Here is a 117,029-nt window from a genome sequence, read left to right as displayed (position 1 = left end):
AGCTTGGGCAATGGGATCTGTAAATGCTGTCAAAACAAACCACCACCATGAAAACAGCTGTGTTAACAGCAATTCTGACACATCAGTGTCAGTGACGGTTTCAAATGAATAAATCAGTTAACTAATTAAATTATATTCATTTCAGATACATAAACATAAGCTATTGAAGGGTTCAATGTACCTATAATATTAATTGCAGAAAACAAGCACCAATTAGAAACCAATTACTCTTCTTACTGCACAATTCAGAATTATTACTCACTGTTTTGTTGTAAAATTACATGCATCCCTGTCCATGAGAAGATTAATAATTCATTACTAAGAAAAAGTCAATGATCCATGCACATGGAATGCAAATTAAATTATTTCCACTATTGCAGCTATGAGAAATGTTACTATTTATCGATCGTTTATGCATTGAAGTTACCTGTGCATCTGTTGTATCAAAATTGAATCACAACCAGCCATTTGAGATGGTAAAATGAAGCCATTTATATTAATGCATATTCTACATTCCAGTTTCCTTAGTTCTCAACTACTCTGTCTAATATAGGTGACATGAACCTACAATAAGCTTCAGGCTGAAGCTTGAACCAATAACCCCTTTTGGTAGAGAGCTGGCTCAACTGCGGGCAGCTTTGCCTCCCCACAATTACTCATACTCCCCTCCCAACCCTCAGAGGCAGCCTTCCGACACAACCATTCATCCTAGCCACAGAAAACAAGAAGTACGCAATTTTGCCATGTGCAGAGTTGTACATAGAGGCTTCTTGCTGCATGCTGTGGGTTCATCACATATGCATGGGATTGAACATCACCAACACATTATAATAAATGTGGAATTAGAAGACATATACTACTTATTTAGTTTTAGCTAATATTTATTATCTGAGATCTGAGATCTGCAATCCAAAAAGCAAATCAGATATAAAGGGCTCTAATCATTACAGAAGATTAAAGAGAAAGTGATTAGTGTCAACCAATAGGCAAACAAATCAAACAATGTATTCACTACAAATGGAACAATAGCAAATGTCAGAAATGCTAGATATCTAGAGTGCTCTATTGTCTTTTAAATGGGTCTGCTGCTCCATAGAGTTTGAAAGCGAGGAATTGGCCTGTAACCTTGAATATAAATTTCACAGTCTCTTAATAGCATATGCCCCTGTCTTTTTCATTTGACTGCTAACTTGCTGCAGCAACATGACAATGCAGATAGTAATACCCTTCTTCATGCTCTCCATACGGCAGTCTCAGTGCTCTGATGTGATTAAAGCGAGACCATCATTAGTGCAAAAAACAACACACTTCACATTAAAAAATCATGCAGATTAATTATGTATTTGATGTTAGCAAAAGCAGTGTTTTAGGGTTGGGCAAACGTGCAGCTTGATAGTTCTTCTTATTAACCACTTAGCCCCCACATTTCCACTGTTCTAACCACCTTTATGACCCTTTCTTTGAGCTCATATAGCTTTGCTGTAAATGAGCGATGTTCCCTTGGGTGAGCTGTTGTCCTGAAGCCTTGACCCAAGCTACCAGAGAGAGTTCACTACTGACTGCAGAGTCATCTCAGGAGCAGAGACAGAGGCTGATTTCTCAGAACTCTGTCCTTCACTGTCTGAGGAGCAGAGACAGAGGCTGATGGCTCAAAGCTCAGTCCCTCACTGTTTTTAGCCATCTGTGACTTGGGACAGAGGAATCTTATTGTCCTCAAACAAGGTTATTCAGCCTAGAATTTGGGCAAGAGCCATTTTAGCATTTATTTTTTTGCAACCGGCTTGCTTGAGCCTTGCTGATTAAGGAATGTTTGGTATTTTGTGTCCTTGGATAAACAGTAACTTGTAGTGGAAAGGCCGCAAGATGGATTGTGATGGTATGTTGGTTTTGTACCCATTTCAAGCAAATGACTTTATCAGAAGGATAAATGCACATACTTTTGAGTGCTAAAGCACTGCCTTGTTGTACATTTTGTATTTTGTGCAGTCAGCTGCCACTGAGCGATACGGCACCGCGCAATGGATTCTATTCAAATACATACATCAACACAAATGTGTAATTCTTCCCGGACAACCATATAAATGAAAACAACTCCATACAAACAGCCTCAGCTGCAGTCAAAGGGAGATGTCACCAAGTCCCAAACAGGATTTGAAATATTGTTTCATCAGGAATTGGGCCCCATTTCATAAGACAGCAATGGAACCAGAGATGGCCCATCCCTCAGTCATCATACGAGCCCGGATGAAAAAGAAGAGACAAATTACTTTTAATTATTAGTTGGAAAAGCTGTGACAGATTGTGGAGGTAATTTTCTGTTGCAAATATTCGGTGTAAATGCCTTTTTAAAAGTGACACTGGCTGCCCAACATAAGTGTATGCGCACCCCCTGCAGAGGTGGGAACATCTTTTATGGGCAAGGAGAAAGCTGTAACTACCTATCAGTCCATTAACGGTAGAGAGAGTACCCGTTTCCAAGCAGCACAGCCCACAGTGGAAGACATTTAGATATAGACTGAAGGAAGCTATTAAAATGTGGTAAATGACAGGTCTGTTTCACACAAATTAATTTCAGTAGAACAAAATTAGATTACTTGCACCAAGGAGAAAAGAATATTTGATAAAGCCTTTTTTCAGGTGGAGTGAAATTCAGTTTTAATCAAATGAAGGAATATTCATTCTGATGTCACTTAGGCAGTTGCCAAGAGTCACAGGCTGCTAATGTCAATAAATGGCTCAGTTATATTGGCTTGCTATAAAATATCATGAATAAAGGCTGGAGGAAACTCAGTGTTCATGAACAATAGGGTATAATTTAAAAGAGACCTAGTTTATGGAGCACATGCTGAAAGATGACCAAGTGCTTAGAATGTTATGCTTAAAATCAATTCATTGCTAGGCTACATTTTTTGTTTCTGCTTTGAGGTTATATGGGGTCTTCTGAAACAAATATATTCCTGAAATGGATGAGAGCTATAAACTGTCAGGATGTATATACTGTAAATATAAGCAGAAATCTAAAATGACTTAGATTCTGTTATTCCAAGATTGAGGTTGCAAAACACTGAAACACTGAAAAAATATAGCTTTGGGGGTTCAGTAGGTCTGAGGTATCAGTGATCTTACTCGAAATCTTAACAGTTTTAAGATGCAGGATTTTCTGTTTCATCATTCCCAGTATGCTCACACAATTGCAAATTCCACATTTTTTTACATTTACATTTACATTTACAGCATTTGGCAGAATGTATCCTAGCTAGTACACTAGGTTAGAGTCCACAATACCATTGAACTAGAATGCTGTTGAAATACAGAGATCAATACTGATGCCTAAAAGTGCAAATCACATAAGCTCTGTAACAGACAACAACAAGTGCAATAAACAATACCCTATAATAAGTACTAGAGTTTCAGTTAGTCAACATAGGAGCAGGATCAGTGGTCATTTAAATATTCCACAAATAGATGGATTTTCTGTCTGTGTTTGAAGACTGAAAGGGACTCTGCTGTCCACACAGCAAGCAAAAGTTTGTTCCACCATCCGGGAGCCAGGTGTGAACTTCAGAACTGTCTGAAAAGTTATTAATGGCTATGGTTATGGCCAATGTACATTTTCTCATGTTTTTTACAAGCAAAGTTAATTTACATGGAATTCAATGATAGCTTTCTACCTTGTTGTGATACATATGATTTTTTATTTTTTTTTTGCTTTTACACTGATTTCCTATGAACAACATGAAAAGTGTTCCTTCAGCAGTCTTTTTTAAAACATGGCAGTATTTTAGGAGAAAAGCACTTTTACTTTAATGTTAGCTAGGCCTCTTAAAATAGAAATGCATGAGAGCCTTTCCCTAAGGACTAGTAAGACCTATACTGCCAGCATACCTACATCAGCAGGCTGCTGATGTCCCCAACCTTTATTTTACAGAATGAAGACTAATGAATCATTAAGTAAATCTGTCACCTTGCAGCATAAGCATATATTTGCTTGTTTTTTTCCAAAACAGCAAACTAGTGTCATTGGCTCTGCATGCAGAGAGAGCAGAAGCAACAGAATGCTAAGCATTCAGAGAAGTCAGCTGGTGGAGGATGAGAAGGATGTCCCTTAGAGGGAGGTGATGAAGGATCCATCTTGCATAATGGGTGGCAAAATAGTGAAAGCTGCACAATAATGGAAAAATGATTTGCATTGAAAAACATTCAAAAGATGACACTTTGGATTAAAAAGAGAATCACAATCTCTGTGTGCATATTTAGCCCATGCAGCAAAAATCCCAGAGTAGACGGAATGTTTTCTTAAATTCTAACACCGTTTATTTGTGTCCCTCTTGACTTATATAAGTGCTGTAAGTAAACAGTTAATTATAATGTTTATATATACATGTTTGATTGGTGTTCTCAGGCTCTGGTGTCATTTTCAGTGGACCCCACCTCACTGACCCTGTGTTTGCACTGTGCTTGCTGTGGTGAGTTCACTGTGTCCCTGTGTTCTGTAAAGAACAGAACTGGTCTGAGGAGACTGACTTTGGGCTAGAACACTCCAACTGCAAGCTTTTTTTGATGGTAATTTTTAGAGAATAGCTATTGCGCTTTACATTTATACTTACTTTAAAATTGTACCATGAATATGCAAATAACTGCGTAATATCAGCTTCTTTTAATCACATCATTAAACTAATCAGAATTGCCACTGAAATAATCATGCAGTAATAATTTAGGGTCCCAAGAGCAGGTCAAGGTAAATAGTCCTTCTTTCAAAATTGGAAAACACCTCATGGAATTCAACCCTAACCAAGAAAATCTACCCAGAGTAGGAGTTGACACCGATATGTCAATGTTATACTTATTACCCACCTTGTTTTGAAGTTTATACAGTGGGCATTCAGCTGTGCTGGGTAATGAACAATAAATTGTTGGCATAGGAGGGAGAGAGACTTTTAACAGCTTCCATGGCTGCAGATATGCAGATGGAATGGGTCAGGTAAACAGATGGCCAATTCTGTCGAAAGCTAAGAAAGAGGTTCAGGCACTCCTGATCCTAATGCCATGCAGTAGAGGAGGAGGCGCATCAATGATTTAATGAAGTCCTCCCCTCACCTCCTCTGGAGAGGCGCTTTAATCTAGAGCCATTGCTGCAGCTCTCCTCCCTGACAAGAGCAGGAAATGCAATCAGCATTGCATGCCACCCCTGAGAGTGTTTCTCCAAAGTAAACACATGAATTAAATGCTGCTTCCACCATCGCCGACTGAGGCCTGTCTTGGTGCCCCCGACGAAATATACATTGTCATGTTTTCACATCAGTGAGAGAACATGCTGCCTTGATGGCATATTAAATGAAATTATAGGCTATTATTTTCAGCATTCTGAAAGACTTGAAAGAACAGCAAGAGAAAAGGGGAGAATTATGTTTGGATTCAAATTCTGATGTGCCCTGTGGGATCTTTAGTATGCAGCCTCTACAAAGGAAGTGTTACCCATCAGGCAACACATTTCCCCCCTTGGTGAATAGAATAAGGAACAAGTGTAGTTTTTTCCCACAGTGATGTACTGTACAAAAAGTTATTAAGCTTCTGTAAACATGCACAAAAACAAACAGTTGAAAGTACACTTGACAAACTGCTGGAAAATGCATTACTCAAAAAAAGTTGGAAGTAATGCAACTTGTTTTGCTAATGTGTTTTTGGTATGCTAAAGTACCCACACATGCTGAAGAGTCACTGGGTTATTAAAGGGATCATCATAGCTTTCCTTTCCTCTTTAAAAGACTTTCTTCAGGTGTGCAGAGTAGCTCAGGAAGAGAGCTAAACACCAAGCTGGGGAGCTGAAAATCCTCTGGCCCACCCTTTTACCCGAGATATTTATGCCTAGGCCAGACTTTCAGAAATGTATCCAAATGCTTCACATGCACTGAAACTCATGAAATCAGATTCATATAATGGTTTCACACTAACCATATTTATCAGGACAACCTGTAAGTCAGGCCTATTCAGTTGAACAATTTTCAGGAGATAGAAGAGAGGATAAAAGATTGTGTAGGAGCAGTAGAAGACTATTGCAAAGAAAGAGAAGTTCCAAAACAATCACTAAACTGTAAATTATACAGGAAATGGGATTTTAACACTACTTAATAAACCTTTTTTTTTTTACTCTTTACTCTTTTTGTTCTTTAAATTGCTGAGTTTCAAACCTGCTTGGGTTTAAAGAGAGAAGGCTCTACCCTGAATGAACCAGTCTGGTGAACAATTAGGTGTATCCAAGTTATTTTCTTCAAAGTGATGTGTCCCTCTCACTTAACTATGAGGAAGGACATTACAGAGCAGGAGATAACATGCAGAAACCGCTATTTAAGCATGCCAGAAAAAAATCATGTCCTAGAAAAATGTGTTAAATTCTTTATTTTTCTGAATGTTAATTTAATGTGTGATGAAGTCAATGCCAGAATGAATAATTTAAATAGATAAATTTTTAGATGTGATACATTATTCAGCCAAATTTTACATTTTCTAGATCATGCATAAAACATGTGACCCATTAGTATAATTGATTACATGCAGTCTTCAAGATTTTTCTGTTACTCATGAGATTGTTTCAAATACATGCACATTTAAGGTCAAGGACTCAGTGATTAATGATGATATTAAAGAAAAAGGTCAGCCTGGGGTCAGATCATTGAATCACTGACCAGTGAGGCATTAGGGGGCTCAGCTGTGGAATGCTCAGAACTGACTTTTGTTGTTTCAATAGTGCAAGTTTTACTCTGACTAACTGTGCTGAGCTCACTGCAGTGCTAGTCTGTTTGTGCCATGTCAGCTTGTCAGCTTTGAAGTGGAGGTTTAATTATGTCCCTGAGGAATGTCAGCGACACCTGCACCACTTAGAAGAAGCAGATCCGTTGGTACATGTCACTGATCGCATTCTACCAAGAGAAAAAAGGGGAATTTTTGTTATGCATCTCTGAGAAAACCTACAGGAATTTATTTATTTATATTCAAACAAAAGGTTTGTTCTATATTCAAACAAAAGGCCTATTTTCTATTAACTGTAGGCAAAACTTAAAAAATTATCATTAAATATTAAAGGTGTAAGGAAAACGTTACCAATTGTCAGTGTGCAAAATTACTGTAGCTAATGTGCTACTCTGCAAACACTGTGCCCTATGGCCTATTTGAAGATAAATTTGTGATTGGTACAAGAGTTTATGTCATGATCTAATTGGTTCAACTTTTCTATTTGCCCCCTTTTCTCTTACCACTGGTACTTCACATTGTTACCTTGTCATCTTGTCAGCCAGTTCTCTTAGTGGAGTGTTGTTTATGAGAAGTTAAAGGATCTGAAAGAATATTTTGCCTGTGGTAATCAAACAGCCTAAGAGGCAGAGACTTTGTGACACCTCGGCACTGAGCAATCATCCGTCAGAGATGGAGTTCCCATAGCTCTGTTCTTCAGAATGATCTCTTGCTACTGCACATAATCAAATCATGCACATTGTACAGTGGTAAGCATTTCTCAGAGGCCAACAACAATCAGTAGACAAAAATACATTTGGAGTTGCTTAATTAGCAGAATCAGTACCAGCTTACTGTTATTAATTACTACAGTAAAACTATGCTTCAATGAAATACAACCCACTCAAAAATTCAACTTTAAACTATATTAAATGACTTGAGATTTGTTTTGTTTTGCTTTTTTTCCTAGTTCTGCTCATTGTTTCAGGTTTTCCAACCCTTGATTAGTTGTTTCCCATTTGCCCTCACTGACCTGTGTATTTATACCGCTTGGTTTGCCACTCCTATTTGTTGGTCGTTTGATTTACCATCCTGTGTTTTGACTACCTAATTTTGTGCCTACCTCTCTGTTGTTTGTATTCCCATGTTTCTTGTTTTCCAATTCTGTGTTAGTCTCTGTTTTCATTTTTGTATTTAGTTATGTATACCAGTTTTGTTTCTGTGTTTGAACCTACTGGCCTTTTGACCTTGGATCGTACTATGGATGATGATTATGGATTTGCCCTCAAACACTCTACTTAGTGTCTGCATCCTGCATCAATCACCTCCACATTACAGCTTCTGAAAAATTCATATTATCATTTTCTTGAGTTAGTCAAAGCTCAGTGGGCAGTGAAAAACCTAGTCGTTTGCATACTTTGGACATTTGAACATTACAGTATTCATAAGTATGACATAGAGAGAGAAAGATTTCTTAGAAGAGAATTTAGAAACATCAAAATTCTTCAAATTCAAAAACAATCTGTGAATCATATATAGTTCTTATTTCACCAAGAACATCAAAACAGTAAATTACTTATTTAATTCTTCGAAGTCAGTGATCCCAGTGCACACCTTTAAATAAGGTAGACTGCAACTCTGCACCCACAGCTTTTCTTCAGGCATTCTCCCAGTGCTGCATCTTTCTCAAAAGATCTTCTAGTCCTTGTGCTTTCTCAAGAGCTCTCTTAGTGCCAGTGCTTTTCCAAACAAATGTTTAAGATGGGAGAAGCATACTTCCTTAAAGATTGGCTCAACATGGATGAAATTCATCTTAATTGTCCAATTAAATGGAAGCTGCCTAAAAGGTTAATTTCTATAAATGTTACTATGCATATGAATGCACCTTGAGCTATGTGTAAGTACTGTAAGCAAAAGTTTTTAGCAGCAGTTATGCCAGGATGATCACATCATTTATTAAGCCAGCCATTGTGTGACAAGCATGGACCTGTTTTCCCCTTGCCAACTCCAGTTCTTCAGTTTATCAGTGGGTTGGTATTTTCAGACCCACTTTCTCCACACCTTCACTGCCAGCTTTTGCTCCCCTCTCTTCCAATCTGTCTAGCCATAGGGGAGAAGCTTCTGCAGCCAACTACTCTTTGGTTGTTTCTCTTGCATGCATAGATTACAAGTGAAGATGGGGCTTCTGCTAAAATCAGCTTAATGTGTTTTACATAATGATGCAATTCATTTTCTATTGTAAATACTGCTAAACTCACATTGTTTGCAAATCTTGTAACTGGAAATGGAAAAAGACCAGGAAGAGAGTTTTATGACATCCACATGTACATCCAGACAAATTTACAGTACTGTGCTTGGCCAAAATTAACCTACATTTGTTATTTTAGCAATGGTATAATGTCCATATATAATTATTTCTCAGTCTCTTTATTAGAATACAAGCAGAAAATACAGGAAATCTGAAAAAACAGCTTGTATAGACTACAGAGTCTAGTGTGACCCTACACTTGAGCAACAGCAGGAACCTGGCTCTCTTAAACCTGGAATGGAACCTGAATGGAAGAGTACCAGAAGATTACTTCAGAAAACTTCAAGACCAACAAAAGAGTTCAAGGTGAGCTTAGTACCACATTAGGAGGTCACATTAAATACTGACTTCTGCCTGTAGAAGCCATTTTGTTCTGAAAATAGCTGTTTTGTTTTTTTATTTGTGTACATATTGCCTGTATTTTCTGTTTGTATCTTAATAAAAAGACTGAGAAATAAGTATATATGGTCAGTACACCATTGCTAAAACAACAAATCTAATGGTGGCCTAAGACTTTTGCACAGTATTGTATATTAATCCATTTTGCTTAAAGCACACATACTGATTTATCATTTATAATTCCTTTAAGACACTTTTATTCAAAGGAGTTACTTTTCTGTACCATCTCGTAGGGTTTTGCCATTCAACCTTAAAAAAAGGGTACATGTCAAGTCTTTCAGAGCATAGCCTCATTTAGTGCTTTGATATAGTATCATAAAACTGGGGCAGAAAAAAAAAAAAACACTGAATTAATTACTATGCTTGTCAAGCAACATTTCCCAAATGCTAGGATTGCACTGGTGTTTTATTAGATGTCGCTTCTCAAAGCCTGTGCAAATGGTCAGATGGAGAGCCAGGAATCTGCAGCTGAGCTGTGTTAGGCCACGCAGGCTGGCGATGAGGAGGGGGAGGGGGTACCAGAATATAGCCCCATGTTTATGAAGCTTGATCCTGTTTTGAAAGCTATCTGCCCAGCTGGGCTTTCAGAGACTCACACAGGGTCAATCACAATTTTTTTGTGTGTGTAGGATAATAATGAGAAGTATGATAGGCACTGATGCCGTGGAATCTGTTTCCAGCATTAAGTTCACAGCAACAGAACACAATTCCCTATTTCTGAGGCAAGAACCACTATCGTGGGCAGCTATGCACACAGCCAGAACTCTTGGCAAACACTTCAGGTCAGTCACAGCACCATGTGGAATAATCATAACTCAAACTCTGACGCTCTGTAGTCAGTTGCTTCTGCTGCCAGTAATGGAAAATATCTAAATACTAGGACACAACAGAGTACTCCTCATTCATCCACCTCCAGCCACTGGGGCTGCTTTGTGAGCTGTATTACTAATAGCTAAATGTCTCTAACATGTCGGTACAAAAGAAATATGCTGAATTCAAAAGTGACCACAAATGCCATTCACTGTAAATGACTAAATTGCGTGCAGTGTTGTTTCAATCTTGTTTCAAGGGTGAAAAGTCATTACAGTGCCAAGTGTAATAAACATATTCCAAATGTCTGAGTTGTCACAAAGTTTAGGAAACACTCCAGCCTGTGAAGCTGGTTGAATTGTTGAATTGCTGCTGACTCCTTGAGAAGGGCACAATGTTCAACTGGCTGACCCTGAGAGTTAAAACAGAACACAGTACAATGCTCTATTTATGAGACGAACCAATCGGACTTTGCACACAGCCTTAACCCTCTGCAAATACTTCAGGTTCAGGTCAGTTGTACCACCGTGTAGAATGCTCCCCAATCCTATTTTTTTACTTGGCCCATTTTGACTGTGCTCTACCTGCATGCTCTGCTTTCATCCTTGTCCCCCTCTGAAAGTCTGGCTAACCTTACCCTGCTCCAGTCTCCCTTTCAGGGTATGATTCTTATGCTTCTAAAGGATCCTTCTACAGTCTCCCCCTCTCTTTCTTTTTCTCACCCGCACCCTCGTCTTGCTTTTACCCAGTGCTGACAACACTGTGACTAATGTAGCATGAGTCCCACATTACAATGCCCCAGGGCAAAGAAGAACCAGCCCACGGAGTCAGCACAGAGACCCACATCTGGGCATGGGCTTAAAGCAGTAATGGGCGGTGGATATTTTGTCAGAAGCTCCATAACAAGCAATAAATAAGCAACAGTGATGCTCCAGGGGTTTATCATTTCAAGCACCTGCAGTGTTTTAGTGGGAGGATTTTAGTGTTGATGCTAAAACGCCTACACTGTAAAAGAATGTAAAATACTACAAATGATGTTTATCATGCCACAGGGCTGTTTCACACACACCCACTCACCCCACCCCCAAACAAAATCATATAACAGTTTAATTATTTTCCTGCCAATTAAGTGGATGGATGCCTTACTCTGTTGATGTTTCTTTATAAAAAGAAGGTCTCAGTTCAAATCGGTCTACTGGAGTATCCAGTAGCACTGGCTCTGGTCATTTAGCTTAATTAGACTGTCTGGAAAGCAATTAACTTCTGAGCAGACTAAAACAATGGCCATAAATTTTCTGCATGTTAATGTGCTTATAAGCCTTCAAACTGTTTTAGATGTTCTTGATTCAATTACCGTCAACATCCCCTGGCTTCCAGTAACAGTCACTTGTCTGTTGCACCCTTCCCAGTGTGCAGTGTGCAAAGTTTCAATGATTTTACATCAGCTGCTGATTAAGCATTTATAAAGGCCAGGTGAAAGGATCCACAATCCAATCAATTCCTCAATCAGTCCATTAGATGTTGACAGGTACCAAGAAACCAGTCCCCCCATGCGTGACTTTCTGTGCATTGGACATGGCAGCACCGATCTAAGGTATTGCTTTATAGATGGCATCTGCGTCAAACTCACCAAAGAGAGCAGGTAGTGCATGATGAGAAGGTAAGCACTAAGGCACACAAAGGGACTCCATTAGAGACAGAGTTAGCAGGTCAGCAAGCAGACACACTACTGGGGAATTATGTTGCTATGAGCCATTGCCTCAGAGGGAGTTCAGCAATTTCAGGAGGCCTGCAATAATAAATTAATTAATATGGGTAGTAGAAAAAAATGACAGACATGTCAATACACATCCTCTCCTTCTGACACACAACCCTATTTATGTGTACATACATAAACTTACACACATAAACAACCTCCTGCTCATACTCCCACATGCCTTTGCACACAAGCATGAAACAAAAACCATACACATGGACACAAACACACACCACACATTGCCCTTCTTCTCATCTCAGTCCAAAAAGAAAATGCTTCACACATCAACACATGGAGATCAAGTCAGAATCCATATGTCCTGCCTCCACTTTCAAGCTCATCATTTATACGCATACAAAAATGCAGACATGCACTTGAACACACGCACAAACACACACACACACACACACACACACACAGAAACACACACTTACTTTTCACAGTACCTATAAAACAGTGGCGTGTGGGGTATGCTCCAGCCCTCTCCACCAGTAGAGTGGAGTGGAGTAGCCTGCAAGGACACTCGGATTCTGAGTCCTGTCAGTACTTCACACAGGGAGCAGCCTCCTTGCCTTGCCCTGGCTCTACATTCATATATTTATTCCTATCACAACACTTATGCCTTATTTATAGGGCCACACAGACAGCACCTTTGGCATCTGTGTGAGGTGTTCAGTGGTAAATTGCTACAGCCCTGACATCACCGCAGCCGCCTGTTTATGGAAATGAGGCTGGGCTTCCACCTCTGCGCACAGTGCATCACTGCACACTCGTGCCTTTCCAGGGGTCGCAGTCCAGACGTCACAGTACACCCTGGATTAGTATTGCTTTCTGACTTCTGACATCCATTTGTTTTTCCTTTTATTTTGCATTCAAAGTGTGAATGTGGCTCTTGTTAAAAGCACCCTTTAACCATGATCTTTAATACCATATAATAGATCATAATGCATTGTTTTTTCATTACACACCCGTTCTATCATTTTAAGCACATTGATAATTGAAAAGGCTTTGTCATCCCAAATTTTATTAAAATATTCACTTACAATGTTACTCAAAGACAGTATAAAAATAGTGAGTCAGTGACATCACAAAACATTTTGCACATACTTTGTTGCTAATCATTATGTGTAATCTACTTTTTTTCAAATGTCTCTTTTGTGTATTGTGTGTAGTAATACTCCAATACATTTGCCTTAGCTATTAATATCAATAGTCACCTTTCATGGAGGCTACCAGTATGTTACACAGTCTGATGTTTGGAAAGGAAGTGCTGAAACATAAATATAGAGAGAATCATTCTGTGACTGTGGGCAAAAATTTTTAAATTTTAACATTTAAATTAAAAATGAGCAGACATCTTCTATATGATCTGTTTGTGGAGGCATTTTTCAGTCTCTGTACTTACATACTTTGAGTATACCTTCAGAGTGCACTTTGAGGCCACTGGCTGAGAGCTTCTGGAGTAAAATCTGAGCAAACTAGTGTGGAGACTGAAAGACAGTCTGAACTTTACAGAGCAGCGTATGCTAAGAAATTGTCCTTTTGGACACATACAGCTTTGCTCACACAATGCTCCATATGGCCCTTCTGATGTATTCGTGGAGATTCTGATGAGTATATGCTTTAAGGCCAATAACTAATTAATACCCTTGGAGTTTAGCAGGTTAAATGTGTACATTCCCTCCTCCATTGCTTAGTAAACTCATAATGATTAATGTCTCATGGGTAAACAAATGAGAGGTTTAGAGCATTTCTGTTTGTGTTTCAACAGACACATGACCTGTGCTTAAATCTCTTATGGTTAAAGATGAAGGGTGATTAAGTCTTAAACATTTTTACCCTGATTTTTCCCTGAAGAGAGCAACTGTTTTAGGCAATGCAATGGACTAGTGTTACTTCTCAGTGATGCCTTGCCCAATCCTCTTTACACCCAATTCATAATGAATTATTAAGGTGCTTATTTGAAATTGCTCTAAACATTGTGAAAATTTTGATGTGATCTTCTGCACTGCTTTAAAAAAAGTAAAGCTTTTTTGCTAATCTGGAGTAATTATGTCTGCTGTTAAATATTCTCATTCATAATTAAACAAATTATTATTTAAAGTCACACTTTGCAGTAATTGTCACAGTAAATCACTATTTTTTTTTCATTATATGTATGATAGTTTTATATTCCAACCAGTTTTAATAAAACCGAAATGGTTTATGCTTTGTTGCAGTGCCACAAAACAGACATCCCGTGGTGGAAATTCAGTGCCATCTTGTGGCTCAATGTATAAATTACATTTAATGTAATGAGAACTCATTATTATTGTAATTATTGTAGTTATAAGATAGGTTCAGAATTAATAAAGGATTTGCATTTCTTGGTTTTGTTTCATTTTCAGTGTGTGAGTGTATTTGTGAGGTGGACTGTAGTTTATGTCATAATATTTAGGGAGGCTAGAGCATTAAACCATACTGTATAATTTTACAATTATGATTTCGAGAAAAGCTCAGATTCAGCAGGCAGATTTTATTCTTGTAATACATGAGGAGTGAAGAGTAGGCGAGCTGTTGGAACTGATGATTCATCTTGATAAGTAATGTTTTTGTCGGAGTAGCTAACTCTGTGTCTCTGAGGGTTTAACTGCAGTGGTTCTCAAGCTCTGTTTAAAGTGGTTAGCATGGCCAGGAAACAGAGCTGTATTTCTATTCTTACTATATGACTGCCTGAGCTTTCCATTTCAACACCTGTTTACCTTATATTGGAAGCAATGTATATGCACAGAACATACTAACAAAATTGCCTTGAAATTAAAATGACGTGACAGACACCTTCTCAAGAAGCTCTGTTTTGTTTGAAGTCTTTGATTCATATGAAGCCTTTCGTTCATATTTTATTCATCTCTTTCTGAGATGTAGCAGTATTCCGTTTATATGCATTTTATTTGATTTGTTTTTACAATTAGCATAGATTAATCCACGAGTATCCTCTTAAATACAGTATCGTAATTGTACGTGTCGTTTATTTTGTATAATGGAAATAAAAGGACTTGGGGAGGATGAGTTTATCAAATCAATTTGACAGTTCGAACTCGTACACCAGAGTAATCAGAGGGTCTGTCGTATATGCTCCAAACCTGCAGGTGGCGGTGTGATGCTGATGGCTTGATTTGTTTTCTTTGGTTTCTTCTGTGTGTTCATGGTCGTACACAGAAGCTGAAGATAAGTTAGAAATAAGATTTTTTTTCAGGTGTTCGCATTTTGAATTTGAACGCCATGTCATACAACTACGTTGTAACGGCGCAGAAACCCACGGCAGTCAATGCTTGCATAACTGGTGGGTAACAGTATGCGTTGTTTTTGGTCGACGGCCCTACAAGAGTTGTTACCTCACGACTCCCGCGCTGCTCGGATGGGCCTGTGGTACTAGCATTTAGCTTCCTAGGTAGTTAACTTGATGGCTTGTATTATTGGATAAAATTAGGTCCAGTGCGTTCTGTCTTTGGCGTGATTTATTTTATCCTTTGAAACCTGCTGCACCACAAAGGACAAAATTGAACTGGCTTAATTTTAGGTAGCTAATGTGACGGACGTCACGCTCATGGTCGGTGAACCTATGTAGCTAGGTTAGCTAACTAGCTACTGGAGCAGAATTTTCTGATGTAGCTAGATATCTTCGCTATAATTACCACGAATATTGTGCGATTTGGCCAAAAATTATTTATTAACTGGATAGCATGGTTATCTAGCTAAAATAGTTTTTACATTTATATATTGTCTTTGGCATTTGGTTGAGCTTTCTGACAGAAAGCTGCTAACTTGCATAACGCTATCTCTAATAACACCATGATCTCGTGGTTATGAAAGACCACTTAGTGTGACGGAAGCTAGCTAACATATTTGTATATCTGGGTATCTCCGTTGGCTTCTGCCAAGTGACCATTATATTAAGAGCGTCGAAATAAGTCTTATTCACCTAGATATATCTTATAACCGATAACGTATCTAGATACTTCTGATGCATGGTTAGCTAGCTAGTAACCTTGGCCACATGTCGGTTCTGTCTGCTACCCGAGATGTTTTGGAGTTACACAACCACACCGAATCCAATTGTTTGATATCTAAAGTATGTAAACTGCACCTATTTGTGTGTTATAGAAAGCATTTTCTTTCCTTCAGCTGACAATTATATATTTCCTTAGAATTATTAAGGAAAAGTAAGCATTATTATACATGCATGTAAATCCTAGTCCCTGCACCTTTTTCTTGGATAGTTTACTTGAACAGTTGTTACTCATGATATAAATGCTTTTTGTGTGTGCCTGACTAGTAGAGGCATTTTGGATGTTTTCAATAAAACAATGCTATGCACAAATATAGTCAGTATGTTTGACCACCTGCTACTGTATGTACAGGGCATTTCACCTCTGCGGAGGACCTGAATCTGCTTATAGCAAAGAACACACGACTGGAGATCTATGTGGTCACTGCAGAGGGACTGCGACCTGTTAAAGAGGTTGGAATGTATGGAAAGATTGCCGTTATGGAGTTATTCAGGCCTAAGGTGAGTTAAACTGTATTTTTCTGCTTGTTAGACACTTTGTGAATGAGAGTGATTTCAATAGCATTTTTATTGTTTAATCTATTCTTTGGTCAATTTTCTGTTAAGGGGGAGAGTAAAGACCTACTGTTCATTTTGACTGCTAAATATAATGCCTGCATCCTGGAGTACAAGCAGAATGGAGATAGCATTGACATCATCACTCGTGCACATGGCAATGTCCAGGTATTACTGCAAATCTGAACTGATAGTTTCACTGCAATTTTCACTGTAAATGGCAGGCATTATTTTTTTCTGCAGCACTACTACTTCTTCCTTTTTTTTTTTCTTCTTTTTTTTTTTATACAGGACCGGATTGGGCGTCCATCAGAGACTGGCATTATTGGCATTGTGGATCCTGAGTGTCGTATGATTGGTTTGCGGTTGTATGATGGTCTCTTTAAAGTCATCCCATTGGATCGTGATAACCGTGAACTTAAGGCCTTTAACATTCGATTAGAGGAGCTGCAGGTTATAGATGTGCACTTCCTTTATGGCTGCCAGGCCCCCACTGTCTGTTTTATATACCAGGTACATTTAATGTCATATTGATTCATTACATTGCCTTAGTCTGTTTTTGCTGACTAATTTACCACTACTGTAAAACTTGGGACCGCAGTTATACCTCTAATTGGAATTACATAAGATTTGTTCCCTTGCATTGTTACTTTTTAATATTATAGCTTTGGTTAATAATAAGAAAATACTTTTGTAAATAGTAATAAATAGTGGATGTTTGGCATCTGAATCCACTTCTACACAAGGTTAAATGTTAAGTTTTCAGGACTGGGTGACCCATTACCTTTTTTGTTCTTTTAATTTAAGAAAATTTTTATTAGTTTTATTCATGCACTCCTCTCTAATACAAACAAACATGAACAAGTACAGTCAAAATTACAGATAGCACAAACGTAGATATTATGTGAAATGTACTTGCCATTGTCCCTTTAGCTCTAATCTCTGCAGGCTCATGCTGTGTGTGCATATTGTTTGTTTAGGATCCTCAGGGCCGGCATGTGAAGACTTATGAGGTCTCTTTGAAAGAGAAGGAGTTCAACAAGGGCCCTTGGAAGCAGGAGAATGTGGAAGCAGAGGCCTCTATGGTCATTCCAGGTGAGCTGGAAATGAGATGTGGGATGAATTTATGGTATATGTAGCTAGTTGAATATGATTAATGGACAAATAACATAAATTGTGTATATTTCTGTTTGTCTCTGGGTGTTTGTGTGCATGTGTCACTGCATTTGTGTGTGTGTGTGTGTGTGTGTGTGTGTGTGTGTGTGTGTGTCATACCTGCAGTTCCTGAGCCATTTGGTGGCGCTATTATTATTGGCCAAGAGTCCATTACCTATCACAATGGAGACAAATACCTGGCAATTGCCCCTCCAACAATCAAGGTAATTTCTGATGAAATTGTACTAAAATTGCAGTTTGGGGTTTTACTGACACTGGGCTGTTTCTTTCTTCATTATAAATACGTAGCAAAGCACAATCGTTTGTCACAACCGTGTGGACCCAAATGGTTCTCGCTATCTACTGGGTGACATGGATGGAAGGCTCTTCATGTTGCTGTTGGAGAAAGAGGAGTTGATGGATGGGTCCATGGTGCTTAAAGACCTGCGAGTGGAACTACTGGGAGAGGTGAGTGTGAGTGTGAGTGAGTGTGAGTGAGTGTGAGTGAGTGTGAGTGAGTGTGAGCGCGAGTGTGAGCGCGAGTGTGATGCTAATTTCCTTGATCTTTGTGTATTTGTACGTTTCCTCCAGACCTCCATTGCTGAGTGTCTTACATACTTGGATAATGGAGTGGTATTTGTAGGTTCTAGGCTTGGAGATTCTCAACTGGTGAAGGTCAGTCACTTTTAATCTCATCTGATCCCAGTCTGACACTTTGAGCCAAACTATAAATGTTTGTTTCTTTCTTTGTATAGTTGAACGTGGACAGTAATGAGCAGGGGTCATATGTAGCAGTCATGGAGACATTCACTAACCTTGGTCCCATAGTGGATATGTGTGTAGTAGATCTAGAGAGACAAGGGCAAGGCCAGGTGAGAGAACACTAGTATACATGCTCTCACACACACACACACACCCCTATATATATGTTTGTGTGTGTGTGTGTGTGTGTGCGTGCGTGCGTGCGTGCTTGTAGATCAAAATCGTTCATGCTTTGTGAATTTTTGTGCTTTGCGCTGCAGCTGGTCACTTGCTCTGGGGCATTTAAGGAGGGCTCTCTTAGAATCATCCGTAATGGCATTGGAATCCATGAGCACGCCAGTATCGACCTGCCTGGCATCAAAGGTCAATTACACTTTAGGGTTCTTTTCCTTAATTGCTGACTTGTCCAAGGTACCAACTTTGAGAGCTTTGTATATAAACTTTCCTTTATAAAAATAAAAACAGTTTTTATGAATATCTGACATCTGAATATCAGATAAACCAATGCCATGCTGCAGATGGTATTTTCATACACGGTTCAGCCTATCACTTCACAGTGCCATGCTGAATTCTTGCTCCACTTCTCTGTCAGATGTTACAATTCTTTGATATTTCACAGCTACTTTTTGGAAGGCGACAGTGGTCCCAGTTGTCATAAAATTGATCAAACTGCCATATCTGAAAGCTTCCTTCAGGGCTTATAGGCTTTAAACACTGGGGACTGATGGTTAGAATGTGCATTCTTGAATTATTTAACTACCATTCATATGTTTTCATTTCCACACACACTCTTTTCTTGTCTCTTTTTTTTGTCTTTATAGGGTTATGGCCTCTTCGTTCAGAGGCAGGCAGAGAGAACGATGACATGCTGGTGCTTTCATTTGTTGGCCAGACCAGGTTAGGCTGTAGCTGAGGCATGCTTTGACCCAGATCATTCATGTTAGGCTTGTCAGTGTTTTGCGGACTGTTGCAGCATGTTAACTGGTTTGGGTACGGTACTGCTCAGGGTTCTGATGCTGAGTGGAGAGGAGGTGGAGGAGACAGAGCTTCCAGGCTTTGTGGATAACCAGCAGACATTCTTTTGCGGAAACGTCGCTCACCAACAACTAATTCAGGTCTTCTGCTCTCTTCTCCTTTTACATACAATCATGGATGCTCAATTATGAGTGCATTTACATATAACCTGAACCCATTTATTCCTACAGGTGGTATGGTGTTTTTCATATAAAGCTCCACAACATTTCTATTCATTTCCATATGTAGCATGATTTGTGTTGAAGTCATAATTAAATGGTGTCTTTGGTGTGCAGATCACTTCGGGTTCAGTGCGCCTGGTCACTCAGGACAACAAGACTCTGGTCAGTGAGTGGAAGGAGCCTCAGGGGAGGAACATTAGCGTGGCTGCATGCAACTCCACCCAGGTGGTACTGGCTGTGGGCCGAGTGCTCTACTACTTGCAGATCCTCGGTGGGGAGCTCAAACAGATCAGGTACATGCAGGGCGCATTTGTTCGCATGCACATTGGTCAGTTTCGCAGTGCACATGTGCAAAACCACCATTTTTCATATTAAGTTCATATTTCTAGGTAGGGCAGGTAGAATTGGGAGGAATTATGCAAATTGGGTCCCTGACTGTCCATGTCCTTTTGTAGCTCTACAGAGATGGAGCATGAGGTGGCCTGCCTGGACATCACCCCACTGGGAGAGAGTGGCAGCGAGTCCAGCCTGTGTGCCGTGGGCCTGTGGACTGACATCTCGGCTCGAGTACTGCGTCTACCCTGCTTCAGTCCCCTGCATAAGGAGATGCTAGGAGGAGGTGAGGGGAGTGAAAAGCTACAGCTATGGGGAAAGGAAAGCTGTGTTTTACAGGAAATCTGTTGTTGACTGATTGGGATAATTGGGGACTTGGGGATTATTCTGTAACTGTTTACAGTTACATTCCAGTGCTTAACAAGAATGTGTATCAGAGTTTAACCCTTTCATGTGCGTATTGGTATGATTGCTTAGCATAGTTGACGAGTTAGGTATTTTTTACATTTACACTCATACATAATGTGTTCTTTATGAACCTTTTGTCTGTGGCTATATTTGCACATTTGATTTCTCTTGCTTTCTCTCACTCCTGCCTCCCTCCCTCTTAGAGATCATTCCACGGTCCATCCTCATGACCACATTTGAGGGGAGTCACTACTTGCTGTGTGCTCTGGGAGACGGGGCACTCTTCTACTTTGGCCTGGATCTCCAAACAGGTTGGAGAAATGTGCATGCACTTCACAGTTAACTGCCCTGGTTCAGGCACAAGAACTGGAACCTTCCTGGAATAGATGGGTTGGTTTTGTAGCTGCATTATTGTTGCACTGGACATCAAAAACGTAACTTTTCTCTTTTTTTTTTGGTCCTACAAACTAAAATAAGTGAACTTTAAGTATTACAAAGTAGTATATAGTGTGGGTTTAAAGTGATAAAGCAAATACATTTTACAATAAGTATATATTACTTTACAAAAATATGGCTCTTGTTACAATTGTAATATATACAGATCTACTTCTTAAACATACAGGGGTTTGGTTTTCACCTGTATTTGGCCTTAGGAACATTTTCTGTTTACTGTCCAGCAATAGTCTGCTAACATAGAGGGGCTCTATGTTCCTTGGTACCATGTATCCATAGTATACATAATGACATGCAAGTACACTGGAACCAAAAACAAAAACTGGGTGATCTAGAACATATCTGGATTGTGTGAATAAATGTTTTTTTGCTTGGTACAAAACCTTTATTTTAATTTTTTTATATATATCACACACACACCAGTGTTCTCATATTACTTAGGCTGTGGAGAACCTGAAATTGTCCATGACCAAATGGGTTATCATTGGTAAAGTAACATACTGCCAGCAGGCAGGGCATGGTATACTTCAGAACACCAAATGAGGCTATAGCATAGCAGTAATTGTGTAGCACGTTTTGTAATCAATTTAAGACTGAAAAAAGACTGCATGCCAACTTATCCAAGTTGTTGGTCTTGAAATTGATGGCAATTTAATTTCTTAAGTCGGTGTACCAAAACACTCCTTGAGAAGCACACAGTAGGCAATTATGTAAAGTTTGCTGCTAATGGAATAGACATTGTTTTTATGGAGAAACCATGTGTACATTATTGTGTATCTACAATATCCCATTTCATATTAACGCTTGAGCATATTTTGATTAGCAATAAGATCTTAATTTGACCAGTTTTACAAATAGGAAGGGAAAATATTAAAAATAAAAGGCATAAGATTTAAAGTTTTAGAATTATGTACTGCAGCAATAAAAAAAATTGACTGTATTAAATTAATATGTATTGTGTGAAGTCAATCTGGCTAATTTCATGTGTCTTGGCTTTCATGGGGGACATGTCCAGCACATTAGCTTCAAATTAAAGAGCTGGCAGCAGCTTGTGGAATGGACTTTGTTTTAAGTGCTTTTTTTTTTTTTTTTTTTAACCTGTCTTTTGATTTAGTCATATTTAATCCAAAGTGGCATTCTTCATTTCGGTGAGCCTCAAATCAAGATGGGATTGCATGAGGAATCCCTGCTCCATCCATCTGGCACCAAGTACAGACTGCAGGAGCAAAAAAAAAAACAAAAAAAGGATGAATCTCAGCAAGCAGAAATCTGGAGACTTTTAATTATGAGCATGAAAACATTTGCATGTCAGCTTTACTTGAACAGATGGTTTACATGATGCAAACAACTGATATTTACACAGCATTGCTGAAGCTCACAGATGTTTGTGTATCCCTTTTTTCCTTTCCATTTTCATCCTTTTCTTTCTTGATTCCTTTTCCGAGTTGCACTGTGCATGTGAACCAGTGCTCTTTGCTTACCGTGTGTGTGTGGTTATGGCTCACAGGTGTTCTGAGCGAACGGAAGAAGGTGACCCTGGGCACCCAGCCTACCGTGCTGCGCACATTCCGCTCCCTCTCCACCTCCAACGTGTTTGCCTGCTCAGACAGACCCACCGTCATCTACTCCAGCAACCACAAGCTGGTCTTTTCCAATGTCAACCTCAAGGAGGTCAACTACATGTGCCCGCTCAACTCGGAGGGCTACCCCGACAGGTTTGTGTGCACCTGTGTGCCAGAAAGCAGTGTAGAACTATTAGTATTGCTAAAGGAGACCTTTCATACAGCAACTGTCAGTGTTTGAACAGATAGCAGACCCACTCAAACAAGAAATAATGTGGTGGTTTGGAAGTGTACCTCAAAGTAAAAGTGGGTACTACAGAAGACATGGCATAACTTCAAGCAGTGCTTTACTATCTAGAGCAAATCCTGTCGTTTGGGGGGGGGTTAAAGAAATGTTTGTTCTAGAATGTATCATCATGGTCTTTTGTTTAATCTGGCAGCTTGGCTCTGGCCAATAACAGCACTTTGACCATTGGCACCATCGATGAGATACAAAAACTTCACATTCGCACGGTGCCTCTTTATGAATCACCCAAGTAAGTCTGACAGTAAAGGAGTCTTATATCTCAATATTAATTTTTATTTACTTTATTTTTCCTTGTGTGGCATAGCTTTAAACAGTCCCATAGCCACTACAGAATTGGCTATAAATCTATTAATGGAGAACACAGCAAATGACTTTTTAGTGGGTGCACTCTAATTTCAAAGCCTTTATTGTGGTACTAAAAACTAGCCTGCACTAATTTCTAATAGGTGCTTTAAGCATAAATTAGTCAAGGGAGAAATAAGAGGTGAAATTAAACAGCTTCAGCAAATGGGCTTTAAATTTAAATGTTGCCTGTTGGCTCTCATTTTGAGAGCTCCTCTATCGGTTACTGCTCCTGCAGAAATGGTCTCATTCTCTCTCTCCCCCCCCAACCCCACTCCACCAGGAGGATCTGCTATCAGGAGGTGTCGGAGTGCTTTGGAGTCCTGTCTAGCAGAGTGGAGATGCAGGACTCCAGCGGCACCACGGCCCCTGTGCGCCCTAGCGCCAGCACTCAGGTACAGCCTGCGCCTGCCACCCGTTTCCCAAGCTTTAGCACTTTACAGTGTCCCATTCAGTCTTCTTGTCCCCTCCTCAGGCCCTGTCGAGCAGCATTAGCTCTAGCAAGCTGTTCCCCAGCAGCACCTCCCCCCACGAGACCTCCTTTGGTGAGGAGGTGGAGGTGCACAGCCTGCTGGTGGTTGACCAGAACACATTCGAAGGTGTGCATCTTTCTCACTCTGTCCTCCCCTCTCACACATCTTTTAAAGTTGGTAGGTTCTGGGCTTGTGGAACAAAAGCCGATAGCCCTAACAGTTTGTCTCCTGCCTCCCCACAGTGCTCCATGCCCACCAGTTCCTGCCGAGTGAGTACGCTCTGAGCCTCGTCTCCTGCAAGCTGGGCAAAGATCCCACGGTCTACTTTATTGTGGGCACTGCCATGGTCTACCCTGAGGAAGCGGAACCTAAACAGGGCCGCATTATTGTCTTCCACTACACAGACAGTAAGGACAGGCAGTCATGCTTACTGTTGCTCATTCATTTATTAATTCATTCATGCTTCCATTCTGTTTATTTTGATGTAGAGCGTGTATTCTTGAGAGGCTAATAACATGATAGAAATCATGGTAAGACATGTAGCCATCTGTCTCTAGGTAAACTCCAGACGGTTGCTGAAAAGGAGGTCAAAGGGGCTGTGTACTCTATGGTGGAATTCAATGGTAAATTATTGGCGAGCATCAACAGCACTGTGAGTGTCCTGTGTTGTTTTTTCTTTGGTTTTTGCACAGACTGCTTGAATGAATACATTTCCTCTTTCAGACAAGGATTTCATTTTCACCGTGTGTGCTTGCGTGTGTGTATGTGTAGGTGCGCCTGTACGAATGGACCGCAGAGAAAGAACTGAGGACAGAGTGCAACCATTATAACAATATAATGGCTCTGTATCTCAAGACCAAAGGGGACTTCATCCTTGTAGGAGACCTAATGAGGTCTGTACTGCTCCTGATGTACAAACCCATGGAGGGCAACTTTGAAGAGGTGAGGAATTCAAAGAGGAGCATGAGCTGTGCTTTTGTTCAGAGTTCCTTTTGAATGTGAGAGAAGATGGTGGTGTGTGTTAAAGAGAGACGTGGCACCCTGGGTGCTGACCTCCATTTGCCCGGGCTTTCATTCTTTCGTGTCCTCGACTCTGAAAAGGCCTCTTATTTATTTTGTTCAGATTGCTCGGGACTTCAATCCTAACTGGATGAGTGCCGTGGAGATTTTGGACGATGATAACTTCCTTGGAGCGGAGAATGCGTTTAACCTTTTTGTCTGTCAAAAAGACAGGTAAGGATAGAATGCTGTGGCATCAAAACCTAGCACATAATGGATAGCCCTGCTCTGGCACACCGAGGGGCAGCTTGTACACAGCTTGCAGATGACCTTGAATTAGGTATGCCAAGGGCCCAGGATGTCCTTATAAACTGCCCTCCAGGGCTCTTTGACTCCATGTCTTCCAGCACTAAATGTCTCCTGTACAAAGCCAACACAGTCCCACATTTATAGGTCCATGGCTTGAACTTCAAACACCACCAAACAAATCCTACCAGACTCTAAGAATTCCTTAAACTTGCAGCAGTGGCTGCTAGGGTTGTTTTTAGGAACTCCATGGTTTGTGCCCAAGTTGCCTATTTTGGGTAGATCAGTCTTTGCCATCTTTTGACTGACTGACTGAGTGAAACTGCAGAAATTACAATCTAATTAGCTTCTTTCATTGAACTGTGAAAAATGCTAAATAGTAACTTCAGGTTTAATACACTTAAAGCTGATAATCATGGCCTTATTGCTTTTCTCGGTCTCTCACTGTCTCGCTCTCTCAGTGCTGCTACCACTGATGAGGAGAGACAGCATTTGCAAGAGGTGGGAGTATTTCACTTAGGCGAGTTCGTAAATGTCTTCTGTCACGGTTCCCTGGTGCTCCAGAACCTTGGTGAGAGTTCCACACCTACCCAAGGCTCTGTGCTCTTTGGCACAGTCAATGGGATGATTGGTAAGAAAACTCCCACTCTTTCTTTGGGACTTGCTTTCTGAAACTGTTAGTAAGCAGGCCAAAAAAAAAATTAACAGCTGAAAAAATGCCCAAATTTCAGTATTCGTTATGGAGACATTTTCATAAAGCTGAAAAGTTGCTCTGAGCGTTTGAAAACGCTGACATGAATGTCTGTGTGTATGTGTTTTTCAGGATTGGTGACATCTCTGTCAGAGGGCTGGTACAGCTTACTCATGGACTTGCAGAATAGGCTCAACAAGGTCATTAAGAGCGTGGGCAAGATCGAGCACAGCTTATATCCTCCCTCACAAATGTTGCATGGAATAGGTCTTTGTGTATTTTTGTGAGATATCTTGGGGTTAGACTGGAATTAAATGTCCTTAACTGGGAGCACCTGGAGGTCCTTTAATACGGAGCGCAAGACTGAGCAGGCTACGGGCTTCATCGACGGAGACCTCATCGAGAGCTTCTTAGACCTGGGCCGTGCAAAAATGCAAGAGGTGGTGAGCACGCTACAGGTATTACCACACTATTGTTTGTTTTTCATTCCTTTTTTGCTCCAGCTAATTGTCCGTTTTCTGTATGAAAGCAGCTTTGTGCTTTAGGCTTCCTATGTACTAGCTGGCTGCCTGTGTGCTGCACTTAACCTGTGTTTGCCTTTGCGTTTCGCAGATAGATGACGGCAGTGGGATGAAGCGCGAGGCTACAGTGGATGAAGTGATTAAGATTGTTGAGGAGCTCACCAGGATCCACTAATCCTGCTGCCCCAAATGCTCTGTACATAGATTTAAATACACTGTGTGTGTGTGTGTGTGTGTGCGTGTGTGCATGTGTGTGTGTGTGCGTGCATGCATGCACGCGCGCATGAGTGAGAGTGTGTGTTTTTGTGGGGGGGTTTTTTTTTCTTCTCATGTTTCACTCCTTAAGGCTAACCTACAGCTTCCTTCTCTACAGAGCCTCCTGCGCCATAATAAGTCCATGCACGCATGCGCACATGCTCTCATACAAACCAAGCAGATGTATGCAGGAGTATGCTCTTTGGAGTCTGGGAGTGCGACTGTACGTGTGTAATTTAATTTTTTTTTTCTTTGTGAGGTTGGTGTGTGTGTGTGTGTGTGTGTGTGTGTGTGAGAGAGAGAGGCTGGAGGACTGAACAGTGAGTTCTGTTCTGGTGCACTTGCTGCATTGGTAGGAAAATGTCTAGGTGTTCTCACAAGCTTTCTCACGGGGAGGAGGGCGGGGTGGGACATTAAAATCAGTAGACTTGTATTAGTGACACATCTTGTCAATGTGATGTTTTCCCTTTTTTTTTTTTTTCTTTTAATAAAGCTTGCCTCAGTAGACTGTTCTGATTTCAGTGTTTGTTTTTAGATGCTTGCCTTATAAGCATGAATCAGTTTCAAATATTACTTGCTATAATGGTAACGAATAAAAGATATTGTCCCGAATACGTGAATTAATAGCAGTTAATCTTCGCACTAGTTCTTAACTATTTGTTAAGGAATTTGTTTATTTTTTGGCCAGACAACCTGGGTGGCTTGCCTAGAAATGCCATTTTCAAAGCCCGACAGACTAGTTTGTTGAAATGTGTGTGTGCACTGAGTAGGGGGGGGGATGTGTAACTTGGTGGTCTGCACAAAGCTGCTAATGCTAAACAATGAGCATTCAACACAGCAGTAAATATGTTGTTGCCTATAAAGAGCAGTTACTCTTTTTATATAAGAAGTTATACAGGTGCATGTACAGACAAGAATGATTTGATATAGGGGCTTGGTTCTTGGATTAAAATGTGACACTTGTGCTTCCTGGCCAATAAAAAGGTCATCACCTGGATTTAACTAAGCAAATAGGTAAGAGCCTCCCATTGGATAATGGATGATTGTTTTAACTGGCAACAAATTATTTAATTCTAACTGATGCACTGAGTAGCTACTCATTTGTTAAACAACCATGTTGAAAGACATCCTGTGGTCATGTAAAAGATGTTAATCTGTTTCAAAAGGATCAAATTATTGGCATGCATCAAGCAGAAAAAACATCTAAGGTGATTGCTGAAACTACTAAAATCGGGTTAAGAATTGTACAATGCATTATTAAAAAGTGGAAGCACTGGGGAAACATCTTCGAGGAAGGAATTTGGTCAGAAAAAAATCTTGAATGATCGTGACTGGCGATCACTTAAACGTGTGGTGAAATCAAATTGTAGAAAAACAACAGTAGAACGCAGGGATTTGTTTAATAGTGAAAGTAAGCATTTCCACATGCAAAATATGAAGGGAACTCAAGGGATTGGGACTAAACAGCTGTGTAGACTTAAGAAAACCACTTGTCAATGAAACTAACTGGCAAAAAACAGCTTCAATTTCCTAGGGAGTATAAAGATTGAACACTGGAGCAATGGAAGAAGATCTGATGAGTCCAGATTTACCCTGTTCCAGAGTGATGGGCGCATCAGAGTAAGAAGAGAGGCGGCTGAAGTAATGCACCCATCATGCCTAGTGCCTACCAAACAAGCCTGTGGGGGCAGTGCTATGATCTGAGGTTGCTACAGTTGGTCAGGTCTAGGTTCAGCAATGTCATGTGCCCAAAGAATGAGGTCAGCTGACTACCTGAATATACTGAATGACCAGGTTATTCCATTAATGGATTTTTTCTTCCCTGATGGTATGGGCATATTCCAAGATGACAATGCCAGGATTCATCGGGCTCAAATTGTGAAAGAGTGATTCATCATTTTCACACATAGATTGGCCACCAAAGAGTCCAGACCTGAACCCCATTGAGAATCTTTGGGATGTGCTGGAGAAGCCTTTGCGCAGTGGTCCAAATCTCCCATCCTCAATACAAGATTGGGGGGGATTAATGCAACTCTGGACAGAAATAAATGTTGTGACATTGCAGAATCAAAGTTAAAGGCGGTCCAACGAAACATTAGTGTGTGACCCTTTTTTTTTTTGGTCAGGCAGTGTATATTCTTATTGGTCTAGCTAATAATGATGTTTTGCCCATTATGAAAACCAGTAGGCACCAATTTTTTAGCTAGTTGTGAGGTTAATTGTCTATGACAGATTAGTCACATTTTATCTTGATGTTAATTCCTGCCAATGCACTACAGACAAGTAAGCAAGCGTAATGGTATATAAGGTAAGGATTATGTGGGTAATATTTGACTTCCTCACCTCAAAACTCAAGAAATGCTTCTCTTTCTGCCAACAGAGGGCAGCAGTATTTCTGGACTGACTAATGGTTTTATTTGGTTAGATGTATTTGGAATGGATTAGGTTGTAATGAGTATTTTAGCTGAGAAAAACACCTCTGAACATTCACAGAAATTGACAAAGAATTCTGAGGAAAAGCTTCATATTGTTATTAATCTGCGTGTGTGTGTGAGTCAATGTGTGGTTTCTGTTACTCATCGGAAAATGACAGATAAAATGTCTTATCCCCATAGAGCAGTAAATCTACCATCTCTACAGAGAAATCAAGATGCTGTTACCATCACACATACACACAATCCCCAGTGCAGGCCCTCTATCTGTGGGCTGTGTGTTTGAGAAATGCTCTCTGCTCTTTATGGAGGCTGGGTTGCTGATGTCAATATTTTTATTAAATTTATCCTAGAACCAGGGATTACCTGGAGAGCCAGGAAAAAAAAAAGTACTTTAATCCCTAAATAATAAAATGCATCAACATTTAATCCTGTAGTTTTACATCATAAAGATCTTTAATACACAGTGCATGGGTATACTGCCTACCATTTTGACTTCACTGTTCCAAAACGTTTGGACACTACTGAAGCTTGCATGGGTTAGATTAGAATCTGCCCAATAGACTGCTTATAAGGTGCACAGCCAGTGCACCACAAAAATACAAGCAGTTATTTTGGAATTGTGGAACAGCTCACAGTGGCAAAGAGAGCCTAACGTGTTGCATATTAAATACCCATGGTGTCTCAAACACCATGTCTGGATGTGCTGATTACAAAAACAGCATTTATAGCCTTTCTCTGCATCTTAAAACATGAGAAACGCTGACATTGCATATACTACGAAATACACATCTCTACTGAAACAATTCCTTATTGACTAAAGTCAGACCCATGCTAGTGATCCAGACAGCTTTAGACTATGTCTCTATAATCATGTGCAGATTTGCAAGATGGTCCTGCTGCTCCCACATTACTTTCTCTCATCCAGACCCATTTCCACCCAGGTTTCATTAGCTTCGCATTAAGCAAAGAGGGTATTACATGACCTCCGAGTGACACTGCTTCAAACACACACACACACACACACACACACACACACACACAGACACACACACACACATACACACATACACACACGAGAACAGGTAGTCTATGTTTTATTGATTAAGTGAGTGAAGGAGAGAACAAGGGAGCAATGGGGGGGATGCATTATTGATCGAAAGAGTGGAGGAAGAGAGGGAGGGTGGGGATGGCAAGATGCCAGGGGGAGGAAATAACAAGAAACAGAAAGAGAAAGGGATGGAAAAGAGGATAGAGGCATTGGAAAGGAAGTCCATCCATCCATCCCATCAAATCAGTATGGAGCCAGTACATCTTGGCTGAGCCAGTCGCTGCCACCGTCGTGTTTTTCAAATTGAAATGTCACTCCTGCCTTTGATAGGGACAACCCAGGTGTTTCCATGCAGAGCTGTGAGATCACTCACCCTAGAATTGGCCAGGTTCATTTTGTCTTTATGCAAATCCCCCACGGCTTGGATGTGTTTGTTTAGCGCCACATGGCAGATAATTGCAGAGTCCCCAGACATGCAGTCCACGTTAAAATGGCCTCAGCGGATGGCTGGTGACAGGAGGGTTGAAACAGGCTGAAATCAATTACATAACATCATGTTACTTGACTTAAAAATCTACTGTGTATGGTATATCCATTTAAGGGCATTATGAGTTTATAATGGCTATATACAAACCACATAACTGTAAACGCTTTATTTATGATGCATGTTTTATAAGTCTGGTGTGTGGAAGATGTAAATACATATACACATTTGTTAATTAGTAAAGAAGTCAAAGACAGAGAGGCTGTGCCCTCGGTCTTACTCCCACTTTGCATCAATTCTTTCTATTGCCAAGTTTTGCTTCTCTCCAGCTTCAATCTCATTGCCCCATCACCCCCCACCAGCATTTCACATTGCTCATATGATCAGTCCACATGTCCAGGCATGTTCCAGGCAGCAGACCAGTCACTGGAAGCCATTGCTACACCAGATTTTCAAATTCATTAAGCTCAAAAGAGCATCCCTTTCTCTCTCTGGACTGTGCTTGTTTGTAATTAAGACAGAATTTTTAAAAATGTATCTGTCATGTCTGTGCTGTGTGCTATATTAAAACATATGTTTTCCCTCAGACAGCAGGTGGCACCCTACAGCATTTTGTTTCCCTTGAACTCTTATGCTGCAAGAGATAAACCAATTACAAATCAGTGTAGGTAATAAATATTTTAGTTATAAACAAAATAGCATGTATTTTATAAAACAACAGAGCTAATTACTGGTATTCCTCTGTCATGCTTGTCAGGCAACTAGAGTGGACTTTTGCATCTGAAATCTTCAGCTTTCTGGCTCTTTCGTTGGCTCGGAGGAAATTCAGGCCCTAAGGAAGCCTTGTGCAGTACTCATGAAATCACAATAGATGCTGTTTTTTCTCAGATGAATAAGAATGTTTCATCTTACTAGAAGTTAGAGAAACTGATCAGTTCCTTTGTTATACTACTATTTCATACTTAAAAGACCATTTGACTAACATTTCCTAAAGGCATCACACAAAAATGAGGAAAAACAAACAAAGAAACAAAAAAGCACTGTCAAAAGCACTATGTTTGTACGAGTCTAGGGGGGTGATCACCATGGCGACTGACAGATAAAAGGAGTGAGAGAGGAAGGGAGCACAGGCGGTGAAGAAAGGATCACTCCAATGTTTCACTGGCTGTGGCACTGGGGCAGTTCAGATCTGGTTCAAATCTCCGGTTCTTGGTAGGGGTGTGATCCTCTAAGCATAGAATGTTTCCACTTTCACTGCCTGACAGAAGAGCGTCATGGAGAACACCAGCCCTAGAATCTGTACCCATACAGAGAGAGAGAGAGTGAGAGAGAGAGAGAGAGAGAGAGAGAGAGAGAGAGAGAAAATAGTTATTAAGTGGCTTGTTACCATTTTAGTATTGATCAAAGGCATTGATGTGGCATCATTAGATAATAAGCGTGGGAGCTTCTTGACTCCTGCTGATTATTCACTAAGCACCTGTGTTAGAGCTGTACACAGAGCAAATATCCACAGAGCCACCAAATTCTCCTGGAGCCATCCTTTCACTCGCTCGTAGCATGGCTGTGAACACACACACACACACACACACACACACACACACACACACACACAGGCACACACACACACAGGCACAATATATTGCTGATCAAGAATAAAATTTGAATGAATAAAGACTTTTATTTCCAACTTACAAAGTCCATCAGTGTGAAAATCGGTGGAAGTGATTTGATGGAACTTTCTGAAAAACTCTTCATATGATTATTGGAGAATGCACATTCCTTATATGGTGAATGGTACTGTGATCAGACATGCACCAAATGCTATGACACTGAGGGCTTAGCTAGTTTGAATTATTCAAAGGTTTGCATGTAATGTTCCGGAATGGCAAGCCACTGGCATGTCGATGACCCCTCATGGGGACTCATTCTGCAGAGTGACTTGAAGAGACTTGCTCCACAATGCTGGAAGCCCCCAATGGGGTATCTTTTCCAGATGGCGAGGGTGCCATGCGTTTTCCCACCAGCTTCTACCTGCCTCCCACAGGTCACGCTGTTCGTTCTCTGGCGATCGACAGCCTGCCTGTGCAGCCAAGGCTGGGAGAGCGCGGAGCCATGCTACATGCCTGAGGCGGGCATGGTGCAGCTGTACTCAGCTCCACAGTCAGATCTCAAATGTCCAAATGAGGTTATTTAAACCAGTTTCATGCCGATTCGTTGCAGTGCTTAAAACTGTTACATGGCTTTGCCAAAATTTATAGAAATGGTTTCACGTGTGACAGCTCTAATGTTTTTACTATGAACATCATTTAGTCACATACATGGCTGAGAACTGAAGACAACTGCCTCACACTTTCCTCATGCTTTGCTCACACTATTAATTATTTCACCATTATAAAGAGTGAAAAGTACTCCATTGTAATTTCAATGCCCCAAGGTCCCCCACTGAACTATAACATTTGTATTCCAGCAGTATCCTCTCAGCAGTCCTCTCAAAAACTGACAATCAGTTCTGCCCTGTTTCCAGAATTTTCTATGAAAAGACAGTGGGCACCATCAGAATCACTTCAGGCACTACAACACACAGTATAATAGCTACCTTTGAACCTGTAATCAAACTGTTGTTTTAGTCACCCCCACAATCCATAATTTTCTGACCAACTACCATGTTAGTAACCGTGACTGGCAATAAAAACAGCATGTTTCATTTTCAAGCTCCTAAAATTGTGTGTATTGTGTTTCAGCAGGCAGAACACAGGGACACTGAACTTATGAGGAGGAATGTACAAGGATAGCAGATGGACTGACAGGCCTAGGGTTTTGAGCCAGTTGTAAATATGAAGTCAATAAGAATAGGCATGATATTCACAGGAGGAATTTATAGCTGCTCTAAATGCAGGTCTGTGTGGTTTGTCTCTCAGTGCACACTTTACTCACCGCAGTCCACCATGTCCCAGGGTTCTCCAGGCCACAGTTATCACTGTATTCCAAACAGCAGGAGTCAGGCACACGTGTGGCATTATACACCTCAAACCAATCTGTGTGATTAGTCACCCCACAGCAGCGGAACTTTGAGAGAAGAGAGAGAGAGAGAGAGAGAGAGAGTGTGTGTGTGTGTGTGTGTGTGTGTGTGTGTGTGAGTGAGAGAGAGAGAGAGAGAGAGCAGGCACAGAATGATGATTAATCTGATTTAATGTGTGGTTTGAATCGAGTTCATTCTCAGTGGATATGCACTGGAAATACATACTTTAAGGTCAAAAGATCATGTCTGATGTAGGAGGCAATTTTTCTCTCTTCACCCTTCGGTGATCTTAACTCATTTCCAACCAACATGTCACTATAGGAAATAATTCATCTATTTCCAAAGGAACTGCAACAAAACCACATTACCACATTTGCTAACAACCAGCCTAAAAGCCATATCCATGACTCACATGTCAATCAGTAACTTTCACACAGGGATACTCCTCTCCGTTACATCTTTTCTTCACCCTCCTGATCTCCCCCATCTCATCTCTTGTCTCTCAGCCCCAGTGGCCGATCCATACACTTTAACAGCCTGTAGATGTGTGGTACCAACCAAAGAGCCCTATTAAAGCTTTTCTGAACCCCAGGAGAGAGAACTCACCAACATAAGCCTCTAACCACTCTTTTCTTTCTCTTTATTTTTTCCCTGCATCTCCACCCTGCTGGCAAAAGATTTACAAGTTGTCAGCAAAGCATTAATATAACAAACCAATGATGCAGCCTTATCCATCCATTAACACAGCAGCTCCATAGCCCCTTGGCAAGCCGTTATCCATTTCCATCCATAACATATAAAGCACAAATAAAGCAGACACATTTACACATGTACACAACACACATATGCACACACCAACCCATACACATAGGCTATTATTTGCTGATTCCATATTTTCTTCTCACCTCCATTATTTGGGAAAGCTGTTGATTTCACATGAATAATACAAAGGAAGGCACATCAAAGGCACCCGAGTATAAACACCAGGTCCATAAGGGATTTGGAACTCTCTAACTCTCCCTCTTTTTGCGTACATATGTGAGCATGTCACCTTGCTTTTCTCTTTTTCATTTTTTACCAGTTTGTTGAAGTTTTTATAACCCATTTCCTAAGAAACACTTCCAAAAAGCATTGAAAATGCAGTGACAGGTCATTTAGTGGAGCAGACACTTGTAGTCTACAAAGGCATTAGTAGACTCCAACTACTACTATCACTGTCATGACCTGAAACAGTATTAAGAACGATCAAAAGTTCACCTTGTGCTGCCTGACATCATCCAGTATGGAAAGGAGGAATGCTGTGTTTATTTTTCACCACTAAGGGAGAACTGGTGCCATTTGTTCCTCTACAGGTAATGAACAGCGACTCATTTAACTAACAGTCATCTTAGAACACTCCATTAGCTAGGCACAATAAAATAATAATGTGCCACACACATCAACTTTAAATCTAACTGAAAGTCTCCTCACACTCACGGTCATGTTCTGTACTCTTCCTGTTTGAGATCAATGTAAGCTCTAACCCAGGTCTTTTGGACTACTCTCTGGTAATGTTTGTTTACAGTGTTAGCCCTCTGTGTATTAACAACACCCTAATCCACGTCGCATAGCCCTGACGATGCCTGATCCGAACACTGAGCCTGTAATCTTTGCAGGCTTTTGGCCACAAAGCAGCTGTGTGAATGTTAGAAGTCTTACATCAGTCTGGACAATGCTCCAGGCATTGGTTAGGCCAATGTTTCCCTCTGTTCCAAAGAGCTGAAGGCCTTTTTTCAGGTCACTTTGAGCATACTGGTCAATCTGAGAAACACAGAGAAGAAGACAAATGAGTGATATAGAACAGTGTAAGCAGAAGAGGCAGGCTTTGGTAACCAGTGAGCGTTGGTTGTTTTACACAGCTGTGTAATAAACATTTAGAGGTAGGCCTGGATGGCTCAGAATGGATGGTCTATGAAAACTGCATTTAATATTCAAACATTTTCTTTAAACTCAGGCTTTTCTCTGCTTTTTGACTTTAACTGCTGACTACTGAGATAATTCTTGTTTTGATAGTTCTGAAAGGTGTTATTTAGCATCTGTGTGAACTGGAGGCATAGCTACCAAGATTCTAATACTAAGATACTAAGATTCTAATACTAAGATACTAATATAGCTACTAAGATTCATCAACCTAATAATGATCTTTTCATAACCGATATGACACAATTTTAGTTTATTGATCAATCTATCATGAACCTGACACTATAATAATCCCTTACAATTTTCTCTCTTCAGTATTCCCACAAAAACTGCCAAGGCCATCAGTGTGCACTAATGTGGTTTGTTACTCAGTGGACTCAACATGAATGTGAAATGGGAAGCATACGTGTGGGAGTGCATGAGACTGAGAGGGAGGAGAAGAGAGAGAGAAAGGGATAAAGGGATGCATAACTCATTAATCAGAATGACTGAAAAAGAGCAAAACCTTCCAAAGGTAAAGGCAGTGTGGTAACTGATGATCGATGGGGGATATGATGCTGACAGTATGGCACCTGGGTGACATCTCCACCGTGTGTCAGGACTGATCACCGTACTTCCTGAATTTCTCTCTCTCACACATATATGTATACACACCTAGCACTTGACTGTAACCTAAATTATTTAGCAGTGTGGAGTGGCTCATATATATGTGCTGATTAAAAAAACTAGTAGAGTGCAGATTGGGCATGCCTGTCATAGTGAAAAAAATTTAAATGTTTCAAATGTACCTTAAAATGAAAGCAAAAAATACTGTAGCTTAAGAACAGAATTTGGAAGTGACAAATATGAGTAATGTTATCTGTGATGCATTTGTGTAAAATTTAATTACTGATACTGTTATGGTCAAATTGGTTTATTATAAAGCCCTGAAGTCTGCGGTTGTGGCAGATTGTATCAAAAAATTGAAAATCTCTTTTCCAAAGGGCTTTAGAAAAAAATTTTTTTTACATGGTGTACTCCTATCTATTTATGAACAAATGATACGGCACAGACATTCCAGCATATTTTTTTACAGTCAATCCATTCCATAATAGTTGCATTTTACCTAATCGCCTTCTAAACTATATAATACCTCTTTCACAATACTAGACTGAAAAAAGCCATCTCAAAGGAAGAAGTGCAAATTGCACATTCAATAGCTTCAATGCTATTGAGACCCAAGTAAAAAGCTGCAAATATCCAGCCTTTGAGCATACTGCTGCCTAAGCTCACTGGGCCATAGGGACTGGGTTTCTTGCAACAGAAAATAGCTTGTCAGGGCCCCAACCCTTTCCTGGAGTAATGCGAGGTAAATAACATGTGGGGTACAAGCAGACTTTGCTGCCTTTTCTTAGTGCCTGGTGACAAAGCAGAGCTGCAAGATCTCCACCAACATGCTACCAGTCACCTGTCATTAATTATTCCAAGCCATGGAGGAAAGGGGAGCACACGTGCACACTGGTGCGCATGCAGGAGAGAGGGGGTGGGGGGGATAGAGAGAGAGAGAGAGAGAAAGAGAGAGAGAGAGTGAGAAATCCATATCTTTTACCTGCAAATAAAAGCTTTTCCTCAAACAATATAGTATCCTACCAAGGACATAAGAAATGCACATCACAGAGAGCTAGTCAGTGCTTAAGGATCTCTGCTGTGCAGTGGGATTTGCAAAGTAAAACTGCATTAAATAAGCACACAGGCGGGACTTCTAAAGCTTCCTATCAGCTCCTATTAGGCATACAGAGCTGTGCATGGAGCCCAGGCTGGTTTTTTTTCCTGAACATAGCTTTCTGTGTCACTGCTGTTCACTGGTATGCCATCCAACTCCTCTGTTGTCCCAGTGGTGCCCCTGCAATCTCCTGAATACACAAGTCCAAATGTACATGCAAACACTACAAAGCCCCCAAAGTGACCAACACAGTGCTCAACCCCCAAAACGAAGCAGGATAATCATTAATTAATTTATCCTAAATGCGAGTGATTAAAGGGGGATTTCTGAAAGAGATGTGTGAAACTAATCTCTTAGTGGAAAAGGAAAACAATATTTCTCCATTTGCCATGGCAATGAAAAAAAGGCAAGGCACTGCATTCTAATGATTTCCTAAGCCTTCTTTAGCTTGACTGCTTAGGTCCCTTTGGGTGTGACCTTGAGCATAACCACAATGACGTGAGGTTGTTCTATGTCAACAGAGAGAGCACGATAGAGATGAATAGTGAAGTTTTCCAGTTTTCCTACATTTGGCATTTGCTGTGGTTCAATAAATATGCATTTCATATCCCAAATGAATATTTGCCACTAAGAGCAGCATCCACGTGGAAGACTTCTAGAAGAGTAGTGACAAATGCTTTTATATTATTAACATCTATCATGGGGCTTTGTTTTTATTTGAGGGTGGAGGCTTGCCAAAAAAAAAGACAAATAATAAGCTCAGAATCTGATAATAAGGCATCTTCATTAGCTTTATGGTTTACAGTGTAAAGACTGGGTCACTGCAAATGGTAAATCAATCATTTAATATTTTAACATTGCTTCAAAATCTAACATGTTTGGAAAGCTTTTGTTGAATAAAAAAGTCCCAGAATGTCTTAATCTTCACATTAATGCTGTTGGATAGTCTTACATGTTCAAGCCTGGATTTTCTTTTCTTTTTTTCTTTTTTTTTTTTACTAAAATTACATGTTCTACAAATAGCATAATCACGGCATTAGAATGAAATTGTCCTGAACATTCACATCTAAGCAACTGCACTCATTTCCATAGCACTTTCCGATAGGTTTTTTGTTGTTGCTGTTGTTGCTATTTTGTTGATGTTGTTTTTGCACATGAATTTGAAAAGAAATCAACTGTTACCATAGTTGGTTTGGTCAAAATAATAATAGAAAGGTGCATCAGGGCATGCAAGGGAGACTGCACCTCCTTCAAATCCTGGAATTAGACAGCAACTGTCCTCTGGTGCCACAGCTGCTTCTCCTGTTCAGACTGGCTGTGTTAGCGTGGATGGGAAGGTGTCTCCCTGTGTTTACCGAATTGAGGACATGCCCCTGAGGTATCCCCTCGCAATATTCACTGCAGCCAGGCGCCACTAATTAGCATTTGGTTTTAGCTCACAGCTACAGCAGCTGGTGCAATTGCAAGCCAGGGCTAAGAGGGATGTAGAGAAGGTGCTTGAAAGCAGATGGAACCACGAAGCTATGAAGAAGCTGCGTGGCTGTGTGGCTGCGTTGTGTTAAGCATACATCCCACCAGCACAGCTGCACGTAACAACACTGACAAGTGCGCCATAGTAACTTTGCCAGTTCCATACAGAACTCAACTGACATTTCTGGCAAGGGTGTTTCCAGGATCATTTTACTTACTAAATGAGGGTTGACTGCGGTTCACTAGAGATCCCATTACCCTTCTTTTTATCACACAGTAATTGTACGGGGAGTGGGGGGGTGGTAGTGGTAAAACAGTCACTCGTCTGGTCACCGCATTAAACATTTATGCAGTTATATTACACTTTATGATCTTATGAAGTGGAAATAAATGTCCACAGAAAGCATACCTATGCAGTATGTGTACCTAAAGTCCGGTTGGGTACGGTATGTCTGTAACAGTATGTCTAAAGAGGCATAAAATCTTTTCAAAAAAGGTTTTGACTGTACCAAAATAGCAAATGTCAACTTCACCAGCCATCTTCAGATATCTGCTCTTAGATTAGGGTTTTTCTGCAGGCCTGAGTGTTTGAAAAACAAAAGGAGGATCTGGTTTTCTGAGGTTTAAAATTATATTAAGGGTTGATTCCCCCAGCTTCCAACAAAAATGTTACCCAGTAATCTTTACTGCTGCAGACATCAAAATAAAGTGAGATGTCACAAAGCACTGAGATAAAGAAGATAAATAAAAATGGCTTCCTAAGCCTTACACATAAAGATGATAAGAGAGCATAGCTGCCTTCTGACCTTGGGTTTGTTAACAGGGGTTATAGAGGAACTCATGCATTAAACATTGCACCAGTGGATCAGAGGACACCCAGTGAGGGGAACATAACTGCATTTGGATTCTTTTCCACCACTGCTGACTTGATCAAACAGACAGACAGACCTTCAGCTTGGCTGTGCCTTTGATAACCCATTTTATTTGGGGCCAGTAGTTATACAGTTCTTCTGGTAGAGTCTGCATGTTTTCAGCAGTCTTACACATGGAAGAAAGCTGTGTATGTCTGTTTTATTTTGTTTTTGTTGGTTGGTTGGTTTGTTGGTTGGTTAGTGAAGAGATGGGTTGGCAGCAAGTTCTATTTTATGCAGATGCAGATAAACAGAGTCATCTATTTGATATGACAAGCTGAATGATAAGCACCAGCATATTTAAGTTTGTGCAAACAAAATGTGGGGCAAATTGTCTGGCATGGCTGTAACAATGCCTGCACCTGGAGGGACAGGAAATGAGCAGCACATACATACATTCATATACACAAAATAAATGTCCTGCTTACGTGCCTTTCGAAAACATATCAAAGTTAAGACAGAAAAGCTCTTCAGCTGTGCATGATCCAAAATTATGCATGTAGATCAGAGCCATTTCACACACTGAGTAACTATAACCAGACTGCCTCTACCAAATGTTTTCAAGGACTGAAGATAAATTATCACAATCTATTTCATTTGGTTATATTCCAGAAGTTATTTTTTTTTAAATCTATATTGACTATAGAGGCATTATAGAAAAAATATATCTCCATCTTGACCTTTAGCAATTTATAAAAGATGTGCACCATGCTGAGAGGAGCCAGTCCAATGCTCCCACTGAGTTTTGCTCAGGGGCAAAAGTTTTGAAGGATCTTCAATTTTTTCAGCCTCTGCTTCCACCATCAGATATTAAGTGGCAGTAGTGATAGAGAGACATCAAAAGCTTATTGTTACTGAGATGATCCACTATGCGGTTCGCTCCTAGAACAGGTGTTAAAGTGATCATCTTACCTGGTTCTGGTAAGCAAAGCAGAGGATGATGGACAGAATCTCCAACAGGAAAATCACAAGGAGCAGAATGAAGAACTGCAGAGTAGGAGAGAAAGACAGTGAGAGGAGGTAGTAGTGAGATATGGCATAGATGAATGGAGCATCATTTTAATCAATCGCTGAAAATATTTTATGACTAACTGCAAGGATGAGGAGGGTCAGAGAGCTCTTAAAAAATGCAGCAGGGTGATTTAGCCCTACTGCATCTGGCTTTTTTCAGGAGCTATATTTCTACTTCTCCCTCATACCGCTTTCATTCTGAATAACAGTGATGCAGTAAAATTCATCTCATACCAGCACACATTGCAGAGCACTGAAGACAGCAGGCTTGCTTAAAAAAAACTTCTAACTTGCACAGCAACATATGTTGTTATTATCAGATCATGGAAAGTGTGTCAGACATATAAGCTGTGAAAGAGGTAATCAGGAGGAATGTCCAACAGATCGGGGACACCAACTACACTTCTGGAGGGCCATGGTCACACCCAGTGTTTTCACTGTCTTAAGAATTCATCAACTAATTATTAATCCTTTTGACTCATAGCTAAGCAAAAAGCATGCAATGGTGCAGCTCATCTAGGTTAACCTTGAGGAAGAGTGAGACAGAGAGAAGGAGGGAGAGAGACCGAAAGCAAAGAGAGAGAAAGAGAGACAGAAAACAATTGAGAGCAGTTGAACATAAAAGCTCATTCACACATTTTCTTCTTATTGCTGTTAGAGTCTGTTGTATTTGTACTATTAATCTTCTGTAGACCAAGCTCTGTGTCAATAACCTTTAAAAAGTATGTTCTGAAAGCAATAGGTTTCCAACATCTGCCAGAGCTTGACATAAAAATAATCTAGTAGAAAATGATAGTAGAGGAATGGATTCATGATGTAACATCTGTATTTTAATGAGTAGCCCATTCGAACAAACCACCAAGCACACACACATTAAAAAGACTTTTTCATCATATTTTCCTTGAAAATAAGACATGCATGTTTATCTGAGAGAGATAAATACATGTATGTTTATGCAAAGCTGTTGTTAAACCAGTTATAAAACACTGTTCTTATATTGGTTGTATAACATCAAAGGCACAACTGAATGGTGTTGCCATGGACATATATGTTAGTCTTACAACCTATCGTACATTTTTTTCTCTCTCTCTAAGCATTTTTGATCACAGCTGCTCTTCCCTCATCAGCCATGTGCAGATACTAAATTGTAATGGGGCTGGGATTATTCTGCAATCACACTGGCATCGTCTGCAAAATATAAAGGCATGCGGGTGATCTAACCCACATTGTTAATACATCCGTGACATAATAGCTGCTTAAGGTGTGAACAACCCCTGTCCCTTGTCAGAGAATATTTTAACATGAACCTGCTCCCCCAGAACAGCCCCGCTGTGGACCATGAATGCTACCTCAGAGACTCCACCTGGCCTGCTCCACCCACTAGGGCACAGTGTTTCACTATTAAGACACCCCTGATAAATCCTCACAGTGACACTTTGTACAGCTGTGGTCACCAGCGCGCTTCGACTGGAAACATAAACCAAGAGAATATATCACGACACAAATATTATGCCACATAAATGGTGAAGCCATGTTTTATTTCACATATATTGCAATGCCAGTGATTTGTTTGCTTTAATGTTGGCCTACACATTTGCATTATTCTAACAAGCTTAAAGCAGGCAGAGCAAGGTGCTAGCAACACCAAAGTCATCGATTGGGTTCCCATTGGGTTCCCAGGGAATGCACATGCTGCCATATTGATAAATATATAAGTCACTGTGAATAAGAGCATCTGCTAAACATTAATTTATTCAGTTGTACAAATTATCTGGTTTAGTACATTCAGTATCATTCATTTTCTTTCATTGTGGGTATAAAACAAACAAACAACCAATAACAGCAGCTATGAGCAGTGAGCAGGGTAAATTAAAGAAGGCATTAGCATTAGAATGCGCATATCTGCACTTGCACAACAGCTGCGGACCAGTTTAAGTGACAGTCAATCGGAATGGCAAAGGTAGCTAATTGCGAAATCTGACATGTAGAAAGTGCAGCCTAACTGTTCTCACACGAACATAAAAACCAGCATAACCTTATGCTGGCTCAGAGATAACGAGATATACATCTTCCTCAACACTCTTCTCTTGTTGCTCTTGCCTCTTTCTCATGCCCGTAGGGAGACGGTAGAAGTGATGGATAATGTCCATGAGCTAGATTCCCTGATCACTGTTGACAATAGGGGGAAGTGGGGTGAGTGGGGACATGCTAATCTGTGCCCAAATGGCATGTATGCTCCTGAATTCAGTCTTTTGGTAAGGACACTTCAACTGTATATGTGCCAAATCTGTATTACTGTGGAATGTACATTTTTAAGTGATTTTCCCTAAACAGCCTAATTAGATTTGCATTTATATGTATACTAATCTCCTCAATAGACCAATAAAGCATTCATTCATGTTTCAGGTGAAACGTTTCCAAGGGCCCAGTATTATTTTTGATGACACTACTTTAAATGGCATTTGTCTGTTTTTTTATCATTAAGTCATCTGGACAATAATGTGTGACAAAGAATCAAAGAAGGGAATTTAAGTGCCCAACTCCACACATATGCATTACTCTTTATGTTAAACTAACTGCAGTAGGTAGAAAAGCAGATGGTTAAGCTAAAAGTGTTTCACTGTGCCTATTAATGTAACATTTTCTTTATATCTTCACATGGCTTTCAGCATTCTTGCACCATTTCTGTATGTTCAGTCTTTATGGTGGTATGTATGTAAGAAAGGACAAGAAAGGATGGTGTCCATCAGGACCTGTCAAAGCCTTCCATTACATTTACGGTATTTAGCTGACACGTTTATCCAAAGCGACTTGCAATTATGAATACAACGTGAGCAATTGAGTTTTAAGGGCTTTGCTCAGGGACCCAACAGTGGCAACTTGGCAGTGGTGGACTTGAACTGGCAACCTTCTGATTACAAGTCAAATACAAGTAAAATACTCATCACTGAGCTATCACTGCCTTCCAAATGAAAACAGACATCACTCAAGGCAAACAGCTGATGACAACATAAGGTCTGTTTGTGTAATTTTTATACTGTTTAAAAATTATTAAAATGCTCAAAATTAAAATAGATGGTAAATGTACACGATTCAGATAACCACTAGTGTTGTTTGAAGTACAGTGAATTTAGTAAGGATAATGGGTGTTAAATATCACCCTTCAAGTTCAAATGTGACTCCAAGATTCTGGATGGAGAAGCCATGGATTTTGGAGAGTGGGGATCCTGGAACAGTGACTGTGAGCAGAGTATCTATGGGATCCAGACAAAACAAGAAGCATATCAGGGTCTGGGAGATGGCACTGCTCTCAATGATATCAAATCATAATCGTTTTTAATTTGTGCTCCCCTTCAAAGGTTGGTCAGAACATAGTGGTGGCATGCTAAACTTTGCTTTGTAGTTGGCTTGTGGTGATGTGGCTGATGTTTTAAAAGCCTCTTGTTGCAGTATAAATTGCAGGGCTGTCAGATGCAACAGTGTCAAATGGTGCTTTATGGCTGTTTGGTTAGGCCTGGAGGTGGTGCTCACAAACAGACCTGAAGGATTGCATACCCACTATCCCTTTATCTAAAGTATAACCTTCATGTGTTTTCTTATTCACATTATATACTCAAGGCTTTTTGTGGTAGAAATCTCTCTCTCTCTCTCTCTCTCTCTCTCTCTCTCTCTCTCTCTCTCTCTCTCTGAGTATCTGAATAATTTCAAATCAAATCTAGCAGTGAAATAAATAGATTTTTTCAAAGATTTTTAAATAAATAGATTGGATGCTTTACTTTAACAATCTGACATGGTGAACCACTTTTATGTATGAGCAATTGAAAGTAATCACGACGTTACATATGTAAAGCTGGCAGCTTTGTGAACGTGTGTGGTGTAAATGTCCATGATGGAGGGGAGAAAGAACTCAAAGATCTCTGCTGTCCTCACTAATTTATGCAGGGTCTTACAGTCTAAGACAATGCAATTCCCAAACCAGGCAGTGATGCAGCTGCTCAGGATTCTCTCTATCAGAGGAGTTGTCAATGTTGAGTGGAGAGTGATCACCCCTTACTTTCCTGAAGTCAACCACCATTTCTTTTGTTTTATCCTTGCACCCATCCATTAGCCACTGCACCTCTCTGTAGGCTGACTCGTCATCCCTGCTGATGAGACCCACCATGGTCATGTCATCAGTGAACTTGATGATGTGGTTCAAGCTATGCGTTGCTGCATATTCATGGATTAACAAAGTGAACAACAGTGGACTGAGCACAGAGCCCTGGGGGACCCCAGTGCTCAGTGTAGTAGTGCTGGAGATACTGCTCCCAATCTGGACTGATGTTGCCCAGTCAAGAAGTCCAGGATCCAGTTCAAGAATGAGGTGTTCAGGCCCAGCAGTCTCAGCTGTAGTGTATTCAGTGAAGTGGGGCAGCTGCATCTTAATGTACCTTATGAGTCTCTTGATGCACTTCACTCACTGGGCATGAGTGTGACTGGGCGGTAGTCAATGAAAACAGGACAATGAAGCCTTCTTCAGCACAGGGGCCATCGCAGTGGCCTTGAAGTAGGAATGGTGGTGGTGGTCAGGGATATGTTGATGTCCGTGAGAACATCAGGCAGCTGGTCTGCATATGCTCTGAGCACTCAGCCAGGTGAGATTCACAGCAATGAGAGCACACAAGACAGCAATTCACCACTAAACATACACTTAAAAAAAACATTACATGAGGATATTTTGTTATGTAAGTTGCTACCAACAAGAATTACATTAGAGTATATATTTCACCTTCTGAATGAATGGATCAAAAATAATGACACTGACCATGGAAAAAAATGCATAGGGGTTTGAATAGATGGTGCCAGAGCAATGACTAGATGACACAGCTGTGTTTATGAATTAAAGAAGTTTCTCCAAATATGGACACACTGCAGCATTCATTGCAAGGCACTGACAGTCAAGAAAATACCAGAGGAATTAAAATTTGTCCTAGACTCTGGTAAATTTGTATAAAGGCTTAAGCAATATATTCATATGTGGTCAGTGAGCCTTGTGATGAAATGGCCAGTGAACATATGCAACTTTTGCTACACACTGAAGTGAGATGGTTGTCAAGGCAACACATGCTCACAAAGTTCTTTTAACTGCACTCTAGAGGTATACATGTGTTTGCATGACTAACAATCTTCCTTGGCTAGTCTGTTTGAGGAATCAGTATGACTGGGAAAACTAGCCTTTCTGGCTGATATTTTCTCACTTTTGAATGAATTTAAAAACTTAAAATTGACGTCATAGGAACGCTTGAGGATCTGATCTGTGCTGAACAAGAGAAAGTGCTTGAGTTATTGTCTGATGACACCCTGATATCAGGCTAATCAGGTGCACACCTCTCATTGAAATGGTAAGGGCTTTTATAAGGGCTTTCAATATAACAAAAATATTGTATAGCATTGTTGGTTTTCTCTTTCTATTTCACTATTTCTGTGAAAGCCTAATAAACTTGGTCTTGAAACACTGACATATGCTGCTACAAGAGACAAGTCTTTCTGGCATGGGCTCTTAGATGAAGTGTATTGCACATCTCATGCTACCTCAAGGGAACTACAGTCATAAATGTAAGTGCTGTCCAAAATGAAAGGAATGTCATAACTGGCATTACAAATGGTACCACAAGTTTGATATATTTTCAGCATTTTACTTTTCATTGTTTATTCTGCAGAGAAAATCAAGCCGACATTCCACGTTAGTGTGAAAGAAAAAGCATTTTCCACTAATTTAATGGCAACAACACAAATTTCTATGACAGTGAACACAGATTTTGTTTCTCATTGATTGGTTATGGATATAGACTATTATGAAAGCGTGCCCACGCTAGGACAATATTGATTGTGGCAAATGGTTTTCCCACAGAACAATTCAGGTGGCAACCAGTTCTTTATTTACATTGGTCTTTTCATTACACTAATAAACAATTCAAGTCAACTAGAGTGCGACCTCCCTCATCTCTCCAGTAATGCTGCAGTAAAAGACAAATAAATGAAATTACCCTCAGTGAGATAACAGCATACTGTTTTGTGGCTTCCTTTTAAGAATTCACAATGTGGTCCATTGTATGATGACAAAATTGTCCGCGGCAAAGTGGAAATAAACTGGCATGATAAGATGAGAACGCATCAGACCAGTATTAGTCATTCTCTGAAAGCTTAGGTTAAGACCTTTTGTTTAGGTTAAGTCTTAATGCTCCAGTTTTGCTGAAATCCCACTTCAGTGTCAAATCAACGGCATAGTAGGCTAAATGATGAGCAGGAACAAAGCCTATCTAAAGTGTATCTACTGACTATGTTTCCTTCTCTTTGAGTAAACCATCAGTGGCTCATTGGGTGCAAGGACATTTTATGTATGTACAGATTGTCAAAATCAATGCACCTCATGACCACCACCCTCCAGTGCTTCTGCGATATCCTGTGTTCAGGCACTGGGGCTACCTTGCTGGAGCACTCTAAGGCATACTCAAACCACAGATGTTCTGTTTTCCCGCTGTTGCCTGGACTGAATCACTGATGAGGGGCTGAACTCTGCCCTGCCACATCACTGGCTGCAGGTGGTGTCATTTCAAGACTGGTGGAGTGCTGGCTTTTGGGCTGAGTAAAATTCAATGAGGTGAGTGGCAGCTGGGTGCCTCAGCGCAGGTCATTATCTTCAAAAGCCATAGTGCTGTGAAAAAGTATTTGCCTGTCTGACCTTCTGGATTTTTCTCGCTGAACATGTCAAGCTCTTTTCATGTGTTGCAGCAAGACACATTGAGTCTGCAAAAAATTATATATATTTGTTGGTTGCAGTAACATGTATTGTATCTGGGTCTATTCCATGTCAGTAAAGTAATTAAACACCCAATCATCATGTGTGAAAAATAAAAAGCATGATTCAGTCCAACTACCTGTTGGATTTCAGAAAGACAACCAATGAGGTATGATATGGCAAGGGGAGAGGCAGTATGCCTTTCATTGTTCAGCTATCCTGCTGAAGATAAGGTTATGGATCTGATCACATTGTATAAAGTAATAAAAATACAGATTATCCGACAGCAGGATTTTGTCTCATAGCACCATATTTTGTAATAATAAATTCTGATTGGAATTTTTAATACTTAACACAGTCTGTTCAGACTGGTTCAACTCTGACAGCACTGCCACCTTAGCTCTGCTTACCTTTTCATTATGATTCAGTAGGCTTGGGTGTAAATAAATATTTAATTACAGTTGCAAAAAGAGATAAAAACATATCTGCGTTGACAGATTGATGTCACGTCACCTAGTATCTGACTCACTGTAAACAGATCCTTTGAAACCTAGATGGCAGCTAGGCCCAAGGTCTCTCATAAAAGAGGTCTTTTGGCAATCTGTTAATCAAAATGACCCACTGCTTTACAGGCTGAAATGACAGAGCTAATGCTAACGAGCCACACTTCCTCACTCCTTCATCTGAAGGCCGCCACCTAGGAGCAGTAATTGGAATGGATTCTCTTGCCAGTGCTTTGCTACCTAATTAGAGTTGGCTCAGTGTATATGTTTTTCACTTTGTCAAAAAATGATTATGGAACGAAATAAATGTGTGTTTGCACTCATCTTTGCTCTAGTTGAGAGGTATTATTGGTGTGGTTGGTCTTTTAAAACAGCCCCACCAGATTTAGGCACCACAGGAGTCTATCCCTTTCCTTCAATCCCCCATCCTCTATCCAAATGTTCCTCCAAAGCTCCTACCTTATCCTGCCTTTCTATGTGTTGCTCATGCAAGTGTAAATAATAAACAGGCAGGGAGGACTCCCTCCTTGTAGACAAGCTTCCTGATTTTTTAATACGGTGATTGAAAATTTCTGATTGCAGTTTATGATTACAGTGCCCAAAGATGTTTTTCTCAGATCATCTATTTTAGTAAAAGACAGATCAGTCAAAGATTAGATTATATTTAATAAAAAAAGGCTAAGCAACTATTTATCCTTAAATATCCCGGAATGCCCATTTTCTAGATTTCTACCATCCCATGTAAGGTAACCAAACCTGGCACACACCTCCTCTCTGGTGTGAATTTTTTTTTAATGTTGGCTGTAGCTGCCTTACACTCCAAGACATTTAGTAGAGAATTTTAAGGGCTCAAAAATAACATGTAATGATGCAGACGCCCGACTGGCTACAACATCACAAAGTATCACAAAAATATTCTACATAGAATATTGCACAAAAATGCATTCAGAAAACCCCTGGTGATATTAAAGTCTGGCGTGGGATATTATTGAATATTACTTTGGCTTGTTGCATTGTTCTGTATGTTTGTAAAAAAGCAATTTGTTACCAAATTTTCATCATCTTTGACTACCCCCTAGACACTAAACCATGATGCGCCCTAGTTTTGAAGTCCAAACAAAAACAGATCGCTATTATATCCAGCTCCTATTCCTTTTTATTAAATGGTAGAATATAGGTCATTTATTATAGAAAATGATCAGTCACCAATCAATTTCATAACATCACTTTTATACCTATCTGACTTACATTTGACTCCATACATGAAAATATATTTTAAGCTTTTCATATTTATAAGATATGCAAAAAGGAAAAGGTGCTACATCAGTCATTTTTATTTATGTTTCATGCTTATTTATATTCAGATGCATTCATAAAAACTGTGTATGCAAGGATGCACTTCTTATTTTTGCATCTTTTTGTATGGACCATTTTTTTGGAACCAGTCTGGGACTCATGGACAGTCACAGTGTGATGACTTTCCTCTGTGAGAGATTTTCCCAGTAGCTTAGGGAGAATTTTTAAGACTCCTTAAGACTCTTGTGTGCCACGAAGGGTAGCGTGAAGCTTTGTCAAACTCAACGACAGCATTCGTTTGAGTGTCTGTCATGCTGTGGTGTCAAAAGATACGTCTTCACGGACGTTTCACTTGACTAGTGCTTGATAGAGTTTACTACTTATATTTCACACTTTTATTTATTTTTTTATTTTTGTCATGCCTCCTCAGCACATTGACAACACACTGTGTGAACCAAACATTTTTTTTAGGTAGCACAGCCTACTGAGATTTTTGTGGTTTTTAAAATAATGATATATCCTGATACTGTACCACTGTGTACTGACAACTCCATTTCTGACTCTGGTATCCTTCATTCATATATAACAACTGTTCGTTTACATAATTTACTTGGTATTTATATTTTTGTGGTGTGCCTATTTTGGCTCCTGGTTTGAAAAAAAGCTATTTATTTTGCTTATAATCTATTACAAAAGTGTCATTTGTGTAGGAGGACATAAATCCTCACAGTGGACAGAATTCTAACAGATGTCTGTTTTCACTGGAAAGGAAATTGGTATTGTTGACTAGCTAAGCTTTCACAAATTATAGCCTATTGATTTGTACTTACACTTAGAAGTAGAGGACGGCTCTCTTTGACTGCTCCCACACAACCAAGACAACCAATCACCATGATGATGGTTCCCACAGCAATGAGGACATTGGCAGCCGAGAGAGAGGGTAAGGAGGATGAGAGAGTGGCGAAGTTTCCCTGGGTAACCGACAGCCACACCCCCACTCCTAGTATTCCACATCCCCCCAACTGTGTGAGAGATAGAAAGAGGCAGAGAGAGAGAAAATATATATATAACATATATAACAGTGAAATTCCTATTGCTACAATTACGAGAGCAAGAAAGTTTGTGAATGATTTTGAATTGCCTGGATTTTTGAAAGAACAGCTCAGAAAATAATGAGAAAATTTTTTGAAAATATGACCTTCTTCTATGTCATTATAAATCAATAAAAGTAACAAATAATTTATACAGTTTTCATTGACCCACTGGTTTAATAGGTTAACTAATCAAAGCTACTGATGGTATGTACGCCTCTAGTTAAAGGATCTTTTTCAGAAAGGAAAACAAGAGTTATGTGATTCAACAAGCTCAAGTGGTAGTTTGAAGTGAAAAAACTAAATAGATTAAAATAGAATTTCTAAAAACAGTCAGGCAGAGTTTGAAAATGAAGGAAATTCAGCACCATTGTCACTGTGCCTAGGAGTTGGTCTGCTACAAAGAGCAGTACACATGCACGCTATAGAACTTCCAAACAAGACTCTCTAGGGTGACATCTAAGGAGCTACAGGTCTCCCATGCACTAAAGGCATGTTCATGAGACCATAAGGGAGGATACTGTGAATAACGCAGTCCTTCTCTCCAATAAAGGATTGCTAGCCATCTTCAGTTTGCTGAAGTCCTTATCATTATTAGAGCAATTCTTGGTTCCATAAATTGAACTTTATGGTTAATGTACACAGAATTATATGTAAAAAACACTGTACCCAAAACACTGCATTTCCCCAACCATTAAAATCTCAAAATCTGAAGTATGATAGAGGGAATATAACAGTGACTGCTTTGCTGAACAGAGGAAATTCGGTATTTTATTTGAAGTCCTCACTTCAATCACAGGGCAAAGAAACAAGGCATCCCAAAATCATGCATAAAATGAAACTGTTTCATATGGAAAGATATGCCAAAATACTGCATTGAAGAACAACTCATCATACAGAAACATGTAATTGAAGTTATTGCCAGCTACCAAAAAAAAGGTAGCACTAAATACAAGAGGTACAAAATTTGAAGGTAAGGTTGCTGGATCTCAGTAACAAGGTTTACTTTGACTGCTACTGTACAACTGTTCTCACTTACCCCCCCCCCCCCCCCCCCCCCAACACACACACACAACATTTGATCATTTTTAAAAATTGAAACATTAAAATAAGATAAATTCTGCATACAGTAGCCTAAAAAGTCTTCTAACATTCTGTGAATCGTTCCTCTGTTAGTGGTAAAAATGTGTACAATACAGATTCTTTTCAACCCCCTCCCCCATCCCTCACACAAAGGGATTGTCTTCTCTCCCTCTCTCTCTCCCTCTAATGCTGCCTCTACCAGTGAAGAGGATAAAATCAGTAGCGATGCTCTTGCAGAGCAGAGCATGTGTCTGAATTCCTGCTCCAGCATTCTGTGCATTTGGAGTGTGTGTTATCTCTGCAAAAGCCATATTCCACAGCCAGCTAGCCTTTGTCCTCTGATTCATTCTTTCCACATGCCTAATACTCATAAACTAAAAGATGTTATTAGATAGATTAGAGCTCACAGAAGAATATAAAGGATGTTCCTCTTCAAACATTTTACCATACCCTGGGGTTAGTCTTTTCAACACAGCAACATACACCTCTGCTTATAAAGTGTTCTGCTTATAAAGTAGTTCTTCTTCAACCAGAAACATAGAAGATAAAAACGTACGTATGATTTCAAACAGAGGGTCTTTTATGTTTAAATCCTAATTTATGTTAATCCCTGCCAGAGGGTTTTGCCATGAGGAAGACCTGGCGTATCTACTTGTCTTCTTCTTATTAATTTCTCATTATAACAATGGCATACCCACTCCTCTGCATTATGTGGAATCTGTCAGCAGGCTTTGGGAGAAAGGTTCAGGTTCTCCCGCTTCTGTTTTGGCTTGACCACATCCTTTGTCACCCTCCTGCTAACCTCCAACACTTGCCTTACACCTGCCTCGCTACCACGGACCTCTTACATTATGCCAAGATGCAGAGAAACTATAAAGGCTATCTGAATTGCATTTTTACTTTGTGAAGTTCTCCATGTCTTACAGTTTGCTTGTTTAGCCTCTCTCTGTTGCCTTGTTGACCTGTGTGAGCAGGACCCCACACTGGCCTGCGGCTCATCTCATTTATTTATGTTTCCAAGCAGTTACCTTGAGACTAGGCTCCTTTATTACAGCTGAGATGTGCTCATCTTACATAGAGATGAGCAGGGCCAGGGACAGAGAATATGATACTGGAATACTATAATTGCAATCGTTGCACAATGCAATAGTTTTCTACACTAGTGTTTCACCGTTGTACTCATACTGTTTGTCTATATAGAATTATGTATGCCTGGTAATAGCTAAAATTGTAAGGTACTATTTATAATAAATTATCATAGTGTCTCCTACAATTGCATGATTGTCAAAAAACATCTAAGATGAAGAGTGTGAGGCCTTTATGAGATCTACTGGTAAAGTTACTAACCTACTTGACCTGCTTTCACAAACCTTGGCATATAAAAGGTTAAAATACTACTTAGAGACTGAGGCTACATTCAAAGACTGAGTGGGCTGCATTCCATGGTGCTTTTTTTTGCTGTTAATGGGTTACAGTATCATGGTCTCTTTGAGTTTTGCTTTGTTTGGTCTTACCACAGTTACTGTTGCTCTGAGCTGGTAATGAAAACTCAGGCAATGTAAAGATGGCTCTGGGCTCTGCTACTGATGTCATTTACAGTGTCTCATAAATAAGAGATGGGTGAGAGTTTCACTCTGGATCGGGCTGCTGGGAGAATCTATCAGCAGTGTGTAGATAGGTTCCAAATTAACAGGGATCTAATGCTCTCTCCGAGCACCTTTTAGGGACCAGACCAGCTCTCGTGCAACATCACTAAACACTGCAATAATGTAGACAGCATGCACGTACACATGCATACACACACACACACACACACACACACACACACACACACACACACTTATTTACTGTGTCCTCTGAGTGGCATCTCCTGCTATGCTGGCAAAATGTACTACACTTTTATTAAAATGGATTTTCATGTAGTCTATGTAAACCCTACAAATAAACTGCCGATTCAGGAGACATAGGTGAAGACATAGGAGATGATGCAAAACACAGAAAACTATGAGATCTATTGTTGAGAATATGAAAGAAAGGGTAAGTACTGAAAAAGCAGATATACAGGAAGGAGACAGTGAGAAAAATAAGTAGGAATGAGAGAGAGAAAGGGAGAGAAAGACAGAGAAAGGGAGGGAGGGATTAAAATCAATAATGTTTTAATGATCATGGAGTTCACCTTTCTTTTTCCATCTCTCTCAGCAGTACAGAAAAAAAACACAACTACCAACACACACAAGCCACAAAAGTATATTGTAAGCCACAAATTATATACTGTAAACAAGGGAAAATGCACAGCCCATATATAGCCCATACTGTAAGTCAGATGGTCAGATGCTGTGGGAAGATGTTTTATATTAAATCTGCAAGAGAGCTCACCCGTGTGCCCACATTCACTCGCCTGCTTATATTCATATGCAGAAGCTCACTGAATACATGTTTTATAGAGGTAATGTAAGTATAGGAGAAGACTCAGACTTGTTGCCCTATTTAAGGCAGTAATACTCATCACAGTGGTGGTTTACTAGTCATGTATTTACTGATACATTTTCCACTGATGATTGCCTAAAGCTTGGAGTTATCATGTCTGTTCTGTTGTGGCAGTGTTTCATCTGCATGAAATGTCAAGGCCAGTCACTTTCGATGAGATGCGACCAAGATGCAGTGAGAATGACAAAACATCACTCTTTAAGGGAAAGCTAGGAAACATGACACTTCTGTTCATCCCATGGAATCCACATGAAGTAGTTTATGGGTTGCACACAAACAAAACCCAAACCTGAGGTGAGATGTGGAGGGAGAGAGAGAACAGGTGAGATGTGAAAAGAGAGAGAGACAGACATATTATCTGTCCAAATTTCCTCATTTTGTGTTATTAAGACTGAGAATGCACTGAGGGGTGTGAGTAGTTTCATCAATAAAATGTTAAGATTCCTTAAGGCCCTTTTCCTTGATGCATTAAATTTAATCTCAGTAAATCCTTAATAAAATTAGTTCCAACTTATTGGATGACAAGAGTTTTCCTCTAGCCATGCGTTGTGTATGAATGCAGATGCTATTTATGTCTGTACAACTACAGGTATATCAAAATATCCTTATGTAATTGTTAGACCAGTTATTTCTACACACACCACGCAGTGCTCCACTCTCATTGTACTCTTTCATGTACATGGACAAAGACAGCCAATATACCTACCATCCTACTTTTTTGGCTTTCTCTTCTCACCATCTCCTCCTCTCCTCTCAACACCATTCCCATCCCTTAATAATCTGGTGTCGGCACTACTTTCCCCTGGTGAGGAATCTGCCTGTGTAAACAGCTCATTCTGTGCAGTTCCTTCTGGCCCGTGCAGACCAGCTGGAGCATTAGGGAGAGAGTAGGAAGGGGATTAGCCCAATGGGGCTGGACCTCGGTCTACTGTAAGACGACAGAGGGAGTGGAGTGAGAGAGTGTGAGGGGGGAACAGACATGCAGAAATTATACTAGAGACATCATGCTGAATAATTTATCTACTCAGGAATCTTCCATATGATAGCAGTGGATACAGTACAAAGGCTTTCAAAGGGTTTCCTGGATTTAGCACTGAACAGATCAAAGTAGATGAGCTGAATAAGACAGCAAAGCATGGCTCTTCTACTGGAGACAGGGCCAGTCTGTTGTGAACCACAAGACCAGATACAGCCACCTGGCATATGTTGCTTAAAATGAAGCACATGCAATGAAGCCATATGGCTAGCCTTGTTCCGCAACACTGAAATATAGTTTTCTGTTTGAGGAAATGATTGCTGGAAACAGGATCTCACTGTTGCTCTATATATAGTAATTCAGAATAAAATAGTAATTCATGCATATATTACATAAATTATTAAAAGGAGGATTTTTATGATAATATAACAACATTTTTAATATAGCACAATAATTATATGTTTTCACTGCATAATCATTCATATAAATGCATATAAAGAACCAGGAGAACTCTATAAGTGTAACTTTACATTATACTGATCATATCAACTACAGTGATAGAGAAATACAGAGTAAAAAAATCTGATGAACGTTGAATAATCACCAAATGTAATGACAAATATTAATTACAAAAATACAAACTCAAATTTCTCAATCTGTTAAAGGTTTTTGCTAATTGTATTTGCAGTTGAGGAAATTTCTGTCTTTGCAATCATAGCTGCAACCAGATTTTAAAACAACCCAGAATCATTGAAGGAAGGTCTTACAAAGAATAATTTGACCAAGTTCTCAATCCAAGGTCAATGACCAAAATATAAATAAATAACAGCTCTAAATTGTTTATTTCAACCCACTCATTATGTTTGTGCCAACTAATGCTCATGTGTTGACATCAGCGTAGTGAAATGAATTCTTAATTCTTGTAAATAATGCATTTAGCACCACAACCATCAGCACCATTTAACCATTTAGCAAAACATCAATTTTAAAAAAAGGTATAAACATCTACATGAACAAATAGCCATTTGTCTTACAATTGGTGTTATTAAAGAATTATCAAAGTGATTTAACAGGTGCTGTATTCCTGTGAATTAATCTTTTAATACCATAATCATATAATCACAGCCTTCTTAACTGTACAGCTAAATTTGCATAACTAACTACACTGATTTACACCCCTACAAATATTTGGCTGATCAGAATGGAACTTGGTTAATTAACTACTAATTTCTAAACTTTTTTTGCACAATCTGAGTTACGTATTCAGTAAGAGGAGACTGAAGAATGAAGTATATTTGTAACGGTGAGCGCTAAGGAGGGGCAAATCCAGATTCGTAGTAGTTGGAGTAGTCCAGGGTCATAGAGCCAATATGGAGATTACGGGGATACATTATAAACAAACAAACACTCGAAGGCAAGCAAGGGAAGCAGGCTATAACATAGGCTAGGAAACACGAAGGCTAGGATAACAAAACAGGAAAACACAAACAAAGGCTTTGAACCACAAACGGGCTTTCATACATCCACCAAACACACTGAACAGCAAAACCACAGACAGGGTTTAAATACATAAACTTAACAAGGTAGAAACGAGGGATGGAGAAAACAAAACTACGGCATGGAACTAAGGTACACAAGACAGGGAAAATACGGAACACGGAAGGTGGGAGGAACAAACCGTGACAGTATTCTTATGTGAAGTATACTGCTGTGTATGACAGCAATCTACAAATATCTGGAATGTTCAATCACATTCTTATCATGCCAAAGTAGCTGCAACGATAACACGGGGGTACAGTAATAACACTGTGAATTAAGAAAAAAGAGAAGAACATTAACGGACAGAACTTTTTCATTGTCCAGGTTTAAGGAATTAAAGATGAGAGTAAATTAGAAAGCAGAAATAGCCCTTGTTCTCCATGACCTTCCCTCGGGCTAGTCCTCTCCCACTAAAGCTCCGCCCTTGCACCGCACCCTCTTGTCCCATGTGGTGTTGACTACATCATCACTGCCTACATATGTGGGGCTTCTATCTGTTCCTATCTGTCTGTAAAATCTATGACAGTTTACTTGCAATGCCAAACCATACCTCTAGCCGCTTGCTTTCCCTGTGTTCAGTGCTCTGGTAGTTTTCAATTTCTTTCCCTTGTTAGCTCATTTCCTGGTTTATGATAATGGCTTTGCCTGTGATTAACTTGTCTGCTGGTTTGTTGAACCTTTCTGCATGCTCTGCCCCTGACTCTGGCAGAGTCACATCCAGCCACCTCTGGCTGCTGGTTCCTGTTATTACAAAATGCAATTACTAGCACAACACCAAATTCATGCATGCCAAATCTATTTATTTACTTATTTATTTATGCATCTACTGCCTTTGAACCAATATTTGGAACAAATAAAATAAATGTTGAGAAATTCAAATATGTAAACACACTTGCAGTTTTTGCTACATGTTCACCACACTGAAAATGTGTTTAAATATTTAATTACACCACATTGACTGCATGCATTATTCTGTAAGTAGGAATATCTAGGAATGCGTGTTACTGAGCAAGCTCAGTTTTCTATTGCTGCAGTGACACTACACTAAAGTACACTGAAAATCATGGCTGACACCAGACAAACAAATAGCGCTTTCTAAATACTCCAGTGTCTTCCACAGGCATGGTGAATTACTGTGCACAAGTCCTGAGTGACAGTGCTGTGTATGCCACGTAGTGCAATGCTGAGCTGCAGTAGGGAAGAGGTTGTTAGCTGGTGCTTGCTAAGAGACAGCTCTGATGAATGAGCACTGCGGGCCACTTATGATCTTCTCAAGGTGCTCTATGATTCAGCCGATCTGGCTCTATTCATAGCCTCTCCTCCCTCTCTCTCTCTCTCTCAGGCCTCCTGTCGCTCACACACCTGTTCCACCAACACCCCCTACCCCCCACCATTGTCAGGTAGTTTTGCTAGCATTCCACTCGCACAGCAGTGGCGCTTTTGCCCATTCTCCTGCCTTCCATTTGGACACTGCAGAGCTCCGTGTCATCATTAGCGCCCTGCTAACTCATTTATGCGACCACAAGACGTGTCTGTGTTCCTGATTCAGGTCACCTCTGACTTTCTCTCCCTCTCCCACTCTGTAGCTCTCTGTCTTTCCTCCTCTAATCTCTCTTCGGCTATTTGGATGAACGGAGGCTCACAAACTGCTCAGAAGGCCGAGAGCTACTAAACAGCCACATTGAAGGCCACGTGTGGAGCTAACTTTTGCCTCTTCCTGTAGCCACCATGCCCCTGGACCAACCCTCCAAGCAGAAAGACAGAGCCTGTCAGGCATTTCTCCTTTTTTGCCTTTTGCCTTTCACCTCCTCCTCCCTTGCTATATTTCACTCTCCCTATTACTTTCTTCATTGGCACGGCTCTGGTCAATCCCCCTTGTAATATCCCAGCTGGCATCAATGGGACGATGGGACATGTATAGTAGTTAATAAAGTCTCCTTTTTTTCATCTGTGGAAGAAAGCGTGTCTCTCATGAGCCAGAGAGAAAATGAGAGAGAAAGGGAGAGGGAAGGAGTAGGGGGAGGAGAGAGGGCCACAATTACTCATTTCCCAGTGCCCATCAGTAGACAGCTAATATGCTTCTGTTCTCTCTTTCATAGCCACATGCAAGTCTCCCAGGCAATCTCACACTACACAGAGGCAATAGTGCCCTTTCATTACCTATAAATAAGAACAGCTGTTACCACACAGTGTCATTTAGAAACCTAATGCAAACAGTAATATTATTCACTTAAAACACTTAAGTTGCCTGCTAGGTACTGTGCAAGCCAAATACAGGACTAACATTCAGGTTTGCAATTAATCAGTCTGTCAATAACAGTGTGCAGTCATTTATATTATCATTTACATCAGTGCAAAATTAAAGCAAATATACATCGTACTTCACCTATATTAAAATAAATCATACTTTAAAAGCATATTTATCTCCCAATTTCTCAGCAAGCAGCATTGCCCATTGTCCTTGAGTTGATTTTTCTCACTGAAATGCTATTTTTAATCAACACTGATCCTGCTTTTGGGAAGAGAGACAAGAGGCTCCAGTGTCGTGTGGATCCCTGAGGAGCAGAGCCCATACTGCTCAGCGTGCCAGCTGTACCGCGTCAGCCTCCTGTCAGAATGACATACGTGGGCTCCTACTCCAGGGCGACCACTGGCAGCTCTCAATCAGCTTGTTTTGCTCAGCTGAAGGCTTAGCAAGATTATGAGAGTACTGAGCTCTTGTCAATGGGCAGAGTCTACCATGCAATGCTAACGCAAAACACATGGGGGGGGGGGGTCTATTTCAGATCTTAGAAATCAGAAGCACACGTAACCTGAGCATGCAAGTAGCTATGTGCTGGCTGAATCTGAGGTGTCAGGCAGTTGTGGTTCAGTGGTTTAGGTGTGCAGGGGTCAGACTGACAGCTGTGTATGCAACTGTGCCACATTCACTTGTTTATAGGTTCTAGGTTTTGCACCTTGGCCCAGGTGTGTTGTGACAAAGTCTGTTATAACAGAGTTTCTTTTAAATAAACAACTGAGAATGTTCAGATAAACCTAAGCAGACGGGGTCCTTAAAACTTGAAATGTTATCAAATGAATTGCACTTAGTATGAGAAAGTGCAAAACAGAAGGCTGAAACTTCAGGTGTCATGGACAATTCTTGAGCTCAGAAACTCTCAGATATTACTCTCAGGCATTATGTAACTAGTGTCAAATCAGCAGTATTCGCTAATATTAAAAAGACAAAAATCTTATTTCATGTACCTAAAAAATTATTTTACCTTGGAAAAAAAAATAACTGCAGTGAAATAACTAATGCATTGCCCAATGGTAACAAATACAGTGCCTAACACACAATCTTCAGAACACCATTCAAGTGTGGCAGGGTTTCAAGGTCAGGCCAGTGGTTGTATAGGTAAGCCTATTCAGCACTAGCTTTTCAATGCAGTGCTCTTCTACATTTTAGAAGCACGTCCAGCTTTTTTCCACAGGCAGTAGTTTATTTCATAGCATTTTTAGTAGAGCTTCATAGCCTTCTTTTACAGCCATGATTTTTAGCTGAGCTTTGATATGAGCTGAAGGATGTTGCTCTTAAAAGCCTATAAAAGTTTTATAGAATCATGTAATTGTTTTATGCATGTTACTGAAATTAGTTTTTTCAGCAAGTTCTATGTGACTCTGCCAAACATTGCTTCAGATTTTGGGGCAAAGTGTTTATCCTGGTTTTTACTGTAGGCTGTTGCATTTCTTTGTCTTATTATTAGCACACACTGTAAAAGCTTTGTGCATATCATTGAATTCCAGGAGATACAATATCACCTAAATCTCCTTCTTGAGGAATATTGATCGGTTTTTTCCTGCAAGTCACAATTGTGAACAAAAATATGATCCAAGCACTCACATGGAATTTGGAACTGGCTCCCCAGTGTACAACACATGCTGTTGTTTACACCTAATGTACACAAATGTACAACTAATTATAAAGTTCACCTAAATTGGAAATGAACAACCGTAACACACTGAATTCCTTTTGTTAAGTGGATCGAATCTGATACACCTCAGAAATAAATCTATCCTTTAATAGCCATCAATGTAAAAAAAAAAAAACAGAACAGAAATCTTAACATCTCAGTGTTTAGAGAATCCCCTATAAAGCTAACACATCTTAGTACAGAGAATTAGGTGGTCATCAAGTTTAGATGTGAAATTATAAGTACCAGATACCATTTCATATCAGTATACATCAGTGTAAGTTAAATTAGACATCCTTCTGGACCTCTGGGTGTTTGGTGATAAGCTTACATTGTGCAAATAGTGCTGAGGAAGCACCAGTTTACCTGTAAGAATCCAAATCTGAACTATTATCCAAGAAAATGAAGAAATCACATATAAACCAATGTCACTTCTGTGCTATGAAAAAATTCCAGTATATATGTACACGGTCTAAAAATGAAAAAGCAATATTATTTATTTATATGCCTATATATATATATATATATATATATATATATATATATATATATATATATATATATATATATATATATATATATATACAGAATAATATGGTGGCAAGCCACAGTGAAATATCTCTGGTTGAATTATGTATTAAGTCAAGGTCTGATAGCAATTAAATTACTAAAAGTCTTTTAAAATGTCATATTGCTCCTCACAAAGAGCCTCAGGCTTATAAGGCAGCACAACAGACAGGATACTTTTGAGTAATAGTTACTTACTCCTGATTTGAAACTATCAACACAGGCCTACCTGATATTCAAACTAATGGTAAACTAATATGGATGTGCTCACAGTAATTCCTTTTAAAGCTATTACAGTTAACATCTGGTGCCCTATTAGTACTGAAAAATGACTATAAAGTCTTTAGTCTATACATGTAAATGTAAGTCTATAATCTTATATCAGACAAAACACTAAATATTACATATTACAAAGCACATGCATCAGTCTTGCATAAAATGAATTTAAAGCATTTTGAACTCAAAGCCACTGACAGGTGTTCATCCCTGACAACTGTTCTGATAGAAGAAAAGATTCATGTCAAAATGGTTATGAGTGATTTTGTTTCATGTCACAAAATACAGTTCAGCAAAGCTCTTTATTGGATAAGAATGGCCAGACTTTGTATCAACTGAAATATGCTCATGGAGTATTGCATGCTAAAGGTAAATATTGGGGGAAAGGTTACATGTGTTTCTACCCTGAAAGAAAGAAAGAAAGAAAGAAAGAAAGAAAGAAAGAAAGAAAGAAAGAAAGAAAGAACGAAAGAAAGGTCACAATACGTTCCTCCATCTTCGTCACTGCTTTGGTTGGGACAAAGACACAGAGATGCTCATTTAACAGATCTCTTTTCTGAGATCTTTAGCTGTAACATCTGATGGCTGACACCCGCTCCCCCCAGCATGCAGTGAAATACCACCTCCATTTCAGCCTTAAGCGATGGCAGAGCAACAGAATGGGTCTGTAGCTTAGCCAGATTTTCTGACCTTTTGACTCTTGTCACCATCCTCCTTGATAAAAGCAAACCACATTGTCCCGTGTGACGTGCAACATATAGCATTAGCCAATATAACCCTAGCAGAGAAAAGCCAAACACTGCCAGATTTACTGACCTTTTCAGTGCATGGCATCACTGTCTTTGGTTTGAATAAAGGACCAGAGGCACTTACCTACTGCCAGTGTCAAAAATGCATTACAGGGAAAGGCATTGTCTATGGGCATTAAGCCGAGCCTATAGTGATAGGCAACCACTGTGTTTTGACCTAGATTAGCAGGAGAGTAAAAATAACATCTAAGCATGCTCCCGCTCCATCTCACAGATCCTAGACCTGTCTTCAACTGTCTATTGTATTCTGCCTCCTGTTCTCTCTAACACACACACACACACACACACACACACACATACACACACACACACACACACACACACACACAACATTGGCAACATTAACAAGATTAATTAGTAAGTGTTGGTGTTGAGTGTGGAATGAAGTGGCTGGTTCTTGTTAGGACCCTGTGAGGGATTGCTTTTAGTGTGATTTGCAGCACTGAAGCATTAAATATTCCAGCCTGTTTGGGAATGTCATTGATACTGCAGTTGAGGGTTATATCTAAGGCAAAAAGACTCTTTTGTTTGTTGCTCATCTGCTAAAAAGCACCCACAAGTCCAGCTCAGTGTAGATACCAATTTGTTAGAGCAGAGAATATGTGAGTGTGTGCATGTGCTGGCGTTTCCGTGTGTATATGTGATATGTGTGAGTATGTTTTTGTGAGGGGGAAGGACATGAGTAATGGTATTTACATGAGTATTTACTTCTACATGAGTAATGGTATTTAGCTTCAGTAAGTGAGAATTTGCTAGACCACACTTAAATATGAGTGGCCCCTCGTATACAAAAAAGGTAAAGTGACAGAGAGTTCTTGGGCCACAGGCTAACCGTATTCCCTGATCTGTAAGTCCTGCACACGCTCTGTGAGGTGTGTGTGTGTGTGTGTGTGTGTGTGTGTGTGTGTGTGTGTGTGTGTGTGTGTGTGTGTGTGTGTGTGTGTGTGTGTGTGTGCGCATGTGTGTTCATAAATGCATGTGCTGTGTGTGCTGTGCATGTCATACCCCTCAAAAAATCCCTACCTAGCAAAGTGCTTCTTCTCATATTAACCCTAATTTGGCTATTGGAGGCTTTGTCCATTGGTAATCTCTAATAGTAGTTGCTTAGAAAGACGGATGTATCTGTGTTTTGAGCCTATCCTCCCTCTAATCACATAGGGACTGGCCCCTTTCAGATGGTTGTAGACCCCCCCCCCCCCCCCCCGCTCAATAGATGAGCCCATCCAGTGGTGACAAGCTGTCATTTAAGCTGCACAAGGGTCACTTCAGTCCCAGAGGCAACCCATGCACACCAGCAGAATTACAATCCCCGGTGTCAAAGGCTTGTACTTTATTACTAATGGGTACTTATCCCCCACAATGCTCTTAAACACCCAAGAAACATTTCCACAAACACTCTGGATCAAATATTTGTAGTGATCTTGTGGGAGAACATGCAGACACTGTTAATGGCAATATTCTATCAGCACACACAGCCATGCACTCATGTAGTTACATACTGCACTCAGTACAGGAAATGAATTTGCGTGTGAGGAGTTGCATGCTAGACTAATCTGACACTCTAGGGTGGTCTACAAGGAGACAGACACAGCATTTGACCTTATATCACTATTACTGTTGTAGTTATGTATACTATTCACAGACACTTTCTGTCTGCATCTCTCTCTCTATCACACACACACACACACACACACACACACACACAGGTTAGAATGAGGACAATGAAAAAAAGGAAAATACAGACTGCTTCATTGCAAGGTCAGGGTAGCATCAGGTAGAAAGCATCATGTAGAAAGACACTAAGGTTAGAGTAAGAAGAGGACACCATGTCCTGGAAAAAGACAAATACTACTTTTTGGCATCAAAGACCATCTACTTAAAAAATATACTCATAATTGTAATTTGCACAGTATACAGAAAAACATTCACATGCCATCAGGGACCAAAAATCAACTGAAGGACGAGAGGAATCTCCCTTTTGTATTTTCTGCATACCTCTTCTTTACTCTTTGGGAAGTTTAATAAAACCAAGACAAGCACTGTAGAGAGGGATTCACATACAAAACAGCAGACACAGAGATTCTTGCAGTGAAGTGAGACAGAGAAGATAACACTGCACACACAGTGTGGGGATGGGAGATCTGACCTGATATGCAGGTAATAATGCCAGCAAATGTCTGTCTCTCTCTCTCTCTCTCTCTCTCTCTCTCTCTCTCACACACACGCACACACACGTACACACACATGTGCACACACACTCACACACACTCACACACACTCACACTGTCAGAGTGCTAGATGTGTTTGTTTTGTACTCACCCAGAAGAGCAGGTTGAAGAAGACCATGGCATAGCGCAGGGCCCTCATGCAGCCCTCGGCCATCCTGCAGCGGCGTAGCTCTAAGAGGAAGATGAAGGAGAGGTCCAGGTAAAACACCACGTACTTCCTGCCCTGTGCCGTACCATAGCCGGCCTTGGCTGTCTGAGGTCCTGGCGCTGCACGGAAACCAAAGCCAAAGAGCCCGCCGCGGGGCTCCTGCTCGCCATTGTAGTGCCCACGTGGTGAGCCCGCCTTGCTGTCCAGAGATGGGCTACGACGGTACGGAGTCTCGTCTGTGCTTGATCGCCGCATTTTGTGGTCAGGGGCTGGTGCTGGCACCGGGGCCCCCAAGGGCCAAATGATCCCCATGTTGGCAAACACTCAGCACCAAATGAAAGAAAAAAATTAAATATGCAAAATATGGGGAAACAAGGCAATCTTTGTGTTTAGCTGGCCACGGTCATGTGTGTCTTCATGATGAAAAATTCACATAACTCAAATGACTTTAGAATGTTTCAGTATGTCCTAGAGTCAAACAGCTTTAGTTCTTCTAAAAAGGTATTTTCTCTCCTGAGTCAAACTGCATAACCTTAACTGAATCCGACAGAGGGCCAACCACACCCTCATGAGTCGGTCAAATCTCAGGTGAGCTCTGCTCCATTATTCTCCCATCAGGTCATGTTCCCTAGTCCTCCAACGCTGCATGCAACTCCAACACGAATAGCTGGTATTAAAGCTTCAGTATGACACCAGCTCGGGCACTCAAGCAGATGATAATCTCCTCACTTTGACAGGGTGCTGGAAGGAACCTCAGCATGCAGCTTGGAGACAGGTGTGAAGACAGCTTACCACTCTATCATAAAGCCTTCTACCATCCACCCGAAGCCCACGCGCGCTTCTCTCTGCTAAGCCATTCATGCATACACATACACACATGCATGCATGCACTCACACTTTCTCTCTCTCCCACACACACACACACGTAGACATACACGTACACCGCAGCTTTTGGCAGAATGAAATCAGATATGTGCTGCCACTAAAGCCTGTGCCATGACTTTCTCGCACCAGCTGAACTTAAGTGATGGCACAAGCACACAGATGGACAGACGATCGACCAAGAGAATTAAAACGCAAATGGAAGCAACGTAGCCAAAAATCCTCAAATGCAGCAGGCAGGCTTCTGTTTTCCTGTGTCGAGGCTCATCTTCCTAACTGCCATGTGCACATTGTTTTTTTCCTTATACTCTTTCTTTTCTCAATCCTCTGCACCTGTCTCCTGCCCTGTCTTCCTTTTCTGACTGGAAAGGTTAAACTGCCTCTTCTGTTTTTTCTTGCTTTCTTTTGCTTTTAAATCTGCTCTCACTCCCAACCTTAACCCCTGGCTTTTACTCTTGCCTGATCTCTATCCTTCCACTCTGCCTCTGTCGTCCACTCTCGTTTGCTCCTGTCTTCTCCCAAAGGTGCACTTTAACATCCAGCTGTCCCAGCAGTAAGAGGCAGTGAGTTTTGAATAGGTCTGTCCCAGTGTCCTCTCCTCTATGCTGAGGCATAAGTGCTGGCTCCAGCGTCCAGGTCTGAAACGATGAAGTCGTGGCAGTGAGGCAGAAGAGTGGGCTGTATTCCTGTATTCCTCAGCACAGCAGCAATGCTGAAACAGGAGTCCAGTCAGACTGCCTCCAGCTCCCTCCTTCTCTCTCCCTCTCTGTCGCTCTCTCACTCACTCCTTCTCTCTACCTCTCTCTCTCTCTCTCTCATACGCCCACTCAGACACATGCTTCGTGCACACCATATTTCCCACCCGCCCTCTGCCTCATTGGTAACTGTCCCCAAATCCTTACAGGGTGGGGTGTCTCACAAATCATTCAGAAGTTAGCCACGCCTCCTCTGAGCTTAACCAATCCAGGGTCTCTGCTACACCCCTCCCTAACATGCTCTCTCCTCCGTTCCCTCTCTTTCTCTTCGAAGCGCAGCTACAAAGGGACCAGAGGTGGTTATTACACCAGTGATGCATATGTGATGCAGTATAGCTCGCTCTCTCTTTCATCTCATATTCTAAGCCTGTTTGTACACAAAGCCAGTGCAACATTAGAAAATGCTGCATACTATAGTCATACATTTAAAGTAGACAGTAATCTACATATAAGAGTGGATGAGTTTAGACTACTTATTCTAATATTACTGGAGTGGAAAAAAAAATCCTGGAAAGACATTAAGCAGCATTCAGTCTCATTGCAGGTCTACTGCAAGTTTCATTTTATAACAAAGATTATGAGGGGATTTATTTTCAGAACCTGTATTGAAGCGTGTGTCTGTGCTTGTGTGTGTGCTTCTGTATGTGTTTTTGTGAGTGTGCATGCTTGCATGAACGTGTGGCAGTTTGATTTCCCACTGCTGATACACTGTCATTCACTTCTTCTGCAATCACATTTAAAGGGACTGGAAACAGTTAACCAGCAACTGATGTGTGTTTTTGTGTGTACATGTGCATGTGTGTATGTGGAGCCATCTCCAGCAACAACAAATATGAAGAAATGCTTGACGAGGGTAAGGGGTGGAGATTTAAAATAATATCTCAAATACAAATGGGATTTCAAAATGGAGTATCAAATAGTCTTTATAAAAAATGAACTAAAAATCTCAAACCACTATGGTGCCCATCTGTCAAAACCTTATAGATTCTTCATATAAATTTGACACAATATGCATGCCAGCCAAAAGTTCTTCATTACTAAACAGTAATTTTAGAAGGTGCAACATTGAGAACACCCCTCAAAAAAACAAAAACAAATAATCAATTCTTCAGTGTCTAGACGGAAGCAATTATACACCTTGAAAATAGTCTGCTATGGTAAGCAGAACACATACTTTTTAATAATCTGGCATTAGGATCAGCTGTCAGTTAGTGACATGAGTTAGTTGCAATAACCCACTACCATTTAATAGTTTTAGTTAGTTATCTGTTGTAGTTGAAACAATAACTGTGTGTGCATCCTACCCTTTGTACCCTTTTTCTGTTCTAATCTACTTTGGTTCATTAGACTTATGTTAGAGTAAAATGTTTCCAAATGCTTGTTTACCATAAACAGAAAGTACTTGGGCAATATGTAAGCAGGTTTACTTCACTGTGCATATTGTGGGGGTGGCGGGGGGTAGTATTTATATATTTTGCTGCAGTATTGAATGGGATGGCTTTGCTAAGAAGTGTGAGGTAGTATATGCACATTAATCATCATAAGCGCAAATAGAATTTTTCATGAATGATGAATGAACAAAACATACACACTTCTTGCCTGCTCTCCTCTCTTTTTGTCTTTCATTTGAAAGTAACTGTAATGAAAATGGAATATTTCATAGGTTTTTGTGAGTTACATGATGAGGAATAAGGTGCGCTCTCGTGAGACAAGAATATGAAATTTGTCTTTGTTGGTCTGTGCTGTACTGTGGACTCACCATTAAATATTTCAAGGCACAAGTTAAATCATGTGCCTGGAAAGTTCATGGCATGGTTTCAGAAGTGTAAATACTGACAGGTCTGCAAATCCAGCCATTTTTCACACAAATGTCAAAATGTTTCACAACTGGAGCCTTTCAACTGTCTTGGCCATCATGTTGGCCATTACTGAGATAGCTTTTTTAAATCTCATCTTTATCTTATCTTGTTGAGGAAGGATGAAGCACAGTTGCTGAGTTGCTGCCAAGTTTAATGCGCATTTTGTGTCAAAGCACAAAGTTATTCATGAACATGTAAGCTTTCACAGGTGCAGAGCACTGGACAGCCGACAGTCATTTGTCAGATGCCAACACTGTTTTACGGATCATTCAACTAGACTGAAGCATAATAAAGAAGGATCACTTCAGCAAACCTGAGATATACTATATTGGTCATACTATTGGCAAACATGGAATTCAGCCAATGTTAACAAAGTCAGAATGATCACAGAACTGTCATTCCCTACTAATACCACTGAGCTTCACCAAACGCTAGGCACTGAGAAATAAATTCCTGTCTGGTCTCTCCACCATAAACAGACCCCATCACTGAACCACAGGAACAAACATTATAATGGTGAAGTGTTTGCTTACTTCAGCACCAGTACTGTCTTTCTATGACATCAACAAGCTCACTGTAGTCAGTACAGATCAAAATTGCTACAGACACACTGCTTTAGGAAGACCCAGATGTGCTTAGATCAGTTGCTTTCTGTTCTGAGTGCTTAGCTGTGGCTTAGGCATGTGAACAGTTTTAACATTATCCAAGGGGCTTGGATGGCATCGTTCTGCAAATTGATCACATTTAATTTGTCTTTAATAAACTCTTACAATCTTGAACAAGTGCCTTCCAGTTGCCAGTGACCGTTAATGAGACTTATGGCCTTCAGTATGGTAGCAGTACACAGGAAACAGCTAGCGGTCGTTGGCACCTTGTTGAAGAATCCACTTCAGGGAGAATTCAAGACTAATATTGAATTAGATGTTGCTGTACATATATATGAACAGTCAAACCTTCATCTCCATAGGGGATAAAAAAAAATATAAGTGCAACAGGAAATGACCCTGTACTCCAGAGAGTACTTGACCTGAGAAGATAGACAGACTGCCTTTTCCACTCTTAATGTGGGTAAGAGCCCATCTCTCGGCGTTTTAAGATAATGTGTTATATCAAGATAGGCTAGCGATTCATACATCCCAACAATAAAGGTGCTGCAGTGGAAATCATTATGGTCACCGGCAAGTGACCAAATGCAGAGAACAAGCCAGAATTTTGGTATGGTGGACTGGCATCAGCAATGATATTGCAATAACTGTAAAGTCCTCTGAATTCTGAGCAGACTCAAAGGACAGACCCACTGATCACGGCAACCCTTCCAGATGCCCCTTGGCGACTGAGCTGTGTATGTCATAGTGATGGACTGTTATTTATATATATATATATATATATATATATATATATATATATATATATATATATATATATATATATATGATATATGAATTTAAACATTTCCAGGACAAATAAGGTTTCGTGTATATTCATGTTAGGCCCCATTGTCCCCAGTCAATCAGGGCAGCTGAGACAAACAGCGAAGTGCACTCTGAAACAGACCCATTCTTAGCACCAGGTCTTAGCACCAGGTTACCCCATCAGTGCTACTGGTGTAAGGTCTGACCAGGTAATGATGGATCATCAAATTCTCATAGCTGTGCCAGTGTTAGACAAAAAGCTGAAGCCTTTACCCATCCATCATGCTGAAGTCAGACAGAGAGACCAGAAAGCCAAACAGGCAACACACTGTCCATGTTCTCCCAGAGCTATGCCAAGGACAAAGTGTTCTGATCAATCTAGAAGAAGCAAAAGGGTGGAAAGTCCTCTGAAACAAGATCATGCGTTGTCCTGACTAGGAATGATGCCATAACCAGAAGGAATCAGCGACACCTCCAACTAGTTCCAGGCAGTCCAACCACCACTGCCTCATTGAAATGGTGACCAGCCAGTTCTCAAGTACTGCCTAAGAAAGATTCAACGACCATTAGTGGATTCACAGAGTAGCTTGCAGCCACTACAGCTACCGCAAATGACAGTGACCTCCAGAGGCAGAGAGATTAAACTATCTGCTCATTGCAGGGGCCACTGATATAGTAATGTAGTTATAAAACAGCAGATTTTAGGGGTAGAATAATCCCTATGCTGCCGTGGACAAAGGGTTGTTGACCACAATGTGCTAATGCATTGGATTGTTAGCCAATATGTTAAATGGCATGTGGCATTTCATGGTTGTAAAATTACAGAAACAGAATAGTCTCTGTGGCATGTTCTAATCCAAGCTGTTTTATTTTACATGTGTATTTGTATTGTATATTGTTGTAATGTGTCAGTCGTGAAATAACCCAGCTCTATGAGCTCGCGCTTTTCGTGAATGAGGGAAGCCGACTCACGTCTTAGAGTCATTTTCTTTTTTTGTTGTTGTTAATTAACGCAAGACAGAATAATAGCATGATCTTTTCACCACCCTGTTTGGCCATGGGCATTCCATGCACAAACTGGATGTTGTGTTGATCTACATGCTGTGCGACCAAACACTTGTGTGCACAAACTGTGCATAAAACAAGATGAGTGACAAAATGCAAACATTTTCAATATTCATGCATAAATGTGTTTGATGTTTTTACATTAATGCTTTTATAACAAACATAATTTAAAATAATGTTGTTCTTGAAATTATAAGGTTTAGTATAACTGCATTGAATAATTCAAAGAAAATGTGCACACACACACCAATCATGAGTCGAAACATTGCTAAATTTGGCTGAATTATAAAATCCAGAAGTAGTACTAAATTAAGGGGTATTTGAGAGCAGAAAAAGACCATTCTTTTTGTTGAGCTGGGCCAAATTATTTGGCTAGAAAGAGCCAGAATTTCCATCACTAGTATATTGTGCTTTGAGTCTGAAAAAGTATTAGGTCGGTAAAAAGAAACATATGGATAAATGTTATTTTCTTTTTCTGTTTCTTTTCATTTCAGAAAAGGGGGGAATGAAATAAAATTGGAGTACTTTATAGGTTATTGTGAGGAACACAGTGTGCTCTCACGAGTCGTGTGTCTCTCTTGATTATGTGCTGGAGTGTGGACTCATTATTAAACACTTCAATGAACAAGTTAAATCCTGTGCCTGGAATGTTCATGGCAGGAACCTTGTTAAAGCTGCCACTCTACCACTTTGGCTATGAGGGACATTAATCCAGGCCTCTTCATTAGTCAGAGCTGCCTCTCTCTAAAAGCACATTCTACCACCTCTCTGCATTCACATATCTCCTCTCCTCTGCACTGCTGTTTACAACCATTTTTTTGCCTCTGTATTCTCACATGCTTTAAGGAATCCTAGTCTGCTCGTTTTACTGTTAGGTAGCAAGCTGTATGCACAGAAGCAAAGAGAAGCCATGCTCCTACTCAAGATATATGTGCCCAGATATTTGTTATTATCTCTTCATAAACACATTAAAAAAAGAAAAATAACCTGGCAGAAGAGATGCAACTAAAAAAACTCATTGTAAAGCCAATGCCAAGTGCAAGGGCATGTATCAAGGATGTATACTCCAATGGAGGAAAAAACAATGGAAAAATCAAACTAAACAATGGGAAATAAAACTAAATGTCTCATTTGAATTTCAGAGGCAAGTTGCTCTGCATTGTTTTATGGAATGAGAATGTGCTATCATTTGCTCTTACAAATATTAATTTTATAGTGTTTCTAGACTTCATTATAAATTGGCTCTCTAATGCAATGATTTATGAGGGCATTTTTAGGGAAAATAGAAGCACCCACATACAAAGATCACAATTTAATGCATTTATGGTCAAGTGTTGCATTTACACTGTAGCACTTCAGCACTTTTGCATTGCTCAGATCTAGTGGTGGAGAGTTTGCCTTGAACTCTCCAAATAAAGCTGCTCCAGTTCCTGCTTACAGGAGCTGAATGGCTAAAACAACTCATGGTTTTCCATTTTATGGCAAAAATTGTGCAGGCTGGAGTAGTACGAGTACTTAATTCCAAAATGATAACAATAAATAAGATGATAATCAGCAAGCTATATTTTAGTTGGAGAGCATGTAGCAAGTACCAACTTGCTTCATATCAATCACTTTAGTGTATAAATATGTTGGTGTGGATAAGATCTCACAGCAAAGAACACTGCTATGGAAACCAGTGCCACTGATTAATTATACATATAAAACACTGCACAAGGCACTCTGGATAATATATGCAATGATACATCCATTACTCTACAGCTTTAAAAATGTATCCAACTGACCTCTATTTTGCACAGAACTAAAAAATAATAATATAACAATAATAAAATAATATTAAACAAGTGCTAGAACCAGCGAGAATCATCCTACTTCCATGTAAATCATCAAAAACATCTTCAAAGTTTACCAAGCGTGGTTGTTTGTGGGCAGTTACCCTTAGAGAGACAGAGAGAGTGAGAAAGAGAGAGATGTTTCAGAATCTGTTAGTGAAGAGAGTGAAAATTCCTTAGTTATGTATAGTACTATTCTGTCTGTCAATCATCCATCTGTCACTCTGCCTTAATGCTCCCTGAAGTTGAAGATGCACTTAACTGACAGGTACATCTTAGGAGTATACCACTAACATGTTTTGGCAACAAGTTTAAATGAATGTCCATGGCATGTAACTAATTTAATTTGCACGATATATATCACACAGTTCCAGGAATATCTAATGCAATAGGAACATACCATATAACACTCCCAGAGCATACCATGAGACCTCTTCTCAGCCAGACTATGTCAGGGTAAATCTAGGTGAACTGGCCTTCAGGAGTGGCATGTCAGTGAATGTGATTGATCTCTTTCTTTCCAGCAGACTGCATTCCAGTCCTGCTCCTCAACCATTTCACATTAGCACTACAGCAAGCATTGATTGATAATAATTGCAGAGCGAATTATCCAATTATTTCACAAATACCAGCTGCATACAAATCAGACTTTCAGAATGGTTGCATGAACATATAGAAACACAAGATTTACATGAAAGAATAATGTAAGTAATGCCTGTCAGATTTGGTAAGAGTCTCCACATCTAAAAGCTTTATTGATTTTATTGGTATAAAACAAATTCATGTACAGTGTAAATTTTTCCATGTATGGGCTTCTATTAAATAGAATTTGGCAAAATCTGTGTAATTTCTTATTGTTTACTACATTAAAAACCCATGTTGAAGGACAGTTAGAGTATAGTTTATAGCCCATGTTTGCCATACATTATTTTCATTCCATAAGCCTTTCTCCAATGGTTAGATTCAGACTGCTGCACTCCTGTTGGCTGGGTATTTTATGGCTGAATGTATTCTATGAGTATATGACAAAGCACTTTTGTAAGTCGCTCTGGATAAGAGTGTGTGCTAAATTCCATAAATGTAAATGTAAATGTATTTTTGGGTGGAGGTCCACTCTCAATCAAACAGAAACATTTGCATGTGTAAAAACCCACATAATCTCAACACCCACATCCAACATGTTACTATTAATGCTGTATTGAAAATGGTATGCCACCTCAATAATATCTGGTCATTGGTAGCCTTGGGGTCAGGAACTGACAAAGTTGTTTACAAATTGTCCCTGGCAAAAGATGATTTACAGTCTGTAACCATACAAAGCTCACCGACAATACAATTGTACCAGTTAGAGGCCAGTGTGTATAGGTACTAGGTAGATGTTTCTATTAAAGTGAGTTGTGAGTGTGGATAAACAGATCTACCATTCAGGAAATCAGCTAATGATCATTTCATACCTATTTTTGAACAACGCTGCTGCTGATTCTGTACCATATGAGGTGACTATACACTGAAAAGTGAGATTACACATACCATTTATAATTCTAAACGTCACCATGTCAAAGACATGGAGTATAAACCCTACTTCTCTATAGGAAATTGTACTAAGCCTCATTAATGCAACCCTTTTGTGGGGTCTTATTATCTGTGTGTTTTCTATCTTGATCAGGCCTTTTGTTATATTGGTTCATTAATTAGTGTCTGCCTATCAATTTGTCACCATTTTGAAAAAAAAGATTTGTGGTGCATTTGTGTCAAATAAAGGTCCTCCTGCCATGCCAGAAATTTGGATTGTCTCCAGTGTAATTAGAAGGGGTGGGGGTGAATGTACTCCACCTAGACAGAACAGCTAAAAGATTCTGAGAATAATCCTTATCATAGCTATAGTCCTATTCTGAACATGGAGTGGTAGATGCAAACAAAACATATGAATGTTTGTTGGTTGGACACAGTTGGGGTTTTATAAGCACCTCTCTTCTTATACTGCTTCTGCTGACATTAAGTACACCTTTTCAGTCCACATGAAAGAACCACACAGTGTAACAGCAGGGAGCTTTGGTGGGATGGATGTGGAACCACTGCAATGTAATCTATACGTGGTGTTTGCACTGGCATTTGTGTAGTTGTTCACAGGGCACTTGCTGAGGATGTCTGGAATTATGCTCTGTCCATTTGCAGTGATGGTGATATATGGTGGATTCAGTGCTGCTTGTGTTGATACAGTGGTGGAAATTGTCCTGTCGGGTAATGGATGAATCTTCTGGAGACATCAGATATTAAAAGATTTTAGGACTTTTATTTGGCAGTTATATAAAGGCAAGGAAGATGGAAATGCAGTTGGCTAGGTAAACCTGAACCCTTGTGTCGAGAGTTACATGCTTATTATGAAAGACTCTCTTTCTGAGTCCTCTAAAGGATGCAGTGGCTCATTCAGTGTGTATTGGTTAGAAATCATGGTGCAGAGGTATTTAAGGTGGGGAACAGTAAACAGCTCCTGATGTTTTCAACAGTGAAGATGGCAGGTTGTGTATAGAGGTAAATCAGTAACACAGAGACTTCAATTTTCTGTTTGTTGACCATCTGTGCCTATTTTTCCGTAGGCTGTAACAGCAGAGGAGACTGTTGAAAGCAGGGCCTCTGGAGTATGTGCGCAGTCATCATCTTTCTGTAGTGGAGTGATTTGCACCACTGCAAGGTTGGTGATAGCCTGTCTTCTAATATTGTTCCCATCAAGACCAGTGTCTCTTGTTCTATTCCACAGCACAGCAGAGTTGTTTTGTACACCAGGAAAATAAATAAAAAATGTCAAAAAATGGCAAAGTCTAACTTGTATCTATATGTTACAAGGCTCTGATCTCTGACTGCTGATGATGACTCAGCCCATTATTCCTGTGCAAGAATGCTGAGAAATTTTGGTGGACATTCAAATTTTCAAAGAGCATCACACAAAAACTCACTATTTACAGTGTCGGAATTCTCTGACAGATCTAAATATGAAATGAAAATGTTTCTGTTGTGTTCCTTACAATTCTCCTGCGATTGCCTTGTAAGAAATATCCCTTGAATTTTGGGAAAACAGCTCTAAGAAACAATATACAATGAACGGGAACAATGAATGGGAATAATTAACTTAGACAGTAAAAGAACTAATGGTGGAAAGTACTGCTATCCCTCTGTTAATTTTAAAGAAATTATTTGGCAAAAAAAAAATAAAAATCTAATTTACACAATTTGTCTCTTACCCCAAGTGCAGTAAATCAGTGAAGACATGTCTGGTGTCCAAGTTTTTCTTTAGTTTTGCACTGGAGCTATGAGATTAACAAATAAGGGAAACTTATGTACACCAATTAGCATCTTGCAAGCTGCTTGCCAAAAACATCACAAACTTGCATCAAACTGTGTTATGCTGCAACGCATGCAGGTAGCAGAGTGTCCTTTAGTTTGTCTAACTATGATATAGTTGAGAAGATGCCAGAGTTTGGAGCCATAAATTTGCTGAAATATGGTGTGTTATCATGACATTATGTTCTGTACACCTAATAAGCAGTCTGTTCCCATTAATGTCTGCCTTTCCGAATATTATAGAGAGACCATCTGCCCAGAAAACAGGGAGCATAGATTCTCAAACATATTTACAAATGCTAGCATAAAAAGAGAGAATAAATCACACTTGATCAGCAATGTTATAAAATAGCCATGAACCCAAGTCAGAAGAAAGCTGAAAAATTACCTGTGGACTGCGCAGCCAATTAAATAAACATCTTATGCAGCATTTATAAAGATTATTCTAACAGAATAGTGCAGGTTCATAAAACTATTTACTGGCAACAATCACAACTTCAAAACAAATTTTCTTCTGTTTAGTTTTTTTTTTTTTTTTACAGCAAATAATGTCTGTTGCCATACCAAGAAACTGAATATAGCCTACTGTATATTTCATTATGTGAGCCAATGCAATTTTAATAGATGAATGGAAGCATGAAGGGTAATTGAATAGCTTTGACCTATCTTTATATCATTAAATATTAGTGCTGATACCTAATGATAATGTATAATCTAATCAGAGGTCATGAAAGTGAGAATAGGGTTTTCTTTCCACACCAGTGAAGGAAAGAATTTTAGAATCATATAATTTAAGATGTATATCTGCTCATAAAACTAAGGAATACTTTAAAATACATTTTAATGTACAATGGTAAAATCAATACTGTACATAACATAATATTTTTATTTACATTGGTTACTTATGACTACCTTTTGGTCAGATCCTTTATTTTATTCACATGCATTTTTATGAATAAGGGTGCATTTGAAGTTTGCACTACGGTACTCCTGAGGCCATAACAGTTAATCTAAAATTTCTTTATGGCAGCAAGTATTGCAGGTTGCAGTAAGCGTTCTGCATTCATCTCCAACTGTAAACATGTGTTTTTGGGAGAGCTTTATGGTTTAGGATATGATTAGGGTTAAGCTTAGTAGGTTAAAGTAGTATTAAGCTTGGAATCTGTAATGGGCAACATCTGACAGCAGTCATATCTTAAGAAGCAAATTAATATTAAGGATTTCTGCAGAGTGCATGGTTTTCCCTTTTCCCCTTATTCCCCTTCATACGATAAAAGCATGCTGAATGGAAGTTATAAAAGGTGTGAGATATACTGTTTGTGATTTTTTTTCTGTGTACTTCAACAATTTGCAGGTGTCTGTGGTATAGGCCTATTCAAACATACAATCTTTTACTGCATCTTAATAGCTCTGTAATGAATACCTACATACTGCACTGAACTCATTGTGCTGAGCCCATATTGTGCTATGATGCAAAATCTTATGCTTTCCAATAATGGTATGGTTTATAAACAATATATAGTCTTGTCTAGGATATTTTCTAAATAAAACAAACGGGCTGAATAAAAGTATAGGAAACACTAAATAAATAAACCACTATGAATGAATATTTCTGACAGCACAGGAAAATGTATAAACATTTTCAGTTGACAAACTGGCCTGGACAAACAAATGCTAACCTTGTCAACATTACAACTTAGCATGCACAAGTGCTGAACTGACTGGTCATGACCAAATCACTGGTTCCTACTGCATGCCTCAGTTCGGTTCAGTGAGTATCATCCACAGAGGCTGCAGCTCATTTGTTCAGAAGTGCTAATTAGCTGCCAGCAGGTAGCAACAAGAGAGAAAAGAAGGCACCAAAATGGTTTAGTGCAGGCAGAAGAAAACATGAGTGTGGAGAGTACTTGTTTTTGAAAAATGGGGCAAGGAACATGTAGGCTATAAACCTAATAAGGAAAAGTAGATGCAAGATATAGAAATAAAGGAGAAGGCAAATGAAAGGAAGAAAAAAAAACACAATGAAGAGTTTGTTACACTCTTCTGCCTCCCAGTTTAAAACCACGGATTAAACTGGTAGCTTTGTGTTCCCCTACTGTTGAACCAAGGTACTGCAGGTTACAAAAACTACCAGGCGATGACACAAAGCTGCACTCATATTGCATACACAATGAACAACTGAACTGAGACAGCTCTAATTAGCATCTCCTTTTAGCAAGTCAAACAGCCATGATAACAAGCAAGACAAGACAAGATTCAGTGCAGTAGGGTGCTGTTAATCAAGCCTTCTACCTTCATTCACTTGGAGAGATACAAGATTTTCACAATTCCACAATGTCTTATGGAACTCCAGATGGCTACATCAAGAACATGTGCCTAAATAAATAAATAAATATTTATTTTATATATATATATATAAAGGCACTTCATTCGTGTCTATGTGTATTACAGTTGTCATTAAAAATTACAAGGTGTGTTGTTTTCCAACGAAGAAAATCATATAAATGTGCCACTGAGTCAGTAAGGAGAAATATTCACAGCCTTCCACTGAGATGCAGTTCACCTCAAAGTGTTAATGACACAGCCAGTCAGCTAACCAATGTGCTTCTTTAGCAAATACTTGAACACAGTTAAGCTGGATGATTGTTGGCCTTACCTTGTTGAAACATAACATCATTGTACTCAAAGCTTGGCCTTCTGGTACACACCAGCAAATCTTGAAGACTGTAGTTCACTTATTATTTGGCAGATGCTCTTCTCCAAAGCAACTTATCTATTTATTAGTATGACAGTGTAGGTGTAGCCTGAGCATCAAACCCATGAGCATGCGGTTGCTAGAACCTTACTCTTCCAGCACAACTAGAGGAGCTACAGGAGCACAAGATGACAGGGATACGCTGTTTCACTGAAATATGGGTGGAGAGTATGCAGAGTCACATAGTACAGGAGAAACGGAAGCAAGAAATGGTAGCTATGTGGTCAGTTCTGTGTAAGTGAACTACTAAAACCTATGCCCGAGCATTCGTTACCAAAAACATGAATGAAAGAAAGAATGAGTGGATGAATAAATGGATGAATGGGGCATGGTCTTAAGGGGGACTACTTATCAAGAGAGAGCAGAGACTGAATGAATACACTTCTGATGTTTGTTACTCTCCGGACCACATACAACCTACGCCTACAAAATCAACTCTATTTGTGAAAGGACGAAATAAAGATATTTCATGAGGTACCTTTGGTATTAGAAGACTAATGGAGGGATGGTAAATAAACAAACAGAATTAGAAGTGGAGCTCATCCTTCATGTGTTTAGCCATCGCCTCCACGAGCCTGGCACAGGAAATGTATTTGCACATAAGCATATTCTCAAACTAATGATCCCAGCAACAAATTCTGTTAGCATGAAACATTAATGACCATGTTTTTCAACAAGCTGGTTTACTGGTTTAGTTCCACACCCAGGAACAACTGTCTGGGCATGAGGCTTCACACACAATACAGGATTTGGTTGTAGTTCCATTTTCATTTCCACAAGCAGGAATTCGCCAAGGACTTGCAGATACTAAGATAGCTGCATTTTTAGTTGCAGTATGAATGTGAGCTTGAAAACATTCATAAAAGTTTAATTCAGGAAGGAGAGGAAGAGTATTCGTTGTGTTTGGTGCAATGAATGACATGGTTAATTGCTTTAAGTGATACTGGCCTTCTGTTACATGGGAGCATCATACGGAGAAGTCAGTGCTAAAACTTGGGAATAGTGCGGTAAACAGTAATGTGGCTGTCCTTGGCTTCTGTGTACCATTACGTCTTGAGTATGACCTCATTGTCTTAATAAGTCTGTTACTGCATTTTGTTAAGAAACTCCTCCTAATTCAAGATGGAACACAAAAGGTTTTAAATTGATAAATATTCTTTATTTATAATAATAAAAATAATAATAACAATAATAATAATAATATCAAACTATGCCACTATAACACTCAAACTTATCAAGTTTAAACAAATAAAATAAATAAATCTAAACAAATAAAATTTGTTTTAAAAACATTTTTAAATTATTGTGAAATTTAATTACAATACATTCTATTTAAATAATGAAATAAAACCGATGTGTTTCATTCTCTGCTTTGTTAAATCACATTCCATCCATTAAGCAAGCCCATGGAATATAGACTATATTGACTTTACATCTTTACTAAACTTAAATTATGTGCACCCCCCAATTCCCTACACACAAACAAAGAAAACTCTCCACACCCCTATCCCCAACACACACACACACACAATCCTAAATTTACATTAATTTCACTGGAGAAACAAAGGTGAAAACACACAGAGACTACAGGCTTCACAGTTAATTATGGCAGTAAGAACAATACTACGACTGAGGGCTAATGATTCATGATAGCAGATGGGGGAACTAATTGAGTGTATAATTAGATTAAAGAAAAGAGACAGGAGAAAATATATGTCTAACATAACACATCATACATTTAAAATATTCCATTAGATCTAAAGGAAGGACACATGCAGTAGGTCTATCTGAGCCAGATGTAGTTAATTTAGCTTTTAGTCATAATGAACTCAATTTCACATATATATTGTGACTGTGTACATTTCTAGCTAACTTCATGAAATAAACTCTTAGCCCTAAAATCCAGGGAGCCCATTCATTTACACTGGGTAATTGGATATTACTTTAACTCAGGAGACAGTGATGTGAGCAAAAGCCTACCACATAATTACAGGTTCCAAGAGTTCATGGCAGCTTTACTGTGAAGCTCTTTCTCTGGAGTTCTTTGTCATCTGACACTATGTGAAGTTCCTGCTAATGGGTTTTTAGAATTAGGCCTATAATGCATCATATCTGATGTTTTGATTTCACGTGAAAGTTTTTCACATGCTTTGCTTTATTAATAGATGCACATACTGGAATTTCTGAGTTTTGCATAATCATTATGGTCAACATTTTGCAATTTCAAAAAATGATAATTAATAATAATTAAATAACTGATGTTGCCACGGTTTACTAAAGGAGATGTTAAAATGTGACATTCTGACTCATACGTTGATATTTGTCCTGCTCCTCGCAAACCCCAATGCTGGGTGTTCCACTGCCTCATACTATATCTCTCAGCATCCAACTGCCAGCAAGGTACCTATCACTGCACCCTGATCCACCAATCTTGGCTCCCTTCTCCTTTCAGCCTCTCCTGATTATTAATTATATTCACCTGGTCCTCATTAACTCACTTATGTACTCTGTTTCCGTAGTCTCACTGTGCAGTATGGCCATGACTAGTGTGTGCATACTGAGCATTTTCTCCTATACTATCTTGTTTGTGTACTATTCTGTTTTCTGGTTATTGTTTTTGCCCTTGTCCCTTTGGTTTTTTTGCTGGTCTTGACTGTTTTTTTTCTCATGTTTGGACTTGGACTGTTTGCCAGTTTCTCCTCTTAGTTGTTTTCAGTCTAGATACCGACCCACACCTGGCTCTCGAGTACGACTTTGGATTATCCTTCTTTTAATAAAACTAATGTGTCCATTACAATCTGTAAGCATCTGGGTACTGTCTTGTGTTACAGTAATATCTTAAAATAATAAATATCATTTAAAAATGGTAACCACATGGCTTTCTATGCAAACCAATATGAACAAAGAACAAAATGCATTAAGAGTCACAGCACACAGTTCAGGCTTAATATGTAGACTTGTCCTTAAAGTCCCTGGTTGTTTATCTTTTTGCATTAATTACTTATGTATTCACAATATTTAAGGATGATGGATTAAAATACATTGGAGAAGGGGATAAAAAAGAGAAAACATCAAAATGAAAGGCATTTCAAAGAAAAATGAAGAAATTAGGCTATTTTTCAGTACATAACTCATAAATCTGTTTTGTGTATAGAACAGAGTTCTCTGCGTGGCTGCAGTGAGCAACAACTAAATAAGAGGAGACATGAAGAGAGGCACATCAGAACAGTTTCTGCCCCAGGAATCCACACTGACAGCAGGACACACAAGCAGGCGAAGGTTATCACTCTGTGTGCAGTGTGTACAATGCTCAGCTGTACATCACCCTTCTCAACTCTTCCCCCTTCTCCCTTCATGCTTGCTTTTCTTTATAAGGTAATGTTTATTCACATCACGACTTGCCACAGTTCTTGCACCCTACTATTTTAGTCCCTTTTTTGTTCAGTATTAAGGACTCCACTTAAGAGAAAATTGGTCTTTGTAAGGAAATAACGAGAGGTACATTCACTTAAAGAAAAACACTCTACCATGCTTTGTTATTTTGTTTGGCTTGTTCATGCTGGCTCACTCACTCACTTTCTCTTTCTCTCTCTCTCTCTCTCTCTCTCTCTCTCTCTCTCTCTTTCTCTCTCTCTCTCTCTCTCTCTCTCTCTCTCTCTCTCTCTCTCTCTCTCTCTCTTTCTGAAATCTCATGAGGGCTCCACTCAACTTAGTTCTAATTGTGGCCTAACCAGCCACATCTCAAGAGAGCACCATACTGACCACAAGGGTGGCGAAACAGGCCTTCATGCATGATATTATGTGAAGATAGAGCCAACTGACTATGCAATAGAGTACAAAATGACTAAACAACACTTCATGGTAAGCCTTGGGGCCCTCATGCATATGCCTTGGGTCACAGTGGTAATGGTTTCCCAAAGGACCAGGTTTATTACTTTATATGCATGATTTACTGTATGAGACTCTATATCATTTGACACAATTTTCACTTTTAATTATATGTGTAATATCAATCGAGTTCAGTAATATAATTACAGTTCAGACATAATTAGCGATAATATAATTAGAACAAATGTAAATAAAAAGTTAGGACCAAATGGCTTTCATACAAGTAATATAAATAGAACAAATAAAAAAATGAAAAGTCCAAAGTACAAGGTAGCTATTCTTAGCTAAAAATAAAGTACATAGCAATCTATAGCTCTTGCAGACACTGCTGCCGGCAGCCGTAATGCTGTATGCACCATGCATACATTTGTTATGGTGGTGTCAGTTTATTAACATTCTACAGCAGATCATGTCTTTGGATTCAGTTTAATGTGCAAAACAATTAGATGCATTTTTGGCAGTGTCCACTCACAACGTTAAGACACAAATACATTTTTACTTTAGCTTATCTTTTGTGTTTTAGCAAGAAAATAAGTAACTTAGAAATGCACAAAGGAAAACAACTGAATATTTTTTGACACTTCAGTAAATTGAAAGTGAACTAAGCAGTGAAGATTCTGATGAGAGTAGCATGAGTACAGTCTGCTAATTTAGTGCTAGTATTAATCTTATGACAAAAGCTAACTGCCAGCTAAATATAGAACAGAACATATAGAACATACAGTAAAAGTTAAAAAACTCCACATCATCATCATCATCAGAACAGTTAAGCTTAAAGATAGTAACAACAATATGCAACTCCAAGACCAATCTAAGATGGTAGCTATCAAAAGCTGAACAATCAAAAAGCTGTTATTTTATATATATATATATATATATATATATATATATATATATATATATATATATATATATATATATATATATATGTATATATATATATATATATATATATATATATATATATATATATATACATACATACATACATGCACACACACACACACATATATAGCACTTATTGTTTAAGATAGACCTTATGTATTTTGCACTTCTAGGTATCAGCATTCATCCCTGTATTCTACAGTATTCTAGTTTATTGCTATGTTTAATTCTAACCTACTGACTTTTGTAAGTCGCTCTGGATAAGAGCGTCTACTAAATGCCATAAATGTGTGTATATATATATATATATATATATATATATATATATATATATATATATATATATATATATATATATATATATATATATAGCCAGCTGTTTATTTCATTGATAAATAAAGATAAATCAACACCCACAATATTATGCCATACCATATCTTAACTGGACACATTTAAATGCAGATCACTGATTCTAGATACATGGGACAAAACGTGTCCAGCAATTGTAACTGTTATCAGGTTTAATGATTAACATATTTATAATTGTACATTTTTGGAAGAATAAACAATAGAACATATTTAACAAAATTATCCTCAACTTTATTTAGTCATTATTATATCAAATTTATAACACCTAATGACTCACTACAATTAAAAGAGTGTGTCCAGAGAGATAAGAACATTCATGTATTTAAGTGTTTTTAAAATGGCTAAAAATAAACTTCTTAATAAAAATCTACTGCATCACAACCATGGATGTTAACCCCAGTATTAGAAATATTTAGAAAGCTTTATTATTATGAAGTAAATTCTGTTATCAACTAGCACCAAGAGGAAAAAATTAATTGGCTACTACCTAAACTCCATTTGTTTTGTGAAACTAAAGCCTAATTTGTCAACACCATCAGATGTTGATTCTGTCAGATTTTCTGAATGTTAACACTTCTCTTACATAGTTTACAATGTGGATTGTTTAATTATATTAAATACAGTAATAAAGGTTTACTATCTTTAATAAAGTAGAAATAGTAAATGCAACAGGACAGCATATATTGCCTTTATGGATAGCTAGTTATTAACACCTGCATGATTAGAGGTTAAAGCATAGGTTTAGGTTGGAGTAAGTGCTTAGGATCATGGGTATGGTTAGGATTGAGGGAACATTGAGGTGAAGGTGCATATGATTAAGGGAACAACAGAGCTTGAGGAAATAGCTTGAGGGAACACAAATCAACTCTCCTCTAAAATAGTACAGACTATTAATTATAAAAGATACTCAAATAGATACTGAAAATGTCTAGGCAGAGCGCTGTTCTTCTTGTGTCAGTTCAGTGTATCTGGGCATTGGCTCTCACTGGAGGAGCACAGGAAGAGGAACAGAGAGCACCAAAGGAATATAGAGATAAAATAGAAGAGAACACAAAAAAGAAAAGGAACTGGAAGCATAAGCAGAGATCAAGTGAGCAAAAAAGAAACTTTTGGAATAAACACCAGATAGTCCACCTGTCTTGCACAGCTAATTACCCCTCAGTGACAACTAACACTTCAGCCAAATAGATTTGAACCAACAATACCCCATATCTAAATAAAGTTTCTGACTCAGTTACCCCACAATCAATTGCCCCTCAACCAAAATACCCCTCCATGTCCAAATTTCCTTCAACAGTAACTACCCCCATTAGCCCCAATAGCCCACAACCACAACTATGCTAACAGTTAAATAACCCCTCAATCATTGAAATTAGCAGTAATCAGACCACTTATCAAAAAAAAATCTAACCTTAACCCATGTCAGCTGTCAAACTACAGGCCAATCTCCAATTATTTCCAAGATCCTAGAAAAAGCAATATCTCAGCAGCCAAACTCATACCTGAATCAGAACCAGATACATGATGTCTTACAAGAAGGGCAGTGGTTAAGGTACTTGACTTGTAATTGGAAGGTTGCTGGTTCTGTGGGGCCCCTGAGCAAGACCATTAACCCTCAATTGCTCAAAGTTGTACTCAGTCATAATTGTAAGTCGCTTTGGATAAAAGCGCCAGCTAAATGCCATTAAATGTAAATGTAAAAAAATCTTTCAGTCAGAGTTTAGGACTCATCATAGTACAGCACTGATTAAATTAGTTAATGACCTGTTGTCGGCCTCTGACCAGGGTTATGTCTCTTTGCTTATATTGCTTGATCTGAGTGCAACATTTGACACCATAAACCAAAACATTTTACTAGATAGACTTGAAAATGTTGCTGGGATTAGGGTTACATCCCTATCCTGGTTTAAATATTATCTAGCAGATCACCAGTTTGTCAGCATACAACAAGATTAACTATGGGGTCCCACAAGGATCTGTTCTAGGATCCTCTGCTTATGAACCCCAGCCTCTCGTCCAAAAGTTCAAAGCTCATGTAAATAATATTTCTAGGACCGCCTTTCTCCACCTCTGGAACATTGCAAAGATTAGGAACATACTCTCTTCACTTCATGCAGAAAAGATAGCCTATGCACTTCATGATTGGACTACTATAAAGCCTTACTATCTGGCTGTACCACTAAGTGCCTTCAAAAAGCATTTAAGAACTTTTCTCTTTCAGACTGCCTTTCCTGATCTGTAAATCTTTTTTATTTCTATTGCATCACTGTTATTTTATCATAGTTTTGTCATAGTTGTGTTTTTGTCCTGTCACTCATTACTGTAACATTTACCATGTCTTAATCTCTAATTTTATTTTCATTTAACTACTGTGTTGTAATTTTATTATTCTTGTGTTTTACCCTGTTATTCTTATCATGTTTTCATTTGCAATTGTAAAGTGTCCTTGAGTATCCTGAACGGTGCATATAAATAAAATGAATTATTGTTGTTATCATTATTCATTGCTTATTTCTTCATTTCTTTTATTTTTTCTGGCTTTCTCTCTCACTACCTGTTGTTCCTTATTGTTTATATTGTTACTATTGTAGTGTCTGTTGTCGGCCAGAGGAGGATGGTCCCCCTCTTTTGAGTCTTGCTTCCTCTCAAGGTTTCTTTCTCATGCTCTAGGGAGTTTTTCCTTGCCACTGTCACCCTTGGCATGCTCAATGGGGACTTGCACTCAGGTGTGTAAAGTTGCTTTGTGACAGTATCTGTTGTAAAAAGCACTATACAAATAAATTTGACTTTGAGTTTAACTTCAACTACTCCACAGCCAATTGTCCCTAAAATACCAAAATACCCATGAACAGCCAAGTGACCTTCAATAGCCTCTTCCCCAACAGACAAATAACCCTCAAAGACAACTCAACCAAAATTATCCCAAAATTAACAACTACCCCATCAACCTAACATCCTTCAACCACAACTACCTTGATGGATAAATGACCCCTCAACTACTCCACAGCCAATGCTCCTCATTGAATATTCCCCCTCCAGCCAAATATCCCATAAATACACCTACCACAACAGCTAATTACCCCTCAACCAAAATTAACCCCCACAACCAGATACCCCTCAACAACTACCACTATCAGTTTGATTGCTTTCTACCACACACTCCCATATCTAAGTAACATCTCAGCCCTGACTATCCCAAAGCCAGTTTCCCCTCAAAATACCACTTTCCAGCCAAATGCCCTTCAACAACTGATTACTCTCTGTTGACCTTTGATAAGAGTGATGATCTTGGCAAAACATGCATAATTAGCCATAATATGACTTTTAATCTTGAATACAATGTTTTTAAAAATAACATCTTCACTGATATTTTTGTTTTAACACTGTAACTGATTAATTCAAAGTAATACATAATTAAAATGACTACAAATTCACTCATTTGTCACAAATGTAAGACATGTTAACTCTGTCAGATCGATGCTACCTCTGTCAGATTAATAATATTTTTTAAATTATATTTCACATTTGTCAAAGAATTGTGGGTCAGAAATAAAAATGTAAGCTGTATCTTAACAAGAATATGTGTTTTCAATGTTAAAAATTGATTGCTGCTTGATTGCTTTTAAAGTCAAAGGTAAAATTGCATTTAACAGTACATTTAAAAAACAAAGAAAAGTTTATAATATTTATATATGTGTACTGAAAGTAACTGTTTCTAGGCCTCTTGGTCTTTCCTGGTGAAAATTAGGGGTCACTATACTTCTTATATGTCACCTATGAAGTAGGTGAAAATGAATTTGTGTTTTTGGTGTCTGACGGTATTGACAATATTGACAGCATGCTAACAGGCACATTTAAATACAAAATAAAAACACTGGGAGGTTGTATCAAAATATATATTAGTATTTGTTAAATATATACATGCAGTATCATTTGTCAGAGCACAAAGTTTTGTGTTTTTTTAATGTTGCATTAAAAAATGACTTACAGAATCAATGAGATCCCAATTTTTATTTGGCATTTTGCACTTGCTGATGAGTACTGCATAACAGTTAAAAGATATTCTGACATATTCCACTATACAAATGTATCACTATGTTTTTTCTCAAACTAAAAAACTTGCCTCACAGCATGCAACATCATCAAGATTGAGGTCAGGACTCAGGCATTCAGAATTTCTTGTATTTAAGTGAATCTGTTATTGATTTACTCCAGTTTGGATTATTTTCATGACTTGGGTTATTGCCATGCTGGATGACCCAAACTCTTTTGAGATTAAGATCACAGACTGATGCCCTTACATTCTGCTGTAGTATTGCCTCACATCTTGAAACTCATTGGTCTTTCAATGATTGCAAGCAATTCACTCCCTGAGGCGGCAAAGCTATCCCACAACACTATATTCCCTTGCAAGATTCTTCACAGTTGGACTGAGTCTTTGATGTTTTGGTATATAATGCTGCATACATTTGCCAAAAGTTCAACTTTTGCCTCATTTATCCACATAATATTGCTCCAGTAGGCCACCTAAGTGATATCTGGCAAACACAAGCTGGGTAGCGTTGTTTTTTTTTTAGACAGCAGTGTTCCCATTGAATACCACTCTTATTCAGTATGGCAGTCTCATAAAACCAGATGTTATCGATTTCAAGGGAGGCCTCCAGAGCCTTACCTAACACCCTAGACATCATTGTAACTTGTTTGAGGATTCTACTGCATACACATGCATTGACCTTTGTAGGACAGCCACTGCTAATTAGAGTAGTAACAATGTTAAATTGCTTCCATTCACTAACTCTGCCTGACTGTAGACAAATAGAACTCTGAGTCTTTAGACATTTAAACCTCTTTTAATCCCATTATTTTCAACACATTTTTTTCTAAAAAAATTTTGACTGAGTCATATTGAATAATATTGAACAATATTGAATAATATTGCACACCATGTCATGTCCTGTGTTACACATGCGTGTTGTATGCGAGTGTTGTACCTGTTCTAGGTCCAGTGCCTGGTTTTCCCCTTTACCAATAGGACCCTGCTGCTCTCTAGTTCTTCGGGTCTGCCAACCAGTGCTTGAAAGGCCCTGGCCAAATAAGATGGGGGGACCTGCTTTTCTGTGCTCCCTTTGTATGTGCTGTTCTGTTGTGGTTTTTGTTACTTGTGAAACTTGTGACACCAGTTAGACTGTTTATACTGTGTTTGACTTTGTATCTGGACTTTGTATCTGGATTATATTCTGAGCTTGCTTTTCCATTTCATCTTGATTGCTGTTGTAAATTTATACATGGTGTATAATTGTGTATACTGGTAGTAGGGAGTAGCTGCCATTTTGTTCAGAGTGGGGTTTGCCTGTGTTTTTGTTAGGGAGTTTGTGTAGTATTGTTTATTTTATTTTGGATATATTAGTTAGTATATTTTCATTTAAATGTGGGTTTTGTTTATTATTTTGGCCTTGATCTCTCCTGCAGTTGACACCAGTCCCTGTAAATATTGCTTATATAATACAGTGGCACTGCCTGAATTTGGCTGTTTCCCTTGGTTCCTTCCCTTTTTTCCTACATACATTTGCTATCCGCTGGGCTGGACTGGGAACTAATTTCAGTCTTTTTTCCTTGACCAACCCACTACAATCACTTCAACTCCAAAGACCAAGCCACTATAATCACAGCAAGTCCAAAGTGAAAATGCCAAGCTTCCCCTGCCATACCCCCCACCCCCACACCCACCAGCCCTTGTTAATTTTCTTTTTATCAGGAGAAGAGACTAATGGCACCATCTCAAATGACTCCCTCCGCCATATGTACTGCGCTATGTAGGACTTGAAGTGGAATAACTACCACCCAAAATAGTGCATGCGTCTGATCTAAAGACAATTATATTCAGGAATAGTTTACATAACTCCTTATTTTACATTCAGTAGGCCTACTTGAACGGGATTAGTTTTACATGGGGAGGTGGAGTAATGCAATTTTACTACAGGATGTCTGTAACATTTATGACCGATTAGAAATCTTGGCATAAATGACTGAGGTGGGAGTAGATATTCAATTTATGCACTGCAAAAGTAGATGCTGGTAATCCATATTATAACCCACTTATAGTAATAATAAAAAAGTAGTTTGGAAATGTTCATAACACATATGTAGGCTAGCTACACAATAAATTAACTAAAGCTGACAAAAGTGTAGCTTCCGGGTTTGAATGTACATCGTACAACTGGTTTGCCATAGACTTCAACGATCCGAGGTAACTATCTGTGTCATGCAAGACGATATTAAATTCTTGAGAAAAATTGCAAAAAATCTTTTTCCACAGAATATTTACATTTATTAATTGATTGGCACAGGATTAATATAACATGAGGTTATTTTTTATGGCTTTATAGTCTATCAAAACATTATTGAAGGGCCCATATCCTACATTTGCCTTTATTTGATATTTTCCTGTATGGATTGGGGGAGTGAAGAGTGTGTTTTGGAACTTTAACAATATTTACATATTCATAATTCTTTGCTTCAATTTGAATCCAGTTTTCCGTGATAGTGGCCTTTTAAGCATTGTTATCCTGATGTACTGCAAAAGAATGAGATTTGTTCTTGAGCCAAAGGATGCCTCATACTGCTATACCTGCGTCAAAGGTCTCCTTTTAACAAACAGTGTGTGGCTAGGGTGAGTTGGGTCGTGAAACAATTGCTGTTCTGCAGTAGTCAATGTAAATGGACTCAACTGTTTTAAAAGCAGAGCCAGTAATTTGCTGTGGCTGTTTCATATCTTTTTGTAGAGCTATTCTCTCTTGTTCTGTAGTGTTACCATACTAGATAATGATTTCTCCTATTATGCTACTCTCAACAGTAGAACATAATGATTATCATCTTAACGTCTAGAGTATAGTTTTCCTCAAATCTCCTAAAACCTGGAATTGTTTTTTTGGTTTTGTAGGTAAGAGGTGTTTATGTTATCGCTGCACCAAAGTTCTGTCACTGATATCCTGATGATATGCAGTATCGTGATTGCTGTTGATAAGCAATGACTGTGGTATCATCTGCGAATTTTAAAATGTGGTTGCTATCACACCTTGCTATATCATATGTGAATAGGGAGTTTACCCTCGAGTTTAGACAGCAGCCCTTTGCAACTCCACTGCTCAGTGTTAAGGACGTTTTACTCCCAATTTTCACCACCTGCGTTCTTGCTGTCAAGAAATTCAAAATCCAGTTGCAGATATTGTTGGGCAGATTCAATGTCCTGTTAGCAATAAGCTTAGTAAGAATGTCAGAGCTACAGTCAACATGTGAACATAAGTATTTGGCTGACCACAAATTGTAGGACAGTGTGAAGGGACAAGGAGATGTCCATGCATCTTTTAGGCCTGGAAACAGACTGCAAGAACAAGTTTTCCAGATAAATTATAGCCACTAATGTAAGTGCTACAGAATGGTAGTCATTTAAGCATGTTATTTTTATCCATTTGGGAACTGAGATGATGGAATTCTTATACACCCTAGTCTGACAGGCTGTGCCAATTTCTGTGAAGACACCCACCAGCTGTCGGGCACAGGTTTTCAGCACCCTTGGTTGTAACCCATCACATCCTGCCACTTTGGAGGAATTTATCCCCTGTGGCGTCCTATACACCTCTTACTTAGTTACTTGAAATATGAATTTGCTTATCTCAACTGGACGTTTTGGTATCTGTTTCCTTATTTATTTATCAAAGGGGGTGTAAAAAATTGTTAAGTTTATTGGGGAGTGATGCATTAACTGTGCCTTGTCCAGTCTTGGGTTGTATAATTCCCTAAGGCCTGTAGACCTCGCCACACCTGCTTAAGATCAACGTTAGTGTGTTGTGGCTCTGTCTTTGCTCTAGAGACCATCTGGATTAGTAGAACAGCCTTCAGCACTGTATATCTAGATATCTTGTATAGCTCCTAATACCCCCAAGGAAAGTCATTCTTCTGTCTCTGAGTCTGTCCTGGATCTTCTTATTAAACAATGGCTACTGGTAGGACAAAATATCTATCTGAATGGCACATACTCTGTGAACTCATTGATATTAGTAGCTGTTTTCTTTAGTATATTTTGTAACAAAGGATGAAGGCAACCACCCTACACAGGACTCAAATCCAGGGCCAACAGGAGATAAACATGAGCTCTGACCACCAGACCAAAGAGCCAGCTCTCTGGAATAGCAGCCAGAGCATCCATTTAATCTTCCTATGTGATGGTCTCTGTCACCTGTTCCAATCTGTTAACTCAAAACAATCTTTTGTCACTTAGTTTAGTAGCTTCAGATGTAGCCAGGTGATCCTGTTGATAAGCAGAACCTGTTCAGACAAGGATACAAGTAACTCTAAAGGAAAATAATAATAAAACAAAAGCACTTCTACCAGGAAACATATGGAGATTTCTGTCTCCATCAAAGGAAGGGACTGGTTGTAAAAGCATAAATTCCAATGCATTTATATTTTAGATGAGTAAAAGTTGAGGCATTTTGAGTTTGAAAAAAAAGTGGCACCTTTGTGTTTGACTGGGAGGAAGGATCACTCTGAGCTTTCCTAAAATTTGTGTTCTTGAGTAGCCCTAAGCAATAAAGTTTTCCTTTGTACTTAGATTGGGTTTTTACCAGAAACACACCAGGGCCAAATATAGTGTAATGTTTTTCTCTCCTACGCCCATACACACAGTTAAACACTTGTTTCTTCCTGGCTAGCTGGTTGGCAGGCTTATGTGGTGAATTTAGGGAGGGACTTCCAAAAGGAATCTCGGGAATGTTTAAATGTTTTCTCTTCTAGTAAGTTTATTTATATGTTCCATCAAGATCAAGAAAAATAATTCATCCATTTAAAGTATTTTTTCTTCTCTTCTCCCACCTACCCATATACTGCTGCTGTCCCAGTGAGCAGTGAATATTGTAAAAGTATGGTTACAACAAACTAATAGTTTGGATGCACACATTAAAAACATTGAAGAGAAAAGATGAATCTGTCAATGCTTGTTTAGATTTAATTTCCATGTTGCCTGCAAGCGTTAAAAGAAATTCTTTTTCCTTGGTGCATGGTGCACACAACCAATAAGTAACAGTGAAACTGTACTGACGCCATCATTGTGGTACTGAGACCGGCTGCGATTTGTGGAATCTCTCTCTCTCTCTCTCTCTCTCTCTCTCTCTCTCTCTCTCTCTCTCTCTCTCACGTACACACACACCACTTTTAAAACATGAAAGAGTACATCAGCGCTCCATTCCCAAGTAGTCCAGAATTACTGAATGACATTCAACATGTCTCCAGTTCTTTAAACATTGTAAAGATACACAAAAAATAGCAGATAAATAACCTTACCTTTTACCTGTTTTGTAGGAAAACCTTGTATATTCTCCCGTGTCCACTGTTCGGTGTGTTTTTAAGAGATGTTAGGGTGACAACTTGCAAACTCTTCTTCTTTCTCTGCTCTTTCACTCGTTTCACAATGTCTCTGAGGACCATGGAACATTCAGCAGAGAGAAAACGTGCTCGCCTCCTATAACATTTCGCTGTTTTTAGAAAAAATAAAGAATTTAAGCGTACGAATTTCATGATAAATGCAATGCTTCCGTCTAGTGGTCAAGAAACGTACCTTCATACACATTTAAAACCATGTAATGTGACCCTCTCATAGTCCATAATGTGATCTCGCATAGTCCAAACAATTTACGATTGTCTACCAGTTTAATTTTATAAGGAATTATGAGTGAAGGCAGTTTTCATATGAGCGAAGACAGTTTTTATATCGGCCTAATAAAGTCTGAAATGTTTGTTTCATAATAAATAAATACATTTAAAATTCATTTAAAATCAAAGTGTACAACTGTGTTTGGGAAATTGCAAACTGCAAACTGCAATTGCACATGTCAAAAAGCAGTATCTTTCAGCAGAGCCACTCCGCCCCTTCAGCGGACGTCGCTGGATTCGCTCGTTCGTGCGATTCCTTTCCACGTCCGCGTACCCTCGTGAAGTGGAACGTCTCCCCGTCTCACGCGCATCGGTATAAAAGGCACTCTGTTCTCGCGCATCATGTCTGTGTCGCCGGATAAACGACGAAAGATGGAGTCTGCGCTGGATCAGCTGAAAAAGCACACTGTCGTCGTTGCGGACACCGGCGATTTCAATGGTGATTTATCTAGCTAGGCTCTTTACTTCCGATAGTTTTTCCCAGTGATCACAATTAGCTAGCTACTGGGTCGCTAATATTACTAGCTATGTTATGATCAAATGATTGATGTCGTTCCCGTAGAATGTGTAACTAATTTAGTTAGCTCACGCTAGATATCTGACTTGCTTTTAGGGCGTGCTGGAGTTTCTGGTTGGATAACGTTTAGTTAGCTAAAATGGGTTATGTAGTTAGGTTAGCTTAGCCAGTTCCTTAGCCAGAAGCTGGTTTCCTCGTTAGCTAGCTAGTTAACCAGATTAGCATTTCATTGACACAGGTGGCTTCTTTGCTAGCTAAGGTCTAACGTCGAATACATTAGCTGGCTAGCTAGCTGGTAACTCACAAAATTATACATTGTAAGCGGTTGTAGGACGGTCCGAAATTTATTGGAGTTAGCCAGCTAGTAAGCTTCCAGCTGGTTAGTCGAGATGAAATCGTTTCAGTATGTCTGGTGCAAAAGTTCATATTTAGTTAATTAGTTATTCGGGGCATTGCTACGAGGCATGTGTCACGCATGGGGAGTTGTTCTTCTTGTTTTTATATGTAGCTAGCTATAAATGTATGCCTAAAACATTCACTTCACGTAAGTGCGCCTACTACAGATACGAAAGCTGCTTATTCTACAGCTCCACTTAACTTAGTTTGGTCTGTCTACGCCCGGTCTTAATTTCAGTAAATGCTACTATTTCTATCGAAAACGGTGTAGTCAGTATAAGCATTAATTTGTGAGAAACACAATGTACTTGATTAGAGCTTGCTAATAAAATGTCAGTTTAATATAACTGATTGTGTAATAAGCCATACTTAAAATGGAGTGGGTTTTGCATCAGATCTGAAATGACCTATATCCTCATTGCTTAACAAGTGAGTTTGAAGCAGTTCAGTCTTGGTTCACCATCTGTGATGCAAGACAAATATTTTGTCATTTCTGCAAAGTCAGTATGACGGAACAAAAAAGAACTATACTGTAGGTGCGTGACAAATACCATTTATAAGGAGTCCCATCTGACTATTTGCAGCATGATCAGGTGTCCTGTTCAGGGAAATGCAGGAGAATGGTTGTGTAATCTTTAAAAGATTGCAATCTAATGGCAAAGATTTTATATTTTTAATCCTTGGCTAGCACTGAATATGTGAACAAACCTACTGTGATGAGCAGTACAGTTTTAGATATCTGCAAATGAGCTTTGACTCCTAAGAATTAGAATTTCACAAGTCAAAATGACAGTTAAGGATATCTGCATTTACAATCTGTCTAGCAAGAACAGCACATTGTGCAAACCTACAACATTTCAGACTGTGATCATGTTCAGTTTTTTATGTACATGATAAATCAAGGCTGCTTAAGACTAATGATGGACAGTTACACATTCTGACCCAGTTTTTCCTTCAATGAGGTGAGAAAGTGGCAAGGTAAAAAAAAAAAAGTGTAAGGGAACAGTTTACAAGATGAATGTATGCTGGACTTTACAGAACAGACTCCAAATTCTATGTTCCATTCCCCCACCCCATTTCATTTTATTTGTTAATCAGACATGGTATTGAATTGAGATTTCAAAGTTTAAATGCAGAAATTGAATGTCATTGAAACAATTACTATATAAATTCCCTTCTTCCAAATCCACAGCCATTGAAGAATATAAGCCCCAGGATGCTACAACAAATCCCTCTCTCATCCTGGCAGCAGCTAAGATGCCTGCCTACCAACAGCTGGTTGATCAGGCAATTAAATATGGCATTGCCAGTTGCAGGTATGGATTATGCTTCTCGTATCTAAATAATATTAATGTGACTACTGTAGAATCCTTATGAAGCTGGTTTTTATAGGACTGAAGAGGAGCAAGTGACTAACACTATGGACAAGCTTTTTGTCAACTTTGGGCTTGAGATCCTGAAGATTATCCCTGGTAGAGTCTCCACAGAGGTGGATGCAAGGTAAAGCAGGGAGTAGTGTTACTCCCAAGTGATCGAAGATAAACAGTGTGACACTTATCAATGGCCGTAAGGAAAAGATGCAGGGCTGCGGTTTATTTATGAACTTTTAGGCTGTCGTTTGACAAGGATGGAATGGTGGCTCGTGCGCGAAGGCTCATCTCTCTGTATGAGGAAGCTGGAGTGAGTAAAGAACGTGTGCTTATTAAGCTTTCCTCTACATGGGAAGGAATTCAGGCTGGCAGGTAAGCTTGTATTTTGTACAACATTTGCATGGTTACATTGTAATTGTCCTCTCGTTGACCCTTTGACTTAAGTAAATGGTCTGATGTGTATGTGTGGGTATTTTTTTTGTTTGTTTTTTGGTTTCTTTTTTTAGGGAGTTGGAGGAAAAGTATGGCATTCATTGCAACATGACCCTGCTGTTCTCCTTCGCCCAGGCAGTGGCTTGCGCTGAGGCTAAGGTCACCCTCATTTCACCCTTTGTTGGGCGAATCCTGGACTGGTACAAGGAGAACACTGACCGCAAGAGCTATGAACCACATGAAGACCCAGGTAACTGACTAGATACTGGATCATGCCATAGAAGAGTGTAATATTCTAATTGTGAATGTGTACAATTTTGCTAATGTATTGTTTGCAATTATGATTTTAATTTTACATTAAAAAATATTGATGCAATTGGAGGAATCTTTGTTTTAAAGTGTTCTTTATCCCACTCTACAGGTGTCCTGAGTGTAAAGAAGATCTATAACTACTATAAAAAGTTTGAATATAGTACAGTAGTGATGGGTGCCTCCTTCAGGAACACTGGAGAGGTGAAGGCTCTGGCTGGTTGTGATCTGCTCACCATCTCTCCAGGGCTGCTGGGAGAACTTAGCCAGGATAACAGTGCTGTGTCCTTATCTCTCTCTCCACAGGGAGGTGGGTCCCTGCATGTTGCAACATTGTCAGCTTTCTCAAAAAATGCTTTCACAAGCTGTTATGCCATGTTTAGCAGTTAAGGAGTGACTTGTTTGTTTGGATCTATGTAGCAAAGTCTAATGATCTGGAAAAGCTGCACTTGGATGAGAAGGCTTTTCGCTGGCTTCACAATGAAGACCGCATGGCTGTGGAGAAACTCTCTGACGGCATCCGGAAATTTGCTGCTGATGCAGTAAAGCTTGAGAGCATGATTAAGGTGCAGAAATATTCACATCTGTGTCATGTTGAGTCAGTTTAACAACTGGCAAAATTCTTTTTTTTGTGTGTATTCCTCCTGAATTTGCCAGCACTAGTCCAAAAAAAATGAAAACTGACTACTTGTAAAGGATAGTGCAAGTTTAGTGGGATCTTTTGAAGAGTGGTGTATGATTTCAGATGGCAAGTAGCTATTAGTCACTTATAGTACTGTAACTTGTACACTGCTATTTCTAACCTCACCAGTATTGTGGTATTGTCTGTTTTCTTAGGAGAAGATGCTTAATGTGAAGAATGGACTGTAATGAGATGAGGCCCTGATACCAGAGAGATCGGTAATCTCTCGATCCTGCATTCCTGTTTGGGCCCCTTGAGCTGCACTGTGCCACTTCTGGCTGACTTTGTGACCAATAAGAGAAGCTGCACTAAATACCAACTTTTGTAACTTTGTGGATAACATGCCTCTTAATAATAGTGTAGTATCAGAAGCATCCCTTTTAAGATATAAAATGGTAACAGAAAAGGCTATCTTGGATTTTCTTTGAGAGATACTGTGTACCTGCTCTCCCTGTATGAGATGTGGTTTGAGGTGGGAGTACTTTAGGGGTTTTGGTAAAATGAATCCCAGCTGGGTAGCCACAAAACCAAAGGCCTCAACAGGTCAAAGATCTGACTTAGGAGTCAGAATTGCTACTGCTTCCTGTTTCCAATAAACCCTTGAAGAAAAAGGTTTAAATGTTTATGATGAAATGCCTTCAGGACAAGGTTTGAACTGAATCCCAATTATTAAAGACCTCTTTCCTCAGTAGTGTCTGTTTTTACTGTTCAGGTGATTTAATGGCAGCAATATAGATTCACTAAGGATTGTTTTTGGATGGATTTGATATTAGATTATTTATTTGATGGATAATTTAAGATTAAAATGGTACCTTGTTTTAATAGTATGGTACAATGTTTTTATATGCAAGACTACATGGTATCGCAAGGACAACCAAGGTTGTTTTGGTATTCTGGGCCTTTCACATCCCTGGCATAGAGAAATACTGTGAATCCTTGGCAATATAGTTTGTGTAGTTCTTCCTGACAGTTAAGTGATGCAATATGCTTAGTCCAGTTAATGAGCCTAAATGTCTAGGTAGTTGTTTCTACCATACAACAAAGTTGTGCATGCTATAGCATAAGTCATCTTGCTTAGCCTCTTAACAATTATGGCAGGGCTCATCAACAGAGAACCCCCTCAACTGAACTGAGCAGGCACTGACTGTAGCAAAGGGGCTAAAAGCTATCCTCTGTCCAGCAATGAAGAAGGCATACCTGTGTGGTTGAGAGCACTGCAAGTGTCCTAATATCTGTACCAGTCAACTCACTTGCTGTACTGAGGGAATACAGTACAGAGTATTCTTAGATACTGTATGTTGAGATTGGGAGATCAGCAATATCCACTTGCTACATGAACCCTAATGTAGTATCTAAAAATAGTGCAGGAATTTAAAAGAAATACAACAATACAAAACATTCCTTGGGAGACACTTGCAAAATTTAAAAAAAGGTGATTCAAGGGAATCAAATAAATTTAATGATGAGAGGAATATCTTGATCAAATTTTAGGAAATGTTGAAATGATTAACAAATCTGGAACTGAGGCTCAGTATCAAACACCATTGCATACTTTTCAGCTTTTGCAAACTCCATTTTTGTTTACTGTTGTGACCACCTAGGAGTCATTAGGTTATGAAGGCTGATATTAGAAGATGCATATCTTGAATTAAAACACAAATAAGCTTCATTTATTGGACTGTGCTTTCTTGGTTTTAGAATTTTCAGAGGTATGAACATTAAGAAATCTTGATAGAGTATTGCCATAAAATTAAATTGTTTTGGTCTATCATTTTTTTCTGTGGGAAAATGCAGGTAAATTGAGGATATCACACAGGATAATCCTTAGCATGTGGCCAGAGAAACGTGATCCTATAAGCTAAACTTCATCAGCACAGGGCAACATTATTTTCTCCCAAACATTTGGTGAATAAATCATGTTTTGTCTGATTTTTATTTAGTTCAGAAGGGAACTTTTTAATGTAATTTGTGAGAGCATATGAAAGATATTTGAGAAGAACCAAAATTTGTTAAATAGTAGTCTTATCTGTTCATCCAGGGAGAACCCTGATTGCTATAGAGAAAATGTGGAGAATAAGGGATTCTTATGGTTGTCAGTCAACAGATCCTCTACTTCTGTGCAGGGTTAATAATGTTTATTAGCTGAATTGCTATGAAGGTAAATTTACATGTTAACAAAGAAGCCCCAACCGAATTAAAGAATTATATCACAAAAATCACTACAATAGGACAGTGGGAAAAATTGTGCATTTTCTACCACTTAATTTGGCCAAAACAAATAATACAAATTGTATATGTGCATGCTAAGCACATATAAAAGCACATATATTGTGATGAAGGCAATTTAAATTGTTAATAATCACAGTTTTGGCAGAAGCTAGCAAAGGTTAGCTAGTATATATTTTGAAAACTGACAATAAATCCAGTGTTTCCCTTTAGGACTTGTAGTTGTAGGGCACCTAATTGGAACAGTTGGGCATGGTGACGTTTTTGTTTGCATAATTGATTACAAACTCAACTCATAAAATTTAATCTAAGTGTTCTGAAATGGCACAGTGAGCTTTTAAGGTACACTCAAGGTTTGATTTTAAATATTGGTGAATTTTATATTAAATAAAAGGAAGTTTTATTAATTATCATTGTTTGGATTGTACATTTTCATGTTGGAAATCTGCCTCTGACGTATCACCTCAATTTGGACCTTGCAAATATGTACTGAGAACTAAATTCATTCAAATATCTGAAAATCTAGATGATTAATCCTATTTGTAAATAACATAGATAAAACTATCTAGCCATCATTTCAACCATAAACTTTGCGCCATAAAAAACTTATATTTCTACAAGAGATGTCTTATATGGCCATAATAGCGTTTGTGAAAAGATATATAAAACATAAAGATTTCATGAAACACACTGTGAATAAAGGGTGACACAAACAAATTGTATTTTTTTTTCTTCTCCAGAGACACCAAGTTGATGCATTATATTCAGATGATAGGGGTTCAGGACCTCAAATTATATATATATATATATATATATATATATATATATATATATATATATATTCCAATTGACAAAGTCTCTTGACTCTGGAAGAGAGTTAAGAATCACCATTATAATCTGTTTACACACATTTCTTAAAAAAAAAAAAAAAAAGGGGGGGGGGGGGGGGGATAGTGCTATATACACCTCAGAGTCCAGGCTCTAAAACTAACAGGCTAAACAGTATCTTCTGATGCTACTTTTCAAATGGGCAACAATTCTTTACATTCAATCAAAAAATGGACATACCACCAAGATATTTTAACGTTAACTCATCCGATAACTTTTTGTTCATAATCCTATCAGATTACTTTCTTATTCCCACAGAGAAACTAGGTCCATAAACAGTTCGTAGCAGCAGTAACCAAGGGTCAAGTTAGTGTGATAAGTTGTGTAATCTAATTTATGTTTACAAACATCTGCACGCCAAATACAACCAGCACTTGTGAACCGCAGGAGACCACAGGTGTGCTGGCTGTCTAAATAAGGCGAATTCAAAAAACTTCGTACATGGTTTTCCTTTTTTTTTTCTTTTTTACGACACGTACGCGGGAGAAAATTATGAAGAAACGAGATGCACTGGTGTAAACGACTAACAGTAGCAAAAATGCTTAATATTTAAGTTCATCATCCACCTTCTCGTCCTAAGCGAGGCATGCGTAGATTGCCGCTGGCACAGAAAACTACAAACCACGCCCGACCAGACGACCTCGTATATGCTGAGACAGAGTGGTCCTTATCCACCCGAGCTGGGTGGGGTTTTCATAGTAGCTTTCGTTTTGTTTGTTTTTTTTGACTGCCTACCTTAGGTTTTATCGGAAGCTGGTTGCTTTGGGATAAAAAGAATCAATTGACATTTGTCATCAATTTACTATAAAGAGGAGTGTGGACCATTTTACCAAGTGCCAGGTAACAATGCCTTGATACATGGGATTATTTAGCAGACTGGCTAGCTGCTCAACTTCCTGTAGTTATCCGTTTCACTCTTATCTTCAGGTAACGTTAGTCGATAGTTAGCTAAAATAGCTCGACAAGCTTGTCTGGGTTGTCTGGGTTGTCTGGGTTGAAACTGACCTTAATACCGCAGCTAGCAAGTTAGATTACAAGATAAGATGGAAAACGTCTATCCAGGCTATCTAGCGAGTTAGTGTTAGATAGTACTGAGCTTTCCTACCGATGAGTTGTAAGCGGTGGAAGTAAAAGCTGTTGGCAATGTTGGCTAAATAGGTTAGCCTAATTTACGACGGCATTATACACAACCCAACTTGTTTAACTAAATTGATAGAAAAAGAGGTTTGGCTAAATATGTGGCTGGTCGCAAATATGAAAAGAAATATAACTATACTTGAAATTCAGATGGATTTGACGCATAGCACCCGAGCAGGTAACTTGGTTATCTAATCTAGTTAACTAGCTAGCGTGTCTGCATTTCATTGCTCAGTACTGATATTAACAAGTATCGGTATACTTGATAAATGTTATCTAATCCTAACTCAATTTCAGTTAATTTATCCCTGCACAAATGCTGAATTGTAACTAGATGTAAAATACAAAAGCACACAGTAGTTTAATTTAGGATAGCTTGTCAAGCGAGGGTGTCTGTGTGTTTGTGTTCGGGCTTGTTATATTTTTAATTAAAACTGGTGAATTATTATTACCATTGTCCCCAGAACAGTAAACGAACAAGGTTGTACAGACATAGCAGACCTAGTACTGAGACATCCTCTGCATGAGTAGAAGCATGTCTAAGATACTACTAACGTGGGGTCTGTCTAGCATATAATTACAATGACCGCTTTTCTCTCGAGCTCACACAAAAGTATTCTTTTTCGCTTTTTTTTCTTCTCTAACACGAGCCCTCGGCTAGTAACATACATACATACACACACACATATATATAATGAAATATTTTTTATTCTAATAAGTAGTTTGCGCTGGAGTTTATATTTTTTGCAGAGGTGTTCTGAGGAATGAATGGACAGTTGGGATTTTCCTTTTTATGGTCTTCTTGAACATTATTATTCATTGTACTGGTGATTTAGGCGACTGGTGGTTTAGGTGAAATACAATTTTTTATGCTTGTGGTGTACTTCATCTTCAGGTTCAGAGACTGCAAATATTAGGAGCACTATGCTGTTCATAAACTTGATGTTCTTAGATAAGAGTGAAGCTTAGCAGTTTGCTGCTGCTGTGATCTCTGTTCTGATATACACCAATTTAATGAGCCCTTGTGAATAGGACTTTGTGCTAAAAAATTGACAAACTCAAAAAACAAAGTTGATGTATGTGACAAACACGGTGATCTGAGAGTCTCAACATGCATGAGATCTCTGTGCTTTTTTTGACAAATCTTTTACTGCTTTGGCTTTTTCTGTGTGAAGAACTGAAACGAATAGAATGACCTACTTGGAATAGTGCATTCTGTTATAAACAGAGTGAATAAGTGTTTTGCAGCATGCATATCCCCATGTCCTATGACTTACCTACAGTGTCTGTTAAAATTGTTGTCTCTTTCCCTTCAAACTGAGTGTCTAGAACATTACATTTAACATATTGTAAGGTTTATAAATTCCCATGAGGTTTATTGAAATAAATTGTTACATAAATTTCCTTTGTGTGGTCGGAAATGCCATGCACTTGCCAAACTTGCCAAATAACTACTTAAGAAAACATTGCACAGTTGTACTAGATACCAAAGTAATAGGATCATCAGATAGGAAAGAGGTCATATTTTAAACTGGCTATTCTAAACCTTAAGAGCTCACTAAAGTAAAACGAATCTAAATCAGTTCATTACAGCTCTCGGCCATTTTTGTAATGATAATTCTGCATTCTGTTGATTTCACATTCACTGGGCTGCAAAACTAAAGACCAAGACACCATTGATTGTCTTCGGTATCACTGTTCATCACTGGCTTCTCTGAAAATAATCACATAACCTATGCTATTTTCTCTTTTCTATTTTTAGACATATATTTTTAGACATATCTGATCCTTTAAAAGGTGATGTAGGCTACTCCCCAAATCTTAATTCTTTTAAACTTAAATATTCCTAACGTTTGTCTTTTTTCTATTTCTCTGTATGCTGTATAATTTCACATTTTAACTTACAACCGGTGTTATCTGAAGTTTATATTTTTCTCCGGTGTTGTGGAAAGACTTATTTGAAGAGCGGGAGAGCTGTCCCTCTCATTATAATCTACTCCACCATAGCCTGGTAAAAAGCTGAGGCAGAAACAACAATAGGAGGACATCTAAGAGAATAAAGCAGAGGAATTCTTTGTGGGTAGCAAGTCTGGACTTGAGCAAGAAAGGTGGAGGTAAAGTAGATGACTTTGGTTGATAGATCTGTGGCATAAAGGTTTTGTACTTTATTTATTATCTTTTTGCACACATCACTGATTCAGAAACAGCAGTTTCAATGAGAGCTTGCTGGTGTTGGCTTGTGTTGTGTATCCGATGCTTGTGATTTGCCATTAAGCCACATCTTGGCAGGTGAAGGGTTGGTTGTTGGGCCAGCATCTCTGCTGAGCCTCACTTCATTCAACTAAAATTTTTGAGAACTAATGATTCATTATTACTGTTTCATAATACTGTTTTGGTGTTCCCTACTGTTGCAAAATCTAAAATGCAACTTTTATATTGCTTTTTTACGTGTTAAAGATTTTTCTGTCTTGTTATGTGGGAAATCCAAAATTGTCATTCATCATAAGCTTCTTGTAATATTCCTTGGATTGCATTGTTGCATTGTAAATAACACCCTTATTCTCCTCTTTTAGAATGGGGGCATATGACGAAAAGAAAGAGACATGTGGGACCGTTTGCCTGAAATACCTCCTGTTCACTTTTAACTTCCTGTTTTGGGTAAGGCTTGTTCTGCCACGTGTGTATGGGTGTCTGGTTCTACTCTGTGAGTTGCTGAATTTATTTCGAAGACTGAAAATCTAAATTCAGTACATATAAATAAATAAAATAAAGGTGTTAATGACCATTTAGCAATAAAACATCCCATGCTCAATATGATTTGTAAATTTATTGTACAAAAAAACTACTTTTGGTATATTAGGGGTATAAAAATTCATCGAAATGATTCGGAAACTGGCTTTAACATTAAAAATGCAAGTACACTGATCTACAGACCCCTGGATCATTGTAAATATACCATGAACCAGTTGATGGTCCCATTGTAAACTTAAAAATTTGTTGACTGAAGCTTTGCAGCTAATTCTACTTTAGTATAAACTAAGCTGTGGAAGACCCACTGATCTATCTTTAACAAGTCATGTTACTTACAAAATTATAATCACCTCTCTTTAACTATTCAATCTGTACTGCATCTCATGTCAACTTTATGTGAGTAATGTTACCGTGGAATGTTCCATGATGATGACACAGTTTACGGTGGAAAATTAAAAATCTAAAGTTTGCAAGACAAGATTTTATAAGAAGGAAGGAAAACTGAACAAATGTCTGACTATTTGTAAGGTGTGTAGAACAGTGATTAAGTACAGTGGTTGCATAACAAATCTTACTTCTCCCCTGGTGAGACAGCATGGTGAAACTTACATGGGCAGCAAAGGATTTGCGGATGCTAGTACAGCTAGCACTAGCAAGAATATGCAAGATATAAACAAGGATATTAAACACTTTTCAGCCACAACCTAGCCACAGCTCGGTGAGGTCTAAGGCAGTTAATGGCATCTGTAGCCCATTTTATTTCTTTATTTCTAAGGACTTACAACCTTGGTGTACTTGAGTGTTAGTTTTTGTGACAGTAAATATCTGAGCCGAACTACAAGATATCAAGTAGACAGCATTTCATTTTGGAGCTGCAAGATGCAAATTTTGCCACACTCATGTCAAGGGAACTCAGAAAAGAGGAAGTGGTGGTTACGCTTAATGAGGATGAAATCTGCAATGCTGAAGATGTCGTCAAGCTGATGGCACTTGTGACCACTATCATGTGTGAAGACAAGCAGCCCACAATTTCAGTGATTGCCCTGCCAAACTACAAAAGCACTAGTAGGCATCTGATGAAGACAGCATTCATTTAAGAGCTGAAGGTATTTGAGAATGACTTTGAGAAGGGTACATACATCTCCATGACCTCTACATTGCATCCGCTCTTGACCCTTGCTTCAAAACATCACTCCTGAGTGACCATGATGCTGAGAAGATGTTCACAAATGTCCACTGAAGCTGAAGCAGAACAAGATAAAACCCCAACAAACACACTGTTATTCACTTAACAGAAAATAAATTATTACTCTGCTTTCTAACAGTTACTAACCATCTGCTTTTTCACATATTGCTGTCACTGGCTGTATTCTGTGATTACTGTTACTACACTTTATTATCATTACCTGCTGAGAGTATGTACTGAATTGAACTATACTGAACACTGTTTACTGCCTACTGACAGTATACACTGGATGTAACCATACTGCACTGATTCCTACTAGTTAATCCAACATTTGAGTCAATGGTAAACATTGATTGTTAATCAAAGCTGTGATTTTTATATGTTGATTATTACAAGAAAGCAGAGGATACAGATTTTCAGGGACATTAGTTCAGATGCAGACAGATTCTGCTCAGAGAGACTGATCATGGGGATTCAGACAACAGTATAGATAGTCCCCCAGATCCAGGGGGAAAAAGTGCTTTTTATTCACTAATGTATAAACAGGTTAAGATTCTCAGGTAATAGTAAAGTGAGAGAAAACCCCTCAATAGTCACAACAATCAGTAATGCACAGTGATTTAGTATTTCATATGACAACCTTTCTCATAGCACTGGACCAGCTGTTTGGAGAAGTCCTCAAAGTGAGAGTGGCAGCAAGACATTCAAGGGTGAAGGCCAGTTAGGAGGTCTTGAGGTACAGACAGTGGAATCCTTTTCCCCTGAATGACAACCCACTACAATGGTGGAAAACATGGGTGAATCTACCATTGCTGTCATCACTTGCAAAAAGTAAAAAATAAAACAATTAAAAAATGAGTCTGTGTACCAGACACCAGTGTGGCATAAGAGTTTTCAGCACTGCAGGAGATGCAGCACAAGTTCAAGCATACATGAAGTCCTCCCTGGTGAGGTATAAACAGATTAAGATTCATATTTTGCAACAGTATGTTTAGGTGAAATATGTGTGAGTGTGTGTGAGAGAGTGCAAGGATACATAAATGAATACTTTTTCTAACGGGAGTAACTACAAAGCAAAAATGAGTGAAAATGGGATAATGTAGTTATTCTGTTTTCAATGTCTGTGGTAGCTTTGCATTGTTTATAGTACTAAAGAGTTAATACTGCATTCACACTATCAGGTAAATGCATGGCAGTCTTAAAAAATAGAAATTTGTACAGTAGTGCTTGCTATAACTACTGTTTGCTGGTTTATTTTATCCTGTACTGTTTTTTCAGTGCAATGTTGCACTAGTATTACTGTTGTTGCCTTCTCTTGAGTCTGCATGGCTTGACTGAAGCACTTATGAAATGAGAAAATGGATGACTTTGAAATTCATTATTATTATTATTATTATTATTATTATTATTATATCAACAGAATGCTCTTCCAGCTGAGCTGATAAACAACTGTCTAGTAGAATGTTTTTCCATCTTCATTTTGTTTTTCATTTTCTAGTTTCCTTCGTGCCTGTAGTGAAAATGTATTAGTAATTTAGTTTGCAGTGTTAGAGGGGCTTTGCAAAGTTATTTATTTGCAATGTACTGAATGGCTAAGATTTCTGTGTTTTATAATTTTTTTTTTTCATTTTATTTTCATAAAGTGAAACTTTGTTCATACAGCAAGTTTTTTTTTTTGTTTGTTTTTTTCCTGTCCAACTGTGTCTCCTGGAAAAGTAATAAGCACAATGTGGAATTATAAATTTGTCTTCCATTTTTTCCTGTGCCATAAAGTAACAATACTTTGATCACATTGATCTATTTGCAGGTAACCAATACCAGTTTTGTAGAATTTACTTATTTTAATTTGTACTGGAAAATTAACATTTACATTAAACACATATTAAGAACTGTATTAGAGTGCATCTTGTTGAATCAAATCACACTGAATCATTCCTTGTAAAAATATATCGTCCCTGGAATGTATCGGCCATGTATCTAGATGCATATCAGATCGTCTCATAAGATAGGTAGACACGCACCCATAGAGTATACATTTAGAGACTGTTGCAGTGCTGATATGCAAAATTTGTGTATTCTCTAGCACTTTATCAGTGGTAAATATCGTAAGTGTTCAGTATTTTTAGTTGTCTGACCATGCTTGACTCTGCATTGACATTGACACGCACAAAAATCTCAGCAGCATGGCTTTGCCTGATATATTTGTGCCCCCTTGACATCCAGACCCATGTCATTGCAATGACCATTTTATTGTTGTGCCAAGAATAGCCCTCCATAGAAATGATATCTGTACAGCTGTGGTACTCTGGCCAGAAACCAGCCTGTTATTTGCATGTGAGAGGGTGTCTGGCACACTGTGCATGGAACTGGAAAAGCTACCACCTGTAATTTTACACCTATAAAATGTATGAATAATGCATTTATATTTCCATTTACATTTGTATCATTTAGCAAATCATCTTATCCAGAATGAGTTATAGAAGTGCTTTATTGTCCAAACTGGAAAATGTATTCTTAACTAGTACAAATGGCTAGTGAATATAGTTCTCTCTTGTAAGAATGACATTGATTTACATAACATTGACAAAGCATAAATATTAGCATAAATTGGTGACTTTTTAGGCGCTTAACTGTTGATGTAAATATTGGCTTTTTTTCCTGGCCTTAAAAATTGTGTTTCTTCTCTTAGCTGGCAGGAGGTGTTGTGATGGCTGTAGGGATATGGACACTAACAGAAAAGAGTGACTACATCAGCCTGCTTTCCTCCAGGATCTATGCTGTGTCTGCCTATATCCTCATTTTGGCAGGGGTCATTGTCATGGTTACCGGAGTTCTAGGCTGCTGTGCCACCTTCAAAGAGCGAAAACAACTTTTAAGAGTGGTGAGATACAAAAACCACACGTGAACATACATGTAGACTTCCTATCACCAGTGATGTAAGAGGAGAGAGAAATGCAGTATTATCAACAAACTGTGGCAGCTAGGTATCAGTGCTTGATCGGCCATCATCACATAATGAAGACTGTGCACGGTTTTCCTACAGGAAAACTGCTAATTGGTTAGTAAATAAGAACCCTTTTTTTGTGCCTGGGTCAGCATTCTTTGGCTGCACAATGGCATTTTTTTCAGTGCACATATATGGAATGTGGAGTATTCTTTTACATAATTTATAATACATAATTATAACGTAGTTATTTACATAGTTATAATAGTTATACATCTCAAGATCAGTTTTGCATTGTTAAGGTCATCCAACCAGTGCTGTGTAATGGTGTAAGTGCAAGATGAAGTTAATTGATTCAATTAACATTCCATTATTTTTCTATAACTACTCTAAAGTGTATGTAAATAAATGTGTGGTTGCTATGGTGTAGTGGATAATAATGCTGCCTCTCCTGTGGGGTTCAATCCCCATCTGGGCAAGTGCTCTATGCTCTACCAGTAAAAGACCTTGGGCAAGACTCCTAATGCTACACTTGCCCACCTCTCTAACATGACAGAACATTGTATGACACTGAATAAGAGCGCATCTATTTCACTTTAATGCATCATCATTCCTATAATTAGAAAGGAGGGATGAATTTATTCCCTCTGGTTGATTAGCTTCCTTGGTGAAGTTATGACAGAACCTAGGACAAGGATCCTTTGTTTTAGGGTAAACTGCATATTTTTGTCATACCCAGAGACTCATGAAGACTGTTTGGGGAGATGGGATAAGTGGGTAGACAAAGTGTAGATCTTCATAAGTAGTAGAATGTAGTTCTGAAATTTATTTATAAATGTAGTAAAAGTGTATTGTATTGTGGTTGTTCTCTCCCCCCCCCCCCGTTTTAGTTAAATTCTAAACATATTTGATAATCCATTTTTAGATAAAGACTATTGTACGTTGATGGTCAAATCTTTTAGTTGTCTCTCTTTCCAATTACAGTTATCTCATTCTAGGCACAAACTGTTTTTTGGTTCCATTATAACCTGGTAGTGCAGATCTAAACAAAGCATCCAGAGGTGTTAAATGTGGTTGTTTGATACTGATCCTTTCATTCAATCACTTTTGTTCTTAATTTACTCACTGTGTCATTAAACAGTACATAAATAGATAAACCTTCACTGTAGTCTATATTAAGAAGGACTTTTGCTTTCAAAATACCTTTTGGAAGGGTACAGTTTGGTTAACCACATCAAACGCTTGATTCTGTTATATACTATCAGTTTTGGCTTCATGTTATTGCAGACAAGTCCTCTTTTTTCCTTGCAGTATTTTCAGTGAACAGCTTGAGCTCAGTGGTGAGGTTATGGGTGTGCCTCTATCTCTCTCTCGCTCAGTGCCTTCATTAAAATGGTGCGGGTGGGGCAGAGGGGATGCCGGGAAGGGCAGGTTCAGGCAGGTAGAAATATGTGTGCCTCCATCCTAGCATCAAAGATCCCTCCAAGATGTGCTTGCCTTTCACAGAGAGGACGAGCCATTTATGCTCTGCACATTCATATGGTTGGGACAGATGAGGGCATGAAGTAGTCTGCTGGTTACTATGCAACAAATATTTAAGTGCAAATAGGTCGTTTGTTATTGCCAGCCCATTAATATGGTCCTGTTTACTTTAGGCCTTTCACATTAACTTTTATATGCAAAACCATTTGCTTTGAGTACTTTAAACAGTAGCTCACTCAAATCAATCAAGGTGGTTGGCTGAAATCAATCATTTTTAAATTTGTAAGAATAAGTTAAATGAATCGATGAATTCGACAGAGTGATATTTGGTCACATTTGCTTCCATTTTGGTCACATTTGCTTCCATATTTCATGGATCTTGGTATGACAACATTTTTTTACCACTGTTACATTACAGTACTCTCATTTGTTTTTGTTTTTTTGTACATTTATGCTCTTTTTTTATTTGGCTCTTATAGTACTTTGTCCTACTGCTGTGTATTTTTCTTCTGGAGATCCTGGCTGGAGTATTGGCCTACATCTACTATCAGCAGGTAAAATCTGTTCTTCCAAAGGGGGGGGGGGGGCTATATGATATGGACAAAAAAAATCATACCTCTATATTTATTCTATATACCTTGATAACAGTAAGAATATGACTATGTTTTTTGCACTTATATTTAAAAACAGTTTGCATGTTTTTAAATATAGTTTAATTATTTTATAACATATGGATTTGGAAAATGTAGTTGCTTTTAAAAATGTTTTACTAAGCACAGTGTCAGGGAATGCACTGTGTTATTTTACAATATGTGGGCTACATCAAAATGAGCTAAATTTACCCAGTCCAGTCCTCTTCCTTTAGCTGTAAAAAAAAATGCCGACCAAATAATTACAAAAGGCTGTGACACAGCTGATGCCATCACCACCTTTCACTAGGTTTTGTACATAAAACATACACAAAAGCTACAAATAAACATATATTTGTTAAAAAAAAAACCTTACAAGTATAAATGTGTAGAAAATTAAAAACAATACATATATGTAACATTTTGGCATATTTGCCAACACAGCCTGCTTCTAATAATCATTTAGCATTACGTTTGTAAAATTTCTAGTAATCATCTAGCATTATATTTAGAATATATGGAACTGAGCAGTCCAGAATTAAGTTTGTGGTAAAAGAGAAACTTCTCTGCTTGCTTGAGTGATTTATTTTTGGTCAGTATATGTTATGGAGAATCAGTAAGGTGTTCTTTGGTAACAAAGCTATACAAGACGTTTAAGCCAATGCACTCATATATTGTACTCAGATTTTATTTTTTTTAATTGCCTTTATTTTTATGGCAAACCCATATAGGAAAGTTTGAAAGAGGAGACTGGACAGATCAGAGAAAGCTGCCCATGAGTAGCAGCCCATGCCGTTATCAGTGTTGCAGGCTAACAAAGAAAGGTGTATTTAAGCCTTCTGGCCAACAGGTGATGCTCTTTCACCTTCTAAATTTGTGTTAACAGCCAATCACAACAGTAGGAGTTTGAATAATGTGCAATATGTAAATGAGATGTGCTTGTATTCTTGTTGAGATTTGAAGAAATGTCATATTAATGCTTCATTTTCTTTTCCTATGAAGTAGTTCCATTGAATTTCCCAAGCAGTTTTTTTAACTATCCAACAAAATTTGATTTGACCCATTTGGCTGATTAAATCATTATTCCATTTTATTTCTATAGTACCTTTTCCAGACCCAAGGTCACTTTAGAAAAACAATTACACAATGTTAATAAGGAGGAAGAGTACACAAGAAATTATTGCATTTTAAGTTCATTTTTAAAAGATGAGAGATTTGTTTTTAAAATATGAAAGACTTGTACAGTCATAGAGATATTGTGGAAGGACATTTCAAAGTTATGGGGCAGTAGCTCTATTTGATCTTATTCCCCCCTTGAGAGTGTGTTTTGGATCTAGTGTTTTAAACAGTGTAATATATGCAACTCTCTTGGATAGTTTAATATATGCAGTGGAAAGCAGAGAGGTAGGAACGAGGAAGAACTTTCAATGTTGTTTGCATGTAGTTCCAAGAAGCCAGTGTTATTGGAAGATAACAAGAGTATGTGTAGTTTTCTGTGTGTGATTAATTGGCTGAGCTGCTGAATGCTGGATTTATGCAGTCAATGAAAGGATTTAGGAGCAAGAAAATCCAGTAGTCTGGTACCATATTCTAGGTAAGATGTGATAAAGGCATGGTCTAGAATTTCTCAGTCATACAAACAGAGAGGGACATGTAATAGTACTCAGGTGGACACACATAACTACCTTTAGTTAAGGAAGTATTTTGTGTTAGGAAGAGTAGAGAGTCAAAGATAAATCCCAGGTTACTAACTGTATAAGGAGGTAATGCATGTTGGGAAGGAGAGTGTAGAGTCAAAGATAACTTTCATGTTACAAATGCAATTTCAAGCGAGAACTGTAACATCTAAAGCAAGAGTGCTGACCAGGCTGAACAGGGTCAGAGATTCCTAGATTGGAGTAATGACGACAGTAGAACAGCGTAATTAACTGTGTTGAAAGCAGCACTAAGATTGTGAAGGAGTAGAATAGAAGCAGAGTTGGGAGACTGAGATGATAATTGGATACTCTTAAGGTTTCTGTGTTGTGTTGTTAAATTAAAATTTGGTTCATGTTTTTCCTGCTTTTGATTCATGTTTTTCCCCTTTCATATGAAGTAGTTCCATTTAGTTTTCCAAGCAGATAAAAATAAAAATAATTGTTTGTATTTTCTAATTTTGAAATTTTGAAATTGATTCTGGTTTTATTTAATCTTACAAATTATTCTAGTTGAGTGAGGAGTTGAAGAATAATTTGAAAAATACTATGGTGCAACATTATCATCAACCTAACCAGGACCATGTCACCAAGGCTGTGGATAAACTACAGCAAGAGGTAAAATTTAATATAGCATGAAGCTGAACTATATTTCATGTAAATTAATTCGGCAACAATGTGCTGACAGTTGTATTAGAGCTTCACATGTCTTTCTTTCTCTGTCTTTTGTTTCTCTTAGTTTAAGTGCTGTGGCAGTAAGAACTTCTCAGAGTGGAGAGAAAGCCTTTGGATCCGCTCCAATGAAGCCACAGGCAGAAAGGTCCCAGACAGCTGCTGTAAGACCCCCACAGAGTACTGTGGCAAGAGAGACCACCCCTCCAATATTTATAAAGTAGAGGTGATGTTCATATTTTTTGTTCTTATTATCTTCAGTGATAGGTAGCATAGTATGTACATATGTATGCATTTATGTAAAAACAAAGCTTTGCCCAGGCGATGGCTACATGAAGTTAATAGAAGTACCATACAATGCTTGTATATGTCCCACAGATTCAGTCCAGCAGGGATCAGTAGTAGCGTTCCTAAGAACTTTAGCACCAAAAAAACCCCAAGTGGCATATAGTTGTTTTTTTTTGTTTTTTTTAAAGACAGATTGGATTATATGGTCTGTTGACCATTGACTATATGGGTGCTTATCTCTGAATTTTGTATCACACACAAACCTGATTTTAGATGTTTAGCAACGTCTGTTTACCTTCTTAGTGACTACAACTTGGTTTGGCCTTTTTAAGAGGTTGATATGTAGAACAGCATGCTGCTCTTACATGTAGCCAGTCTGTTTCAGTGGTGCTTCTTTATTAAGCCTTTGCGATAGACTCATTCTGAATTTTGTTAATAGGGCGGTTGCATCACTAAGCTAGAGAACTTCATCTTGGCCCACTTAAAGATCATCGGTGCTGTGGGTGTGGGAATTGCCAGTGTGCAGGTGGGACAAGCAGCATCTTGTTCTCAAACATCTATTCAAATGTCTTTGCGCTCACCCAGGTCTAATTTGGCGGAAAAAAAGATATGAAAAATTAGTAGCCAGGTTGTGATTGTCGTAATTCCTGTTCTTAATTTGGGAAGATTTCCTGGTCCATACGTATAACCCTTTTTCTTATCTTTATTTCAGATCGTGGGCATGATTTTCACTTGCTGTCTCTACAGGAATCTGAAAGCAGAACCATACTGATATTAATGAGTTGCAAGCAGGCCTCGAATATAATTTTATCAATCAATATTAGTTCACACTGAAAGAAGAGAAGGGTTCATTTGAGAGATTGCGGTGAAGAGAGATGCTGATACTAATGATAGCAGTCACATTTATTTACCACATCAACTTTGCAACCAACGTGCCTATTATGAAGTGAATCACTGTATGTTGTATACCTCTCTGTGTGGAGAAGAAGGGATCTTGAATTTATGACAGCCTTTAAATAACAACATTTGCATCAGTGTTTCTTTTAGTGACCATAGATGAAATCATATTTAAGTCATATTTAATGCAGGAATGTATTATATACATAGCTTAAGTGTCTTTTTTAAGAACTTCCAGTTGTTGCCAATGTTTTGTATGATTATTTTTATTGTGACACTGGTCTCTCTTTTTTTTTTTTTTTTTTTTTTTTTTTTTTTTTTTTTTTTTTACATTTTATAAAGTTAATCATCCTCATCTTGGTTTGTCTGCCTCATCTTGGTTTGTCAGAGTTTCCCACAGACAGATTATGCCTAGTGCTCAGACACCAACTCTGATAGTCACTAGTTTCATCCAAACTACATCAGAACCTAGAGGTTTTAATCAGGATTTTTTTTTAAATTGCAACTGTTAAAACATTTAATATAGAATAGTGAGCTTATTATTTTTAACGTACACAGCAAGAGTGCACTAATTTGTTGCAATTGTTTATAGCTGCTTTTCCCCCTAATATGTGTAATACCAGTAATAAACATCAATATTACAAGCTCTTTCGTACTTTCATTTAAATATTTAAATTAATCTAGCAGACCTTAGCAAAGGAGAACCTATGCAGTCTAGGCATTGTCACCTTGAGGAAGGTGGAGCAAGCCTAGATAATGGGCTTGAATTTCAGGGGTGGGGGGGACCTTCACTTGCCAATATTTATTTATTTATTTATTTTTTGCTCCAGAAAAATGTCAAGCCATGGTAAATTCTTCCAAGTGGCTCCTTTTGATTTTGGCTGTTTTCCTTTTTTTTACTATCCACTTGATGCCTCATAGCTTCAGTTATATTGAGGGTGGGACTCTGTTCTGCCTAGTAAGTCTTCAACCAGCCCTTAATTGTGTTTGAATTTATTATCATTAATGCAGCTTGAGGAGAGGTTTGTGAGTCAAACCTGTGTTCTTAACTCCCTCATGAGATATCTAATATAACTTTTTGGACAACACATACTTTTTAATGTTTGGAATTAATGTTTTATTTTGAGATCTTGCTAGATGTAGATAAACACTTCCTACTCAGCAGTGTAGCTTTGTGAGTGACATGATTCCTGCACACTGCTTTCAGTTGGTGATAGCAGTAGCAACTCCTGTGGCTCACCTAGTAAAGCTGGTGTAGCATGGTGCTGGTAAGTCCAGGGTCGGGTTTGATTCCCAAGGAGCACTTGTTTAGTCACACTGATAGTTATGTAAGCCGTTCTGGATAGGAGAGGTTGCCATAAAGGTGGATTTAATAATCTACATTCACATGGAGCTCACATGCCTTCTCACACTTCCTGTTTTATTTCACTTCTGGTCATCATTTGTAGGTTGACTATGGGTCTACTAGGAGAATAGATTTACCTGGACAGTAGACTGGCTAAAAGGGGCTTTGCATTTGCCACACATTTACATATGAAAATTTAAGTGCAAAGTTGCTTTTCAAATGTGATGAGATTATGGGGATCTTAAAGACACTAGACTTTTAATGTCCCATTTACAGATTGCTGTTACAATACTGTACTGCTGTTGATGTGAATTAAAAAACTCTGGTCTGATAGCATAGTACTGCTAGTAATGGCAGCAGTCATCAAGAGTCCAAGCACTTTCTGCAAGAAACCACTAGTTTGTGATTACAGATAGAATCAAATTAATCATCTAAAGTATAAGCCTATCAGATTTCATTATGATCAAAACAGTTACAGCTGTTTAAGTCAAAAAGTCAAAAGCTCCATGCTTAAATACGTGATAGTTTTGTTCACAAATGTCAAAAGTTTTTAATTATTTGGTTATTGATATTTGCTACTACTACTATTTAAGGCCTTATTATTTCACAAGACAGATAGATATGTCTTTCTGTGTAAGATATAAATATTTCAGGTAACTGGAGGTCAGATAGCATGATTTGATATTAATTTTATTTAAGCTTAATAAGGAAGGTTTCCACACTAAACATGAAGGTGAACAGTATCAGAGGAGAGGACTGGAGGCAGCTTAACTTGTGACAGACAATATACGTCTGTCACGCATTAATGCCATCCCCACTTATGCAAGATTTGAATTACTTTGATTTTTTTCCTTTATTGTCCTCAATACATAACCCATTCACCTAATTATTGTTCAAGTTACATAAAGTATACCTTTTTGATGCATACTGACTTAAAAAAAAAAAAAAGGCTTCCAAAATGTAATTAATTGCAATGTATTAAATGTAAATATATATTTGAAATGCTTATTCTTATGTATTTATACCGGTGGGCCAAAACATAATAGTCAGGTGCTTAATATACTGTTGGTCCTGCATGTGCTGCCAAACAAGCTAATTCTATAAGACCTCCCCCCAGCCTGAGCAATCTGGCCTTCATCAGTGTGGCTCAGGTCATGCCTGCCCATTTCTGCCACATTCAACACAATTATGAGAGCTGACTGTTTGGTTACAGTCTAACATGTATCTCAGGCCTTGACATGTAATGATGCCACGAGATAATCATTATGCTTCTAGGAATTGACATAGAAGAGCAGTCTAGTATATTGGATATTGAAGCAGAGGAATGATCATCTGCTGCAGCTTCACATATCACCTGTGCAGAATGGGCCAGCTAATTCTTCTGCAGTACTTTTTGAAAATGCTGAGAATGCAGAATAATATTACAATACAATACTATTGTACTGCGTGTTCTATGCGTTGTTTCAGTTTTGTACTTTGAGAACATTATTGTTTGTTTTTGCAAGTATTTCATATGGGTTCACAATTGATCTGGACTGTAAATATCCTAAGCTTTGATGATAAGAGACTGATATAAACATATACACTGCTTACACATCAAACAGACATGAAAATGTTTGTTTGTTTTTTTCTCCTGCTGCTCTTTTTTTGCTTAACAATATGTTTTGTTAGAGGACATGTTAACTTGAACAAAAACAAAAAATGACTCAAGGTCCATGATGTATTGTGATTTTGCATATGTTTTAAATATATTTGTATTTAAATTGTTTTTTCAAATATTTTAAACAGGTTCAAAGCCAAACTACACTGTAAAACCTCTTTGTTGGTGGGAGGTGTACATAAAGATTTGCAAAGCTACAGATGCACTTTACACACACACCAAAGCAGAAATGAAAATTTTCTTTGTAATTTCTGTGCTGGTGCTCTTTTGTGGCTTGACTATAGGTCTGGTAAGAGAACATATTTACGTGAACTATGTGAACCATATGGAATGGGATGATGCTCAGACATACTGCAGACAGCACTACAAAGATCTGTCTATCATCACTTCAGAAGAGGAAAATCAGGTGCTCATTGAAGCAGCAGGAAACTCCCTAACTGACAGTTGGATTGGGCTGTATAGAGCCAAGCGAAACCTCTGGTTGTGGTCGGATGGACAGTCAGTTTCATTCTTTAAGTGGGCAAATGGCCCACCTTACAATTCATCAGGAAGTCCGAACTGTTGTAGCATGGATAAAAGAGGCTGGGATGGTAACTACTGTACAAGAAATTTGCCTTTCTTTTGCTATAGGACTTTG

At 38.8% G+C, this 117,029-nt stretch overlaps 4 protein-coding genes across 13 annotated transcripts; 3 read left to right on the top strand and 1 right to left on the bottom strand.

Annotated features, from left to right (window-relative positions):
* The first annotated feature begins 15,157 nt into the window (after positions 1–15,157).
* On the top strand, positions 15,158–26,977 carry ddb1 (damage-specific DNA binding protein 1). Of its 2 annotated transcripts, XM_026999516.3 has the most exons (27): positions 15,158–15,321; positions 16,400–16,548; positions 16,654–16,770; positions 16,894–17,115; positions 17,583–17,697; positions 17,884–17,981; positions 18,067–18,225; positions 18,349–18,432; positions 18,513–18,629; positions 18,780–18,882; positions 19,341–19,416; positions 19,526–19,634; positions 19,830–20,008; positions 20,171–20,334; positions 20,660–20,767; positions 22,417–22,624; positions 22,912–23,007; positions 23,404–23,515; positions 23,596–23,719; positions 23,836–24,000; positions 24,151–24,245; positions 24,365–24,535; positions 24,717–24,826; positions 25,360–25,529; positions 25,722–25,824; positions 25,924–26,047; positions 26,202–26,977. In XM_026999516.3, exons 1-27 carry the CDS (start codon positions 15,261–15,263, stop codon positions 26,283–26,285), a joined length of 3,423 nt encoding a protein of 1,140 aa, XP_026855317.2. In that variant the 5' UTR covers positions 15,158–15,260; the 3' UTR covers positions 26,286–26,977. The 2 variants fall into 2 exon arrangements, with proteins under 2 accessions (XP_026855317.2, XP_081571528.1); XM_081715402.1 differs by lacking the exons at positions 25,360–25,529; positions 26,202–26,977.
* tspan4a (tetraspanin 4a) lies at positions 20,774–92,697 on the bottom strand. Of its 8 annotated transcripts, none has more exons than XR_014124038.1 (8): positions 64,082–65,806; positions 49,812–50,003; positions 40,306–40,380; positions 35,050–35,151; positions 33,267–33,398; positions 31,810–31,893; positions 30,222–31,629; positions 20,774–22,125 (listed from the first exon to the last, which is right to left on the bottom strand). XR_014124038.1 is itself a non-coding variant. In XM_026999560.3 (8 exons), the coding sequence occupies exons 2-8, from the start codon at positions 64,142–64,144 to the stop codon at positions 31,561–31,563; spliced, it is 717 nt and encodes a 238-aa protein (XP_026855361.1). In that variant the 5' UTR covers positions 64,145–64,161; positions 92,519–92,697; the 3' UTR covers positions 29,878–31,560. The 8 variants fall into 8 exon arrangements, 4 of the variants coding, with proteins under 4 accessions (XP_026855361.1, XP_026855362.1, XP_026855363.1 ...); XR_003409929.3 differs by lacking the exon at positions 20,774–22,125 and having other exon boundaries at positions 29,878–30,380; positions 31,417–31,629; XR_003409930.3 differs by lacking the exon at positions 20,774–22,125 and having other exon boundaries at positions 29,878–30,380; positions 31,430–31,629.
* A 440-nt stretch (positions 92,698–93,137) lies between these two features.
* On the top strand, positions 93,138–97,281 carry taldo1 (transaldolase 1). Its single transcript, XM_026999433.3, has 8 exons — positions 93,138–93,326; positions 94,993–95,116; positions 95,193–95,300; positions 95,411–95,542; positions 95,677–95,852; positions 96,024–96,221; positions 96,332–96,477; positions 96,749–97,281. The coding sequence occupies exons 1-8, from the start codon at positions 93,230–93,232 to the stop codon at positions 96,779–96,781; spliced, it is 1,014 nt and encodes a 337-aa protein (XP_026855234.2). The 5' UTR covers positions 93,138–93,229; the 3' UTR covers positions 96,782–97,281.
* A 3,052-nt stretch (positions 97,282–100,333) lies between these two features.
* On the top strand, positions 100,334–114,031 carry cd151l (CD151 antigen, like). Of its 2 annotated transcripts, XM_026999595.2 has the most exons (8): positions 100,336–100,547; positions 103,418–103,502; positions 107,471–107,662; positions 109,687–109,761; positions 112,044–112,148; positions 112,270–112,428; positions 112,930–113,016; positions 113,203–114,031. In XM_026999595.2, the coding sequence occupies exons 2-8, from the start codon at positions 103,419–103,421 to the stop codon at positions 113,260–113,262; spliced, it is 762 nt and encodes a 253-aa protein (XP_026855396.1). In that variant the 5' UTR covers positions 100,336–100,547; position 103,418; the 3' UTR covers positions 113,263–114,031. The 2 variants fall into 2 exon arrangements, with proteins under 2 accessions (XP_081572141.1, XP_026855396.1); XM_081716015.1 differs by lacking the exon at positions 112,930–113,016 and having other exon boundaries at positions 100,334–100,547.
* The last annotated feature ends 2,998 nt before the right edge of the window (positions 114,032–117,029 follow it).

Source organism: Electrophorus electricus, chromosome 6 (genome assembly GCF_041902795.1).
Source record: "Electrophorus electricus isolate QZ-2024a chromosome 6, ASM4190279v1, whole genome shotgun sequence".
Taxonomy (NCBI): Eukaryota; Metazoa; Chordata; class Actinopteri; order Gymnotiformes; family Gymnotidae; genus Electrophorus; species Electrophorus electricus.
This window is presented reverse-complemented; position numbering and strand designations above follow the sequence as displayed.

Coding starts and splice junctions, on each gene's coding strand:
- ddb1 (XM_026999516.3), top strand. CDS start 15,261: ATGTCATACAACTACGTTGTAACGGCGCAGAAACCCACGGCAGTCAAT. Junction 17,698..17,883: donor GGCCTCTATGGTCATTCCAG/GTGAGCTGGAAA, acceptor TCATACCTGCAG/TTCCTGAGCCATTTGGTGGC. Junction 18,630..18,779: donor AGAGACAAGGGCAAGGCCAG/GTGAGAGAACAC, acceptor TTTGCGCTGCAG/CTGGTCACTTGCTCTGGGGC.
- tspan4a (XM_026999558.3), bottom strand. CDS start 64,450: ATGGGGATCATTTGGCCCTTGGGGGCCCCGGTGCCAGCACCAGCCCCT. Junction 50,004..64,081: donor TCTTCAACCTGCTCTTCTGG/GTGAGTACAAAA, acceptor TCTCTCACACAG/TTGGGGGGATGTGGAATACT. Junction 31,630..31,809: donor TGTGTACAGCTCTAACACAG/GTGCTTAGTGAA, acceptor GTATGGGTACAG/ATTCTAGGGCTGGTGTTCTC.
- taldo1 (XM_026999433.3), top strand. CDS start 93,230: ATGTCTGTGTCGCCGGATAAACGACGAAAGATGGAGTCTGCGCTGGAT. Junction 93,327..94,992: donor GGACACCGGCGATTTCAATG/GTGATTTATCTA, acceptor CCAAATCCACAG/CCATTGAAGAATATAAGCCC. Junction 95,117..95,192: donor TATGGCATTGCCAGTTGCAG/GTATGGATTATG, acceptor TGGTTTTTATAG/GACTGAAGAGGAGCAAGTGA.
- cd151l (XM_026999595.2), top strand. CDS start 103,419: ATGGGGGCATATGACGAAAAGAAAGAGACATGTGGGACCGTTTGCCTG. Junction 107,663..109,686: donor GAAAACAACTTTTAAGAGTG/GTGAGATACAAA, acceptor TGGCTCTTATAG/TACTTTGTCCTACTGCTGTG. Junction 113,017..113,202: donor TGGGAATTGCCAGTGTGCAG/GTGGGACAAGCA, acceptor TCTTTATTTCAG/ATCGTGGGCATGATTTTCAC.